A 112,482-nucleotide genomic window follows, 5' to 3' on the forward strand; every position below is an offset into this window, starting at 1 on the left:
ACCATATTATTACCATAACTATTTATCTTATTCTATCACACTGATAGCAGGAGAGGTGTAACATACACAGCGTGCGGCAGCCGCGGGGTTCCACGCGTGGCAATCCGGTGCACACAGCAGGAGAACAGGAGGGGCACACACAGGACTTGTGTTGTGTCACTGAAGATCAAAGAAATGGCATTGGCTAAGAGGGCTCCTTTGGATTACTGCTACTGAAGCTCAGAAATACCCGTGTCTGACACCGTGGTGACGTGGAAGAATGGTCCTTTAAAGTTATTTTACAAACATCTACAGGTATGAAAAACAAGTTACTTCAGCTGTCGTCTGTATTTATTTATTTGTCAAAACTATAGCCACGTTTTCATCTCATCTTTATTCAGCTATATACTTTTCCAGGACCACTGTGTGCCTCAGAGACCTTATGCAGGCTCTCACCCATGCCTGCACTGAGATACGTACAAAAGGCAATACTAAAATCTGAATTACTATCTAATTTTAATCCATGGTTTTTATAGCTTGTAAGAGAATGCCAGAAGTATCTGGGATAATTACTAAGATAATCTGCATTTCCTTTGACAAGAAAAAACACCACCCACACTAAACTAACTAACAATAGCCCAGCCAGCTCTTAAGAAATCACAACTGGGTGCAGCTGTCCTCACAGGTTACCATCTGATGTTGACATCCTTTCTTACAGCAAGGTGCTGGAGAAGTTGACACAATTGCACACAGCTCACTGTACCTGCTGCCAGCACCCAGGGTGTTGTGAAGTGCAGCTTCAGACAGGTGCTGTGCTGCCAGCACTGATGAGTGGTGCCTTGGTTATTGGCAAGGGCTGTGCAGCCACGGTCACACTGCTGCATTTCTCCTGGATATCATTTACTGGTAGTCATGAAATACTGCTCGGTATTGAAGCAAAAAGAATTTACTTTCAGACAGAATTTTGATTATAACTCTTGCCTCCCTGTTAGTGACAGGACACAGGCTGCTAGTAATACACAAATAGTTTTGCAGATCTTTCTGCATTTTTGAACTTTCTGTTTCTGTTTCCAGGTTGCATCCATTATTTTACTTAATAGTGGAAAGCATCTAAAATACATGTTTTGTTGTTTATCTTGAAGGGTCCGCCAGTCCCTTGAAGACATCACATCTGTGCCTGCACACTCCCAAAGATCATTTTCTATCAGCATTTTAAGGACCATAACTGTTCCAAAAAAGAAAAAAAAAAAAAGCGGGAAAAAAAACCCGAATTAATTGAGATAGGTAACAGGTCCATCAGCAGAACATAATAAAAAGAATAAGCAAGGAATAGTACTCAACATCTCTAATTCATGCTCAGCTGTAATTATGGGTGCTTGAAAGAATGAGGAGAATGATCAAGGTCTGCATACTGTCCCCAAATAGGGCATATGCTGCTGCCATGGGCAGGGCAGAGCTAGATGGACTTCTGTCCTTGTCTGACAGAGTGCTCCTTGCATTTGGGACCCCTAGATGTGCTGGTTTACAGAGCAGACAACACTAGGACTTCAAAGTGATTCAAATTCATTCAGAACACACTGTAGGGATCTACCTAGGATTGGCAGGGGTGAAGCTTATCTTCGAGATGAGAATAAATAAAACATTTATCAATGTCTTAATAACAGAACTGTTAAAGAAAAAATGTATTAAAAAATGAAGACATCATTAATTGTTTTTAATGAGAATTCTCTATCCTATATTCCTACAAAATTGTCAACAAATTGAAGTTTTAACACAGATTTTCCTGTTCTTTCAGCCTCTTAGATCTACAGTGATAAATGTTTTGAGGCACTGAATTACATTATGATACTTATCTGACATTTGCTCTATCATGCATCTACTATAGAATTAAACAGAACTTATTCTTCCTGTGTTTTGTATATTGCATACATTAAACTAAGTCCCTATACAGAAACATTCCCTCTTGAATGTAAGTTTGACTATTTATGGAAAAAGATATATGTGTTAGATCCCCTTTCCCTGCAAGGGAATAAAGAAAAAGGAAAAAAGGAGATGGAGACCACATCCAGCCATGGTCAGCACTGCAGAAAGGAGCACAGAGCAGAGCAAAAGGAGAACTGAAGGTTGGCAGAAAAGGACCGGTCCCCTCTTATTTCATGTTTTCAAGGGAAAATCCAATGACAACTTTGCCTCCACAACCATGTGGTTTCCTGCAGAATGTAGATGATGAAGCACGTTTGTCACCCTGAAGTGTTAGCAATGGAGGAAGCAGGGAAAGTCCTGAGAAAGGAATCTGTCAGTCTGTCAGCCACCACAGATTCCTTTTAACCATGCAGCAGTAGTTTATCCAATAAATCTCACTATCAAACAGTTTGTGAGAAGTTATTGTTGGCTGGGAGCCTCTACTTGTGCTAGCTGTGGGGGAGGGGGAGCAGAGCTGTAATGTTCATGTGGACACTGAATGTAATTTATATAGCCAGAATGTGAGAGTAAACTCAGAGACTCAAGCAGTAACTGAAGACTTGGATTAAAAAAACAAGGCCTACTGAATTTCAGTTCAAAGTGCAATAGAAAAAGGAAATTCAGATGAGGCAGCATGCTGTCCCATCAGGGAACAACTTCTGGACAGCTCCAAAAGATCCAACTCCAACTTCAATAGCAGCCACCTGGATGCCAAGCAGCCACAATTATTAATGAAAGGGACTCAGCCTTCAGTCCACAGCGCATTCTGCTCCTCCACTTCCTCCTCACAACCAAGTACTGGAGATCAAGCTATCAGACTCACTCTAATTAAGGAGCAATTTATCAGACTTTACTCTAATTAAGGAGCAATTTATTTGGAAACCTGTAAGTCATGAGAAACGTCATGGTCCTTCATGTTAGTGTGTTCAGTTGTGTTAAATTCATACTGCTCGAGGAGTCATTATGGAAGATGGTAGAGGCTGTTCGAGTGCTACGTATCCGTGTTCTATTCAGCGGAAACTGGAGGAAGGTGGTTCTAGAGACACTAAAACCAATCTGTTCTGTGCACAGAAAATCCTCTTCTACTGATAAGGAACAAACGGGAGCTCTCTGAGAAATCCCTCATGGGGAGCTGATTGGAGGGGGAGAACACATAACTTATGTTTCCTGTAGCCAGAAACAGGGGCACCTGTCACATACTTTGTACCAGAAGTGTTTTTGTCTTCTGTAACTTCTAGTTTTCTTTTTTTGAGAACTTGGATGTTGGACGTGGCTTATTTTGAGGAAGTGGCAGAAAAGTTAATGCTGAAAAAAGATTTCTCCTTCCCTACATGGTGGTTTTAAATTTGTAAACCCTAAAAGTTATTTAGCCCTTCTGTATTTATTCCCACTAGGGACTGATTACTGTATCTCTTTGATGAGCAGGGAGATTTAGCAGTGTGAGGAGGCACATTCAGCATGGGTACCACTGATTTCTACGGATAAAGCAATATTTACCCTGCCCTTGATACTCAGACAGCTGTGGGCAGATTGCATGATGTACGTTAATACAGTCTCAGGCTTTGTTCTGACTTTTGTCTTGTCTGTAGATCTGCCCAAAGATGCATCAGTAATTTATAAAATGATTTTTTAAAAGTCTTTCAATTTGTGAGACAGAGCTAATTTTATAGCTAATTTAAAGTGAGAATACAAAATCCTTAAGCTTATTATTGGCATACAGCTGCTTTTCCCAATTGGTTAGATGTCTTAGAAATAGTCCACAACCCCTTTCTCTAACATAATCAGTTTATTCTGTGATTGGAGGAGAGAAAAGAAAAAACAGACAAAAGAGTACTTCGGTAATGTGCTTGACTTCTCTAACGAATAAAACCAAACCACAAAGAAAAAAAAACAAGAAAACCAATCTAAATCAAAGAGCACGTCCTACTAAAGTAGTGATACCCCTGCAAAAGGCAAATGACTTCAGATGACTGACTTCAGAACCGAGAGGTGAAGCCATGAGATGGCAGCAGAGCCCACGGAACAAACACCTGACGTGGGAGTGACGTCTGCGCTGAGTATCGCTGCTGTCCTCAGTGGGTCTAGTGCTGCTTACAAATGTATTTTTAAGGAGAACTCTAATCCAAAGCCTCGTTCTTCATTCCTGTGTTATATCACTTCTTATATTTCTCACAGCTGTCGTAATTTGAACAATAACCAGATCTCTATTTTAAGATAAGGCATAGAGAATCTTTTCCCACAGTAAACTTTTAGTAAAGATGATCTGAACTCAAGAAACGTAGAAAGGGCTGAAGGAGCTATCAAAAATCTGTTTCTCCAGTTACATGTCTACGAGTTTGGGAAATGACAACAAAAACAATCAAACAAAAAAGGAATAATCCAGTGGTGCAGAGCAGATGTGTTCTGAAGTTCGGGCCAGGTGGAAAAGGGTGGAAGACAGCTTGGTGGGTGGCTGAGTGGGCACTGCATGGTTGCTGAAAGCCTGGATCAGCCCTGTTCATACAGATCTTCAGGCCAGACATCAGCCTGCAGCAACTAGCAGGAAAGTGAGACGGGCAGCACAGCGCTGAGCTGGGCTGTCTGCCACCAGGAGGGCAAACCTGGGTCATGGGATGGAGCTCCCAGTGAGCGCTGCTGAGCCAGGATGAATCAGAGAGCAGTGCAGCAACAGGTGTAATACTGTGCTTTCCTCTGACATATGAATACCACTCGGTACAGTTGTCCTGAATCTCACCACCTGCAAGGGACCTGCAAACTCACTGAAAGATTGGGCAGCTGAAGGACAAAGATGGTATTGTTTGGCAGCGGATTTTGAGAGTATTGAAAGGGAGGAGCTCCTGCACATGGTCTCAGGGAGAGGTTGATTCAGCCCCACAAGCATGCAGGTACACAACACTACCAGTGGAGGGGTGGCAGTGACAGACAGAGGAGCTCACGTGTTAACCCTGCAAAATTCAGCCCAAACCACACTGTGTCACTCCAGAAGCATTTCCTCCAAGAAATACTCTGTTAGACACAGGCTGGGTGACGGTAGTTCCACTTCACAAGCAGTGCTTACAGGATTCCTATGTTCCAAGCTCAGTTCTCTCTGCACACCTTTGATGGAGCAGATCCCATAGAATAACATCACAGAAGGCCATCTTAATTTTAATAGATTTCAGCTTTTCAAAAAACACAATATTATTTTAAGCAATGAGAAGCAGGAGTGCCATCCACTTTAAGGGGATATATTTTGCTATGACTTTTACCCCTGACCTTTTCCTGCGCACCACATTTCACTCCCATGACCCGAGTGCACGTGGTGCTTCCTACTCAAGCTGTCACATCCACAGAGGATGAGGGAGCAGAGCTGGCATTATGCAGCAATGCTTATTCATAAAATGAGCGTGACTAAAGACAAATCCCCAAAGGAGGATCCAGGTGGAGGCTGGCACATTCAGGGCATGCTGGTCGACTGGTTCTCCACTGTATGACCAAAACCATGTCCTTAGCACCTTAGTCCAGAAATCTTCAGCACTACGTGGGTCACGTCAACCAAACTGTGAAACATGAGGACCAAAAATCTGTCTTGGTATTTTTACTAATACTGTTCATCCCAACATAATGTTCTGAAAAAAATCCTCAAATCACAAAGATGGGAAAGTATGAGTATTCAACTCATTGCACATTACACAACGCCTCTGAAAGGGCAGGCAGGTGACAAGAGGAATGGCAAGACAAAAAAAAATAATAAAAAAAATATTTTCAATAGCATTTCATTACATGTCACGTTGCATAATAGCTCTGCAAATTCTAACATAAATCACCACAACTTATCTTTCCAAAGAAAAGCAAAGAGAGATCAGGGATTCCACAGCTCACAGCTTTTAGAAATTACATGCCAAGTGTGTAATTTTAAAGTGATTGTCTTCCATTAGAACTACAATAAACAGCATGGTGGAAAATTCAATCTGATTAGCTTTTCTAATGAGCTGCAGGAGGTTGTGAAGGCAAGAGCCAAAGAATCTTCATCATTTCATCACTGATTACAAAACTGCCTCGAAATTAATCAGATAATGAAGTGCATGGATCTAATGAACCTAACGGTGATCAACAAATTCTCAGTGATCCTTATTGATTTTTGGCAGGGAAACTCCTTTTTTTTCTTAAATTTCCCAAAAGCACTGAGGTGACAAAAAGCATGCACTCTGTATGCAGCTTTTTCTGTGATGGCCAGTAGAGGTAAACTTTATAATTTACTCAACAATTTAATTTGCTCACAACCCATTCAAATTCCTTTTGGGTCTCCAGGTAGACTGCTGTTATGATGAAATTTAATTGAAGCAGCAGCAATTCAAAAGATGAGATAAATCCCAAGCACTTTTAAGTATGGTCCTGATGGAAAGAGACAGAGCTGCATCAGTAACAGCAAAATAATGCTTCAACTATTGACAGTGTACTCTGTGGAAATCCGAATTTCTAAGCATTCAGTATGTGTCCAAGCTGCACCTATACTGACTTGCTGGTGTCTTCTCATCCTTCTCCATCAAGTTCTTCTCACATCACTAGAATTGAATCAGTTATACACTTCCATTCTGCATCATAAAATCTGAGCGCAGTCAAAGCACACTGCTGCCATTGGCACACAGCGTTCGCTTGAGTTTCACTACCTCAGTGCTCCCTGTGAGGAACAGCACGCTTGTGATATGTGTTTCATTTCTGGGGGGACAGAGACCTTGAGTTATGTCTGAGGCACAGGGAGGCAGGCACATTTTTATTTTCTGCTTAGTCACAGACTTAGTATCTCTGAAAGATCAAAACTGTGACCAGTACTACTCTCGTCAGCGCATGGGCTGGACAGACCTTTGCTCTGATTTGGCAGGTCTTACGTTCTTATTGTGACTTTAAATTTACTTTCCCCAAAGGGATGCGCTCACAGAAGACCATCTGTCAAGTGATTCAGGAGAAGTGGACATAAAAGAGAACTGAATATGACTAACTGAATACATTAAAAAAATTAAACAAGTGTGCCTGGCAAATGAAAACTTGAAAGATCTTGCATAAAAACACTGAGTACAAACTTGAATTTGTCACCTCTCTAGTATCTGCTTTGCATTCTAAATGGTTGCACCTTTGATGAAACATTTTTGTAACATGATGTACTGCCCTTTTCTTATAAAAACATATGTGGCTTTTCCTTTTTGTCTCAGTTGTTTTGGATTAAAGAAGAAGAGGCAATTACAGCAGTATCAAAGAACAAGACAGAAGCGATCACATGGATTAAATTATTATCCCATTGAAATCCAGGGGCCTGGAAATCCAGGGTACTTGCAACTTCAATCAGAGCAGGATTCATCGTAATTGCTTGCAACGATGGCAAATTTGTTTTAATTGTTTTGCATCTGCACCCGATATGATTTGTCCTGCATTGTTAGAATTTTGCTATTTGTCTGAGTAACGTTTAGTACAGACAGCTCTGGGAAACAAAGCCACTCTGGATAAAAATGCTACAAGTAAAGTAAATTTTGAGAGAAATTTCATTTTTAATTTGTTAATGACCTCAAATGTTCAGAGCTGCTGTGAAAATAGAGCTAATGGATAGATCACTTTTTGAAAGTACTTTCTACATCACACTTGTTACTGAGGAGTGAGAATAAACTCCATTTGAAGGCAATAACCATTTTATAAGCATTTCTCATATCAGTGTGCACGCTCTCAAGTGTGTGTGTGTTGTAAATAAGGGATCTTTATGATGCTGATAGAGCATAATCAGAACAGGCCCACAAAACCAACAGATATGGGACTGCATCTAGAGATGGAATGCCGTAACAGTGACACTGACATAAAACAATCTCATTTTTCTTCCAACTGCAGACAAAGTATTGTTCACTGTGGTTCCGAGGGTGAAATATATATTACTAAACACAGTTTCAAATATCAACTTCCTCATTGCTTTGGAGTTTTCACAGCAGGCTTCACTTATAATGTTAGAACAGGATGCTGGAGCACCAGCTAGCTTTTCAAAACCTCTCAGGCAATGGGAATTCTGTTGTGTGCCATCTTAAGCGAGGCAGAAAGACAAAAGAAACAAAGTTGAAAACTGTGTGAAGTGCTTCACATCACATTCTACTGGTGATGCTCAGTTCTTCTGGATTTCAAGCTCTACACAATAAACTGAAAATTACCCAGAGACCCAAATTAATAAACCTGAGAATCAAAAATAAAAATGAATTAAACTGTGTAATTCATGGTAGATTCAGAGTTTCACTATTCTTTTACCTCATAAAAACCAGACATCTTTGGATTCATCCCATCCTGTACATCACAAGAACCTCTGGGCATTTTTCAAAGTCTTCTTAGTGTAGGGCTGTACAGATCCTCAAAGTATGACCTGAGCCCTCTGAGCTATGGTCAGCAGTGATTCTTGAGAAGTAAGAACTTCTTCCACGCTCCACCTGCCTGTACAAGCGGACAGTGAAATGGAGTGAGGAAAACGGAATAATACAGAAGACTATTAGCGCAGACCAGGCCATTGAATAATTTAGTTCAGAAAAACTTCCCCCTCTAGGGTTCCACATCCTCCCCCCTATCCTGTTCTGCCGCTTAGCTCTCCATGTGCTCAGAAAGGAGGCCCTACTCCTGGGTCTGCTTCGTGAAAATCAGACAACTGCCTTCTGCTTTGTGTCAGTGATCCTAAAGACTGAGTGAGTGACACTTCAAATGTCAAATAGATATGGCGTTTACATGGTGTTGCTTCCCTCATCACTTTTCTGAAGTCAGAAAAGACAGTTCTTTCAGCCTTCTGGGCTGTGTTTTCTAAATATTTGAACACTCCAGTTCTCCCCCTCAATCTCTTCTCTCCCCAGTTTTATTCTTTTCAACCTTCAGAATCCAGAACCAGATACAGCAACCTGGCTGAATTCTCACAGGCACTAAACCCAGCAGAGCAATGCTGTAGTTCCATATGTGCCTTTTTGTAAACGTGTTCAGTCTGTAATAGATGAGAGCCCTTCATGCCAGCCAGCTACCCATGCACCACATTCCCGTGCATTTATGTCACGTCTAACTGAATTATTGCTGCCAGTAACGAAGAAGAAAAATCGTTCTTCATTTTAAAGTTAATAAAATGGCTGAGAGTTAGCAAATCTCAGTGTACACTGACCTCAGGCAGGCTCAGCATCATTCCAGCTGTGTGCTACACTACATTGAGGAAGGCAGTCCAGAGAAGCCTGTTTACTGGAGCATCTAAAAACTCTACATGGGTACTGGGCAATGAATAAAAGGATGTGTCTACATGTGGGGCCTCATTCAGAGGCTTCAAATACAGACGCACTTGTTGAGACTATCTCAGAACATACCTTATGGTTCCTTCTTTAAGGGTCCAAGAGTGTTCCTAATGTAATTAGTGGAGATTTTCCTCCTGTCTTCAGAGAAATTTGGGGCATTCCATTGAAATCCACAAGGGAAAGCTACTGCTGTAATAGTAGGTTAGAACTTGAGTGAGGCTTAAAATGCAGCAGGAAGAAACTGGGATGCTCTTTGAATGATGCAAGAACAGTTTGTCACAACAATAAATCCACACAGAGGGCCAAATTCACTGCTGTCACCAGCTACTTGGACTCTCTTGGTTTAAATCAAGTTCTGTCGTTTCCTGCAAACCAACTAGATCTCCTGGTCCAGGACTTCTGAAAGCTTCCAGACTCTCCAGCTGAGGAGCCACTCGATTAACAGCTGGTACAGCTCCCAGTGCCCCAGCTACCACACATGCACTGATCACCAGGACCCACTGGCAACCCACACCTGTGCTACTTTTTCAGTTCTGTGGAGCTGCAGAGGCTGCAAGTCAAAGCCACGTTAGCTGAGCACAGTGACTTGTATGCCATTTTTTGAATATATAGCACTATAAATCTCAGCGTGGCCTTTTGAACTGTACATTACTATAGAACTGTGGGAAACCCCTTTTGGGAGAGCAGTGGCACAGATGATATTTATCACTACAAAGTCTATTGCAACACACTCTTTCCTTTGAAATCAAAGCTTTTGAATTACAGATGATCAAACAAATTCACACCCCAAGCGAAACCAGACTGTTTCTGGCTTTTTGCCAGTATCGGCTTGGGTGTGAAATATTTGACATTTTGCATTAATTTTTTACAGTAATAAAAGCACTTTCTCAGCTGAAATGCTCCTTGCCATCTAATGAGTGCCACCAGGTTTGCAGCTGGCTTAGACGCATACAAGTGAATCTGTAGGGCCCACCCACTGCAGTGTCCCAGGCACTGTGCTCCATGGCTCATCTCCGAGCACTGATCTGTTACCCAGGACTTCATGTGACACCTGTGAGGCTTCATTTCCAAACGGGAGTGCTGCTGCCTCTGAGGCTGAGACTCTCACTTCAGGACGCTGCTGCTTTGGGCTTGATTTACAAAGGTATCAAGGCCCTCATGATGCAGACAGGAATCCAAGACCCTTAAGTCATTTCAGCCCCTAAAGCCATGAATTTTTTTTTTTTCCTAAACTGATTAGAAGTTTATTAATCCCTTCTGGACATCTATCCTCTTTCATGGGCAATTACATGCAATTGTGAATGAGGAATGGTTTCATTCTTCAAATTCTCTCTCTTGAAAGGAGAAAATAATTTCTTTTGCCTTTTTACCCAAATTGAAAGATTGCACCATAAGATCCATCCCTATGAGGTCTCCAAATTATGGGTGCTTTCCTTTTTGTCAGTGGATGCTGTGAACAGCAGGACTGCAATTTTCAGGCTAGCAGAACTTCCTGCTCATTTATGACGGAAAGGGTTGGGATATGTGGATCCAGTGTGCAGGAAATCGGGTACACACAAAGTTTCCCTCTCTTTGCCCCACATAGAAATGGGGTAAAGAAAACCTTGGGGGAAAGCAAGGGAGCAATGGCAAGTGAGGAGTGCATTATCGGCCCAACTCCCAGTCCACTGTTCTACCAGCTCCCTCCTATGCCATCACATCTTGCACAGGTAGAGGATGCTGAGGCAGATCTCTGATGCATCCCATGTACACACAGTGTACAAGTGGGAACAAAAGGCATGGGGAAGCTTGTACACATTCCACGCTGCTTGAAATGCTGAAAGCTGCTTTTAGGAGACAATTTACAGAGAAATAAAAATGTTTACAAACTGTTTTACAAGACAGCTAAATGGTTCTTGAGGGGGGAGGTGTCTTTATAATTGAATTACAAGAACAAAAGGAAGCTGAAAAGCAGGCAGAGGCCTAAAGGCCCAACATGCTTGACCTCACTTGACTTAGTCGCACTCCTGACTCTCTCACTATAACCTTCACTTGGAGAACAGTCTCTGGAAATCATTTAAACTCTTTGCTTCAGTTGCTTTTTTTAGTGACTGAGTCAATAATTTTATTACCTCTTTGGTAAGATAGCTCCGAGTGCCCCAGTCTTTAATTAAAAGCCTCTTATGTTTGAATCTTTTAGCAAAGTGACTGTATCTATCCAAGATCTTTATCAGAACCTTTTATCCATTTCACAGCTTCCTCCTGGCCATCTTGGAGATGCTGATTTGCATTCTGCTGCCCAAGTGTTGCTCGAGCAGTGGGAGCAGGGCCAGGGCTGCCCGTATCACTCCACAGGGAGATGGAAGACAGCCAAACGGGGTCAGTGGAGGTTCTGCAGCACTGTTGGTCTGGTCCTTTCCATGCTATCATTGTCCATGGAAGGCCAGTGTCATGCTCTGAATCCTTGTGCAAAGTGGGCCACTGTGCTCCTTGAGCAGATATGTCCAACCCTGGCAATAAGGATGGAAAGAAGCAGCAATACCCATGGTGGGCCCATCTTGGTGGTCTCAAGTAAGGCTGCCTGTGAAGATGAAGGACACACACTGGGAGGTGGCACTTTTCCCATCCATCTATGGAACCTTCCAGCCTCCTCCTGGTGCTCAGCGTGCACAGCAGCTCTGCTGCTGGAGTGAGGTTCCCTGCACCTCCAACTCTGAAGAGGATTTGAGAGTTGTCTGGTTCCTGACACCACAAATTCAGCTCGTTCTCTCATTAGTGCCACCAGTGACACTGTCCTCTAGCCCCAGGCTGTGTCATAACCTTTCTACCTCAGTTTCCCCTTCTGCAGAATTAGGGTAATTGTGCTGCACACATCGATGGGAGAGGGCTTGGAGAGATTAATGAGCTCTTTGTAAAGTGCTTTGAATATGAATACTGCTATGGACAGTAAGTGCTAACTATCAATTATTAAGCAAGAGTCAGGATTCAGGAGCTTTATAACAGGGAAAGGTTAAGCAAGTGTAATAGCAGAAGACATGTAATGAAGCTCACTGCTGCCCTGTAGCACTGGTTATGAAAAACTAATATTCACAGTAAAAATTCCAGCTCGGTGGCCTACGTGGAGTATTTTGCTCTGCTGCTATAATGATGACACTTAGAATTAGGCCGACATAACCTAGAGAGCTCTGGGGACTCATCATCTCTGAGATTTCACTTAATTATTGGCAAACTCTGTCATTTAGTATCCCGAGCAGTCTGCACTATGTATAACCAACACATCTAATTTGATTTCATCTTGAATTGCTCCTATGAGTGGTCTTGAATAGAACTGCATCTGGTATCTTGGCAACATCTCCTCTTCTCTTGGAGAGAGCTGTCCTTGAATCTATAAAGTGTAACTCTCACGGTGGGGGCTGTGCATGTGGCGGGGGGTGCACCCTCTGGCAGCACACAAAGGGAGGCTGTGCTTACATGTGCATGTGATGCGTTACACTTTTGTTATTTTTCCAGATATATCATATCTGTGAATCTTGGTGTAAATCTTTTTCAAACGAGGGTGGTGGGTTTAGGAAGCATTCAGAGTGCTTCATTCCTAATGGAGGTTTTCCAGAAGGAACTGGCTGCTGCTCATAGGCACAAAATGTTATTACTTTCCACTCTTTGCAACACACAATTAGAGGGGAAAGTGAGGGGGTACCAATGGAACATTTAAATGAAAAAACAGTCATAATGAAAGTACAGTTAGGAATGGATTTTTCTTTCGAACCAGACCAGGCCCAGGGACATGCCACGTGGGACACGAGGAACACTTCCCATCTGGATTTCTCTGTCCAGCTCTGCCCCTGGCAGCTGGCTCATGGAGAAGAAAACTCACCCCATCCTCCATGGGCAGCCAGTTGGTGACAATTCACAGCTCACTGCCTTCTTCACTGTTTGGGATCTTGTGCTGGGGAAAAAGCTGAGGTAAATTAATGAGTGAAGATGTGCCTTCCACTGCTCTTATTCTGCACTGTAGAAATGTGCAACTGGGCGCACACATTGATGTGCATTATTTCAGTAACTTCTCTCAGTTTCCACTTGCCTCTTAAAACTCATTCTCCTCTGTTGCTCTACTAGACTTAAACCACTGGAGTACAGAGAGGTACGTACATAAGGAAAGCTCTGGTCCTTCTTATTTCAGGCATGAAATAACACTGGTTTATTTTTATGCTCAACAACTCAGAAATTATCTGGTACTTTCTTAGTCTTCTCTTGGTTATTTCTATCAAATAAAAGTTTTTAGTGAGACTCAAGTATGGATTGGAATAATTAAACTACTTGGTGAGTTGATTAAGATACTATCTGATTGCCTTGTTACCCTTATTTCTCAGTTGTCTTAAGCAGACCAAAACCACATTAACAAGCCTTTGTGAATATACTGTGTTTGAGTGGTCAATGTACATTCATCAGCTCTAATAAAATGCTCAGTGCTTCCTGGATGTACAGGACGTGAATCAGTTAATGCGAAGAAGATGACCAGGTAGCAGCATCATTACAAAACCATATCAGAGTACTGCTGCCTGTGGAGCAGCTGTGGCAGTGCGTTACTTCGCACATTTCAGCAGGCTCAGCCAAGGAGAGGTAGATGAATGCCATCCTCTGCTCAGGCACATAGAAATTAATCATGAAAAGGTGTGATCTTTGATTGGTATTTTCTTCTGTAATTGCATCCCTTACAGGTCTTCTTTCTAACTGTTCTTCCCAATAACTATGCTTTTAAGTACAGAGCAATAACTGCTGTTGTTATTTACACTGTAGGCTTGTTTGGATAGAGGAACTTTCTATGACCTTCCACATGAATGGAGAAAATACAACTACTGCTGACATCATGATATTTTGGGTGATTAATAAAGGAAGCAATGTTTGGAATCAGGATGGATCTGGTAACGTTTCTGGGAGATCTGTAACCCTGCAGCCCGTGAGATGTGCGTGCAACCTTCATATTTTGATTCCACTACATTTCTACAGAGTTGGAATGACAAGTAAACACTCATAAACATCTGTAGAGATAAATGGTGTCAGGATGAAAGTAACCAGGACAAAGGAACTCATGCTTATCTTAAAGAACAAGTAGATGTGGTTTTAATGTATTTTTTTAAGAACATTCACTCAACATTGGTCTTTCTCCAATGTAAAGAATAAAATATGATTGTTGGTTGCTTTTACACTTAAACTATTGTGATGGCACTCTGCAACGGAACAGGAATGAACAACAAACCAGGGCAGTCATTTGGTAAAGAAATTGATGATGCCAGATTAGGTAATTTCTCAAGGACTCTGCCAGCCATATGGTTCCGTCATTTGTCATCATTTGGGGAAGTCTCTGCTCTCCTTTGTACACACGAATCTACAATGCCTTCCTTTCAGACCAAGCAGCAGTGGTGCCCAGGAGCAGAAGTAGCTTGCTAAGAGCCAAAAAGGGAATCAATGATCAACTGCAGAAATCACTCCTAAGATTTTCCACTGCACAACCAGAGAGCATGGCCTGTGATGGAACTGCAGAGTTCTCCAATCTCCCACAGGGCGGTACAGTCCCTGCCACAATTAACATCTGATCCTTTCAGTCAGATGTTGGTTTAGCAAACAGTTATTTTTAGGAATTCCTTTAACATTCTTTCACCTTCCTTCCTGTCTCTTTCTCAATCCCATCTCTTTCCATGGCTATGGCGTCACTTTCTAGTTTTAGAAAGCTCACAGGAAAGCTCCTTAGGCAGTGATGTTCCCATCACTTCCAAGTGGCTTTTATTGGTGCAGAAGCAGTGAGCATATGTGCAGGGGTGGGAAGAAGAATCAGAGGAAGGGAAGATGGTCTGAAAAGGGGACCCATGTTGCGCATGGCTTCACCAAGGGCCAGAGCAGGCATGGGAGTCAGTAAAAAGCCTCATGGGAGATTTTAGCACAGAAGGGCCAGGAAAGGCCAGGAACTGGCCTGGGCTGCTCTGTTACTCAGCAGAAGATGGTGCATTTTGACCATGAGGTCCATAGGCTGTGGCTACCCCTAAGTAACTGGGGAACACGAAGGGATTTGGTTCTGGCTTTCTCATCACAGAGTTGTGTCTTTGCCTTTTTCTCTGCTTTTAGCACCATATTTTATTTACGCTGTGTTGAATACTCTGCCCCTTGACCTTCCACCCTCCCAGAAAAGTTCTTTGGGATTATGCCAAGCATGTTGTGGTCAGACAGAGACAGGTCAGGTAGGAAGTTGGCATTTACATCTCCTTCCAAATACCTGTGTGGTTCTGAAGTATGCCAGATCACATAAATCTCACTGCTGCTTGCCAATGCCTCTCCCCATGCAAAACTATAAGAAAGATGTAAGGTGGACTTGGTTGTGCATCCACACTGTGCCCGCAAGAAGAGATGAAAAACTTCTCTTGTGTTCACCCAGAGGAGAGAAGTGGCAGGTATGAAAAAGAAACCTGGCTTTGGGAAATAGGGGCACTAAACATCAGCTCTGCATGTGCTCCCTTGCTTCAGACTTAGCCTAAATTCATTCATTCTATGAATAGATTTAGTTTGCAGGTATGTGGCAACAATGATCAACTGCTGAGGTCATGGCTCAGCCTCACTGCACAAAAGCTTCTCCGTATCCTGCTGGGTGTTGAAGTTCTCAGGTTTTGAATTCTTGAAGATGACTCAAGGAAATAAATCTGGTTTTGTGGCATTTTAAAAAATGACTGCTTGTAAGAGGCACAGACATGGCAGACAAAGGGATGGTCCCCGCTCCTGTGCAAGAATTCACTCCTGGATGCTGCAGGACAAAGCAAGGCAGGAACCAGTCATAAGGCCAAAGCAAACACTGACTTGCTATCAGCTCCTCGTGATGACTTCAGAGGGGACCTTGTAAAATTTAGAAGAGGATAACTGCACCTTCTCCTTCATGAAAATGAACAAATTCCAGACCATTTCTTCCTCTGCCTGCTCTGTGATTGGCTTCAGCTTCATTTCACATGCTGTCTCACACAATAGCCTCTGGGGATTCTCAGAAAAAAAAATTTAGCAGCCTCCCATTCTCTGCCCAACTCCTGCTGTCCTGTGAGAAAATTATTTGCTGTTTTCCTAACAAACCAGCTTCAGTTGTCACTGTAGCTGAGGTTATGTCAACACATCTATTATGAACTCCTCTTGTCAGGAATTTACAAGTCGTCTGTAAAAATTCCCTTTGCACTTAATTCTGGCAAAGACAAAAAAGCCCCAGGAGCACATTAAAAAACCCCAACATTTCTGTATTGGATGTTAACACTTTCCAAGAAATGCAGATTTCAGTGTTAATGCAGACACTGTATCATCAGACAAAGGCTTACATCGGTATCTCTGGTCACCTTTGAACACACTGCATGCTGAAATGGACACTACCAATCCCTTCGCCTATTGGAGGCTTTGCTGTTTAGAGGCTGGGAGGCAGACAGGTCAGGATTTGCAGTGTTGGCGGTGTTCTGTACTTCTTCATGTTGCCCAATCCCATGTGGAAACATAGGAGTATATGGCACTGAGATATGTGCTGGGAAATCCAGCAGAAGGAATAACGAGGTATCTGCTCTGCCAAAGTATTCCTCACTTAATTTTAAAATATTTGAGGAAATCAACCAAAATAAATCATAAGCACTCCAGTCCAAAATAGTGCAGCTTCATTAAGATCACGTTTTAAAAGTATGATCCCAGCTTTATGAAGTCTTTTACATATTTAATTGATGGAAATATTAACACCCATGTTTCTGGCTTACCTTTACAAAGTCATGCTTGTGTTTACGGCATTACAGGCCACCTTTAAGCAAAGGTGCAGATCTCTGTCTTTTACCACCTTTTAACAGCACCAACACATGCAGAAGGAGCACTGCCTGCTGCAGTGACAATGAAGGAGTACAAGCATTAACCCTGTGACAACCTAAGTCCAGTTTGGAGCTTGCAATGGTGTAAGTCTGGAAGCAAAATCATTGAGTTTTATGTGACAGGATCAGGCCCAAGAAGCATTTACAAAGCAAGATTTTCTGTAATATGGTCCATTGGCTTTTGATAATAAAAAACACATCGAAAATAGACAAGAAATTAATCTTTAAAAGGCAGCTGTAGCTCATGTGTATTAACAATTTTTTCAAAGACATTTCCACTGGATTTTTGTTACCTTCTTTAATATATGTTTCCACCCAGCAGAGATGTTATGCTCTGTTGGCAAAATATAATATGCATTTTGAAAACGTTTATAAATATGTATACACCCTATGGATGCACTCGGCACGGCTGGTGCTGTGTTCTGATCTGCCTTGAAATGCAGGCAGTCTTTAAAAAAATAATTACAAATATACTAAGGTGTATATTCAACACAGTGCATGTGGATTTAGCCTAATAAATTTCATAAGCACTAATGAGAGGTGTGCAGCTAAGGCCCTGAATATCGAGATATCATGCATAAAGAAAAGACTCCCTAATGATGTATTTACTCATTAAACCAGAACAGCTCTGAAGGGCATGCATGTTTATCTATTTTTATTCATTCATTTTTAAAGGAAATGAAATGCGTGCACACACACACACACACACACACACACACACACACACGCAAGTGCATCAATATGCTACAGAACAGAGTATTTCTAAATTTTGATATATTAATAAATTGAGAAATTATTTAAATGACTCTTCAGCTTTTTTTTTTTTTTTTTTGCATCAAGCAGGATAAAAACGTCCCTTGGGGACACAGACCAGAAGAATGCAAATGATTTCTCTATGTGGCATGGCACTTTCGTGCGAGAATGAACACAAGTAATAATAATCGGCATTGGTGGTATATTTCGGTCGAGTTGTGGTTCTGACACACACTGCTCACAGCTGGGAAGCTCTCAGCTCAACTCACCTCATTCTCCCAGCTCTCACTTCCATCTTTATAAAACTCCCCTCTTCTAAACAGAAGGCATGCGTATCTTGTGCCAAGGGGAAGCTCGCTTTTGGTGCACATGTGCAAGTCAGTAATTTTTCACCTGAGTTCAGTTAATTTCTAGACATGAAAGAATGCATTTTTATTTTGGTTGTACTATCCCAAGCAATTATTTTCTTCTCTAGATTACAAGCGGGTTCCTTTGCTGACATGATATGCCATGTGTTTGCTGCCAAGTTCAGGGTTTGAAGATGCTGCTCCAATGCATCATCTGAACACTTCGATGCCATCTACTACATCATTGTGTTATGGGAGCAAGTTAGGGCCAGCAGGGTAAAGGCAATTTATAACCCACATAGTGACATCAATCTAACCTAGCAACCTCCCTAGCAACACTGCCAAAGCATCACAATGTGGCCCCCATAGCTGCGATGATATGAAGATAGTGGCATTGTTAGGGTGGGAGGCTGCCACTTTGGCCTAGCAACGAATAACAGCCTGACCTTGGGATCTATTGAAAGCTGAGAAGCCAAGCAGAACAGAGGGAGAACCACCAAAGCAAAACCCATGGGTTTCTGCCTATTCCTTTTGTGTAACCTGAACAAATTCTTCAGAGAAAAATATGGCTGTGCTTCCAGACACGCTGCATGTGAAGCTGCTCGACACTGCTTTTCCACATGGCCGGTTAAGGGCCATACGGCTTTTACATTTGGAAATCATGAAGTCTGGGGCAGGAAATGATGCATATAGAAATCACGAGGGCCAGCTCAGAGTGGTGGCAGAGAGGTCACACACTGCTGTCACTGTGCAGTGCTACGAGGAGCTTGGTCCCTGCAGGTATCACGCAGGGCAGTCCATGGGCTGCACCACCTGGAAATCCAGCATAGCCCTCTTCTAGGTAGCATTTTGTCATTGAAAATAATGAAATGGATATAAATCACATTCCCCCTCATCTCTTTCTTCTTGTTACTCATTCAAATGAGACCTCTATATATGCCATTGTGCCAGTTCACTGCATGCAGCTGCTGAAGCAAGGTAATGCTTCTCTCCCTTTTACACATCAAGTGCAGGAAATCCTCTAATAGCACTCTGGAGCTATAAGGAGCTGCACCCAACTTGCTTGGTTATCCTAGTTCCTAACCATGATCCTATACTTCTGGCCTGTGTAACCGAGTACCACATGCAGCATCTTGACAGTTACAGTGATTCAAAGACAACTGAGAGAAACAATGAAAATTGTAGAAAAAGTGATGCATTTCTTCCCATGCAGGGAACACTGAGTAAGTGTGTGGAACTGGTGTTACCGAGTGCTGAGCTTCCAGCCACCACTCAGTCTCAATTAACAAAATCTGTAATAGTGATCCTGTCAGCCCAGCAGTTCCTGTGAACCATAGCCAATGTCACTTCGAAGCTCCAGTGACCACTCCTGAGAGCAACCAGTGGGGTAACCCACCTCCTCTGCCTGTCTGCTGCACTAAGCAACCCGCTGGCCAGGCAGAGCAGCTCAGATTGCAGCTGCCTTTCCCATTTAGCATTCAAGATGAACAAATGACTTTGGTTTTCAGAAACAAAATATTGCATTAGAACTATTCTATTTTCCAAAATTTAATCTCTTGATGAAAGAAACACATTTGTGTTCATGTGTGCCTGTGTTACATTGCAGATATTGATTATATATATGTAGAAGGGATTTTTTTTAGGTTTTAATACCTTCCGTTTTGTTACTCGTTTCCCCATTGTTTAACTCTTGGTATCACTTGCAGCTTATAACTTCTCTTCAGTGAGCAGCCATAAGCCACAAAAAGTCAATTGTGTACTGGCAGCAGACATGAACAAAAGGGCTGAAATAGCTGAACTGGAAATGGAAAGAGCGTCCCGCAGTCACTGCTACAAGAACCGTAGCCATAATTTTGGTAACACATACTCAGGGGCAATTTGTCTTACAAGAAGGTAAGTCTCCAGTGGGTGGCATCTGAATGCTCCAGCTCCATCCCTGGTGTCTTCTGTCCTGCTGCAGTGATTCCAGACAGCGCAAGAGCCTGGTATGCTGAGGAACACAGACAAGATTCAACAGGACCCAATATCCAGAAAACAACTTGATTTCTACTTAAAAATTTCTCTGTGGTTCATCTCTCTCCCAGTTCTGAAACAAATTGAGGTTAAGTCCAGAATTACCCACATGTACTTAGAGGAGGAGACAAAAGACTCTTCGTATTTCAAGAACAGGCAATGCTTTTCAGACAACAGAGGTTGGGACTGCACTGCATGACTCTTGATATCCTTAGTAGCTATGTATTTTTTTTTAAAGAAAATCTATATGCAAAAATAAGTATATCTTATGGAATACTTAAAATTCCTGCCATTTCCCCTGGAGATCATACATGGTGAGCACTGAACCTGGGCCTGAAAGAACTGATTCTTCAGCAAAGACGCAAAGACACTCACTGTGCTGAAAGCAGGCACGGATCTGAGCATGTGGGGCTGGGGGAGATGACAGCAAACCTGCACTAGGATCTTGCACAGGAGGGAAAAAGAAGTGGCCTTGCATTTGTGAGAGTAATGTGGCTATATATGAGGATCTCCAGTGCTTGTGGTTAATGCCAAGGTCAGCTCCAGCTGACAACCTGCCTGAGGCTGCGGGGGGAAGGGGCTCCTGTACTCTGCAGCAGAGCCACAAGATGTCAGGAGATGGCTGTGCTGCTCTGCTGCTGCTGTGCCGACACAGCCCAAGGAGCAGACTGCAAGCTCTGGCTGTCATTTTTGGTCCAGCTAGCTTCTCCCCTGGGCTACCTAGCCTCCTACTTGTGCCCCCTAATTTCCTGATGAAAAGGTGTGAGCAAGAAAATGAGGAATCCTCTCCCTTTTCATAGTTTTCCCAAGGTCCTTGCATTATAGCTTCCTAACTCACTCGCTGTGTATCTACATGCAGCTTCCTCTATTACATCTCACTGTATCTGGTTAGCTGTGTTTGTATTCTCCATGGGGCTCCTGGCAGTAGCAGCACACGAAGTCACTGATTCACTCCTTGTTTCCAGACATTCACCTTACTGTTCCCCTTAGCATCTGCTAAGACCTAAGAAAACCAGAAGAGACTGGGGAAAAGAGAAGAACGTTAATGCTATCTCATTTGCTGGAGTGAAATCAAGAAATACAACATAAAGACCTGCTTGTTTTGCTCCATACTCAGGAAGAGCCATTGCCATGGATGCTGAGGCTGCACGAAGAGGTGGATGTTAGGCAACGCAGCTGCAAAGGACAGGTACTGGCATGTGGGGTGTCTTCGTGCTCTGAATGCCGTAACATTCAAGAATCTTACCATCAAGTCAGTTATGAAAATGGACTATTTTGGAAATGGAAAAGTTGCAGGCTTTTCCATGTTTTCAAGCAGGTAAAAAATGGCATTAATTTCAGTGAAATCCATTCCTGAACTCAGGATAAGGCAAGCGAAAGAGGCAGCAGATCTGGGAATCTGAACCAAACCTCCCAATAAGTATTTGCAAGAAATATCTTGCTTCATGTATGACACTGTGCACTTGAAACCATGAACTTTTGCACCGATTGGAATGATTTAGCACTTTTTAGCAAGTTATTTTACAAAATTGGCAGACTTGGACATGATGGACCTTTTTAGATCCAAATGTTAAAAGAAGCTGTGTTCTGTGAGCCCAACATTTTCACAGAGAAACAGAGGCAGCAATGTGCTAGGACCGGTGTGCAGTGTGGTGTGGTTTTGTGCCTCATGTTGGCAGAAAAAAAGGAGATGGCGGCAGGCACAATCTGTAAAGCAATTCGTGCTTCTGGAACTGATGGCTGCACGCTGCTGGCTGAGGGCTGCACGGACTCAGGTGTCTGACAGCAGCAGGGACCAGACAGGGACAGGAGGCCAGCCCAGTGCTGTTCTGGACAGCAAAGGAAATAACTGTGTTTCTTGCTCTAAGTTAGCAACACTGTAGTTTTCCTTTAGACTTCAAAGGCGGAGGTTGAGGCTAAAGCAGTGTGCAGCTCTGAGGTGAGTTTACATTGAAAAGTAATAATGCTGGATTGAAAAGAAAACAAAAAGCCACTGAATTTACCCTTCCACAGAAAAGACCACAGACTGTGTGAGCATTTGCCCCTGGGCCACGTGACCTTCCTCTGCCCACATGGCGGATGGATTATGGTCCAATGTGGGGAGTCACACATGACTTCACAGAAATGTGCACTTGCAAAAATGCACTTTTTTCTCAAGCCAGAAAGAGAACAAAAAATTTCATAAAAGAAACCTAAGCTTTGCTCCTGTGCTAGTGATTGGATTAGGTAATGACTAATTAGATGAGGTCATAACTTTCTATGTCACATATATGCAGTATTTATGGAGAATTTGCTCGTTCTAATGAACAAAGTAGAAATAGTTTCTTGACAAACTTCATTTTCCTGAAACTAAGTGCATTGAATTTGCTCTACTTTTGATCTTTCTTCAGTGGCTATGTTTGCTTTACATTAAAATAACTCCTAACATTCCCATTAAGGATAATCCCTCCAGCAGCCACAGTATGACATTTCTATATTAATCTTTTAAGCATTTTAGAAAAGCAAGGTTTCATGTTTTAATAATCACGGTGTTTTTCTCCAAGGAGTTGTAAAAATTTATGGGGCCCTTCTATCCTATTTGACTTCTACATCTTTAGAGTTCGGTGCTAATGGCCCATTCAGCCTGCTTACTCTGACTCCTTTTTTATTTCTTTTTCATCTTCTTACAAAAGAAAAATTGCTTCCGTGCCTTACTCTGCTGCAGATGCTATTCAAGTGGTGAGTAATTTCAAACCAACTAGCTGAAAAAAAACCCCAGTTTGCCCTCATCTTGGAATCACTCGGGGGTCTCCACTGTACGTGCATGTATATAAACCCTTTAATTCTTAATTAAGAACAAAATATGGCCATTTGTTTAAAGCAGCAATAGCAATACACATACCTGTGTTTTCAACAGGTGACCAGTCCATTTAAAAAAATATATTTTTCTTGCTTTGATATTTCATCTTATTCTTGCTTTTTCAGAAGAAAAACGCAAGTGACAGATAAACTATTTATGCTTACTACAGTTTTAAGATGGCTGTAAAAGCAGATAAAAGTGCTGCTGGAAACATCTGTGTCCCACAGAAGTCACACTTCGTTCTATGCAGAGCCAGGAAAGCTGTTGAAATGAATATACATCCAGCCATGCAGTCACAGGAAGAAAACAAGCAAATTCATCATTCTATTACCTGGACCTCTCCTATTGCTCGTCATTACCTGTTCTGAGAGCCAACAAATCTCAGTCTTTTTGAACAAAATAATTTCCAAAGCAGAGAGAAAACAATATGCCTTCTTTAAACCCAGATTGTCTCTGCTGACTTCTGCTGATGAAATCCCTGCAGAAGAGACACAGCGTCTCAGTTTGGCAAGTGTCAGAGCACTTGTGGTCACACAGAACAAAGCAAATATTCTCTGTTCCAGTGCAGGTGGAAGACATTTATCAAATCAGTCTCTTGTGAGATGCTTCACTCAAGAACAAGCATGACGTGATTTGCACAAGCAGCACTGTCACCACAAGCTAGGTCTCCCCTGCCTGCCCTGAAGAGATCCAAGGGGATTAAGAAGTTTTACAGCATCCTATATGGCAGCAGACACTCATTTTGTGATACAGTCCTATTGCGGCCCTGCAGAGACTGGGACAAAGAGGATAAATAACAGAGGAACATGAAGAACTTCAGAGTAAGTTTGATAATGAAGGAGACAGTTCAGCGGCTGGGAACACACACTGGGGAAGCTCCAGTAGCCATAAAGGAGCAAGAAAATGTGGTTTCTGTTGCATATTCAGGGCTGTTATCTAAAGAGGTAAGTGCCAATAAAATCTGCAGCATCCAGAAGCTGTCAGGGTTGTCTTGCCACAGCCTCCTCAGTGATCTTATACTAAGGCAAGTGCTTCGTAACAGACTGAATGACAGCTGGGAACCATACACAGGAACAGACAAGGAAGAAGCACAGAAGACTCAGTGCTGTCCTTAAAATACAAAGATCCTGACAATTGCCACCACAAGGGTCAGCAGTGCCCCAGTGCCCTGGCACCCAGTGGGCACATAGCTCCTCTGCATACAGCTCTATCGTTTACTGCAGGCACAGTAAGCTGGGAGCAGGAGTGCCTTCTGCATGATTTACAGAAGTGGGGGCTGCTCATCTGAGTGGAGGGTGGGATGCAGAACTGCCTATTCTCCAACCTTTTTCTGACATGGATTCCCAAGATGTGCTGTGCTGTTGCTCAACCTCTGGACAAATTCTTAATCCCTAAAGAAAGTCCTGAGCATTTTCAGATGTGCTGGGCTCCAGAACAGGGAGAACTTGAAGAAGTGCACACCTGTTTTGCATCCAGCCCTCACATCATCCTGCCTCAGATGGCAGTGGTGCTGGACAATGTAATGACCCGAATGCTGCAATTTTACTGACAACCTGAAGATATTTACTGGTGAATAATGTTGATAAGATATGTTGTCTCGCTCTCCGCATCAAATTCAATCTTCTGCAGATGTGTGGATAAGAAGAGCATCACGTAGCACCATGTCACATGGTATGCAAATATGATGTCGAGGAATGCAGCCAGCAGCACAATTTGGAACACAGAAGTTAAGTGAAAGCTGAAAATATTTTGCTCTTATTCAGCCCAGAGCTCTGCTGGGATCTTGACAGCCTGTTAACACTGCATGGGTGGTACCTGGTGGCCTCTACTTTGTCTTTGTTTTTTTTTTCTTGTCGATGATATTCACAGTTCAGATGATCTTTGAGGTCCTTTTCAAACCAGGCCTTTCTATGATTCCCTGTCTGTACACCACCTGTGTGTGTCACCCATCACTGGTTAAGGCAAGCTAAAAGCTGTAAATGATGCTCTGGCCCAGAGGGAATAGAACAGCACCTACAGCTCCATTTTCAGCTATGTTTCTGGTATGTTGCTTCTGACATGCACTGTTCTTAAGCTGAAACAGTGTGAGAACATTGCCAGAGATAATATACCTTCAAAGAAACAAAAGGAAAAAAAATAACCACACAAATATTAACAAGAGAAATGTGAAGCAGAGAGTCTGCGTTCCCATGTATAATCACTGAACTGCTACTATATCTAGAAATCCACAAGAAAGCCTCATTCAGCCATCTGTGTTGGTACAGATAGCAACAAAACTAAATTGCTACCAATTTCCAGACCCTCCTAACCAATCTTCTGCCTACTCCTGAAAGAAACACTGATCTCTTGTTCATTGTGCTCTAAACTAGAGTCACCTTGCACTACATGACATGAAATGGCTGGCCAGGCTTCCCACGGCCATCAGTGTTAATCACAGGAGACAAATATGGACTGAGCGACAGCATTTATAGCCTTGTTTGACAATGTTGGGCATCGGTCTGGATTCTCCTCTTCCTTTCACCCACATCATTCCAGTGACTCTGTTGTCATTATTTCTCATCTACATGATCCCCAGTAAAGTCAGAACACCGTAAATGTCTTTTCTTTGCAGCTCAGGTGCACAGAAAAAGCCACACAAAAAATCACAGTAAATACAGTCCACACTGATACCAAACAAGAAAATGTCTCTCTGGAAGCAGAGAAACAGAAAAACCTCCACTCCCCGGTGCCCTTCTGGCACTGGAACGTATTTATTCTTTAGCACTCAGTGACCTTTGATACCAGCAGCTACAGAGAGCTGCCAAGCTGCCCACGGGCCCTTCCATGCCAGTCTTTATCTGTGTGCAAATAGGAGAGCAGGGCAGACAGCAGCAGCCTGCGGGGACCGTACCCCAGTGTGTGTGTGCTGCCTGTGCACAGTGTGTGTGACACTGTGTATGGGGCCACCAGCGTGTGGTCTACGCACACACGTGTGTGCATGTAATGATGGAGACTGTACCAACCTGTAACTGACAAGCACAGGTAACATCCTTGTTGTCTGGTACATGTAATTCCTATTGCGTAACATGAACACTGTTTTGTGTATTTGCATGTCCACCGGCTTTAAGGAACGATCTTCAGATAGGCTACAAGTCCTGACTTTCTGCTCTACACTTTATATGTAAATTCACTTTTTTGTTGCCCTTCTATCTTGTGGTTATCTCTCCACCGTGTTAATTAAAGCCAGTGCAGAGAACTGACCAAACCTGGAGCTTTCCTGGGTTTCTGCATTACAGGACACAGTGCCAGCTTTGGAGAGCTCACACTGACAAGACAATTCTGCTGTGACTTTTTTTTCCAGGCAGATTCTCTGCTGGAGAAGAGCACGTTATTCTGAGCTTGTGTCAGCAGTGACAGTCCACCAAGGTGCAACTGAGAAAATGTCAAGCTGGGGAGGTAGGGAAAGTTAATTGTTCACTGCCCAAAGCATTCTAAGTCAAGCCTATGCTCTTTGCTTAAGTGCTGGAGAAGCACTCTCATAGTGGTGGTAAAGATGTAAGCTCAGAAGCATTCAGCTAAAATCAATCTTGCTGTCCCCTGGTTGCCAACTGGAAACAAAGCTGTGCTTCAACACGGATCTGGCAACCTGTAGAGTTTTACCCTGTTATATTTTCCTCCTATAAGCACCATTACTACTGGAACTGCTTACTTGCCCATACTGTGGGGCAAGTAACTCCCAAGTCATTCTTCCAGCCTGCAACATTAATTACTTCTACACACTGTACACACTGCCATCCAGAGTGCACAGACACAAAGAAAGCAAAAAGATTCTCTGTGCAACCAAATTTGGGTTCCTTGGTAGTTCCCCCATTAGTGGCATCTAATGTGAGGACAAGAAGAGATTTTTAAGCTACCTGTACCCTGAAAGTTAACATTAGAAATACGCAGAAACACAGCATTTGAACAGCCTCTGAGATTACTACAAACAGAAGTTTCTGCTGCTGTTGGAAGAGCCTCACCATGTGTGACTGTCACTGCCTCCTGTGCTGATGGCTTGCAGTGAACCACCAATAAACCCATGCATTCCGCTTTCCTTTTTTTTGACTTCATAGCATTAGAAAATTTCTTTAGCACTCTCCAGCTTAAATGAAAATAGATCGTCGTAAAATCAAACAAGTTCAGTCTTGAATCACTAGTAATCTCTCTATCCCAATAGTAATCTATTGGCACTTCTCCCTCAGAAAATTCCCTATGCATTTTACTCTTTATGTACTAATCCCCATCTTCTTAATCTTAATTAATAACTTCCCATGTGGTATCTTATCAAATGCTAGATCAACATCCACATAGAACAGATCTACTACTTTTCCTTTTGCTTAGAAAATCAGTTATCTCAATAAAGAAATAGTTCAGGATACCTGGCAGACAGCTTTGTGGTTGCATATTATCCCATTTATCTTCTCTTTTGCTATCTTTTTTTTCCTTTTTCTTTCTTTCTTTTCTTTTTTTTTTTTTCTTAATTGTATTTTCCTGCAAAACTCCCTAAGTCAGCTAATTAGCTCAGTGACTACCTGGAAAATTTACTGTTATTTTTCAAACTAAAAAATTATTTTCAAAATGTGCAAGAACCACTTTCTCACCTCAAAAATGTATTTTAAATCTTTGTTGCCAATCTGGTACTTGTTTCTTTCAAGTTCTGGGATGGAAATAACCTGCTCTTTCTCTTCTCAGATGTTGGAATCTTTCAGATTTACTTTCTCTTTCATAAATTTTCATTTTCATCCCTAGTTTTACTCCTCTCTGAAATGCCCCGTTTTCCTCTTAGATGCTATGGCTAAACTGTTTGAGGGCAAAAAATTATGTAGGTTGCTCTAAAATCAATGCCCCCTATTTATTTCCATGGAAATGACAACAGATATAAAGAGCACAATAACACTGTTTAATAAAGCAAATTCTCTGCTACAAGACACTCTTTTTCAACAGTCACCACCATCAGCTACGTGCTTTTTGCCAGCAATGAACAGAAGTCTGCATGCTGCCCTCATAAAAATCTGCACCAGTGGAGGTGACCACTGTACTGTCACCACTGTGGAAATGCACCACCCACCCCTCACTATGCTCACAGCTACTGATTGGCCCCCAGAAATGTTCAGCAAGCATCAATGAAAGCTGATTGCTGCCGTTTTTTCCACACAGAGGAACTCAGTTCCACACCTTCGCTCCATACACGCGCCCACGTCAGACGCCGTTCTGTCAGAGTGCCCCTCTGCTGCAATCTGTCACCTGGCAACAAAACGTAGTGGGATATTGGTGGGAAGGTTCAACCTTTGCTGCCACACCACCAACATCACCTCTGATGTCAGGGGCCAAGATAATGAAATAGAAGGCATTACTTTCGGAGCATTCCTCTTTCCTTTAATCTTTCACTTGCTCACACACTTTTTGGCACCAGCTCTTTGTTTGTTCCTGTTTATTTACATGGATGAATATATGGTTTTTTTTCTTTTAATTTCCTTTTGACACCTATTTCGGTTATTGTTGGCCAAACCTCATTTTATTGTAGACACACACACAGTGTTTTTGTTCACCTGATTTCCTTATTTTTTTACCTTCCCTCCCACAGTGTAGTGAAATTATGCGATTGCATGGACTACATTAGCTAACAGGGAGATATAGTTAAATACAGATGTTTTGTAGGTAGATACAGAGCAAACATGTTCAGCAATGAAATTCATGGGCCAACAGAAATCAAAGATCTCATTATCAAGGAAGCAATGTTTCTATCTGATTAGGGTTGCAAAAAACCTTGCATCAGCCCTGTGTATGCCAGATTGCCTAGCAAGAAGCCTCAGCCTGTTGCAGTAAATATCCTGTATGTGCCTGCTTTCAAGAAGGTTAAAACTTTCTATCACTAAAAGCACAACAGAAGCAGAAGCGTACAAAACAGTAACTTGCACAAGCACTACAACACCAGCCTCATTTTTCACAGCATTCATTTATGTGTTGTGGGTTTGCTTGTTTGTTTTGTACTGTCACTGGGTTTCTAACCCCATGATTCTGAAAAGAACCTTTAAAATGCAAACCGGTGCAGAGCTAAGTGAATCCACGACAAGTTGCAGCACAGCTCTAACTCTGATCTGGGGATCTTTGTGTTATTTTTGACACTGAGGTTTCAGATTACATTTATAGATCCCAATTTTCCTTGATTACCTGTAAGTTTCCTAAAAGACTGCAGTTTGATTTTCAGCTGCATTAGAATAAAATGGTAGAAAGATTCATTTCAGAATTTGAGAATTTGTGCTCTTCAAGTTTTGGATTAGTAACAACAGGATATGGTACGAGGAATTAAAGTATATTTATAGATTGGTCAGATGCAACCTTCAATGTAACGTTCATCCACCATCTGCAGTCAAAAGACTGCAGAAAACAGTGGGGGAAACACCTTACCCAGCACTATATAGAGGCTTAACTGCAGACAGTATATTCACACATAGGTGCATCTGCAGCTATGAAACAAAAGGTCTGTATTGTCCCTGTGCATTACAGGGAAGTCGGACGAGATGGGCTTCAGAGGTCCCTTCCAAATCTAAGGATTCTATTTTTCTATTTCCAAAATGCATCAGCATAACATTTTGATCTCCTCCACTGACACTTTGAAGCGTGTTGGACAAGACTTCTCAGACATATGTCTAACTGTGGAGAGACATTTCTATTGAGGAGGGAGCAAAATAACTTCATCTCATGACCTGCACCGACTGCTTTGTTCCTATTCAAGCAGTTTCCAAGCATCACTAGGATCACTGAAATCCTCAAAGGATGCCTGGCACCCTGCCTTTTCAGGCAGTCAGGACTACCCCACTGCAGAGGCAAGAACTGCAAACCACTGCTAAGAAATTCGCTTTACCATGGGAGCAAAATCCCTTTTACCTCTGGAAAAGCAGGCGGGTTGGCCTTCGCCTTCACTTCGCTCTCGGACACGGGCACTGCGCTGCCGTTCTCTGCCCGGCTTTGCTGAGCTCCTCGAATCGCGGACTCTCCCGTTTCTCTCCAACCTCCCCGCCGACCTTCCCCCGGCAGTTTCCTCTGCAAACCACGGCTTTGCCTGCTAGGTGGCACTGGCCATCCACCGGCACCGGCCCGAAGGCAGGTGGCACCGCAGTGCCGTCAGGGGGCACGGCCACCCTTTGCTCATTATTCTATTTGCTTTCTGCAATGGCATTTTCTTTGCTCAGATTACTTAATTCCTCATCCACAGCACTGACCTGACAGTAACAATTCTACTCGTGTCCTCTTCCTTTTTTATGAGGAGTATAAACTTGCTGTCAGCTATGAAGGACCGGAGGTATTTCTGAATCCAACAATTGGTCAAAAACAATTAAAAACAAGCTGAAGGCCCAAAATTCCTCTGGGTTTCTGTCATCAGCTTAGTTTGAACACGAGTATTTTCCCAACAATAACTCTGGGAATGTAGGTGAAGTGTAATTAGACTTTTCTGCCTGAAAGCAGCATTGAAAAGCTGTTTCTGAGCAGATCCTGAGGGCTGACACATGAAGGTGGCACACGAACATGTGTCCACCAGTGCACTGAGGAGGAAGCTGAAGCTTTTGTTCCTATCTGCAGAGCACCCAGCACAATCGTTGCGTTTCCACTGTGCCCTTTCTGAAACAACTGTTAAAAAATAACATGATCAATCCAAATTTGGAAACCAAGCTAGGCACAGATGGAAGCAGAAGTGCCTTCAGAGTATCCATGGCTCAGATCATCCTGGCTACACCTTGTGAGCCATCATCTCCCTTCAGCCTGCTCTTCTACACAGCAGTGTGTCTGCTTCTCACCTCCATGGGCACAGGTCTCACCCGGTACCAGGCATGCCCACATGGGTGTGATTTCTTGGAAGCTGAGGGTGTACCCTCTGTTTGGATGGCAAGCTCTGTGGCTGAAGATGCTTGGAGACACTGCAGGTATCATGGCATCTCCCTTGCATGCCTGTAGTTGTTTTCCAGGTAGGTGTGGTTATGCTCCTACTTGGCTCATCAGATTCTCCCCAGATGTCCATGCCTCCAGTGACAACACCAGGTCTAGCTTCCTCATTAATTCTTTTTCAGCCTTATAATTATCATGCACACATGAAACTGCACACGATGTTACATCCTACCATATCATTTCCAGGTGCCTAATTTCTGCCTTTTTTTTTTTTTTGGTCTTCACTGAGAATGTGTCTCTCTCTCAGTTTCCTTAGGGACACTTGGAACTGATTGCCCCAAAATCTTGAAGGGATTGAAATACAGGCAGAGCCTTTTCTTTCCACACCAGCTCAGAAATCTTGTGGTGAGATTTTAAGATGTTTCTCCTCATCTTCCCACCTTTTCATTCTGTTCACTCTCAGAGGTTATAATACGTATAGCAAAGTTGGCAGACTGACTGAAACATTTGTGCATTAAGCCATACCTGTACAAAGCCTGGCACCTTTGTTCCTACATCTGATCAAAGTGGGTTGAAGACGTGCCTGTGGACTGGCACGGGCACACAGGCTGTTCTGCTGACTGTTTCTAAGGCAGAGAGCTTCCATGGGAGGAAGGAAGAGTGAGGGCAGGTGGTGGCATTGTTGAGATCTCAAAATGACATGCAGAGATTTACAAAACCAGGTCCTTCTAAACCCAACTGCCTAAGCCTGCCTGAAATAACTCCAGGACGCATTTTCCCCTGTTTAGATAACATAGCACAAGGACTTCTGTGTATTTGCTTACCCATTCCTCTCACACAGCATGGAGCAAATGGCTACCTACACCTCCCTGGCTATTTGCAAGGCTACTTAGCTTCGGAACACAGCTGGGAGCAGCACCATCATCTTAAATTAACTTTCCCAGTGGGGGAAGAGTCTTGAATTTTTCCTTATCTACTTCACTGGGTCTTGTGCTGACAGTCAGGTTTGCTGTTCTCACCACTGTTAAAGTGCACTGTGAACAAACCACCAGTCCATACCCTTCTGATACAGCTGTTGTGATCTGCCTTATCTTTATTTGCTTCTCGAGCCATTTTGGTAAGGCTGGAGAAACCATCTTGTGCAAAAAAATAAAGAAGCAACTTTGAACTCAGGATGAGCGACTAGCAAATACCTTTACTATCGGAGACAGAGCTTATGATGCAGCTGGAACACAGCTAAAGTGCACGCAAGCTGCTGCTGTCTGCACAGAAAGTGGCTGAGAGTCGCTGTGTTGAAGCTATTAGGGAATTCTTAGGGATGTGCTAAATGGTCGGCTCCGCTTCGCTAATTAATCACCTTGCTCTGCTGCGGAGAGTTTTGGTCATAGGTGGCAGTGATGGCACAGAAGAGAAGAGCTATTAGCTATTGGCTTGCAGCTAATACGGTGACTTTTACATGGGACAATGGAAGAACTCTGCATAATTACAATAAAAATGTTTACACTCGTCGCTCCTGTTATTGCAGATTAACTAGCTACTGTCTTTACAATGCTGCCGGGGAAAGTATAACAAAGATACAGTTCAGATTTCTGCACTTTGATGCACTTTGTGTCAATGGTCACTAAAATCAAAGTGATCTCACTTCACATTTTACAAAATAGCAGCTCGGTCTGGCGAGCTCCGCACACGCATGGTGCAGGCATCCGGAGAGCCCCTGCTTGCTCAGTGTGATTACTGACGTGCTTAAAGTAAAGCGTGCACGAATGTCTTCGCAGGAGCAGGGATGCAAACTACGAGTAGCATTTCCCCTCAATATACTGCCAATAGATGCATTAAAAAGAAACCAACACAAAACAAAACTTCAGATTTCTTCCGATTCCAAAGGTATAAAGGCCGTGTCTTCATCTGTGCCGTGGATGGCACAGAGCACACTGTCAGTCCTTAACAAACAGACCGGAGTGATAAAAAGCTAATATGCAAATTACGTTACACACGAGCGTGGTTTTTTGTGTATGAAGCTCATTTAAGATTCCAATACAGGCACAAGTTGTAATCTATATCATTTCCCTTAACACGCACTTGAGACCTCATCAGTGATGGGGGAGATAATCCTCACAAATGCCTTTTTCATCACTCAAAATCTCAGCAGGGCTGGGGCTGCTGGTGGTCGGGGCTGCGTTTTGGGGTGTGGGTGCGGGGGAAGGCTCGGGGAGCCCCTGTCACTCAGTGGGAATAGCCTGCTCCCATCCCTCTCCCCCGCCACGGCAACATTTATTGCAAAAGCAGGAAATTGCTTATTATTAAACTAGCTGGCAAGGGAGTGGGAGCCGATGCCGTTCCACACTGGCATAGCACTTACTTTACTGCCTTCCCTGCCTCTCCTTGTTCCGCTCTTTCTTTTTCTTCTTCCCCCTCTTTCTCTCTCTCCCCCCTCTCTCTCTCCTCTTCTTTTTTTCATTTTGGCTTCTATTCAAATGTGGGTCAGGGGTGAGCGGCTCCCAACGTCACAAGCTTGCAAGATGGCGCTGGGAGGAAGGCTGTGAGATGAGGAACAGGCTGGTATAAACCGAGAGGACAGGAGAGGGAGAGGAGGAGAGGGGCAGGGGAAGCAGAGCCATTGCTCCAGATGCACTAAGAAGGTAACGCGGGGCGGGGGGGCGAGGGGCCGCGCGTCCCACTCGGGCGCTGCGGGACTCGCTGCAGCCCAGCCCTTCTGCCCGCTCTTTATTTGCAGCCCTGTTTATTTGCCCATCTTCCCGGGGCCGCTCGGGAGAGCCGCCGGGGTGGCCCTTCGCTCTATGCCCTGTGGTAGCCGTGCCCAGCACCGGCGGCAGTCCCATGGAAAACAAAATGGGATAGATGTATTTTTGCTCTCCCCTCGCCCTCTCTCCGTGCCCTAGGGCCCCTTCCCCCTCGCGCTGCCCCGTTGCTTCTGGGGCCGGGGCGTGCGTGCGGTACCCCTGCCACCGTGCGGGTCTGGGGATCACAGATGCGGGCTATTCGGCTGCGGCAGCTAGAAACTTTCCCCCTCCTCTGGTGCTATTTGTGTGTGTGTGTGTGTGTGTGTGTGTATGCGTGCGCGCACACGGGCGTGCGCTGCCCCTTCCTCGCGGTGCCGGGCTCGGGGCGGGGGCCGCAGCTGCTGCCCGCCGGGGCCGGCCGGCGTGGGAGCGAGCGGCAGCCCCGGAGCAGCCGTCTGTCCATCTCCATTCACCCTCTGCAAGTGAGCCGTAATTTTTCTATTTTTTTTTTCTCCGAAGGGTGGGAGCGGAGCCTCGGGGTGTCGGGGGGCGTGTTTGCGCCGGGGATCCGGCCGTATTGTGGAGGAGAGGGCAGGGAAAGGGGCTCCCGGGACTCGCGTCGCCTCCTTCCCCCTCCTCTGTCTCTCCGCGGGGCTGAGAGGCGCCGAGCCAGGCCGGCAGCCCCCGGGCACACCGCCAGCCCCTGCCCCACCGGGTACCCCCACCGGGACCGCGATGAACTTTTGCCCCGACTCCCTCTTGCCCCCCTCGGCCCTTTGGGATGACGGAGCCGCCAGCTCCTTTCGCCCTGCCTGCGGCCGCGGCTCTCCGGCTTTTGTTAGAGCTCCGTCTGGGCTCAGCGCTCGGAGGCGGCAGCGCGCATCCTCCCGCGGCGCGGGGCTGGCAGGACCCTGCCCCCGGCTTTGTGCCCCCGGAGGAAATGCATGGCCTCGGCCCCGCCATGCCGGAGCAGCGCTGTCCGCCCCGCGCAAGAAACGGAGCTGCGTACAGATGTGTAAATGTAAGATACTGAACGTTGGATGCGCGAGCGGGCGATATCGCCGCGAAGCGCGTACCGCTGTAGCGCAGAGCCGGGCGGGCTGCCCGGTCCCGTGTGCAGGAGCGGAGCGTACCCGGCCGCGCTCCGCATCTCCTGGCGGTGCCAGCGCGGCTTTTTGTTCGTCTGTCCGCACGTAAAAGGAAAGCGAAGTCGGAGGGCACGGGGGGCGAGCCGGGGAGCCCCGCGGTGCCCGCAGCCCCCCTTGCCTGCTCCCGGCCCCTTTTGTATAGGGCGGGAGAAGTGAATTATTGACTTCTGCTTGGCCGCGGCCCAGGTGGAAGCGGGCACGGCGGTGGGCGGGCGGCTCGCGGCACGTCCCCCCCCCCTCCTCCCCGCCCGTTATCGCGGCCGCCAGCTGCGCTGCGCTGCGCTGCGCTGCGCCCGGCCCCGCCGCTCCGTGCCCGCTGCCCGGAGCCCGCCCCGCCGAACCGCCGCTGCGTCGGGGCCGTGTGCCGGAGCCTCGCAACTTCGGGCTCGACGGCCGCGAGCTGGGTGAGGGAGTGCCCCTCCGTAACGCGGATGAATTATGTATGGCAGCGAGCGCTGGAGCAGAGCCACCGAAATCTCCCTAGACGTCGTGTAATTGTTAGAATAAAACTGAGAGCGGTGAGAGGATCATCGAAAGTGCGTTCTGGTAATAAACCCTCCTCTGACCAAAACTGGTTTAAATTTGTTGTGGAATGCTGTTTGTATTCGAATGGCTTCCATGTTTTTCCACAAATTAAAGGGGAAAACAATATGCAATAGTCACTTTCATTGGGAAATGTCAGAACTATGAGCAGCTGTTTGCCGTGCTTGATAAATACAATGCATAAACATCAGTATTTCGAGATGACTTATTACTATTTAAGACTCGGAACTACTGTGTATGCTTACAGCAGCTCTGAAGAGAAGGCTGTAAATTGCTCCTTAGGATTTAACAGCAAATATGCATGGAGAAAATGATATATAGAAAGGAAACTGGCTTATTTCCACAACTGCAAGTGGCCTCCTTTTTGCACCTATTCAATAGCAGTCTAATCCTAAAATCAGTGGGAGCAATTATTTGCAGTGGTGCCTGACATTCTATGTCTAATTATTTAAGTCAGTTTAACTTTTGATGGTTGACCCATCAGGTCAGATCTGTGTGTCCTTTGTTATATTTATTCAGAAAAGAGAAGAGAAAAAAAAAAAAAAGGAGGGGAGGGAATGGTCCTTCAAACTTGCCACCTGCTCCTGACATATCATTTTAGCTCCAGAGGAGATCAGCATTAGGAATAAGCAGCCTCTTGCATTTGTTACTTTCCACTCTAACGTGAGTAAGGGAACCCTACATCAGTGGTTTGTTCTTTCGCATCGAAAATACATCACTTAATCATGGCAGACTGATGTGGCTGGAGGGGTGCAAGCAGGAGGGGGGGAGAATGCCACACTATAGGAGGTTCTTCTTACGTAATGCTTCCCAATAATGTGAAATGCAGATGAGATGCACATACGTAAGAGGGGTGACTTTTTAGTGTTTGGGGAAAAGGCGTCTTCCGAGGAGCTGTGTGAGCTCTAAATCTTTGGTGCACAGGGATGTAGCTGCTGTTGGTATTCGCATATGTTGCTGGGCAGAGTGACGTGCGGATGTGGAGATGGTAATAAGCATCGCACGATGCTTGAACCGCTTGGTATTGCGTGACGCGTTGTAATGTCAGTGCCAAATTGTTTGGCAGAAGCCGATGTGTGACAAGGGGTGGGGGAGAGAGAAAGGGGAGGTTGGAGGCCTTATTCTAGGAGGGTGCGTCTTCCAGTTATTCTGGTTAACTGTTCGGAACAGCTAGAACAGAACCTAGTTGGTTTGGCTGTGTCATGGATTGCAGCTCCCTAGAACAGCCACTATAAACCAACATCTGTGGTCACAGGGTAAAATTTGAAGTGAACAGTAGATCATGCAACAAGACTTCATGTTTTCCAACATCTTTACAGTAATTTGGAACTGTCCAACATATACTGCATGCTGTGCATTCCTTGTATAGAAAATAGTACGTGGCAATTTTTGAGCTCCTGTTACCTCTGATGATAAATGTAGTGAAATAGGTTGATATTTGAAAACTGAAGCACATCATATCAGAACTGTTATTTGTGCCGAGTGCAGTGTTTTACCCTTCCTTCAGGCTGAGGAATGTACCATAGCTTGAAAGACAGAAGGTATTGGTATGATAAGGTTGTCACGTTTCATCTACAGAAAGCCAGTCTTCTGGTCCTCTGCACAAATCAGACTGATGAAGCGTTTGAACAAAGCTGCAGTTCCTGACAGTATCAGTGGAAGAATGTTACCACAAAGTGGCATTTCTTGTAGCAGCAAAGGCAGTCTTAGGATGGAAGAGAATAGAACGCATTTGTGACACAGGCACTACATCTGCTTGCAGTGACAGGCTGAGCTCAGTGGGAAGGACCCTTTCAGCATCGGTGGGCATGCTCACCCTGCTGGACTGGGAGAAAAATGAACAGGGCTCAGCTGTGGAATTGCAACAAGAGTCCCAACCCAACCACAGCCAAGAGGGTATCTCTTAAAAATAAAGATGACTTCTCCTTTGCTCTGGTGTGGATCGAACACCAGTGATTAAACCACTAAAGCTGCTTAAATAAGTTTTCATCTTGCTGTAGTCACAGGGGCAAGGGCAATGTATTGCAATAGTGATTTCAGTCTGCTGTGCTGCAGCTCTATGGCAGGGCAGCTGTATTGGCTTGTTTAGGTTTGTTTTTGTTTTTTTCATCAGCTGTAGCAGTATGCTTACTCCTCTCAAAAGCAGCAGAAACAGTGTAAAAAAAATGATCCTGAGAGTTGAATTTTCTTGTTAGCATGTCCAGCTTCCAACAGAATGCCAATTTGAAGCTGGGTTTCTTTCCTTGAAGTGTTCAAGTATTACAAGCTAGCTGTCCAAACTTGTAAGTTACTCATACGTCTTGTTAGTAATTCCTGGAAAGAAAATTCACCCTCCAGTGCCGGCTCCCATGAAACAAGGAAGAAATGAAATGGTGAGGTCAGTCCTGCATTTTAAGCTAATATAAAAGAAATTGTTACAGCAGCTGTAAGAGGGAGACTACAACACTGCAATAGCTGTACCTCTGTTGACAGGTGGGAGTAGTTTTGTTCTTCGTCTGTGTTTGGATGGCGGCCCAGTGCTGGCCACAAACTGCAATCCAGGATTAATCCTCACATACTGTTTTCTTTCTATATATCAAATTTCTCATTTTGTTAATGAGCACAGTCTAGCATGCACTTCAAGTCAGCTGTTCTGGAGTGGAACCAACAGTGTTTTTGCATTATTGAAGTGACAGCTCTCATGCTTTCCTAGAGCCTGTATTGTCTGACCAGGGCAGGGCGGAGAGTGATCCTTCTAATCACAAATCCTGGACAGGGATTCTAGTTACTGATTTTACTTAATGGAAAGAGGTGGGGAATCTAGTCTGTCCAGGATCACATATGAACTGTATCACATTTTCTAATATGCACAGGATGTGAAGGTATGAAATAATGATCTTAAAAACTGAAAACTTCTAGTGGACATTTGGACACAGACCTGTTGTGGGAAGTGGTTTTCAGCAGTGGATGTCCTTCAGCATGGGCTTTCCTTCTAATGTAGAAAGGGTGAAACTGCTTAGTTCTTCTCCAGAAAACACACTTCAACATGCACAGACAGCTAAGCAGGGATATAAAAGGCCCCAGTCTTCAGCAGACAGTAAGGAGAGTTCATAGAAGTGCAAGGAGATTCCTGCTCAGAACATTCATCAGGGTCTGCTTTCTGGATAAAAATGGCCTTGAGAATGGGATATACTTGCTTATTTTGTAAGACATCCTGAGAGATCTATGCTGGAACTAATAACAGTAACCTCTTATTCTTGCAGTTTTAGTTTCTGGATGAATAAAGATGCCAGTGGTATCTTTATTCAGGTTCTGGATGAGAGGTAGAAAACATTTTGCTTCAGTATGCTGGCCTGAGGCATTAGCTGTCCTTCAGTCTCTTGGGTAAAGGAAGAGGGGGTAGCTTTCAATAATATATCAGTTTGCCCTATACTCTCCCTTCCCCCACTGAACCAAACAATATGCAAGATAAAACTGTGTTTGGGTCAGTCTTTTGTCATGGGTTTGAAATGAGAGCCATGACACAGTGACTGGAGAAGAAGCTGTATAGGGCGAGCAATGTCAGTATGTTCTTGATACTGAGCTAGTCCCATTTATTCAATAACTGCTTTAAGATGACAAGGGTGTACAGCAGATTTCCTCCCCATAAATCTGTGCTCACTTCCTATTGTGTAAGAAAGGGTTCAGTGTGTGGATTCAATTTTCCAGGAGTCCCATAAAGACGCTGTAATGTAGGACTCCAGTTATCACGATTCCATAGCTGTCAAGATGCCACCAGCCACTCCGACAGTTGGGAAGTCTTCTCTGTCCAACGAAGAGCAGAACAGAATTGGCCATTTGCATTGCCAGCTTATGCTGGGGATCGAAATTAGCCAACATGAAACCTTGTTTTAAAACCCGCTTGCTTGCCTGTGTGGTAGGATCTCACTGGCTTATATCTAGTAAAACATGTTGATGTATGACTTAAAATAAAACTGGTAATTTTGTCATTTTTTCTGTTAATCAGGAGGATGCAGTAATGATTTGAGAGGCAAACCAGAAGCAAAATTATTTTGCTGTGTTATTGTTTCTGATAAATGTATCAAGCAACTTCTTTTAAAGCATTGATTTGAATTGATGCTAAAACTGAGTATTTTGATGTGCTAAATAAAAACAATATATGGAAAATGCTTTTTAAAATCAAAATACTTTCTGATGACCTCCTAAAGTTCTTTGTTTCACTTATTCTGTGATTCTTAATCAGCTCTATTTTTAAATGCAAAACAAAGAACATTTTCTTTGAGCAAAAGGAAATTGATTATTTTCTAGCAATGCTTTTTTATGAGCTTAGTACTAGCAATTATTTGTCTCTAACAACTAGTTTTAATTTGGAGGGAAATTGGCTTTTCCTACCCTTCCCCAGATCTCAATTGCTTCCTCAACTCTGAAAGAGTTAGTTATCAAACTAAAACCGAAAGAAACCATCCTCTCTGTCCCTTTACAAGAGAGTTCTGGTGCAAGAGGTTAGGTAAGTGACAAGAATTTAATGAAAAAATATAGTGTCTTTCTTTGCTTAGGTTTGGACTTCACTGGCAAACACTGTGTGTGTGTGTGTGTGTCTGTGTGCGTGCAGAAAACTGGCATTGTCTTAAATGTGAACTATTCAGAAGAATGTTTGAAATTATACCAGACTTGAACTTGTGCTGGCTTCACTTAATGCTTTTTTTTTTTCCTGGCTCTGGGAAGGGGGAGTTGCTTTGTTATTCTTAGTTTCTGTACATCCTTCTAATGTATTCAGAATGGTTCTTGCGTGGAACTTTTTGCAGCAAACTTCTCAAGTCCTTGAAAAAGGCTCTGTGTTCATTTTCTTGGAAGTTCAGATGTTCTTTGATAATGTGATATTAATTGCATGGTGATGCTCAGTCTTCAAAGAAAAACGTGGATGTCCTAGGTGGGAAAAGTATCTTCCAAAGTTGTATCTGGAAGAAAATCCACTAAAAAGTACAAATGTTAATAAAGTGTGCATAGCCAGGACTGAGGCACCGAAATGCTGAATAGAAGGAATTTTGGCATGAGAATGATGTAGTTCTTGTAGTTCTACAGATGGCAGCAAATTGGTATTAGGCCGAGAGTGCTCTAAGTAAGGAAACTTACAACTTGGGGAATGTTTTTTCCTGAAAACTTGGTTTTAAGTACTTAATGTTATGAATTGAACATGTATGCATGAAATGTACACAACAGTGGATGAATGCATGCATGCATTTAACTCTTCTGAGTGAGCAGTGGGCTAGGGAACTCTAGGTTCAGTTTGTATCACTGATGTAAATTTTTCATGCTATGGTCATAAAGGAAGTTACACAACTTGCTTCATGTTTAAGGAATGGAGAATACAATGTCCTTGTTTTGTTGTGTGCATTTATCTTATAAATGCTCATCATATTTAAATGTTTGTACAATTGGACCCTGGCCTTACTGGAAGGGACTGGAAATGATGTCATCATACACTTAATTTTAATTGAGCTTCAAAATGGTGAAGTTGCCAAAGGGGCAATACTATAGTGTTATGCAATACCCATGGTGGGCTAAGAAGAATGAAGTAGATGGCTCTCCAGTCCTGCCAGTAAGCTACCATTCTCCTTCTTATTATACTTTCTCCAACAATGGTTTCAAAATTTTCCCCAAAATGGAAACATGCCAGCTGTAACATTCCCCTGCAGTGAACACTGGCGTTTTTTGGAAGGTCTATTCTGCACAACCAGTCTCTTCTTGGAAGTAAATAAATCCTTCTGCATAATCACTTCCAGGATGTTCTAAGCAGCAGCTTTTGTGTTTGTTTTTTTCTGTCTTTCCTCCCTGTGTTGCATGGTGCAGTGCCAGTGTACAGCATGATGCCACAGCCTTGGAAATTCTTGGAAAAGCACTTCCGTTTGCTCTAGGTGAAAATCATATTGGCAGCAAAACTGACTCTGCTGTTTACAAGCTGGCAGCATTAAGTGAACTCAAGGTAGCTTAATATATGCAGTTCTGCATACCCATCCAAGATGCAGAGGTGTTGGCCTGTTATTATGGGTGGTGTCGCTGGAGAGGGAATGTCTCGAGTATTCCCCAAGTGTGGGCTTCTTTTTAGGAGCTTGCAGACAGCTGCCTCGTCCCAGTTTTGCCAGGCCTTCTAGTTTCTGGTTGTTAATTTTAAGTGATAGCTGTAATTGTGAGGACTGTTCACCATTATCTTAATTCTGACAGTCTGTATTACCATGACTAAAACATGGGCTTCATTATGTTTGCCACTGGTTTGCTGTTGATTCTGGAAAAATAATCTCATCCCTTTGTACCTTTCCATTGTCACGTGTAAAGGCATGATAGTTTGAAGATGGGCTGAATTTCCATTAGCATTTAGCAAACAGTGAATAACAGTAGTAGCCACTATGGTCTAATATTTTGGCCTGCTAACGGTGCAGGAGGATTTCATACTGAATGCTGTACTAATAATTAATGGATGTTGAAGAGGAACAAAATGCACAGAAAAATGGTATGCTTAATAGTGCTGCTGTAGTGGAAACCATGCTGTTATTTAAAAGCTTTGTGGTGTAGAACTAAGAACAGAAGACAGTCATAGAAGGCAAATATATTCTAAGGATCCTGCTTGAACAGGGATAATTGGAATACAGAATTAAAATATTTACCTAATCAGCAAAGAGATCCTTTCCACTCCAGTATCTCAAAATGCTTTCCTAATAGAGTTCTGTGCAGCTCTGTCTCTGGTATCTTCATGTAACAATGCTATGCCCAGCTTTTTTGATATCTTTTTTATGACTTTCTGAAAGCTGCACAGAGCAGAACAGTAGCCACGGCCAAACAAGTAGACACACACCCACTAGGCACAAATGACTGATGGAGCACTCTGGTTTCTCTCGCTTCTCATAAACAAAACATCCTGTTCCCTTCCAAATTTTGAGAAGTTTACTTGACGTGGAACGTGGGCTATGTGACACCAGCTGTACCATGTCAAGAGACTTATCAGTAGTTTTATACCTAATACTCAGAGCATCTAATACCATATGCCAGAGGCTTGGGATGTTCCCCAGCCCTGAACTGGTTGGACAAGAAAAAGGAAAAAGAGTCCAGGTGAGTCCAAGCACGTTTCCATGTGTATCATCTGCCCTGACATTATTCAGGATATTTGCCTATTTGTGCTCACTTCCTGCATGTTTACATGTGGACCTGTGCTACCTCTGTGTTCGTCTGAAGCAGCCTGGGTTGCACCCTTATCAAAAAGCAAAAAAACAAAACCAAACCCAAACTACATATAAATAAAAAGAAATTACAAAAACAAACAAACAAAACAAAACAAAAAAACACCCAAGTCTTACCCTGAGCCTTCCTGCAGCCAAACCAACATAACCCTTTCTGAGGTCAGGGAGCTGCTTCACTGCAATGGCTGTGACCATCAAAAGTGGTGCGTGGGAAGCCATCTGCCAGCATTAGGCCTGCAGACTGGCCGGCTGGTGTCACAGCAGAGAAGGTAGCAGCTGTCCTTTGTGACGTGCAGGATGCAGTGTTTCAGGGGAAGTACAGATTTTTTTCCATATGAACCACTCTGCAGTGCTGTGCTGTGCTGTGCTGCTGTCCCACCCGCTCAGCCTCGTCTCCATGAGTGCACCCAGCAGGGATGTTCCAACTGGCACGTGGATGGCAATCTGCCCCTGCTCACCTTTCACTACTGGAGATGGATCGGCCACGTTTGTGGCTTTCATTTTGGTTGTGGTTCCCAGTTTTCTTTTAAATTTTCAAGGAAGTAAGGATGTAAGCATCTGAAAGGAAGTCAGTTCAGCACCAAGGTGTAGGATTTCCATAATTCAGTGCTTACCTTACAATTTTTTAACAAAATACTTGAAGAACCGGAGAGGTAATATAAATATGGTGGTTTTGCAATGAAATAAAATAACGAACAGCACAAACTGGTTGTTGGTCAGAATCCTGAAGGGAAACTGTCTTTAATAGATATCACTGTAAGGGTAATGCTACACTTGGCACCAAAAATTAGATTTAATGCCATAAATGAAGATAGAGCACATTGCAGCTGACAGTATACCAGACCATGTCCCCAGCTAAGAAGCTTGCACTACAAGGCACAAATAGTTGCAGTATAGATAACTGACAAGGGTGGGGGGAGTCAGATTCTGCAAATGCTTACTTAAGCACTTTGCTTGAACCCAGTGTGACTGCTGCAGTAAGAGCTTGCACAACTCAGCCTGAGGCACAGCACTGGAGCCTTATGGCTGCTGGGTAAAGCAGAACTTCTTGGAGGAGAGGGGGGGTTATTTATTTTTCAAGCACCTGGTGAGGCTGGTGTTAAGTAAAAGTCTGCTTCTAACCCTGTCTTGTATGCCTGCTTGTTTGTTGATATTCTTAATCACCCATAATGTAGAATTGCAAAACTGTGGGTATGCTAGTGATGCTTTTGTAAAGTTTCTCTAGAAAAACAAACAAACAAAAAACCCCCAAAACAACACAAAAGCAACAAAAACCCAACTAGGTTAAAAAAGCACACGCTTCTTTGAAAATGCTTAGCTATGATGTTTAGTCCTGCCAGCCTGATGGGCTGAGAACATTTTGGAAAAGGTCAGAGGGCCACATTGAGTACTATGGGTCCAATTTCCCAAGCTGATTTGCTGCCTGAACAATTTGAAGGGAGTGGAGCACCTGCAAATCTCCTTCTGGGGATTCCTGTAAAATGTGGGGAAGCCTCCAGCAGGTGTGTGGAGCTGGCATGGTTCAGGTCTAAATGGGGAGAGGTGTGGCTGGGATGGGTCTGAACCTGCCTGGGCTGCTGCAGGGAATTAGGAGGCTGCATGGGGGTAGCTGCTCTCAGCTCCATTCCTTTCCCACCTGTGATGAGGGGATGCCAGCTTCTGCAAGATGGTGTCTAGCAGCTGTTTCCACTGTTCTGCAGCCTTTAGGAAAGTGGGCAGCAGGACAGCATGTGACGCTGGGCAAGGGGGAGTGTAGCTGCTTGTTCCTTGTCCCCCATACCACCACCCAGGCAGTGGGCTGGATGCAAGGGCAGATACTAATTGTATCTGGAAAGAAGTGGGAGGTGAGACTGCTGATTTAGATCCCTGGGTTAAAAACCATAGCCTGGCTGAGTGAATGCCTGATTAATGTATTTTCTTCTCAGATTCACTTGTGTGAGGTCAGAGTTCTCAAAGAGAAAATGGGGAAGGCCTTATGAGTCTAGTGGGATGTGTGTCACGTGCTCATTGCCTCGCTGCTCTCCATGTAAAAAGTCCCAGACAGATTCTGATACTCCTGTGCCAGAGGAGGCTTGTGGCTGGGATATCTGCTTGTTTAGGGGTTTGACTCTTCCCTTTTGCAGCGAAACAGTTTGTTAGCTGGCTTTGAGAAGTTATTCCTTAGATCTTCTTTATAAAGCCTTTCTGGCTTATCTAAAAAGCTTAACGTGTAGGGAATAAACCAAGCATTTCTTTTGGTTTCACTGGAAATCGAGTAAGCACTTCGTCTGAGTAGAGAAGAATGATTATTCATAGGAAGTTGGTCTCTACAGTAAATGATTGAACAAAAAAATCCAAGTGGGAGAGTACACAGACCTACTGAGGGCATCGAGCCTTTACATTCTATTCATCCCCCAAAGTCTTAGAGAGGAATAAGTTTTCATCCTTCAGCTTCTTGTTAAAGGATTTGTTGGGAAAAAAAAAAAATCTACGTCCTTCCCGGTTGAGATTTTAGAAAGCATTTGCTCTTTAAAAACAAGTCAGCGCAGCAATCCTGTTTTGTGTTAACTGCTATGAAATATGGTGTTAACTTTTTAGCCCCATAGAGACAGGAAAAGGGATTTAAGTTGTTCGGGTATTTTTTTTTCCTTGAGTGTAGAAGAGTGTTGAGGAGCAGGATTTAAACAATAAAATTCCTTACAATCCTCCCTCTATTTGCCTAGACTAATTTTATTTCAACCCATTATGCAACTTGATATACGACTAACCATGATGGTTTTTAAATACAAGCTGATGTTTTAGATCCCAGTGCTAGCTTCAACTCTTAGTCCATAGAGCCTGCTTATTTCACTTTATGCCTTGGTTTTATAACTCGGTCAATTCTTTACTTTCTTGAGAATTCTCAGTTATACACATACTTGCTTTTTTCAACCATTTCCACATATTTGCCCTATCACTGTAATCAGTTAATTCTCTGGTGTGTTGCCCATTCCTATCTGTTTTCTCTGTCTCTTTCCATACAGACTTTGCACCATGTTCTGGGCTGTCCTTCATAAATATAACAGTCATCTCCTCACTTGAAGCTACTCCAGAAATTCATAGTCACCAAAATAGACTTGAGCTACATCCATGCAAGTGCTGATGTAGCATCTGTTCATGCATGAAGAATCCCTTTAGAATGAGATCTGTGTCCAAAAACTGTCTGCAAACATCTGCCTACTATGATACTTGCAGGAAACTTGGGATTATTATTTTTTTCCTGACTTGTATCAGACTGAGACCTCAGTAAACTTGAAAGCATCATTGTAGATGCTTTTAGGGGGACGGAAAGTGAAGAACATCTACTGTGAACTCTGTGGAGGAGGACATGGATGTTCTGGTGGACAACAGGTTGACCATGAGCCAGCAGTGTGCCAAGAAGGCCAGTGGTATCCTGGAGTGCATCAAGAAGAGCATGGCCAGCAGGTCAAGCGAGGCGATCCTCTCGCTCTACTCTGCCCTTGTGTGGCCACATCTGGAATACTGTGTCCAGTTCTGGGCTCTTCAGTTCAAGAAAGACAGGGAACTTTCAGACAGAGTCCAGCGGAGGGCCACAGAGATGATTTGGGGCCTGGAGCATCTCCCATTTGAAGAAAGGCAGAGACCTGGGACTGTCCAGCCTGAAGGAGAGAAGACCAAGGGAGGGATCTGATCAATACTTATAAATATCTGAAGGGCGGGGGTCAGGAGAACGAGGTCAGGCTCTTCTCTTGTGCAGGCCCACTGCACAAACGGGGATGCAGGAAGTTCTATCTGAACACGAGAGAAATCTTTACTGCAGGGGTTACAGGACACTGGAACGAGCTGCCCAGAGAGCTGGTACAGTCTCCTTCTCTGGACATATTCAGAATCCACCCAGATGCCTTCCTGTGTAACCTGCTGTAGAGAACCTGCTTTAGCAGGGAGGTTGGACTACATCATCCAACCCCTATAATTTGTGATTCTGTGTCTTGCAGGAAAGTCTTGCAGTTCTGTTGAAGATGTCCTTCTGTTTCCCTTAGTGTGCTTTTCAATGTTTGATTCTTCTGGAGCAGAAGAGTCATATGATAAAGTTCTAGGGAAAATCTCAGAAGAGATGACCTTGGATGTGTTGCTGCTTTGTCTTGCTAGATACCAGTGGTTAGATTGAAGCGTCTGCTTGTACAATTCCCACTTGTTCTCAGCCTGTGTCAAAGTCTTGCTCTCCAGGACTACATGCCCTCATGTATGAGGGGAACTTGTGACTAATGGAGGGTTTGATATCAAATACTCTAAATCCTATTGAAATGAGTAGGTTGAGAGTGCTCATTGATAAGGTCAAGCCAACAGCCAAGACGCAGTGTGCAGATCAGATCAGTCTCTGCTGCAGTTGGGTCACAAAGCTTGGAGAGAAACCATGTTGTCTCATTCCCTGCTATGGATAGCACTGAGTCTTCTCATTACATTATTATTGTATGCACACATATGCACCCTTTCTCTAATATAAATATTAGAGAATAGTACCAGACACAAGTGTTCCTGTGTGGAATAACTGAACTCATTTATGCTTGGTGTTCAGCTACAACAGGAAAAAATAAGTTCTTGTGCTGAGTTGCTGAGTTGCAGAGGCCAACTCATCAAGCTTTTCTGTTGCAAAAATGCCATGTCTGAATTTCTTAAATAGTGTGTGTCTATAACAGATCCAGAGACATGACAGCACACGTGGAGCACTTGAAGGGGAAGACAGAGGACATGCATTTTTCTGCAAGTTTTAACAAAGCCACAATCTTCTGTGCCTTCATGCCTTCTCTGCCACATGGCCCCAGGGGGTTTGTTTCTAAAGTCATCTGAGAGCTGCCAGTGCAAAATGAAAGCCCCAAGGGTTTATCCAGTCATTGCAGGGACACCCATTGCCTATAAATGTGAAAATGCAACCGAGCTACACCTTGACAGTGAGAGGACAGTGGTGTGGCACAGACAATGGGGAGTCATTGAACAGTCAAGACTGACGCAAAGTGGAACCCATGGATTGTACTTAAAATAAGTAATTTGTTTAGTCAGTATACCACTTTGTGTGGGTGGTTGTTGGTCTCTACCTCCCAAATGGGGCTGTCCCTCTGCCACCTCTGTAAGGTCTGCACAAAAGGCAGCTTCCCTTCAGGAGGGGACGGATGTGGCTCAAAGCCTGCTGAAAAATCCCTGAGTCCTGCTCAGTTTCACAGCTGGGCATGTGGAATGCTTGACTCTGATGAGTAACATGAGTTTTCCTCAGGTGTCCTTTATGGTGTGAGGAGTATTACAATGAGTCTGCTCCCATTTCATACAGATATACAGATATACAGGCCTGGGAAGTGAGTGATGTTGCTGCCTCCCCCAGAGACCTCAACATGCAGCTCACCTTGTGCAGGTGGGGCACATGATGCTGTAGGGGAGCATGGGAAATGAGGGGTTCTTGCTCCAGCCCTTGACTGTCTGAATCCACAGCGGACAGCACTTGCTGCAGGGCCACTGTCATGGGCAGTTGCGCCTGATGTGTGGGAGGTGCCTGGTACTTCATGGATGTAGCTACCCATTGATTTTTGTGGAATTGATTTATAGAGCTATTTAATGGAATTGATCATTTTTACAACTTTTTTCCTTTCTTGAAGACCAACTGTTTTTCTTCGGTGATGGCTACAAGTTTGTGTTTGTGTACATACACTCATGCATCCACAGTCCCGACTATGTTCCTTCTACACACACTGCAAAAGAAAGTTTCAATATCAAATGCCATCTTACATTTTAATAACCATACTTGATGTATAGCCTGGAATAAATTAAGTGTGCTAGAACTTGCAATATGAAATCCTAGTGGTGGGTATAACCACAGAGAAGTGTTCTGTTGAGCCAGTGACTATCAAGAATGTCTATTGTGGTTGTGTCCGGGTTATGAGTGGCTCTCTTTGGTTTAATGCAGGTGGATATTTTTATTCTGCCTGGCTTGTGAACAAGGGGATAAAAATTCAGAATTTACCTATAAGAAGTGTAGAAGTGTGCTGAGTTTTCCTTACAAGTCTATAAGTAGGAATCACATTTTTATCCTAAACCCAGTATTTTTATTGAACTTAATTTATTTCACTGATTGTTGCTAGTTAGTGGCTTGCATTAAGAATATATGATACTGTGTCCTAGAGGAACACTATGAGAAAATTCAAAAATCAAAAATTATCATTCTTTTTTAACGTTCTGTACCTTGCAGGACAGTTCTGCCAGTAAGTTTAGCTTTCCAGAAATGTCTGTTATGCTTCTGGGATCCTCCCTTCCCTCCCTCCCTCTCTTCCTCTCTTCCCCCCTCCCTCTCTCCCTCCCTCCTTACCTCCTTCCTTCCTTCCCTCCCTCCCTTCCTCCTTCCTTCCCTCCCTCCCTCCCTCCCTTCTTCCCTCCCTCCCTCCCTCCCTTCTTCCCTCCTCCCTTTCCTCCCTCCCTTGCTCCCTTCCTCTCTTCCTTTCCTTCCTTTCCTTCTTCTTTCAAGAGGCACTTCAATATGCAGGGTCCTAGCTCTGTGTGAGAATCCTGAACAGATAGTGCATCACCCAAACTTGCAGAACAGAGAGACTTAAAATTGTTCACTGCAGGGTTAGGATCCTGCTAACAGCTGCCTATCAGTATACACTGAAATACATAGTCTCTGAAACAGCCATCACTCAAGTCATACTAGGTATTAATAATGCAAATATATCTACTTGAATGGCAATGTGAAACAAACAGTACATCAACAACCACAGTTGTTCTGTGTGATCTCCATGTGAAATTTAGCTAAGCAATTTGGCAGCTGTATGTAGTCCTAACCAGAGCTTCCAAGTGGCAGACTGATGTAGCCCTAAGCATAGTACATTTTGGTAATCTAGTTTCACCAGGTAAGTGACAGAGATAGTACCAGCCAACACCCTTTTTGAATAGAAGAGCTCTCAGCTTCATGACTACATATCAAAACTTCCACCCTTGCCTAGCTTTCATCTGTAGCCATTTAAAAACTGTTGAGAATCCATCACAGTCCCTTGCTGTGCATTTAACTTACACTGGGGAGTTTAACAGGATGGCCAAGAATAATTTACTTTGTATGCTGAGTGTGCAACTGCTGTAGAAGTGGGTTCTACATGTGAACAAAGCTTAGGAGGAAAACTATACATGCTACATACACGACGCAAAGCAGATAACAGCAGTTTATCCAGTTTTCTTATATCTACAACTCTAAATCCCACATACCATTAGTTTTGGAAAAGAACTCCAAATGTAAGCAAATTGACCTGACCCAACTTTGAAACTGATAAAAAGACTTGAATTCACATGCAAGACAATATGAGCCCTTTTGCAAAACATGGTGTTTAAACGTGGCTTGCTTAGAGAGGCTTCCAACAGCAATCAGCCTTAACCATGTGTCTCAGAAGACAGCTAAGACTTTATTCAACGTCTTAGTGATCCTAAATGGCAGTCTTTGAGAGGGAAAACAGTATCACTGTGTTGTAAATTAAACCTGCAGCAGATGAATTATACTGTAGTTCTACAGATGTGTTTTATATACTGCAGCCACATGCAAACTTTGTTTGCTTGGAATTATACTAGCGATTTGTAGTCTCTCTGACAGATGTGAATGTGTTTTTCTCCAGCCATCACATGCCCTAAGCAATTAGGCAGAGTTAAAATCTACGAAGGCAACCGCTCTTATCTGTCTTGCCCTATGCCAAGTCTTTGCCTTCCAGTCTCTGCTGGGAAATAGCAGAAATTCCGGGCATTCTTTGGAAGGGAGAGGGTTAAGTTTAAAGAGAAGGGTATCTTGTCTTTCACCACTACCGGGGTGGAAAGATTTTAACTGTGCCTTCTCCCCAGCGGTGCTTCGTTATGGATGTGATAGTATGGCCTTGGCATGTCCTTGTGGGATTGCTTGGACATTAAAGATCTATATTGAACAGGTCCTTCCTTCTCAGGTGGACAGATTCTGCCATTATGATTCTCAGGGCATCAGAAGAAGCTTTTACATAAGAATATGAGATTTTGTAGTTGGTGGTACACAAATTGATCTGTAACAAGGACTTTATACAAATGCGCTGTTTAGTTTAGGGATTGCAAAGCCCTAAGGCTTTCACTAGGTGCTTTACAACACTATACCCTCCCTGAAAGAGGACAGGATAGGCAAAAAGTGAGAAAGGAAGCAGAGCCATGAAGAGCTGCATTTTGAAATGAAGGTTGCGTGACAGATGGAAAGGACTAGGAAGAGAACCTAAATTCCTTGTGTTCCAGTTTACTTTGCTACCAGAACAGGCTATTGTTATCATAGCACTCTCTTTTGCATCCTTATTAGTCCAACTAAATTAACTTTCCTTGCCTCAAGGACTGACACAATCCCTGTGCAGTCATATGGTATATTTTAGGAATTCCACGGAACTGGAACAACAAGCACACTAACAAGTTACTGCACACTGACTAATCATTGCTTACTCTCAGTATTTGTTTGTCTTTAGCTCATGGCAGTGGAAGGTAACCAGATAAGAGAGTTTTGTGCCCAGGAGAAAGACAGCCACACAAACAGAAGCTGCCTCTGGTGTTGCACAGCTACCTGTCAGTCTTGCTAATTCTGGAGATGCTTGTCTTCTGTTTTGCTTCCTGGTGCTTTCCACAACAAGGGTAAAGCAAGACACTGTTAATGTCATATGAATCTGCCCTAGTTCTGGTTTTGGGCTCGCATGTGCATCTTACCTGAGCTGTAACCAGCTTTCTGATTAAGGTGTGATGTTGTAAGCTGTTGTAGATTGTTTATCTTACAAAGAACATCGTCGTTCACCTACACAGAGTGGATCCACTTTTTGGGTGTCTCCCTTGTGATAAAGTTATATAAGATTACATGAATATAACTTCTTACCAACCCACACCCTGCCTTGGGTCCATAGGATGGTTTTATCAGAAAGGTCTTGTGGTTGTCCACCCTATTCTTGATAGCTTGAAGTTCCTTGCTAGACTTTTGTCTTACCAAGCATTTGAGGGATTGCATTTCTTGTAGTGCCTGCACTAAGAAAACTATGAGATGGAAACAAACATTCCTGCTCCAGATGGTGGTAAGCAGGACCAGTTACTTTTTGTGTGCTGCCTTGGTAAATTTAAAGACTTCCTTGAATTAAATGATGCAATAGCAAATTTTTCACAAAAAATAAAATGCCTGTAATCAGATAATGGCTGCTCTGCTGCTAACAGCAACATGGCATTGAATATCTCTTGGTTTGGCTTCCACAGTTCAGGGGTGAGGGGAACTGGAATGGTGTTTACTGAGCCAATAAACTTCTCACTAAACATAATTCATGGGCTCTAGCTGGCTAATAACCAGGACCTCAATGCACTAACAGTTGCTCTTATACATTTTAAAACAAAGCTTTATTTGAAGTGAAAACTTTAAGAAAAATAAACTTTAGTAGCCTCTAATATTATTCACCTCCGTAGGCCATGGAGTTCTCATATCTAAGGAGTGTATTTTATAATATTTCTGTTGCAGTCTAAGTGCTAAAAGACTGCTTGCTCCAGAGATTGCCTCAGCATCATTTTTTGTTTGTTTGTTCTGAAACTTAGAGGAATCCATACATTTCTTTTAAAACAGCAATGTGCAGGGATTTTTTTTTCCTTCTATCTTCATATTTAAAAGAGTTTCTGCTGACAAGTACTCTAGGCAGTTAGCATTTCTTCAGTTATGAGAACATGGTGGAGGGCAGAAACAAAGCTCTCTTAACATTCCAGTTTCTAAATGATTTTCATGACCTTTCTTATAGTCTTATATTTCCTCCTGAGAGAATATATCTTCATCTGAACAGGCTTATTTAAACACTCGCAATGTTATGAGGCAAAATTTCCATTCCTCTCCTCATGAATGAAGACCTGTGCTTTTGCAGGTTCATTCAAGGAGTTCTCCTTCGTGCACTACAGAACTTAAGATTTGGAATGGTTTCAGATCTCCATCCTTTCTCTGTTTAGAGAAGAGTACTGTGTTCCATGTTTATTTAGTTTCTAATGAATGTGATTTAAATTCTTAAAGAGTCCCTAACATGATGGATTGGTGGAGTGTGGGTGAGTGGTATTTTTGCCCTCTGGTGCAAATGTAACTTGTACTGCGAGGAATGCAGTTTATTTTTAAGGTCTGAGAATCAGTTAATTTAGATTTCTGCTAATGGTTTTACTTTGTCTGGTAGACCTTGCCAGTTTGTTCTTTGGCTTCTTCCTTGGACTGATGGAGAAACAACTGCCTGCATCCTGCCAGATACTTTGAAGTCTGTAGATGAAAGATAGAATATGAATACGAAGTACTTGCCAGTTAATGTCAGTAAGTTATTTTGCTTGTACCTTGATGAAAAAACTTTAATGCAGGCTTACAATGTACAGATTTGCATATGCACCAGTAGTTACTTCCCTTTTACTTAACTCTTTTGGAGAATTGTATTGGCTGCCTCTCAGAAACATAAAGAGCATTTAAATAACACAAAATAAAAGATTAGAAGAAATTTCTGGTCATGTGATACCTTAAGATGATACTAGGTAATATTTTGAAAAGGAAAGAAAATAACAGCTATGCACCCAGTCAGGAGAAGTTCCTGCTGAACAGTATCTCTTCTGTCTCTCAGGGTTTATTTTCTGATGCAGAGCCAAGCCCCACTCTATCTATGCATAGAAAAGTTCTATTATTGTACAGTGATTTGATAAGATTATAGCATTAGCATTTTGGTCCACTGATGCAGACCTCTACTGTCCAAAGCCAACATTAAGTTATTAAATCAATTCTCATATTTGTTACAGTGGCAAGTTAAAATAGCATTATTTAGATATCACTTGTCCAAACTTAGGTAAGTCATTCAACTGTACCTTAACCACATTCTTATACTGCTTTTAAAAACCAGCACAAATTCAAAAGGTAGGTGCAGGCTTTGGGCTTCCTGCTTTTTATTATTTAGTGTGGCAAGGTCTTCCCTGTTGGCTATTTATGTCTTGTCTGTTTAGCTCTGCTTTCTGTGCAGAAGATTGGCAGTGAAGAAATGAGGACTCCAGTGAATAAACGCTGCTTTCAAGAAGCCTATCCATGAAGCAGGTTACAAATGAGATAGTGCTTGGGCAGCTAATCTGGACAGACATCTATCAGCAATTTCTGCTAACACACAGATTGAGAGACCTGGATTTGAAGGTTAAACTGGCAGAAAGCCAAAATCAACAGAGAGAATTGTTTTCTGTTAGAATGGCGGGTCTGAGTTTTCCCAGACTACAGTTGTCTTGGGGGACTTGGGAGCCTTCTGGTTCCTACACATTCTAGGAAGAATGAGCCTTGCAAAATGCCCATTTCAAGTATATATGCTATCCCAAGCCCCTAGTTACAGCCTGATAGAAGCATTTATTATGCTATTCTGCTGGAAGTGTGATGATGGCTTACTCAAAGGTTGCAAAGAAGAGGTTTTGTAGGTAAACTCTGATGGACTCTTTTTAGCACAAATTATACAGAACAGTGATGTGGAAGCACAGTTGTGTCTACTGAGATCTGTTTTTAAAAATACTGCATTCTATATTAACTTGAGCTACAGACCAGTTTTGCTCTGGCCCCTTGTTTTGTAGAACATTTATTTACATGGGAACATCCTGCTTCTTGTATGTATGAAGACAAGGATGAGAGCTGAACCCTGCACACAGAGCTCTGAAGATGTAAAAGGCCGTGCCCTTTGGCTGTGTACTCCCAGTGTAATGCTGGCATGAGTGTACAGGGCCAGATGGAGAGGGAAAGCTATTTAATGGAACTGCACATTACTGGAACTTGCCATCTAACATCCCTTGCTTTCCCCAGTGTGTTCTCCCCCTTCCAGGTTGGAACACAGTAATTGCCAAACCAGAAAGAAGCCATGATCAGTCTATCTAGTCTGGCATCCTCTCTCCAAGAGAGGCAAGCACCAGGTGCTTGAGGGAAAGGTACAACTCCTAAAACAAACAGCCAAGGAATAACTTGCCCATAGAGGAAGTTAGTGGTTGGCTTATCCCCTAAGGCAAGAGAGTTTTTAGCCTTTACATGAGTGTTCTGTGTTAGCTGGGTAATTTCCTTCCTTCGTGTATAATGTACTTGCAGTTAATCCATTCTTGCTGACTCTTGACTCCCTGAATCTTGAACTGGGGACCAAGGAGCCCCATAGGTCAGCTGCACCACTGTACTCCCGAGGCTCTGCCTTGAACTTTCTGTGGGGCAGGAAAAATGAGGTATGGTATTGTTCCCCAGTGGATCACTGACACTGTTGTCCACAGACCAGCAATCACTCCAGGCAGCTGTCATTCATATCTCCTTCTCTCTCCTCTCTCCTCTCTCCACTCCTCAAACCTAGATCCAGGTCCATAAGCAAACTGTTGCACAGTTGTGGCTGGGATCTCTTATCTGTCATGCTGCAGTAGATTGAAGCAAAAGATAGATTTAGAGCCAGAGTTCTTCTCTGGTTGTTGGTAGGTTTTTATTTTTGTCTGTTTGTTTTTAATGCAGATTGAGACATGGATATTTAGAAAAACTGAATATATAGTTTTCATTAGCTTATTTTAAGGTGTGTGTGGGTGAAGGAACTTCAGCATGGAAGTGGGGGGACTTCCTATGCCACACTGAACTCCAACATAACATGTAACTTTATTCTTTGTTCAGGTCACTTATCCCTGCATAGGCACTCAGAATTAAAATGCTTTTAATTCAATAAAACTAAATAAGATTGAAGTTCCTTTTAATACAGAATGAGCGTCCTACACAGAGATACAATGTCGTTTAGGTAATTTGCTTTAACTTCACAATTTTAGTTAATCTGAATTAAGTTTCCAAAGTCCTGCGTGTAAAGACCTCTTTATTTAGAAAGCTGCTCTTGAGGAAAGAGGGACAGACTCAGCCCTGTCCTGAGGCATTTGGGTGTGCAGGTAGCTTCTTCCGGGAGAATTTCTGGGTATTAACAGATTGTCTAGCACATCCTTTTCTTCTTCAGGAACACCTCTGTGCTGCCTCCTAATGTTGAGGTTTCTGAAACATTACTCTGAATACTTGTTCTGTTTTTACTTGCAGCTGAGGAAACAATATTTCAGCTACTTCCATTACTTAAAAATAGGGGCAGTCAAACTCATGTTAAAACTGACCATGAATATACTCTTTGATTTGAAAGGCCTGGCTACTGGGTGTTTATTCTCCTAGCCAGATACCGAATGAGAAACAAAATGTGCCATATCTCTGCAGTAGCAGAAGTTTAAACCGTAAAAGCTGACTTGAGTTGCACTTAGATGGAAAAGCCAAACCACTAGCAAAATTATTTTCTTGGGTTGGAATTCGATTATGTACATACGTGGTTTTCTGCTTGGAAATCATCTTGTGATCAGTTTACGCTTTTCTTATGAGAAGACAAACTGTTCATCTGGGTCAGGTATGTCCATTTAGGACAAACACTGCTTAATGAAACTTGCAGTTTGCCAGAGGCAAGGAGTGTTGGACCCTGTAAACTTTGCTTGCAAGTTTCACTCAGTTCTATTTACTGCATTACCTTCCTGCTCTAGGGATATTGTTCATAGGATCTTTGTATTGTCTCATGGATGGTTGTTTTTGCCAGAAGTTGGCCTGCTCTAGAATTTTTCACTTGGAAATTCAATAGATTGATCGTGTATGTTATAAATAATAAGGGAAAGATGGAAAGATATTTTCTTTCACCCTACATTTGAGCTGGAGTACAGAAGAAGACAAAGTGAGGTAGTTTTCTATGGATCAGTTGATGAATTCATGTTCCTTCCACATGGCTTTTCATGCCTGAAATGATGAAGGCACTGTGCGTGTATACTATAAATAACCGTTTAAAAACATGATTTAAAAACACCCCTGGCAAAGTACATGCTTACCTGAAATTTGCCTGGTGGAGGTTGACTCAGGGGTGTAGGAAGGAGATGGAGAAAGAGCAAGTGGGAGGAAATAAATGGAACCTGCTGCCAGAGAAAAGCCACTTATTTGTGATTTTTAGGCTGTCCAAGCTCTTCACATCTCAGCTTTGGGAAATCCCTGCTAACGTTCTGGATGTTTGTCCTTGGCATACAAATATGTGTGTGAATTGAGAATACAACTATTAACAAATCTGTATGAGCGGGTATATACAACCTACTAGAATAAGATCAGGTGGCTTAGAACTGTGGTTGGTTCTCCAGTTCTAGAAATCCGGTTGACAGTCTCCAATTAATAAGACAATATAATTTCAACAAGTCCTGTGCTCTTAATGAATTTTCATCCATTCAACCTGCAATTTAGATAGCTGCATCTCTTTATTTTAAATGGACAATACTTTTGATCTGCACAGAACCACAGGGTTTTGAGAAGATAGAGCTCTTTGGGGTTTCAATTTCCCTGGCAGTATCTGTAATCTACACTGCTGCTGACTCAGAGCAGAGCTGTCTTAATTGCTGGCTTGCTTTTCAAAGATGTATGAAAACATCATACATCTCTGAGGAGGGAAAATTGGTTTTCCACACTAGAGCCATTTTGTATCAGCTGCTGAAGGGTTAAACATATTGCCCAGTTCTGAGGAAGCCTGTTCCTAGGAAGACGTTGACTAGAATAAAGTTATGCTGCAGACACAAGCTGATGTGCTTGCAGCAAAGATTGCAGGCTTATCAGTAAAGATAAACATGCCAAGGCTTCCAAACCTGTGTGCCCCTGCCACTTGTTTTGGGTCCTTTTTCAGAGACTAAAAGAAAATACAAGATAGTCTCCAAGACAGATGCTACTCTGAAGAGGTCAGACAGAAGGAAAAATAAGAAAACAAATGAAACAGAGACCATGTATTACTATGTGGTTTAGAACAGGTACAGGAGATATTATCTCACCCGATTCAAAACGGTACTTGAGACCTTGCAGTACCATGTGGGGTTGGCTCTTTCCACCCAATCATCAGCCTTTTGCTGAGTGTCCAAATGCTGGACAATGCTGGGTTTTGTTGTCCTCATTTACTTGCCATGGCTAATTTCTGCCTGTGGCTTTCTGCTGCTGAGCAGTCTCCAGACTTTTCTGCCCGTTTGTTAGCCATTTCCTACAAATACTTCATTATTTTTTATTTTTTGTTTTTTATATATTTTTATTTTAATCCTGAGAGGAGGGGAATGGAGACAGTTTCTTTAAAAGAATAGAATAAAAATGCACAGTATTGGCTATAGAATTTCCTGCCACAGAACAGACCTCCTGAGTTGCCTGCAAAGGCAGTCTTAATCATAATAATATGTATAAATTTGGTGCAGCCTTGCATACATCGTACTTGTCTTTATTTCCCTCTTTTCTCACTCGTAACACCAACAGTGCAAAACAGGAGATGCAGAAATCAAGCAAGTTGCCTTTCAGGTCAGTTTCAAAAGTCTGCCATTTAAAATGCAGCAGTCACTCCAGATGGGTGATTTTGGGCACATTCATTCTGTCCAGGAAAGTTTGTGCCATTCTGAAATCTCAGCCTGGGACCCTCTGTTTTGCCACAGCATCTGATTGACACCTACATGTGTGTGGCCCTTTTATACAGGGGTGGACTTAAGTTTGAAAATCCGGACATTTTTAGACTGTGACAACAGTTGGTATGGTGTTTCCATTCATATCTTAGTTTGTAAAAATTAAATAGATTACTTAAAAAGAGAGTGGAGCAATTTAATGTGAAAAATCAGGGATGTGAATAGATTGTAATCTTTACAATTTAAAAGTTTCTCTCAGTAGAGTAATTCTTTGAATCTGAAAAGAGGGATTTGTACAATTTTAAAAATTCTCTCCAGCTTGCAATGTGATAGATAAAGTTAGTTCTGAGGATGTGAAAATGTGGGCTCCATGTGCTAAAGCACATTTGAAAAGAGGTGTGAGTGAAGGGGCCGAGGTCGGTGTGAACGTCAGACTTCCTGCCTTCTGCACTTTCTGTGCTGCAGCTGTAGCACGTTCGTAGTGTGGCACTTCTTTTAAAAAGGGACTCTGAATTAACCCAGCCTTTCAGAACAAGACTAGCTGCAGCCAGAAATTCTGGCCCATCGCAGGATGACAAGAGAAAGAGCTTTGTTACTAGCTTGTGTTTGATCTCAGCTGCTTTTTTTTTCTGCTCTCAGTAGCATGCTAATGATACCTGTGGGAGGTGAAAAATGACTGAATTCCTGCTAGGGTGTGGACAAGTTCGCAGTTTAGTTCTTGTCCTCCTCTGGTAAAAATTTTGGGGGCTGTCCCAGATACATAAAAAAGGAACTTTTTTCACAGAACAGTTTTCTGTCTTACATCTGCTAAGGACTCTGAATCAGAAAGACAGTAAGCAGTTGACTCAGTTTGTTTTGTCTCCTCTCCCCCTTTCTCGTGTTTGAAATGAGGAGTATTTACGGGAAATGACTGGCTTGAAAGTGTAGGACAAATCTGAGCTGCCCATAAGCTGTTTGCTACAGTTCAGGTTTGCTTTGTTTATTTTGAAGTTTAAAGCTGAAATACTGCACACACATGAATTTCCATTCTGTTTCAAACGCCAGTGTTGCCACTGTCTCATTTTTCAGATGTAATTCTCTCAGTTTTACCCCACTCGTGGTAACAGAGAAAACAGTATAGGTGGGTAAGCTGCCCCCTGGTCAGGAGAACTTGGCAACAGTGAAACAGAAGGGTGACAAATGTGGAGGCAAACATGCCCTACTTTCTGCTACTTCCCAGGCAGAAGGTCTGAAAGTCTTTGATAAGGAATGGAAAGAGACCAAAAAGGTTGGGTGGGCCCCCAGAGAAGGTGATCTGTATGCTAAAACATCTTGCTTCAGCTTTGCAAGGAGCAGTGTGCAGCTGCTTCAGAGGGAGGGCTACCTGTGGTTTGTGGTTTAGGGAGTTGACACAAATAGTCTTTGGACCCTTTTTATGGGTCTGCAAAGCAGTGTTCTGCCCGGGGAACTGGAGCCTGTCCTCCTTCATTTCTTGCTTAGCAGGTTCAAGGCTGTGCTCAGCACAAGCAGTCATGGCTGTCTGTCAGAAAAGCTCCCAGCTTAAGAAGTAGGGTTTAGCATCCTGCATAGTGTGTGCTATGCTGAAGTTAGATTGTGCTCAACATGTCTGTAATTAAACACTTGGGTTTGAGTTTCTGTCTTTAAACAACTGTTGCAAACCAGCAGTGAGTACTGCGGCAGGCATCTACGATGACATTTCTGTGCCAAAGAACCACAGGGTAGGCTGGGCTTTCAGTAAGTGAACTGTGTAACTTTTTTTGTGGACAGAAAATACAGATCAGTGTATTGACCTTCATTGCTGATCAAACTTCAGTTGCACCCAGATATAACTGATAGCAGGTCTTACCTGGATTTACTCTCTGTCAGTGCACGTAGCTGGTCACATGGAGGGGAAATGAAATACTTCAGTAATGTATGTAGCATAAATGCCTGGATGGAATAAGGAAAACAAAGCGTGTCAGAAGAGAAAAAGCACTGCAAATCTTTCAAAATCAGTAAGAGAAATTTTCTGTGTTTCAAATATTTCCTTCTGCATGAAAGGCTGATGCTGTACCTGATAAAAGTCATCCGGACAGAGATTACCTGAAACTAAAATATTGGCATGCCTCTTGAGCAGTACTGTGATCCTCGTACCTGGCAAAGCATTGGTTATGCTAATCTCCCAGTGTGCTTTCCTTCCCATGGAATGTTTTTCTATAGGGATGACCAGAAGTAATCTTAGTGATACTACAAATAAGCCTGTTTGCATAAGGCAGCATATGTACATCTTTTAATGATTTAGTTGTGTACCTCCTTTGTGGGAGGATCCTTGATCTTATACAGAGAGGAACAAGTGCTAATTAACTTAATTCTGGAAATAGGAGGTGTTACAACCTTTTCCAAAGCAATTCTTTCAGGCTAGAGCTTATGGAGAGGTATTTGCTAGACCTAGTACCTGAGTTTCCTACAAAAAAAAACTACTCATTCCCTACAGCAGCTGAGGAAGAAATTAATCTGTCCCTCTGGTTTCGGTTCACAGTCCCTTACCTAAAGACTGCTAGCACTGTGGCAGGATCTGTGTTACTTGGTGTCAACATGCAGTTCTGTTTTCTATCTTATCTTTTAGCAGAACATAGCAAATAGATCCAAGTGTTTATAGACTGTTGTTTTGCTGACCACTCAGCTTACGTTGTGAGTATCCAGTCTTTACTATATCCCGAGGAAATTAATTTCTGAGGCTTTTTTTTCTTTTTCTTTTTCTTTTTCTTTTTCTTTTTCTTTTTCTTTTTCTTTTTCTTTTTCTTTTTCTTTTTCTTTTTCTTTTTCTTTTTCTTTTTTCTTTTTCTTTCTTTTCCTTTTCCTTTTTATTTTTTTATTTTCCTTTTTTTTTTCCTTTTTATTTTTTTTCTTTTTCCTTGGATATCAAGATGTTGTCTGCCCTGGGCATCTTCCAAATTCCTCCCCTTTTTGACAAGTAAGTGTTAAGTATTGTTAACCCCATCTCGCCATCTGGTTGCTCCACTCCCTCTGTTCAGGGACACAATTACAGTCACCCGCAGGGCACCGATTCTGTTCAATTTTTCAGTTACCAGCACTAAGAAATCTGTTCCAGTGGCCTGAGTGTAGACAAATCCAGAGGTAGCCACAGCACAGCCTTAGCAGCAACTGCAAAAAGCAGAAGCTGTGGAGACCTGGCTCCATCAGCTGGACTCAGGGCCATTGGTGTTAGCCCGCCGAGGAACTGAGCTGCAGACCCCATGGAGCAGGCAGGACCCTCTGGCTGACCACATCTCCACTTTGTAAAGCTCCCAGGAAGCCCTAGCTGCTGTGCAGTAGGCAGAAAGTGTCTGTAAGATCTCACTAGGCTGAAAGAGGTGAGAAGCCAGCCAGTGAGACTGAATTTTCCTCAGAGAAAAAGATCTTTAGTTTCTGTTCCCTGTTGTGTTCTAATGTTAAAAAAAAAAAAACCAAACAACCCTAACAAAGCAATTCTTCCCCATTCCCCACCACAGCACCACGGACCCCAGCAACAAGCCCCATAGGCTTGTTGGACCCTTTAGAGAAAGAAACATGAGCACCTCTTTGGAAAACAGTGCGGAGGCCCGCAGCCATCCATCATTCCTGGGGAGGCCATAGCCTTCTGCTCCTGCTGGACCTGGCCATGCATTCCCAAGCACTCACACCCAGCACTGTGCCGTGCCCTGAGCCCATCCAGAGCCCTGCTTTGTGCTCAGTGTGCTTGGGAGACGCTTAGGAAAACAGAAGCAGCACCTTTACCACACAGTGTTCTCCATAGCTGAAGTGTTGCCAGACCATCGCCATCTCATTAACATCATGAAGGAAACAGCTGCCACATCCCCCATCCCACTTTTGGCCAAGGCACAGCCAGTAGGGCAGGAAATCATTTGGTAATGAGGCTAGGTAAGTGGGATTTATTTAGATCAGAATTGAATGAAAATATCTATTTCCCAGGTGGTTTGACCCCTATTTACAAAGATCTATTGGTGTATGTATGTAGAAGGAAGATCTACATGACTCAAAACGTGCCCTGCTGATATTAAAAGGTACATTGTTGAATTTTGCCTAAGGATAAAATGTAATTTTAATTGAAAGAGGCTGTAACTTGATAGGGATTATCCACAACAGTCTTGAGGATCTACTTTAACAAATAGTTAAACACAGAGCCAACTCCCACCACTCCGTCTCTCAGAGCTACATGCCCTCTTTGATCCATCCATGATGCTTATGATTCCTCAGGGACATGCACACTGCCAATAGGCAGCACTCATTAATATTTATACGATACCTTCCATCTGAAGATGTGTGCTTTGCGATTATTAATTAAAATAAATTCACAAATCCCTAACATTTAACTCACTTTATATAGTTTACAAAACTAAGACCCAGAAAGTTTGTAAGTCCTTTCATGAGAAAAGAATGAGATGAGGAAAGATGATGCTTGTAAGCATGGACTCCTATCATGCTGCATTTATTTAATTTTCCTCAGGCAGTAAGATGCACTGTGTATCTGTACTACCTCGGCAATACAAAAAGGGTGAGCTAAAGGAACTTACTCTTTGATTTTGGTTCTTTGCACTGCATTTGGCTGCCTTTAAGAGCTTCATTAAAAACACAGCGAGGAGATGACTTGCCAGCCATGAAGACAAGGGAATGCATTAGAACCTCTCCCAACATGCTGTGTTTTATTTCCAGTGTAAGGGCAGACAAAAGGGATGTGGGTTATAACCCAAGCCTGACATGGGTGCTGTCTTCTTGATCCTTCCTGGTGCACGTGGAAGGAGGGATCTTGGCTGAGTGTGACTTTGATAATGGAGGGAGGGCTTGCCATGTGATTAGACCAGTTCACTGTAAACACCTAAGTTGCACAAGTGGCTCAAACTTTGATCTTCTATGTCGAGGAAAAGAAATCTGAGACTGTGAAACCTGCCCTCAGTCACAAACAAGGAGGTGGACATTAGTCAAACCCAACTTTGGAAATGTAAATACAGATAAATGGGATCAAAATGGAAAAAGCACTTCTTCCTTCCTCACTTCTTGCTGCCTGGTGTAGACTGCATGCACTGGGGGCTCCTACTCTGACTTATTTATCTGTTTGTGAATGCAGGCCCCAGTCCCACACCTGAAACGCCCAAATCCAAACGCTCCCAAATACTGTCTGGGATAAGGTTTAAGCCACAGGTGCAATTAAGCTTTTAAGTGGTAAGCCTATTTGGTTAGGGGCACACCTAGAGCCTAAAACAAGCCAAGAGGAAAACGATCAGTCTTTCAAACTGACAGGTAGTTCCCAAAATACTGCTTGAAGGGTTAAGAATAAGCTACAACATTCATAGTTCTCCTGGTATTTATTGTAACATGTCTCTGAACAAGTTCTCTGTGGATGCATCTGGCTCCCCTAGTGAAGTGGGACTTCTTTTCAATTACAAATCTGGTAATGGATTGTCAAAATGATGGTGTTGCTAAAGCCCTGGGCACACTTTTCTTTCTTTCCCCACCCCCTCCTTCCCAAATCTGCCTGAGCAAACACTGAGCAAAAGGAGAAGTTTCACAAGAGTGTATGCTCTTAGCCTGGAGTCTCTTTTCATAGGAGCATTTGGAGCTTTGATTAGATTTTTAGAGGAAAAAATATCATAGCATGTTGTTCAGTATAATATAATATAGATAAATATTTTACAATGCAAATGTTCATGGACATTCAACAATCGTATGGAAAATAATGGGTGTAAGACATGGGATATTCCTTGGCATACTGATTTCTTTGCACCTTGTCATACGTTGTACAGTTGCACTTACAATCACTGGGACAACATCAGAGACCTTTGCTTTGCATAGTCTTGAGTTCTCAGACAAGGATTTAGGAGTGGAACATTAAGATGTGTTAGTGAACATGTCCTAATTAGCATCAACCTTGGCTACCACATGCTCAAAGACTGTGAGCCTTGCTTACACTATGCCTTTCAATCACGTTCAACAATATAGCATTTTATCCTAGTCTAGACTAAGTCTTAAGGGTTACATTGTCTAGTCAACCAATCACTCCTTTTAATGGGAAAACTGCTTGGCTTCAGGATTGTTTCTGTGCCTGCTTTTTCCTCTTTGCTTTCTCTTTTCTCCTCCTTCCCTCTGCATACCTTCCCTGCAGCAACTCCCGTTCCATCTGCTGTAATTTAACCATTAACTATTTAATTGCTGATTAGGAAAATCTCATCATGTGGGCTTTGGAATGACACTGGAGTGGGAAGAGTGGGGTGGGCATCAGAGGAAGGAGACGTGGAAGGTCTCAGCTCTATATCACATCCAACCTGGCAGGACATTAGTAATTTTTGATGCATGGGGTTGTTTAACATCTCTTCCATCTAATGGGTGGAACTGTTGAATGGGATTTAGATGTAAACAAGTCCTTGTCACCATTATGTGCTGAACTTGGTGTCTGACCTTGAGTGAGCTGGTCTTGGCCTTTCTTCCCTTATGTGGATAGAGGACAAGTACTGCAACTAACTTCTTAGATTCTTGGATGTAGCAAAGACTAGTGCTTTTCCTGTATAATAAAATACTATATTTTAAAAACTTTGTTCCCCCATTTTTGTATAAAGTTGCAGAGAGAGAGATGATCTGCAGTTCTCGAAACAGTGAAAACTCTTTTAGTTCTATGTCCCCAAGCAGTCATATGTGGGCTTTTACCCAACTGACTTGTTTCATTGTGTGATGCACATTCAGCTGGTGTCCCCCTTCTCTCCCCCTGACATCAGCTATTCTAAGCATTCTCATGTTATCAGCGTTTTGGCTCCTCTTTGCACTTGCAGTACCTAGTTGCCACAGCAGCTGTGCTCCATGGCATAGTACTTAAGAAAATTTGGCAGAGTCCTGGGGGAACTGTGGGCAGTAAGGGGACAGAAAAGAAGGTCTGCAGGTGGACTCTGCTCCCTACACAGCTGATCTCTTCTCTGGCTAGATGTAACAGCCTGTTGAGTTGATACGAAGATGGGAATTGGATCTATTACTTTCCATCATGAAAAAGAAAGGACTGAAATATTTTGGTAATTGGAGAACTAATGAAATTACCATTGTAAGTGACATGAAAGTGGCATTCTTAGCAATTACCAAAGAAAAACATTTTAGTCAGACTGAAACTCTCTTCTCTTTTGTATAGGGATTTTATTGCTTGCAGATGTTTAATTTCTGTAAGCAACTAATATTCTAGAAAGTTGAAAAATTATTTATATGTATGTAAAAAACCCTTGTATTTCACTTCAGTCAGGGAGTAAGCATTCACACAGTGCAACCTCAAAGACCCCACCAAGACCACAACCGGCATTTTTGATACTTTAATATTACCATGCTGACTGCCTTCATAATAAACAATTTCCACCCCCTTTCCCTCATCCCCACCCCAAAAAAGTTCAATTCCATTTAGAAAACATCCTTCCAGATCACATGCCAGATAGCCAAAACTGCTAGCCCTTCTGCAAAGACAGCTGATGCTACTGAAACAAAGTAAACCAAGTTGAAAATTTAGGCATTAAATACCCAAAGCAGCTGCCCTCCTGACATCCTGGGTGAGACTCTGATTTCAGTTTTGCTTCTGCTAGATCTTAGGTAATATCGCTCCTACAGTGTAACTGAAATGAGAGTGTGCTCATCTTTGCTTTGGGTCACCCATTGGTAATCCACGTGTTTTCTTTACTTTTGTGGGAGCATACACATCCACTCCCTTTAGACTGCAATTATTTATTTGGCCTATTTTTTGTCTGTTAGTCACTCAAAACTGTCCCTTTTGCCTATCAGCAGCAGTTGTTTTTGATTAGGGACTACCTAAAATGAGTCTTCCTTGTGAAAATGTGTATTTTAGACACTGTCACCAGAAATCCAGTGGTCCCCTTCTCTCCCTGCCCCTCCCGCCCCCTTCAGCTGTTTCAATTTCAGAACACATGGCTTAAATGAGTGTATGCGTGGAGTTTGCAAAATGGCTTGGATGACAGGGGAAATCGGATCACACAATGGAAGTTCAGAACCCAGCCACCAATTCGTACAAGAGGACTTCGCAACTTCCTTGTGTTCACTGTTGTCTCTGCATAACATCCAGTGGAGTGCATTTCTCATGTACCCCCCCTTAAAAGTGGTAACGCAACTGAAACGAGCAGGTGGAGGAATGTCACCATTCAGCTGGCTGTCTGCCTTTGCTTTCTGTGGTACCCCCAAGGGCTGTGGGTATAAGGGTGGAGAAGGGCCTGCACACCTTGTTGTGCCTTCTTGCTTACGCTGGAGAATCTCCAGCTTATCCTGCCAGAGCAGTGACTGCATGTGGAGGAGGGGGAGAGGTTGTGTTGCAACCTCTGAGAAAATTAGTTGTCTCTATTTTATCTTTTGCAGCTGCAGCACTTTTTTTTCCCTTCATCACCCCCCTCCCCACCCCCTGTGCAAGTGGTATGGTATGTCTGAACCATATCCTTCAAAACCAGTTTTCTAAGCAGATTAGATGGGTAGCAGAGACAGCTATGCAATCAGGCAAAAATGTGCACTCAAGCCTTCATTTTGTGCATTGGCCGGAGCAGTAAGTGTCTACCACCTGGCTTTTTTTCTTCATTCTCTCCTGCTCCTGTTACTGCAGAGTGCTGTGGTATGTTGCTGTTGTAGCATGAAATAAAATGTTCATTCTGGTCCTCAAATAAATAAAAATAGGGAGGGGATTGAAATTGGTCTCCGTGATAATGTTCATTAACATGAAATCAAAGCACACTCCCTGGCTTCACCATGCAAAGTGACATTTTCTCCCACTAGCTGTGTGGAGGGGTAATCTGGGGATTATCTCAGGCCTTCCAACACCAGACCTCCTCTGGCTGGTCTGCAAAACTAGCATCTAAGTTTTCTGCCCTCTGAGTTCAGTATGCTCTTGTGGACTGCAACTGTGAGTGATTTTGGTCTCTTGCTACCCCATATTTCTCAGTGCTTCCTACCACTTGTTGAATGCTAAGAATCTGACAATAATGGTCTTCACCTGCTTTGAGATATAATGAGAACTCTTAAGCATTGGTGCTAGTTTCATGTCTGGTCTCTTATAGGACAACGAGCTGAATTTAGGGCTAAGCTCTTCAGATAAGTTTGAAAATCTCACAGCTTCTTCAGTGTGGGTGGAAAATGGGGATAGGTTAGTGCACTCAGTGGCAGATCTGAGGAAAAGACAGTTGAGTAATCTTTGGCTTTCTTCCAGGAGAGGAAACGAAGCAAAGTGTCCCAGAAGCCATTTGTTGCTTCCCTGGAGGACATAAAGGAATCCAGAGTGAAATGATCCAGAAATGCTTTTCACATGAGTCTGGAGAAACACGGTGCTTAAGAGCAGGGAGAGAACTCTACTCATTAAACCAGAAAAGAGCAGGTTGGGATTGAGGTCTGGGAGAAGAAAGAAAATAAACCCTTTATTTCCCACATAACTCACAGGAGGGAAAGAAAAACTACTCTGGAGACTTCAGTGTGCGTTATGAGGTAAGAAAGAATACCAGAAGACCAGACAAATGAGGTTATATTTGAAGCCTTGAAGTCTTGATAGGAAAATGAGCTTTAATATGTTGTCATAACACACTTGTTTATCTTCTGCTGATTTCCCAAAAGAACTACTCTGAGAAGATGTAAAAATTACAAGACTCAATCTTACTGGCATAAAGGGGGGTGAAAAGTGGGTGGAAAGCTGGTTGGATGTATCAACCACAGAAGTGATGAGAAATGATCATAAAGAGTTCAGGTTTTAAAACGCAAGTAAACCATGACAGATACTTTTCACACTGACTCCCAGCTTCTTTGGCTGCACAGCTACCCTTGTTACAGGGGCACCTTTCAGCAAGTTCCCACCAGAGCCACGCACCATCTGTTTGATGGTGAAAAGAAGGTTCAGAGAAAAGGTTCGTCTCCTTATTCCCCTTTTACTAGGTATGATAGATTAATGTCTCTGAGGGCAGATCACTGTGGGGCTATATCTTTCTTTGGTTATTATTCCGTATAACTATAAAACAGTCAGAAGGTTATGTGCTTTAAAAAGCGAGGTTTACTACAGTTTCCAAAACTGAGACTACAGGCTAAGTGTCTCTCCTTTCTCAAAAAGTAAATTAAAGCCATAGATGCACATGCATTCAACCTTCTCACAGATACAGAGACCTAAGAGCAAAAACACATTACGAGACAACCACTATAGATTCTGCAGCAAAACTGCTGAATTAACTTTCTGTGAAACATGACCTCACAGAGAATCTTTCCCCTCTGTTTGGTGCATGAGTGGGTGACACTCCAAACATCTGGGGCAGAATTCAAAGCCTTCAGCTCCACCAGCACTTGTTTCTGCCTAACTGATGTAAGAATCATGTCTGAATCTTGCTGCTTCTAGCTGAGGAACAGGCATCTGTTGCAAAACCTCTGTTTCGATCCCTGCTTGAACTAGACGTTACACTTGGTGGATGAACTCCATCCTACAGTCCTTGGGTCACTGCAGGAGCTGTGTATGAGGTGAAGGAGTGCTGATATTGCTGTAATTTAAGTTCCCTGCTGGGGAACTTTCTGTAAGAGTGAGCTTTGTTCACTTGATTATTTTTAAGACAGTGTGTGAGAATGCCAGCAGGCAGGTGCTGCTCTGGTCAGTCTGAACTTGATTTGAGTTTTCCTTTGGAGTGGTTTTGTTAGGGGAAAAAAAAAAAAGGGCTCTTTGAAATTGCAGGTTTTTCTTCTTTGTAGAAAAATCTAATTCTAGACTTCTATTCACCTGTGAAATTAATGACCATGCTCTTTAACAGAAATATTACGCTATGAGGTCTTTGCTACCTGAATGGGAATATCCCCTTTTTCTGCTTTTCTTCAGCTGGTCTAATTGGTTTTGCTCAGAATTTGTTCAAAACCTTGTGCTGTATTTGTAGCATGGCTGCTCAGAGAGCAGTGGTCTGACAAACTCATCCTCTTCTGGACTCCAAGCCTTTATGGCTGTCCCTGGAACCATGGGGCACCTCTATGCTATGGGACTTGCCTTCCAGGAAGACTAAGCCAAAGGTGCAAGCGGGGTTATTGGGCCGCCAAACTGCTGTGCCTGTAAGGCTGTGCACAGCAGTAGGAATAAAAACAGTTGAAGAGTGTACTGACTCAGAACAAAATTTCTTGGGTCAGGCCAGCAAACCAAAATAAGCCAACACTGGTTTCAGTAGTTAAAATATTCAGTTTCAACTGGAGATAAAATGCACTAAAGTTCAGGAGGTCATTAACAGGTTTCTCTCTTAAAAAGAAAAAAAAGAAGAAAAAAAAACCAACACAAAAAAAGCTTGTGAACTTCCACCTACAGTGAGTCTCTAATTTCAGTTTTTCTCCCTGATTTGGGAGCAGATGCTTAAACACTGAAATGAATTTCTTCCTGCCCAGGGAGAAGGCAGATGATGCACATGACCAACTATCTCCAGCGTTAGTACAGCTGACTCCAAAGTCTTGCACACTGGAGCAAGGGAGGTGAGCAGATAGGTGATGGGGAGGGGGAGTGGGCAGGCAGCCAGAGATGAGAATGAGATGCTGCGAAGTAGACAATAACAGAAGAGAAAGGAGAGACCAGAAGTTTCTGCTCAGCTGCCTGGGCTGTAGGAACTGCTGCATTCTTCTGGCATTTCACTGTTGGCCTATGCCCAACACGGCACCTTCAGTTTTGCTGAGTGACCAGTAGAAATGCAGCTGGTGCTACACCGAGGGCTCCTGTCAGGGAGAGCTTGGGGCTCAGTGCAGTGAGGGCAAGTGGCAGAGACCCAAGCTCGGACTGGCACCCACCCTGCAGTGCCGTGTAGTTTCACTTCTGCATTAGCGAGCAGGCAATTCCTTCCACACTGATTGAGCTGGGGGGAAGCACGGCCGGATGGTGAGTGTGCTGCTTGGGGCACCACAGCCTTTGCAACCTAGATAGTCTCTCTGCTACTAAATCTTTTTTTGCAAAAAGAGCAGAATACTTCTCTCTGGTATGACTGGGAAGAAGCACTGGTTCCTATTCCTAACACACTGTGCTGCTTATTATGCTGATTATTTTATTATTTGACAAGGTTCTTAATTTTTATTTTTTAAAGTATACCAAATTGATGCACTCCGTCCATCAACAATGCCTTTCTGGAATGAGTAGCTAATTATAGAGCAGGACTTGTGAAAAGATGAACCTACGTTATGCACAGAACAGGTTTCTCCAGTATTTACTGCCTACATTACTGGTCAAGCTTCCCTGTAAGTAATAGTCAAATAATCGGCCTGGATCCTTTTGTGAATGGTTTGAGCCTGTGTGGTCCTTCTTTGTTTGAACAGCTCATGGTTCCTGAAAGCTCTTGCATCCTCTGTTCTGAGCAGCAGAGCCCGGTGGTACCAGCTGCTTCTGACTGAAACAAACATTTGCATGTGACATTAAAAAAACAAAAAAAAACAAAACAAAAAATAATCAAATTTCAAAAATGTATTTGGTTTTCCTTATTCCCTCATTTTTCAGTCCTCCTTAGATCCCTGGGCATATTTAGAAAATGAGCATATTCAGCTTTTGCTAACAAGCATCTTTTTAAAAAGAAGCTTGACAAGTAAAGAGAAATCTTTACTTCAGAAATAAAGCAGCAGCCAGTGTTTGCAAATATTTTAACAATAGACCATATGGGAGTCCCAAACTATTAAGCTTCATTATTCAGAAGGCAGAAAATGTGGTTTGATATTCAATTGATATACAGCACAAATGAGAGGCACAACTCGGCTCCCTTGAGCTGGGATTCAGATGTTCTCCTGAATATAATAACTAACTCTTTGGCCTGGTTCCACAGAACGCATCCAGCCTGCTGGTCACAAGCCAAGAAACTGTAGGCTTTTTTTTTTTTCCTCTTCCCTTCTCTTCTCCAGAGTACTTTCCTGCCAGCATGAGCTTTTGGCCCGAATATAAATCTCCTGATATTAGATGTGTATAGAAAATGGGGAGGATGCTCGTAGTGCACAGCAGCAGAGCTGTGTGTGCGCGTATGTGCATTTGGTTCTCCTCAGATTTAATGATAATAAGGTTTTCTCTCTATGATATGCTGTTGGGGGACTGTGCTGGTCATAGGTGAGAGCTTCTTTGTTCCTGTTCCACTGTTTGTTTCTTACAGCTGCAAGAGGAGGTGAACACCTTCTGGGGTTACTGTGAAATGGTGCCAGAGACCATGAGAGTGTAGAATTTGTTTGATAAGAGAGACTGGAAGTGGTTTCAGCTGTTCTGTTGGCTTTGTTGTTGTTGTTTGTTTGTTTTGTTTGTTTTCTTGCTGATCTGACTTGCATATATTTATAATTGTCCTTTTCCCTTTCTTTAACTTCTTTCTTTACTTTTCCATTTATGGAGAAAAAAGAAAGAAACAACATAGAAGTTTCTTATAAAACACTAAATACATGGATTGAGGTTGTGTGTATGCAGGGAGAGAAAGTTACCCAGAAACTGCGACCAAGTATTGTGGGCTGGATCACCTGTTAGTTTTTGACAAAGATCCCTGATTCGCAGTGTATGGGATGGAGCAGCTTTGTCAGTGTGAATGTGGGAGGTGAGAGATGGACAAGGAGTTACAGGGGTACAAGAAACGGTCTGGTGGACATGGCAGTTGAACAAGATTTTTCCTGGATTTTTGTGCTGAAAGATTCCATGAATACCTTCAAGTAACATTCTGCCCAGTCTTGTGTCAGTCATTTTCACTACGTTGTGTCCTATCTTCTCCAGCATCTCAGAATCTGAAATCAAGCAAAGAGCCTTTTCCATGGATCTGTGATTTCCCCTAAGTAGCCTGGAAGCTTCCAGCATTAAGCTATCTGGCACTGTGTCTTCTCTGTAAATGTGATGAGCCCAAGGAAAACTCTTTCACTTTATGTTTAAGTCCAGGAATGCCTTTAACACAGAACACTAAAGAGTATATAAATTATGCAGTATGCTTGTGAAGTTTGGTTTTGACTTCTCTCTTTCCTCAATTTCTCTTTTCAGTTGTTCATGACAGCTGGAAATTTCCACATTTTTGTTTCAAGACACATGTAATTTTTTTTCGTTTGGGGAAAACTGGAGCAAAATCAGTGTAGTACAATCTGCAACCTTCTTTGACTTGCGCCTACATCTGTTAGGTGTGGGGGAGTGGAATTTTATCACGAAACGTTTGATTTATTTAATGCATTCAGTAAGCATCCAAGATGTGCCAGGTACTTTCTCAGCCCTTTTTGGATGAGAAATCTTGCAAGCTAAGAACTTAATAAACAAAGCTACAGAACTCAAAATTTCCCTGGTGTTAAGGTCTCCATATATCTAAGGAATAAACCAAGTTTGAACAAAGCAGATCCAGAGACTTGTAAGGTACAAAATATCACATGCTAGTATTGATATGATCTAACATTATAGGAACAACTATTTTTTAAACATAGTTCTTGATCCTGAGTTACAACAAACAGCTGTGTCCATATAGCAACTCTACTTCTGTTGCAACTATTAGTCTATTTTTATTGACGAATCCATCACTATGATTGCATGACGCTGTACTAACTAAGAGCACTTCTAAACAGGGTCACTGATTCAGGCCAAGGTAAGTTACAAGTCCAAGTGGAAGATCTGTTCCCAGTTAACATCATCATCCTAATGAACAAGTGATTGGGAATGATCAATAGGAAATAGCTGTTCTGGAATAATCTCTTTTTAAGACAAACCCTTACTCTTTCTATAATTGCATTCTAGGAAGCTATTCTGTACTGAATCAGCATGGGATAGATGCCTAGAAGACCAAGCATAGCTAGCAGTGAGTGGGGCAATATACAGTGGGATGCCCTGTGGCAAAAATTGAGCAAGCAAGAGATCAGCAAAATTGGTTGCATGTGCATCTCTCCAGAAGGCAATTGAAAATATTCTATCAAAATCATTGTGCAAAGGCCTTTCCCTTAGCAGGGATGAAGTATTTGCTGCCTGTCACCATCTGTGCACTAACCCCGTGTTATGGCCAGAGAGTGTGTTTCAGCTTATAACTGATCACAACTGGATTAAATGTTGGGATGTGGGAAGGACTTGGATGCTTTTTTTCATTGTGTATACTTATAGTATTATGTGGGGAGCAATCAGTCCATCAAACCAGTTTCATTATTCAATAGTGGAGAAAGACAATTGGTCAGAGAAAAACAAAAAATTACTTTAGCTCAAAAAAGAAAGCAACAGGCTTTTTTGCGGATTACCTATATTAACAAACTGATTTAAAAATAGATAAATAAAAATTTAAAGCCAAAGGAAGTTTTTCTTTACCGTAGTATTTTGTTAACCCTGACAAAGAGGATGTGCTGAAGCAGAGGTGGTACTCCTGTAATTAAACACGTTGTAGTTGTGATATAGTTGCTGTTAATTCATAGCTCTCCCGACTTTTGGAATTTGTCCTTTCTCTTAAAAGGGCAGGTGGTGAGATGGAGTGGAGAAGCTTTGGATGTTAATCCACCCTGGCTTTCTTAAGCCTCCTACTTAAATCATTATCTTAATGAATCACCATTGCTGCTATCTTCAGAGCTACTCAGGAACATGCAAATTTTGAACAGCCTTGGGGAAAGACCTTTTTGTCTGCAAAGTGCTCTGCTACTTACATTTAGATGTTGCCAGGATAGGTACCTTGGATACTACTTTCTGCTAAACCCCATAGATAGACCATGGGGCCTAGTGTATCACGGTGTGTACCTGCCAAGCAGCAATCAGGGCTTGCCTTGGAGAGAGGGATATAACTTTGTTTTGTGTTATCTTTTTCATGGTGTGTTAAAATGCCTCCCAGAAATTCTCAAATAGGGTTAAACAAACTTCTCTGATGTTTCTCCCAGCATTTGATAATTTGGCAGTATCTGAGCAGATACTAAGAAGCATGGAAAAATTTTATCTGAGCACTGTGACTGACAGTGCTGTTGTGAACAAGAGATGCACATAGCAATGCAGAAGATGTTGATCTGCAAGCGTATCTGTCGTTAATTTTAAGGGTTTTAGGATCCATGTTAGAAGAGAAGAGATAAGCCAAGCAATTATATGGAGCAACTATATCTGGGGAAGCATGTCTCTTGGGATTAGCAGAGACTCATGAGGCTGCATAGTGAATTGTGCATCACCATGCCAAGTCTGAGATTTTCACAGGGCACTCATTGGGAAGGGGATACCTGGGAAACTTCTTAAGGCTTGGATATTAGCTGGGATGAGCTTAAGAACATTTCCTTGTTTGGGCACTATATATTTTCACACATCAGTTTTTCTCCCTGCTTCATAGAGGGAATTATTTACTTTCTGCTTCTCTGGTTTGTGAGGCTTTCTGAGTAGACAAATGGAAAAAGAAACTGTGAGCTTTGAGGAGCTGCAAAGTGGAATGCTTTTGGGAAGACTTTGGATGGAGTGAGGGGGAGGAGATGGCAGTGCTTTGAAAGCTCAGAGTTTCTTATTCTCCCAAGTAATATGGGAGAAATGGAGCTTGTGGGAGCATGGACATAATCTCACAGAGGAACAGGAGATGGAAGAGAAGGGACCACAGTTACCTCCCAACATGCAAGAGGGTGTTTGTCTTCTGCTGGTTGTGAAGCCCTAAGCCAAGTGTAGCCGTAGCACTGAGCAACTGCAGACCAGAAAGTTGGGGGACATGAGGGGTGGAGCATCTTTTTTTTTTTTTTATTTGTAAATATTTGACAGTACAGGATTGATTAAATACCTGGCATCAAAGATGAACTTAAACTAAAAAAAACCCGACAGCCAGTAACAGCCTTATCACCTTTTTTTGTTATTTTTGTTTTTAAGCAAGATAAAGGAGGCAAGGTTTGTTGGAAGTTCTTACATAAGAAGGTCAACTAATAGAGTGGCAAAATCAGGTAGGGACCTAAGTGAAAAAAATATATTCTATTTGTATATAAATAGGAAAGAAGTAAGTCCAAGATGAAGAGACCTGAAGAAGGGCAAAACTAGGGAATGTTTTCAGGGGGACATGTTCCTCGGGCTGCTTCTTCCTCTACAGGCTACAGAGCTGAATACAGAAACGCGCTGGTTGGGTTGGCTGGTGTTGGCCCGTGGTGACAGAAGGAGCTCAGTCTGAACTGGCTTTGTGTTGTGCTGTACTCTCTCAGAGCCAGAGGGACCACCTGAGCCCATGGGGGAGCTCCCAGCGAGCACCCTGTGTGCTTTGGTCTGCTGTGGGCAGGTAGTCACAGGTAGAGAGCACGTGGTGGGTGGTGGTGATTCTAAAAAATTCGCCTCTGGATAAAAAAAGTAATTCTTTAAATTAGACAAAGAAGGCTTCATATGAGCTGAGGGAAGTTAGGAAGGATCTTGGCATGCATCCCTAGGCAGATAATGACAAATTGTTTCTTCCATGGCCATTCTGGAATGCCATTCCCTTCATGACTGTACATTATTTTCCTAGTAACTTTTAAGACTCACATATTTAAAAAATAAAAGGATGCCCACACATACAAATAAATAAATAAATACGAAAAAAGAAAACACTAAAAGATCTGAGGTAGCAGTTGCTGGGGGACACAAATTCTCACTTGCCATCTCAGCAGAGTGTTTTAGAGCTCTCTCTGAAGTGAATCCTCCAAAACGTTCTGACAGAGACAAAGGGCCAGCTGGGAGGAAATAATACTGCACTCCGAGAGCCATCAGCAAACTCTCTGGGTGTTTACCCAGACTGGTAAACCTAAGAGAAACTACCAGTATGCCGCTGTCTAAATTCACGATGTGCTAATATGTCATACACTATTCAGTTCTGATTGCCACATTTGAAAGGTAATGGAGGGTCCAGAGATCAACAGCGATGGATCTCAGGTCAGACAACAGAACTTCCTTCCTCATCATAGAAAAGAGATTACTTTTTACAGAAATTGCAGCTGTTTTATGCTTTTGTAAATTGTTTGGGGAAGAGGAGTGGTTCTTCACAGTTCATATGTTGTGTTATCTAAGCTGAATCAAAGCAGCCAAACACGGCACATGCTGTTGAGCAGCAGTTATCTTGTGAAACTGACTGCCAAAGGGTGTTATGGACAGCAGAAGTGTAAATGGATGCAAAAATTGATGAAGGACAGATAAATTCTTATTAAAGTGATGGCCTGGAAACAACCTCAGGATCAGCAAATCTTTAACAATTGCAAAGGGTTTAAGAAGGGAAAAGACTGCCTATATTTGATTGAACTGCATTTTTTGACACTATTCTGTCTCCTCCTGAAGAACAGAAAGTGAACCTTTTGCTCTATTATAATATGGCTATTTTTATAGTTGAAAAGTAGAAGGGAAACTGGCTACACTGCAGTGCAGTGAACTGGTTTTGTCTTGCAGCCTAAAAGTGCTGAAATGCACACCAAAATGAAGAGAATTAGCAGGCAAATGCCTCCTAATACCTTAAAAATCTCTGCATTATGAAATATCTCTGCAGCTTGCTTATTTCATGCAATTTCTGACTTAACAAAAAGCTGTCTGGTTAATGAAGCAGTGAGTCACTATAATGTTTCTAGTTATTTTTCCCACCCTTGTGTTTGCTGCTGCAGTTGGTCAGGTTGCCAGATTTTGTACCTACCTAGCTGCCATTTGTACTCACGTAGAAGTGACACCTTTGGCTGGAAGCTGAGGATGCTTTGGGGAGCGCCGCAGGGAAAAGGAGCAGTGATTTGGGGAGGATATACTAAAATCTCTTGTATATGCATAAAAGCAGGAAAGTCTAATACAGAACAGGGCATATAGTTGTAGTTGTGACTTCAGTGGCAACAGTTGGTATTTTGGAGGTGAAAAAATCAGTTTTACGTTTTGCTAAATGACTGTTCTGTAATACAGCAGTACCTCCTGGCAGGGAAAGCAGTGTAATGTAAAGCACTACAGCATGGTAGTTGGAGAACTGTCAGGAGCCTAGCAGCTTGGAACACTTCCACTTGAACCTGGGAGCTCACTGCAACATGGCATTTCTCTGCCCCAAGGAGTGCTGACTGCGGCGTGAGCTCAGGGAAGCACCTTACACAGTGCAACTTGGTTCCATGGAGGAGTGCAACAAGAGGGTCTTTAACACAGAATAGCAAGAGTTTCTTTCTCCTGTTAAGCTTTGTCTCCTTGGGGGAGTTTGATGATTTCTTTTACTCAGTATGGAGCCCTTCTGAGTCTGCATGCCAGGCATCTCTGGGGAAAAGTTAGTAGCTGTCAGCTGTCATTGCCTACCACACCCAGGTACCTGAGGGCATTGAGCTACCAGAGGGGCAGCAAAAAGCTTGGGCATTACACCAGGCTGCAGGAAGGCTGCTTTGTCTGATCTGATTGGGCAAACAAGGAAGTAATGAGCCTCTTTTCTTCAAGTCTGTATTTCCGGAGGGCTTTGGAGCATGGCATTGGCTTTTATTCCAATGTTTAATTGTTGGATAAACTTAACAGTCTTACTTGTGGTTTTTAAGCCTCCCCCCTTTTCCTGCTCCCAGCATTCTCCTTGCCCTCAAATCCTCTGCCTTGTTCCATACATTGCTACTATGAAGTGCTTGGGACAGTGGGTCCAGCTCCTTACTTGCAGCCTCTGGATGCCATTAACAAGTAATTGCTGAGAAAACTTGTTTAAACATCAAAACCCTACATTATTTTTTAAATTGCTCGTTCTGCACGCTCAATCTCTAGCCACCACTTTAAAACCAGCAATGTGCTTGGGAGATCAGGGGGATTTCTCAGTGGCCAAGCTGCATCTAGGAGGGCCATCCAGCATGATGTAGGAGCAGGGTGCCATGTCTAATCCACTGCTTCTCCTGCTGGTATTCCAGGAGGCAGGTTACTGGGTGGGCAGTCTGTGGCTGTGGCTGAGCTCCACCTTTCAGAGCCAAGGCTGGGTTGTGTAAGGCACTTCTCACAGTGAGAGGGCTGCTGGATTGGCTGAAGCACAACAGGGACCTTAACAGCTGAAATGTACCTGAGCTGTGTTCTGGCAATGAGTCACTGATACCCTTCTAGCAGCCACGGGACAGTCAGGTGAAGTTTGACTTATTTCACATACTGAGAACTATTAGACAAAGCCTTCCTCATACGATCGGTGTCTTCTGACTTCAGGAACGATGATTCAGTTTGCTTTGACATTTAAGCAATGGCAGGGACACTACATTTATTGACTTTTAAATTTGCTTCTGCCAGAATACTTCTTTTCATTTTAAATGTAATAAAGGATTTCATTCAAAGTTGAGAGACCAAGGAAAGATTTCAGAACTTGGGGTGCTTGTTTTTCTTTTCTAAGTGGGTGAATAAGGGAATAAGGATGAGATATAAAGCTAGCTCTAAATTTTGAAATGTGAGGAAACAAGAATTCAGTTTTAAATCAACAACCGCAGCTCACTTTAATAAATCAATTAGTTTTAATTGTTAAATATGTTCTGACTTATACATCTAGTATGGCAGATGAGGAAATGAAGTCAGAAAATTCTCAATGGATGGTTACTTTTTTTAGTTTCAGCCAGTATGATTCAAATGTGAAAAATAAAATGTCTAATAACTGTTTCTGGCTCTTTATTAAAATAATTTAAAGAAGAGGGAAAATGTCAGTTGGATAAATACCTATAAAACAGAATGCACGTTTCAGCTGGACCTAGTGTGGCCCTCCAGTTAGCATAAATACCAGAGAGCAGGCTATATTTAGATGCAAATCAATATGGCCTAGCAGTTACCAGTCAGTGATCATCCTTTATGAAAAAAAAGGAGAGTGTAAATGTAAAAAAAGATTAAAATCAGTAGCTTTAAATTACTTTGATTTAAATCCACCCTTTCCCCATCACTAATGCTATTTGAAAAAAAAACAAAAACAAGTAACATTAACTGCTGGCAAGGCACTGCCTTGATTTTCCTGTGTCTGCTGCTCTGTGACAGACACAGAGAACTTCCTCTGTGTTCATGAATTCAGCCACTGACAGTTTGGTCCCTGTTGTCTCCCCTTCCTTTTGCTCTCATCTCCATTAGCACCCCCCAAAATTAAAAATGGACAACTGCATTTTAAATTTGTCATGTTTTACATACTTCTCCAGGTGTGTGTGAGCTGCCTCTGGAGATAAGTGCACCTAGCCTACTATGTTCCTGTCTGCTGTATGCTTGATGCAAACTGCAGGAGAGCCCAAGAGGTTTTTCTGACTTTACTCCTGGTCACATGATTTGTACTATAACTTCAGAAAATTAAAATTAATTATGACCTTAGAGGCAGACAGTCCAATGGTGAAATAGCTTGTAATTTATTTGAACTCTGAAATTCTGCTTTTTAAAACTGTGTAAAACTTCATTAATTTGTTTATATATTTCAAGAAAAAAAAATCGCCTTACTTATCTGGTTCCTCAGTACAAAAGGGGAAAGATTTGGTTAATAATCACTATGCACTAGCATACCGAATTTTCCTCTATATAATAGTGAGGTGTTTGCCATTTTCTCCTGTAAAACTTCTTCAATTATGTAAGGCAAGCATTTCATTTAAGGGGACACTGTCTTGGATTTTATGCCCCATGACAGACATGTCATGAAATAGCTGTAGGTTGGTGAAGAACCTCTGTCGGATTAAAAGTGTACAAGTACCGATGAGAGTGGGAGTTGAGCATTTGGATGGAAGTCTGTGTGGTCTCATGGACAGCTCTCAGCTGCTCCTGCTTGAAATGTGCTATTTTGTTTCTCCAAGAAATTCTGCACAACATATATAGACTCCTCTTGTCTGAGAACATGAGGTGACATTTGTAACAGATGCTTGCTTTGTATTCAAAGACCCGGTATGATACATGGTTAAAGAGTTCACCTGCCTGATGCAGATTTTTATGCTTATGGACATCAGACGATCTCCTGTAAATGAGAAATGGCACTAGTGACAACTGTACCTGTTACTAGTAGATGGATTTAGGGGGTCTTGAGTCCTGCTTATCTGAGAAGGATGCATCATAAATGGCCTTATTCTGGGATTCATCTGAACAGTGCTGGCCAGTGGGCTGAGCAGAGGACTGTAATAAATGGAGCACATGAGAATTGCTCTTTGCTTCCAGTCTGTGCTGGACTGATGAGCTGCGTGCAACAAACCCTCTGGGTCACCCAGACCTCAAAAGAGTTACAGAGCAGAAGCAGCCTGAAAAATTACCTACCTCACCTCCTACCTACATCACTTCAGCAGAATGTGTCTTTTTTTGGTGCCATCTCCACTGCTGCCAGCAGCTCACAGTGCCTGGGGCCATTTGTCATAGGGATGAGCAGACAAACCTGATGTGCACTCAAACCTGGAAACCTGAATTAATTAACCAATGGAATAAATCATGTGCTCTCTCCTAAAAGCTGCTCCCTGAATATAAGAATCACTTGCTGGAAAATGTAGGAGGAATAAGACAGGAGGATGCAGCAGGGCTCTGCAGCTCTCTACCTCTGTGTCCAGTCTGTTTGTCAAGGGCAAGGTGCCTTTTATGAGATAGGTGGCAGGGGAGTAGTTCTTCACACTCAAGAATACCTTTGCATTGTGATGCAGAACTATAGTAAAATCAGGTATCTTTTCTCTATTTATCATCTGTGCCAGTCACAAAGATGTGGTATAGAAAATGCCATTAATGCATTTGCTGTCCTAGAGACTTCTGTGCTGCCTTTTTTAACTGGTCAGGCCAGTAGCTAGTATCCTCCAAGGCTCAATGAAGAATTAGGTAGAAATTGTCAGGGGGTGTCTCTTCCCAAACTGACTTGAAGAGATGTACGAGGCTCACTCTTCTTTGTCCTCCCCTCATCCTGCACTAGCCATAGCTGTCTTGTGCCCTGTCAGCATGTTCTGCTTGGAAATGGCTGAGTTGGCTTCTCTCTGTTAGCCACGCATCTATTTTCAGTTAAACAAGACTTTTGGAGTGTCTGTTTGGCATAAATTAGTAGAGAATTTGCTAGTAATAAGTGCAGATGAGGGAAAGAAAATAATTCCTGGAGCCCTCCTCTCCCTTGCTAGGGTGTTGTCACTGTTCTCGCAGGTCTCTCACTCGCCCCTGAGCTGATCCAACCACTGGAGCATGAATGCTGAAGGCTGCGTTACAGGGCTGCTGTCTGTCTCCAGAAAGTTATGTGGCTAGGGCTCTACATCATGGAGAGCAGCTCCCCCCCATGCAAGAAGTTACAGGACACCGCCGGGGGCAGCTCCAGCTGGTATGCACTGGTACTAATATAATCCCCTACGACTGTGTCCATGAGACACAAATGTGACATGCGAGGTATTTAAGGGGACACACCTGTTCTAGGCACAGTCCTGGGCAGTGCATGCCTTGGAAATTGGAGGTTTTGGTGGAGCAGGAAGGTCTTCCATTTCATCCACAGGAGGGCTTTTCTTTCTTGTTCCTCCACAGTTCACATTATTTTATGTCCCTATTATCGTGCAATCCTGCGGCCTCTTAGCACTGAGCTGTATCAAGGGCCAGGCTAGAGTTTGCATCTGAACTTTTTTTTACCTCAGTGTGCAATTCTGGAGCGATTAGCATGAGAGAACAGCTTTTGGACTGAGTGATAATTTGGGTGTAACCACTCCCAATAAAGGGGCAGAGAATTCGGAGAATGTCGTCTATGTGTGGGGTTGGGTTTTTCAGTCCTTTAACATGATTTAGATTTCATGTTGCATTTACTTGTATTTTTATTTTAAGATTTATGTCATGCAATTTGAAGCAGTACATCACAAAAAATTGATATAAACGTAGCAAATTTTGCACAAAAATATTTTGTCCCTTTGCTTTGAAACCTCTGAGTATCTTTCTCTTTCTTCTCTCCAATTACATCCCCATCCCCAGAACTGTGAAATGGCCACGTTCAATAGAGAAGAAAAAGTGAGCAAAGGCAAAATAAGTCTCACAGTTGTGTGGTATAAAGAAATTGAATTGCCTAGATTTTTATCTCTCTTTTTAAAGTTAATTTGGCAGTTGTTTGGCATAAGGTTTTTTTTTTTTTTTGCCATTGAGAAGGGGATGTAATAAGATGGAGAAAAAAAGCTGCAGAGTTTGCCATATGACTTGATCATAGCTATTCCTTTTTTGTGTCTTTCAAGTAGAATGAATTTTTTTCTCTCAGACCTTTTTATGTGCTTTTTTGGATGTCATTGTGGGATCTCTCAGTTTACCTTGTCACACTCTCTGTGCCACTTCTTTCTATGCATTCTGACCCTTGGTGTTTGAAGTGCTTGTCACTATGGGACAGCATCTAGGATTGGGGCCAAGATTTCTCCTGTACCCAATAGATGGTTGTGTGAAAATAACAGCAACCGGTGGGTCTTTCCCTCCCATCTTTATTTTAAATTGAAGTTGCCAGTAAACATCCAGTATGCCATATGGTTTTGAACTATGATGGTTGGTGGAAATACAGTAGACAGGGTGAAAGGTGTGTTTTGTTTTAGGAGTCAGTTAGTTTTGGCAGTTAGCTTAATTTTTTCTATAAAAGCTCTGAATTCTGAGCAAGGTGATCTGCAATAACCAGACCCCGAGGGGACAACAAATTCTCCTTTTCAGAAACGAAATGTTGTCAGCAAGTGAGGAGGCCCTGGGACTGAAGATTCCTTGGCTCCAGTCTCATCTGGCCCATCAGATAGCCTCACTGCGAGGAGGTCTGACTGTTATGGCATGGGGATGTAAATCTGGAATCTTGTTAATCCTTATCTGAAAAGTGCCCGCAGTGTGGCTAGGGCCTCCCTGCCTGCATAGGTGACCAGATCTGCTGACAAAAACCCATGGTCTTTAGTCCCTGCAAGCTGGTGATTGTTTTGCCAGCCCCGAAGTCTGAAATACATTTCCTTCCTTGGGGACAGACAGTAATTTCAGTCTTGTGTAGGCACATTTTTGTATGGATTAATGCAAAAATACCTTTGATTATGACACTATGAAGCAGAATATCTCATTGTAAGGGAAGTCTCATCCTCAGCTAGGCGTGGTGTCCCCCAAGACTTAGCCTAGCTCTTTATCTCTGCACATCACTGAATTTTGCTGCACAGACACGGCTGTAAGATACAGCCTCTCTAGCCTTGCAAGCTGGTGATGTTGGGCTCTCTCCCACCCCTGTCCCTACTGGATTCTCAAACAGTTAATCAACTTCCAACTAAAACAGAGATTTATTCTTTTTTTCTTCTGTTCCCTAGCTGCACCCCACTGCAAAATGTCCCTGCTCATTTGTTTCCAAATACTAGCATCTCTAGGGAAGGGGTTATAAACTGCTAATTTAAAGCCTGCAACAGGATAATTAACTAACCAGTTTGATGTAAATGGCTTAATGGGGCTTTACTAGCCCCTTTGAACTTAAAGTAGCACTAAAAAGTAAACTGTAAATACCTCCAAGGAAAGTACTGGCATGCTTGAATGTAGGGCTGCTTGGTTTTAAGGAGCATGTCTTCTGGACTTGCCAGGAATCCAGTGACCCTGTCTGACAGCAAACTTGTGAAAGGGCTGAGAGGACCAATCGGGCATCCCTTTGGATGGACTCTGCTATTTACCTTAGTTCTTCAGGAAATGCATAAATTCTGATATATCAGGCTTTCAAACCTGTCCTGCCTGCTTTGGAAAATTTAAATCACAGTTTAAATGCAACTGTAATGAATTTAATCAGGCAGGATTGAAGAAAAAAAAAAAAAGGCCTGAGGGAGAGGCAGCTACTAGAGTCCACCCTAATTTTCCTGGAGTTGTATTTGCATTAAGATCTTCTGGCAAGTCTGGGCAGAAAAGAGCATTACATTTTATTTAAGACCTCTTGTTACCCACTGAATCTGCTGAGACAACACCCTGCAGAAGATTCCAGTTTCTGATGCATTTTGAAGACTTTTGGGAGAACCTCCAAACTTTCATTCTTGGTGGGATGTTACAAAATTCTAAGGGAGGATGCCAACATATATTAAGCATCAAGAAATGAACACTAGAAGCATGTTGCATTGTTAGGCACTGATCTCACTTCTGACTGGGGTGTCAGAGGAGAACTCCAGTCCCAAAGGCATGCAGGACTCCCTCCCTGTCCCTCCTGCTCCAGAGTGCCTGCTCCATCTCCTCACTGCACAGGCACCATCCAGAAGCACCAAAAATTTTCACTAACTTTCTTGTCTTCAATGCTCCTCTGTCTCACCACCATATTCCATCTATTGCCAGCAGCCTTCCTGGATAGTTCAGGATGTTTTGGAGTTTAAGCACAATCCTCAATTACTACTGTGACCTCCAACACAGAGGATTTGGTTTTACAGCCAGCTCTGATAAGTGTTCCTGGTCCTTGGCTGTGCTTTCCTGTTCGCTTGGCTGCATCACAGTGTGACACCATGAGCCATGGGGCTGTAAGACTAAGCAAGCCCAGGCTCAATGGAGGAGGACAAGACCTTGCCTCTTCAGTGGAATCCCTGCTTTGGATGGGCTATAACAGACCTTGATGCCTCATCATCTGTAGCTATGGATCTGTTTATCTGTCATTTATATTTTTTTTTCCTGACCTGAAAAATGAGAAATAATGCACTTGTCTTCTCTACTTGCAGTGTTAATGCTGGCTTTAAAAAAAGAGAAGTGAAAAGCACTGATGTCTGTTGAGGAGGGCAGTGATAGAGATGTGCAACATCTTAAAAATCATGTCCAACAAGGGTTCAGCCCTGCACCCCGATGGCTCAGGTGTCAATGGATCAAATGCTCTGTGTCTCCCTTGGAAGAAGAGGTGACAACACACAGCTCTTTGCCTCACCACTCACTGTGTGTGGGTAGGAACAGTGTGGGCTTGGAGCTGATGCTGTCAGCAGGGTCTGACAACAGTGTGCCCAGATTCCTGTGCTGAGCTCTAGCTGTTAATCCTTCGCTTTTGTGAGCACTGACCTAGATCACATATTTAAAAAAATCAAAAATGCGTGTGCTTCTGGAGAGAGAGACTTATAAGTAGGTGAGCCCTGCACACATACAGTTCTGATGGCTGGAGGCTCCCTCCAAGGAGCACCAGAACACCTGAACATGCCAGCATTGATATCTTTGTATCTGACTAGGAAATGCAAACACTCCATCTTGATCCATCATTCCCACATGCCGATCTCTGTGCAAGGGGAACTTCCGTGAAGCTTGTGATTCCCAGATAACTTCGCTATTTCTTTACTTCCTGGCACCACCCCTCTGCGTGCCCAGCTGACCGTGGTGCCTTCCAGCCTTTTATGGCAGATCTTTGGATTTGCTTCCCTCAGTAGAAGGCAAAAGAGCTTTTAGTGAGTGTGTGTGGCAGGATGAACAAGTCCTGTGTTTGGAGAGGGCGATTCTTGTTATGAGGATTTTCTAATTTTTACCCCCAACAAAACTTTCTTTAGATTATTCATTCCTCAGTCGGTCCTTTAAATAGTAAGATTAAGGAAAAAAAACAACAAAAAAGATCAAAAAAGTTTTTCCATATGAGGAAAATAAATACAAAGAAAGAAAAACGTGGATTGTAATAATCATCCTTTCTTTCAAGTGAGAGATGCTCTGAGTTGAGGCTTCTTTCTGAAGTTCTGGTATGCCTCACACAGCTTCTAATAATCATATTTAAGTTTTATAAAGATAATAATAAACAGATATAGACAAAAACTAGCAAAACTTAGTTCCATAAACTTTTTGTTTGAAAGCCCACCAAACCTGATACCCATATTTGATTTTTTGAGGGTCCAAGAATAAAAGGGAAAATGTGAGCAGTAATCCAAGGCCAGCACTTTCAAAGACTGCTGCTAAAGAAGGAACAAATCAGGTGTCACGGTGCCTTCGTGACCTTTCCTCTGTTTTCAGAAACGCACAAAAAAAGAAAAAAAAATAATCATCACTTTCTGACTACTGCAAATAATATAAAGTTGTATGAAATTAGAATTTAATGAAGACAAATTTTAGAGCGGTGCCTGCTGCAGGGTCTTGGGTGTGTTCTCTGAATTGCCTTCTACTTAAAGTTGGAAAATACAAGTCCTTTCCCAACACTGCAAAACCAATCTTTTCAAAGGATGTGGCAGTTGTACCAAATCTCCTTGCCTGTTTGAAAGCAAATGTGCAGTTCTGGAACCATCTCTAAAAGGGCCATCACTCTTACATGCAGCTGGGCTGTATTAAATCAATTAGATAAATTACTATATACTTTTTTTTTTTCCTTTCCTACGGGTAAGTGCCTGCTAATTATGTGAGTCTTCTTACACTGAGGTAGCAGAGACAGAAAGTGTGTGGAAGCCATGTTAGCATCATGGTGCCAACAGAAGAACACGGTCTCTTAGACAAGAAATGTAGAGGATCTCTATGTTAAGAAGGATGCTATCAATGCTAAAATTCAAGTTCTTCACAAGAGATGACTACTGTTTGTTTTTGGACTGGGGGGGGGGGTGGTTATTTCCTGTTGCTAAAAAAACTTCTATCAAGGTGTCTGCCAAGAAGATGCATGAAGGGAATGGGTTAGTCCCAGATTAATTGACCTGATGAGTCAGAGAGAGTAGATGGCATCGAAATGCTCCATGTCTTATGAGGAAGATGAAGAATATATCTTGTCTAGTTCAAGAGCCTCAGGAGCTGCATGTTTTGGAGCACCTGCACTGTGGCATAACAGTGCTATGACTTATTTAGCCCTTCTCCAAGAAAGAACTGAATGTGGCTAAGTAATGTGCAGCTAAGGGCATGAGGCTGAATACAGGTGTTTGGGAAAGCACAGCGCCAAAAGAGAGGTTTTAGTCCAGACATATCCTCACTAAGCATACATGTAGCATCAGCTGGGAGTCCTGATGCTCGTTATGTTAGCGGATTCTGCTGGAAGTGTAAAGATTTTTTTCCTTTCCAGGCTAAGTTCTAGAATTAGCATTTGTTGTGGCTGTTAGCAGTAGTCTGTACATTCTTTACTCCTTTGGCCAGATCCTGATCATATTTATGGAGCTGTTAAACTGCTGAGTTGTTGCATCTGTGTAAGGGAGTTTCAGTCCCTCTGGCTGTTTTGGTTTTGCTGTTTTGGTTCTGTTTGTGGTGTTTTTGTTTGCTTGTTGTTGATGTTTTGGTTTTTCTTTAACCACTTTTCTTGCTGAGAGGGGAGAGCTCTGTGGGAAGTGAACTAACAAATTTTTAAAATAGCCTTCTTGCTCAAGGTTTTAAATATGTGAATTCTCCCTGTGAATTCTCATCTGAGCCTATGAGATGTGCCAGCCAAGACAAAATCTTGCATGAGGTGTGGCCACATTTGTATTCTCAGAGCTCTCTGGAGCAGACACTTTGTACACCTGTGTCTCCTGATAGTTTCAGTATTGTCACAACTTCACCCCTTATGCCTGTTTTGCTGGTACCTCCTGTTTCTCCCAAGGTTATCTGCTATGAATATAATATGCTACAGCTTTTCACTCCCCCACACTCATCTTGAAGAGAATAATTACCAAATGATACGGTTTTAATAGTGCTGGAGGAGGGAGGGTGATCCATTCTGCTGTTCTCTTAGGCTTGTTTCTTATGGAACATAAAATGCACAGATGACTTAGCAGTTTCCTTACGTGACATCTGTGAAGTGAATAGCTTTTGAAATACTTACACCTAAGTATTTAAACATTTTCATAAATCATGGGTTTAAAATCTGTAAGATTTTCCCAACTGCTCAGGAACCCAAAGAATTCCATGCTGAGGTCTCAATCTCAGCACAAAATCCAGTTGTTCCACTGTGGAGTCCATCATTCACCTGTACAGAAATCAAAATTGTGCTCAAGCCAAGCTAATAGAAATGCTTTGGATGATGTAGCCATCATTCAGCATGTGACACAGAAGCCAGAGGATGCACACTGTTACAGTGATTATAAACCTGAAAACATTCTTAAAATGAACAGTGAAAAAAGGCAGCGAAAAAGGTTTCAGGTGATTATGCCAACTTTACTATGCTTTAAACTAGCTTGCAGCATGACAGAGCTTAAGGTAGTATAAATCAACAGAAATCATAGAGAAGTTGTCTCTGTAGACTACATGATGCAACTGGTGAGCAGTGAATCAGATACTGGGGTGCTCTGCATAGAGTAAGTGCCTACAGATACAAATGCTGTGTAAAGGAATCATTAGTGACACCCAGATAGAGGCTGGCAAACTAGACTGTATTTGGTGGGAGGATAAGACTCTCCTACAGCTTTTAACCTCATCCTTATCATGTTCATCTCATGATAAAATATTAATTTCTCCAGTGTGAATAAAAGCATAACACACCTCCCAGATAATCTCTTAAAATAAAAACAGGTTGGCGCATCAGAGTAAACCATGTCAGAACAACTGGTCTCATCCTACAGCATTACTATCCAGAGTGCAGAAATGGGAACACTAGTACTTCGTCAGGTCATACAGCCACTTCTTCGCTTTACTCTGACAACTATTTACTATTGCAAATATTGTGTTTTGTAGACTTATACAGTGCTTAATGAAATAAGACGTTTCCTATATTATGCAGTTATCATCTTGTGTGCTGATAAGGGGTGCAGACAACAACTGGGCAACCTGTTTCAGTATCTCACCATCCTCACAGTAAAGAATTTCCTCACAATATCCAGTCTAAATATCTAGTCTACTCTCTTCCAGTTTAAAGCCATTTCTCATCATCCTGTTGCTACATGCCCTTTTGAAAAGTCCCTTCCAGCTTTCCTGTAGGCCCCCTTACGGCACTGGAAGGCTGCTGTAAGGTCCCCCCAGAGCCTTCTCTTCTCCAGGCTGAAGAGTCCCACCTCTCTCAGCCTGTCCTCATAGTGGGGGTGCTCCAGCCCTCTGACCATCTTTGTGGCCCTCCTCTGGACCCGCTCCAACAACTCCATGTCCTTCTTATGCTGGGGGCGTTAGAACTGGATGCAGTACTCCAGGTGGGGTCTTACAAGAGCAGAGCAGAGGGGCAGAATCACTTCCCTCGATCTGCTGGTCAGACATCTCTTGATTCAAACCAGGATACGGTTGGCCTTCTGGGCTGCAAGAGCACTTTGTCAGCTCAAGTTGAGTCTTCAATCAGTTGATACTCTCAAATCCTTCTGCTCTCAAGCTATTCTCTGCCCAGCCCATATTTGTGCTTGGGTCCTTTCAATCCTGTGGCTCTTTTTTTTTTTTGTAACAACACTTTTCTAGTCAAATGCTGAAATAAGGAGTAGTACGCCTTTGTCTTCCAGGCTGGGACAGTGTGGGGATTCTTTTGCTTTGCTTGCAGTGAAAGAGTGAAACCCAAGCAGAGTTCCAGTGCAGTGACTGCAGCTTTGTGTGAGATTAATCCACTGCCTCTGCTTGTCTCTGTGTAACTACAAATCTTGAGTTTGGGTGATGGCAGCAGAGACAGCTTGTGAGAGTGTGCATGTTTGTGTGTTTTAAATAAACAAACAATGGAACAGCAACTTCAACAAATTGTGAATAGTGCTAATTCGTTATAGTCTTGCCTTCTGGCACTATTGATCTAGAAGCCAAGCAGTCTGGAATTGATGAGAGAGCTGCTGGTTCTTTTGCTGTGAGGTGTGTGAATGGTTCAGTATGACGTTCTCTGGGGGTCCTGACCTGAGAAGCTTCCAGATTACACATCAGAAGTACATACACGGGCTGCCAATCTCCTTTTCAAAACCAAATATTTGGCCAGAATTACCTTTTTCTCTGATTTTCCCCTCCTCTTACACTTTTTTCTTTTTTTTTTTTTTTAATGGAGACGTTTTGAATCTTGATTTGTGGCTAGAACCTATAATTTATGTGTTTTGAGAACTGCCAGAAAATCCTTGACACCAATAAAGAATAATGTGCAGAGGAGGAAAGATACTTGTCATTGGGTTGTATCGAAGTTTTCAACATTCCATAATGTTGGGCCACTTTTCATAACTGCCTGGAGCTGTAACCACTGAAGCTGAGACACCTGATAGAGAAGGCTGGCCAAATGTACCTGAGATACCTGCTGCCCTGGACCACTGTTGTACATGGAAGCCTTGCTGGGAAGAGGAGGACTTTGGAAGCAAAGGTTACTTTGCAGCTAGTAAGTGAAGTTTAAAGAAAGTCTGTAGTCTCAAGTGAAGATGAGAGAGGAATAAGACAGATGAAATGAGAAGTTGAGGTACCAGTGATATCTGAAGAGGAAGCCAAGGAAACATGAAGAACTCTGAATGTGTGTAAAATTATACAGAGCATTCAAGTATCTCACCATAAGCTCTGCTTTCCTCTCAGGATATCTTCATCTGGGATGGATTTGGCTGCAATGCAGATAGTTTGCAAGACCTTGAGTCTGTCAGGCCTTCTGCATTACGAGCAATAATGGCTTTCTGGCATCCTCTCAGTTGGCAGGCTCAGAGCTTGAAGAAACACACTGTGGTCACAAAGCACCCCATGCATGAGGTTCAGGATGCATCTGATTTGGAAGGATGCTGGACAGGGTCTTGACATTGCCAGGACCGATTCTTAAACAGAGATTAACTTGAAAAACTTAACAGCAGTGAAGAACATAAGAAGAATCTGAGGGCAGGCTAGTGCTTGGAGCAAATATTCATCTGGAAGTACAGGCTGGAGTATGTGATCAGTTCTTGGGAAAAAAAAAACCAAAAGAAAATAGAAATAAAAGGTGGATAAAGTGCAAAAGGTGCTATAATTAAAGCATTGAATATTTGGGTTAAGGAGAACTGCTGCTGCTGCATCCACAGGCACAGATGAGATACAGGGAGATTTGATGAGATTTGATCTTGTAGAAAAAAATGAGATGGCAAAGTTTGTTTCTGTGCTCACTGGCATATGGAAAGAGAAATTACATTTTGGTCCAAGGCTTTTAATGCCCATGTCCTCTGTGCATCCCTTGTCATGAAGCTTAGTATAACCTACTGCAACAAGTTTGCAACACTAGCACTATGAAGATGCACCTGCACAGACTGCCTCTATTTGCAGAAAAAAATGCTGAGTCCACACAAGAAATAAAAATAAGCAGACCAATTGGAAGGATCTTTATCAAACTCTCTCCCATTTCTTCCAGCTCTCTGAGGCCTTGTTTGCTCAAACAAACCTTGTTGAGGGGTCTGAGTCATAATTCTTAGTAGATTTAATGCTCCTAGCTGTCTATCTCATCTCTGTCCTGGAGATCCCTCTCCAGTCACAGGGACAGTTGAAAGAACCGTGCACTTGCTCCAGAATCACTGCCTTTCACAACCCAGCTATCAGCTTGTACCCATGGTGACTCAGAGCCCTAAAGCTGTGCTGCGACTGGAAAGCTGCTGTAAGACAGTCTTGGTTAGAAAAGGGTCATGATGTTTCCTCTCCACCACAGTATGCTCTTGCTCCCAAAGCAATGTCCAGCACAAAGCTGCCACCCCATGCACCCACTGCCAACCCTGGCCTATCACACTGAGGAACAGATCCCAAGGTTTAAGACCTTTTGCATCTTCTCATTCCATGTAATTCACAGGGGTAAATTCTGCCTAACACTCTCTGGGATTAGCTGGGAGGTAATAACAGGCCTTTAGTCACATCCTAAATTCTCACATAGTCAAGGGAGAATTCTATACACCAAGGCTCAAAGGTAGCTGGGAAATGGGAATTTTGCATACCACAGGGCCTGTACCTGCTAGGTGGGTAGAGGACTGTTCCTCACATATGGAATGAGCTACTTTACTGAGTATGTGGGTATTTTATTGTAGTAAGGAATCATTAGATCAGGATTGGGAATACCTGTCTCACTAGTACTGCAGTATCAAGCCAGGGCTGAGCCTTCTCAGTTGTTGCAGGTCTGCAGGAGCACCCAAAATCTACTGCTCCTGAGTCTTTATGTATTTTGTGCCACTGCTCTGCTAAGATCAACTGTACTCTGCAGATCTGCCAGAAATTTTAGCGCCTGGCTCTGCCTGACAACATCTCTGATGTCTATACTTTTCCTTCATCCTCCTATTAAAAGGTTTGGGTAGTCTTCCTGTCAACAGTGAAAATAAATGTATACAAAAGCTCTGTTTAGGAATTGGCAGGAAGCTTCATTTCTGACTGTAGCCTGATGTTCTAGCAGCAGGAAACACCTTTGTGTAAAGCAGTTCTCTGCTAATCTCTGCCCTAAAGGGAAAACACAACTATAGAGAAGAGTTTCTTGCTTCACAGTAGCAAGAATCGCTGTAATCTGTGTGTTAATCTGCACTAGAGCTACTGTCTCGAAACCAGTCCAGTAAATACCTTCATGCAGCATTCCGCCTTTCTTAAACTGAGTATTGCTGGTACTGCTGAGCGTTTCACGGAGCCCTGATGCTGCAGGTGCAGCCAGCAGTGTGTTGCTTTTATGCAGTGTGAGCTCTTGGAGAATGGAGCTCCGGTCTGTAGTTTAGCAAATACTCTTGGCTCTGTATAGTCCAGGTCAGTGAGCAAACACTTGCTTACATTTCACTTCTTCGTTGTATTGACAAGATTTAAAAATCTACAGTACAGAGCAGTCAAAACAGGACAGTCTGAGTACAAAAGTCCTATTTGTTCATTGTGGAAGGGATTAAGTAACAGAACTGGGAGGATAAGTATGCAGATAGGAATGATGGGACGTCTCTGAGCCCAGCAGATGTCCAAAAGGAATGAAGATCTCCTCATTCAGTGTCCTTTTCTTGAAGATACTTTCTATATGCCAAGCCACTGCTGTCCTTTACATTCACTCTCATACAGATAAGATTCATTACTGTAAGTAAGTCTTTTCCATTCAGCCTTCTATTTTTTAAGGTTGAAATGGTAATCTATATTCTTCTAATTTTTTAAATCTAAGACTTCTATCTGCAGCAGCACAGATGGAGACATGCAGCCTCATGTGATATATGCTATGCAAAAGCATCACTTTGCCATGAGGGTCTAAAACTCTGTCTTAAATACCTGCGAGGCTGCAAGTTTATTTCTGGTGGTTTGGGTTTTTTACTCACTCAGAACAGCAACAATTGTAAAGAGAGGCCTGTACTTAGCATCTAACCTGTTTATATCCTTGATAACCCTGCCAGAGCTGACTGCAGAAACTCTTTGGAAGAGGAGGATATGCACTGCAGAGGATGTCCTAGGTTTGACAAGTTGAGTGCATCAGTGGGATGTGCTTTTTCTAGGCATGAAAAGGATGTTCTTCCTTTGGGCAGGGAAGGGTGGAATTATACATCTTAAGTTTCATGACTCTTGTATGAGCTGCAGTTCACTACGAATCAACATCATTTCCAGCCTCCAAGAGTGGAGACTATAATTATTAGTGAAGCACCATCATAAACAGAAGGGTTCAATATTCTCTTTCCATTCCTCTCTCCTTGCTACACAGATGTAACAAAAGCTAAAGGACTCAGCCTGGATCCATGCCGTAACACCTAGAGGTGTTATGAGAGAAGGATTTCAAGGGCTTGGGAATGGGAACAAGGAAAAGGGAACACCAGAAAGGATCAGTATTGAAACACTTATTCCATTGCCTGTATGTGGGTAACAAGACCAAGAAGCTCTGGCACCATTTTTTTTTTTTCTTTTTTCCCATTGTAGAAGCATTTCTAAATGGTGGTATTACTTGCCTGAATTCCTGGGAAGAAGGGAGGCTGGTGCAGATAGCCTGGGATCTGCTGTTCTCGGATATATGTTGCCTGGTCCCCCTGAAGCTCAGTGCCATTGGAATCCTGAATGGAGGTGGACAGCAAGTCATCAGGAAAATTGCAGAAGCCTTCTGCTCTCTTTCCATCACAGTTCAGCTCCGGGGAGATGGGTGGAGGGGAGGTTGTTTTAGTAGTTACATTTTTAAGGCAGATGGCCATTTTAAAATGTACGTTTCAATTTTGATTGCAGTTTTTTAATTGCATTTAACAGCGCCTGGTTCTCCATTCTGCATCCGTGCAGCCACGTTCTATTGATGGCCTGTTGTGATTTCAATGGAACATCATGGGATGTACCTGGCACGTCGGGCAGCACTGGATGGAGGTGCCTTTAGCCCAATGTACCTGGCATGGTAAGCGGCAACCAAGCGGTTAATCTGCATTCTACTGCTCGTAGTCTCGGCTTGTACAGCAAGGTGTTCCTGCTTTGCTACAGCCTTGCAATGTCTGGAAATCACTTTGCTCTCCTGATGTTAGTGCTTTCATGCACATAGGGCCCCTGTCCTCTTCACCCACTATACAGTTTGCCATGCAGCAGGGAAGGAACTAGCCATGTCAGGCTCTGCTTGTTATTCTAGGACGAGAAAAAGAAGGGACTGGGGACACCACCTGACTCTATCTTCTTTTTGTGTCAGGATCTGGTAGCAGTTGAGCATGTATTGCCCGCATACAAAACGTTCAAACATTGCTGCACAAAGGTACCAGACAGGTGCTTGTGTCCCTGTAACAAGCTACAGCATTTCTGCGGGTGTCTTGCAAGTTGCTTGAGGGAGACAGGCTGGCAGATCTATATGGCACTAAATGGAATGTAACAAACTAGATAAGGGCCACTTTAAGTTTGCTGATGTAGTATTCACTGTGAAATAATCCTCCATTCTCCTTTCCATGTCCACACTTGCAACAGCAGCTGCGCATCCTGCTCTGTCCTGCATGTTGCTTTCTCTCCCTTCCCCAGTTCTGCAGACCTCTCCTCTGTAACTTGACATGTTGGTCCTACCTATTTTGAAGTGTGATATACTCCAGTGTGAAAAACAAGTTTTCTGCCTGAGACCATCCCAAAGAGCTTTTGCTGTTCCACTGCCAATAATGAAAAAGTGCATGTTCTTTCCTTTGCTTCAATGTTCTGCTGTCTGCCTTCTCACAGGGGTTGGGAATAGAGAACCATTTGAGCTAACACAGTTCATACATTCCTCTGTCTGCCTCTGCTGCTCTGGAATGTGAATACATTTACGAGGTATGGGCTAATGACCTGCCAACTGCAGCTCCCATGGGGAAGGTTAGCAGCCCTGAAAGACCACCTCACCAATACCACAGGAGAGTCACTGAAAAAAGTTCTCTAGGGATGTGTGGAAAGAAAGATCAGATGAGCCAGTGAACAATAGGAAAGCTCTTCCCAATAGGGTCTTCCAGTGCTCTAAAGAAGTTAGTTCCTCTGAAACTGAAGGGTTTCAGATTCACCTAGATGTGGTAGTAGCTGGACACAGCATTTTTAATGTTGGAAGTAGTGGGAAAAAGCAACAGAGGAAACAGTTTTGTCTGTCTTGTTCTTCCCCATGCTCACTACTGCAAGTCTGCTCGGTGCGGCAGAACTGCTTAGCAAGGAAGAGTAATAAGTAAGCAGGCCACTGTCTTTTCCTAAATATAATATAACATGCATGGTAGGCTAATGCTTTAATAGCATCTAATTTGACACATCACATCTAATCTGTTTGTTGGTTTTTATCTGCAGTACTGTTAGGTCACTGTGCAGGTGCTCGGTGTATAGCCTTCTCATCCATCCACAAATCCTCTACATGAAATGAGTGATTCCTTAGATCTCTTTTTGACTGACTCTTTGCTTCACTGTTGTTGCCTCTTAAAAGGTGAAGAATATTCATATGCTAAAATCTGTAACAGAGGTGAAATCAAGTAGCATCTCCTACCTGCTAAGATAACACATTTAGCATTTATTCAGGAATTACTTTTAGGAAAAGATTTAGGAATATTAAAGAAAGAGAATCAAATCTGTATCCAATATGTAGATTTTATACTATTGAAAGGGAGAGAAGGGATTCCTCTTCTGTATTTTTGCAACCTAATTTTGAGTGATTTCCGAAGTCTTTACCGAAATTGAGAGCAAATTAAGTTTTTCCTGCTTTGTACTGAGAGCAGCAAAGCTCCTGGTGCTGCTGGTGTGTTCTGCACGGTCTCCATGCGCACTGGATGACTGTGTGCTCAAGCCTGGGCACAGCAGCTCATAGTCACCCAGCTCCTTGGGCATTATTGCTTGTGAAAATGCTTTTAGCTTGCATAGCTTTGTTCAGTGTGTGGCATTTGCTTGCAGCATTGCTGTATTCTGTGATTTGTGCTCTGTATTTTTCATACCTTTGCATGTGCTGTGTCTCAGTGTCATGGGTAGTGGAGTAGTGGAGAGTCTCAGTCATGCTTTCTTCCTTACTTGCACAAGAATATCTAAGCAAGTTCTGCTTTGAAAAGTGCGTGTCTTGAATGTCTGGGAAACAAGCTCAAATCTGAAAAACTGTCTCTAATGCTATTTGACCAGAGTCTTCTGTGATCCTGTTTTAAATGCAAAAGCACAACATTTTGCACACGAAATTCAGCGCTGAAAGATTCTGACCCTCAGTTGAACATTTATATATTCTTGGTTTTGTTGTTGTTGTTGTTTTTTGTTTTATCAGAAAACTCCTTCCGAGTGGGGAATTTGGGTTTTTGTTGTTACCTTCTTGCAGAAAACAGAAGAAGAAAGGTTCTTAGAAATTATACTGAGATACACAGTATATTAACTACTGTGATTTTTCAGGCACTTTTGTTGTTATTACTGGTGGTAGTGTTATCCACATCTTCAAGGTTTGTTAAGAACCATTCTCTGCAAACTAATGGATAGGAAGGCCTTTGTAAAGCTGCACCTGCCATTTGTTTGGGAAGATCTGCTCAGTTTTACTCAGGACTTAACCTTGTAGTTATCTTTGATCCCACGCTTTCCACCAGAAGCGAGATCTTAGGAATGCCACAGGTCAAGGAATAATGCATACTTCTCCTTTGGCTAACAAGATTTCTGACATTCCCCTACCCACAAAATGCATCACTGCTAAAGAAAGGTTTATAATTGGTCAACTCTGGAAAACATCTGGAATGAATTTATTTGTGTCCAGGACTGTACAAGATACATAAGCCAGGTTGATGCTATAAAGCTGTTGCCAACAAAGGTATGTCAGTCAAAGGTGTGTTCTCTGACCCATGTTGCTATCCTGGTAAAAACTCTCAGTGGGCAATTCCTGACAGATTTTTATATATGGAGCTCTAAACTTGGCTGAAGGTTTTCCCTGCCCTGTTCTATTACACTGATCTTGTTGGGGCTGCCTAATCCATATTAGACCTCAGCTAACAAATTCAAATCTGATAGGCAGTGTCATAGTGTTTAAACTTGACCACTGCATTTAAAATCTACTAAAGGTAATAACCTCTTACTTATGTCCTACTGGACATGAATACTTTTGTAAAATCTGACATGTGAGATAAATATAGGCAATTTAAACAACTTGTATGATGCTAATTTTTCTGCTGCAGAACATACAAAGAACATAGTAGTTGGGTAGAGATAGTGATAGGAGGATGGTTGGACTAGATGATCTTATAGGTCCTTTCCAACCTTATGAACTTATGAACTTATAAGTTTTAATAGCAACACTATCTTCCTCATAAAGATCAGTAAAAAGCAAAACTATAATTCCAGATCTGCTTCCAGGGCTTTCCTTGCTGGCTCATTACCTCATTTCAAAATCATTTACGGCAGAAGGGAAAATCAGAAATAAAAACCAAGCCCATTTCCCATTCGTAGCTGCAACAAGTCTTGACTTTTTGCAAAGGCTTAGAGAAACATGCATGCAGAGATTTCTAGGCCTTCATGTGCCACATGAATGGGAAATAAGTTCACTTTTAGTTCAGTAACACAATTTTTTTTTTATTAGTCTGTTTAGGAAAAAAAGGCTGACTGTGGTCTTTCCTTTCTCTTCCTGCATTTCTCTTTATAGAACACTTATAACTATATTGAGGGATTTTGCATATTATATGCAAGAAGTACCATTATATTTGCAGTGTAGTAATAGGTGGTCTCTTGGTACTGTTGAACAGAATGCATTCATATGTAGAGACAGACTGTTATGTTGCAAGGCAAGTTTTTGTCCTTCCCTATCAATATATCTTGGTGACCCAGGAGTAAGTGCTTTTAGTGGCCTGGTCAGATAAAAGTGGCTATTTGGTGCCTTTCTTGTTGCTTCTTCCTTTTAATTGTCAATTCTGGAAGCAAGCAACTAAAGCCAGACACAATGCCTGCGTGCTGCAGCTCTGATGTAACCATCTACAGCAAAACTTGTTTTTCAAGGGTTCACTGGTGGTAATCTCTTTTTCTATGTTTTTGAGAAGTGGCAGAATGAGTGTCAATGACAGAAACACTAAAGAGAGAGAAGAAATAACTGGCTAAAACCATGGCAAACCTGTATTTCCTTCTTTGGCTAGGACCCTTTTACAGACAGCCATCTTGGGAAGCATAATTAATGAGCAGTGAATCCACCGTTTACAGTGGATCCCATCCATTGTGAAATGAGTGGGAACAGAAGAGAGAAGCAGAATGACCATTTTAGCTATGGGTCAAAGTGAAAAGCCACTGTGATCTGTATGCATGGAACAGGGGCCACAACATTCTACCAAATGCCTAGGCGAACTGCAGGCTGGCCCCCTGAAAAAATGTGCCCCGTGGAAGAAGGGAGGCACCTGCTTGGTGGATTTTCTGGTAACTGCATAAGTACCATTCTAGTGAGTAAGCAGTCTAGGAGGAAAATTTGTCTTAGTTTAATTTTTGGTTGCTTTTTTTGTAAAGAAAAATCCTTTTGCTGTACAGAAACAGATGATGTAAATTTAACACCTTTCTGCTAAATGAAAACTTTTTATTCATGACCATTAAGTAAGAATCAGGAATGAAGGAGGCTTTTTATTTTTATTTTTTTTATTATTATGGAGATATCACTCATTATTTCTTTTTCTTGAGTACACATACTTGACCGAAAGAGTAGATAAGTCTAGATCAGCCTAATGCTTTATCATTTGAAATCTGATGCGACAGAATGGAACACACAAGCAATAAAAGCATTGTCAAGATGATTTTAAGAGAATAATCTCTTTATTTCTATGGATGTAGGGCCAGTCCCTCCTTCAAAAGGAAAAAATCTATTTCTATAATAAGATGAACTGGGAAAGAAAGAGAGAAGGGGGAAGCTAAAGATTGCTATTTTATGTTTGAACCTTAGAAATCACTTCAAGCAAATTTTAAATTAACAGATAAATGCCTATTACAAGTAGTAGTTGACACTTCCAAACAAAAAACTCAACAACAACAAAAGAGACAAAATTGATCTTGGATTTCTGTCTGCAGCCCCTAGTTTCTATACATTCTCATATCTATCAAATTTGCAGGTTGCAGTTAGTTTGGATCCTCCTCAAATCAGCTGTTTAGTAGGGGCCATACTACTGGGAAAATCAATATAAGTATCTAAAATAAATTAAATTGTAAATACTGTTCCTGAAATACATGAACTAAACAGAGGTAACCACAATATTTCTCATTATATATTTAGCATTTCAGAGTAGAGAGACTATGATTTGAGATAGGTTACTTGAATTCTACCATTGTAGACAAAAATCTTTCAAAACTAAGGGAGAGGAATTAACTTAAGAAAACAGTTTCAGAATGTTGAATATACTTGGTGGCATTTAGCTAGCACAGCTAGGACAATAGTCCTGAATTTCAGGCAATCCAGGGCTGATTCTAGCACTTAATGTTAGTGGATTAGGATATGGACATTGCCTGGTGGGTGGTTTTTAAAGAAGCCTTTCGTAAAGAGATTTCCCATTGACACCTTCATGTGATTAATTCCATCTCCAATGGATTCAGTTGCTATATGTCATTTTCTTAACCCCAGAGCCGCTGGGTATTGTAAAACTTCAACATATTAAAGCCAAGGAACAAACTATACGTTAAAGCAGGGAAGCTGAAGATTATGCTAATTATTTTACATGCTCAGATATGCAAATGGCAGAGATAGATGCTTTTTTTTTTTTTTCTTCTTCTCTTTTTACCTTTCTCATTATTCTGCCTTCAGATTTGTGTTAGGAAAGGCAAACAGCTTTCCTCTATACATAACTATTGTTTTCACACTAGGGTCTTTTGAATAGTCATTCCAGTTGATGACTATTTTGTTTTGTAAAGTTATTATTTTTGAGACTTGAAATCTTAGCATGAGTAATACTTCTCTCCATATTCCAAGCAGGATCACAGCTTGCAAGGCTGGGTCATACCCAGAGCTCCTTAGACAGTGTCAAGTTGAACAGAGACTGAAGACTGTTAAGCCAGTCTATTAAACGTAGACTTGTTTGAGTGGAAACAGCAGGTTCACACTTAGCATCATCCTGTTTTTCAGGTGGTAAAGTGAAGGTGAAAGGAAGAGAAGGTGGAGATGGAACTGCCAAATCATGCCAAACAACTGCTACTGCAGCTGAACCAGCAACGAGCCAAAGGTTTCCTCTGTGATGTGATCATTGTGGTTGAAAATGCTCTGTTTCGTGCCCATAAGAACATCCTGGCAGCCAGCAGCATGTATTTCAAATCCCTTGTCCTGCACGACAACCTGATTAACTTAGACACGGACATGGTGAACCCCACCGTGTTCCGGCAGATCTTGGACTTTATTTATACTGGTAAGCTCTTAACGACTGACCAGCCCGGTGAACAGAACTTCAGTGCTCTCCTCACCGCAGCAAGCTACCTCCAACTGCACGACCTGGCAGCTCTCTGCAGAAAGAAGCTGAAGCGGAACAGCAAGTCCTTCGCTGGCAAGGCCAGTGGCCTTGGTGTTGGAAGATCTGCCAGGAGTCAGAGACTTTCCACTGCTTCTGTCATTCAAGCTCGCTATTCAGGGTCAAATGAGGGGTTGAAGGGCTCACATTCAAAGGAGCTGTCAAAGGGAAAGCTCTCTGATGATGAGGTCTTTATCAGCAGCTCCAATCAAGAGAACTGTCACTCCTTAAGCAGGGGAGCCAGTAAGAATTGTGGTGGGGGTGGTAGCGCAAATGGGAGCACTGGTGACCAGGAGCTAGGCCTTGATTTGTCCAAAAAAAGTCCATCGCTCCCTGTTGCAGCCTCCCATGAAGACACGCAGCACAGTGAAAGCCAGCATGGCTCTCCTCAATCTGCCTCAGCCCCTGCAGCCAACAGTGCCTCATCGTTTGACGAGTCTGGAGTCGGAGCCCCTCACAGCATAGCGGACAGCAGTGACCCCATGGAGATGGATCTGAGTGAGGACTGCCACCACTCACTGACGGAGAGCAGCCAGCGCAAGGGCCTCCGGCATTCGTCCCGTAAGAAGGAGTGGATCAAGAAAGATAACGCCTTTGACCGAAAGGACGGGGGCAAAGACAGGGATGAAGGCGAAGGGCTCCCCAATGGGATCCTGCTGGGGCCCTTGTCCAAGTCTGTGGAGCGGAGCCTGGCTGGAACCTACGGCACAGACCTGCCCTATTCGTGTAAGGAGGAGGTTGAAAATGGTAAGGAGAACAGTGATGACAGTGGCCAGAGTGAGAACGAGAGTGGCGGGCATACCAGTGCCAACTATGTCTACCGGCAGGAGGGGTTTGAGCCAGTGGCATATGGTGACAACCTGTACGTCTGCATTCCCTGTGGCAAAGGCTTCCCCAGCTCTGAGCAGCTGAATGCCCATGTGGAGACACACACTGAGGAAGACCTTTACATAAAAGAGGAAGGCACATATGGAGGCAAAGATGAAGCCGAGGATTTGTCCAACCCCAACCAGTCCTACTCTGCAGAGTCCCGGCCCTTCAAGTGCTCCGTGTGTGAGAAGAGCTACAAGGATCCAGCCACACTGCGACAGCATGAGAAGACTCACTGGCTGACGCGGCCTTTCCCGTGCAACATCTGTGGCAAGATGTTCACACAGCGGGGCACCATGACACGGCACATGCGCAGCCACTTGGGGCTCAAGCCCTTTGCTTGCGAGGAATGCGGGATGCGCTTTACCCGGCAGTACCGACTGACAGAGCATATGCGTGTCCACTCAGGAGAAAAACCCTACGAATGTCAACTGTGTGGTGGGAAATTCACCCAGCAGCGCAATCTGATCAGCCACCTGCGAATGCATACCTCTCCCACATAAGCCAAAGACTCCAGAATGAGCTTCGAGCCCATCCGCAGTGATTACCTTTCTGTAAGACTTGCTGCTTAAAAAAAAAAAAAGAAAAAAAAGACAAACAAAAAAGGGGGCAACTCCCCATACTCTGTTCAGTCATGGGAGGCCTAAACAAATGTAGCTTTAACATTTTTTTTTTTTTTTTTTTTTTTTTTAAAGAAACGTCCACAGCCAAGCTGATGCATTTAGTCCAGCTCTCCCTCAAAATCTTCGTGATCTAGCAAGAAATGTCACTTCTTTTCACATATACTGACTTCACTGTCATTTTGATAATCTGAAGCAAGAAGGAGGAACACAGGGAACTTTTCTCTTTGCTGGATTCACTGTCCCTGCCTCTTTCCTATGCGATGCTGTTGCCCTACTCATGTCCTCTCTTGAAATCAAACTCAGTAGGGTATTCCTTGCCATTTGAAAGAAAATAGCATACATCTGTGAAAAAACATGGCATTGCCCTCACAAATGCAGAAGCTGTGTCTGTGGACCATCATGCAGGGTTGGCAGCCCCTCTGGGTGCCATGGTAAAGCCAAAGCAGTGGTGGATCCCACCACACAACCTGCTGCGCTGGCCATGGTGGGGATGGCCATCTACCTAGGCATTCACCGCCAGGGTGCTTTGCTTAAAGAAATGGTGATGCTTCCCTTGCTATCCCTCCCTCATTTTGTTTTGATCTTTATCCTTGGCACAGGTAACCACACACCACCTTTTCCCACAAAACTAGCAAACCTCTTCAGCCTTACCCATGACTGAACAGGGACTGGATGCCCTGGGAATTTCTTTCAGTGAGCAGGGGGTCGTCTTTACTTTTCTAGTAGTTTCCTATGAATATTCTTTGCTTAGAGGTACTTTTATTAAAGGAAAAACCATTGTAACGTTTATGTGAATGTTTGAACTGGAAGGTCTGAGGTTAATTCTATGGCGGGTGGGTTGGGAGGGGGTTTGATGTAGGCTGGACTTGCTACAAGTTCCTTAGGTACTTTTTTATTATTGTTTATTTTATTTTATTTTTGTGTGTGTGTGTGTATGTTTTTAGCTTTCCTCCCTCACTAAAGAACGAGTCTGTGTGGACAGACTTGTTACCTTTGCTACCTCTTGAATTCATGAGAACAATAAGATGGTTAGTGAAAAATTAGGCTTTTTTTTTTTTCTGTTATTGTAAGTAATTAAATGTATAAAAGTAGAAGCTAAATTAAAGTTAAGGGATTTTTACCACCTTGTCCTTCCATCAGAAGTCAGCTAGAGAAATGTTAAAGCAAAGCTTGGCCAAAGACAAAGCAAAAAATATGCTGAGCCAGAAGCTGTGCTGGCTGCTTGGACTGGCTCGCTTACAGTCTCCTGGCTGTTTGCAGTCACTTTTAGATAAAAGGAGAAAACTTCCCTGAGCTTTCTGGGCCCTTTCCAGCTTTGTTTATTGAATCTGGATACTATGGGGAGAGGAAAATTCCCCCCTCATCTTCCAGTCCCTCAGCACGTCTGGGTCAGTCTGTAAACACCTGGGAGGACAGAGGGTGAGGGCATAGCAGCCTATAATTTACTAGAATCCAGAGTGCAATAAGGTGGAGGAGAGGAGGAAAAAGCAAACCAAAGTGTTTCATATCCTCCCTTTTACACAATTTAACACGCGCACAAAAAGGAAGAAAAATGAAAAGAAAATGAAACAAAATGTTCTTGCAACATCTGCGTAAGACATCACAGCCAACAGCTGCTATTGGTTTAGGAGAAGAGACGGAGAACTTGGCCCACCGATTCTTGGCCCCCTTGACTTTGTTGGCGTGACCTTGTGGAAAGCTGTGGCCTATTTCAAGCCTCGCGTGACTGTGGTGGTAAAAATTCACAGCCAGTAGAATCATCCCTTCTGAATTGAAAAAGTTTACACTTGTATTTTTTTTCTCTCTCTTTTTTTTTTTTTTTCTGCTCGAATTGGTATAGTCTCTGCATAGGGTTTACCAAACCTCACATTTTATCTTTTTTAAAAAGTAAAACCTTTTTTTTTTTAAAGTTTTGACCAAAAAAAGAAAGAAAAAAAAGAGAAAAGTGAGCATGTTGGTCTGAAACAAAGAAAAATAAGCTTCATTGTCTTTTTTTATTATTATTATTATTTTTATTTTTTATTATTATTTTTTTTTTTAAGATAGACTAGTCCAAAAGAAGTTTTTGGGTCAATTGAACGAACTGAGGAAGCTGGAATCCAGGCTCCAAGCAATAGAGTAACTAAGCTGCGCCTCGGCCTGGTGTCACGTTACAGGGAACACGCTGCCCCTCTCCTGCCCGCTCTGCTGTGCTGCTTGCTCGTGCTATTGTCTGCCTGCTCCGGCCCCGCTGCGAGCTGGGGGCATGAGGGGTGCACGGACTTTCCGTCTCTCATTGTGCTGAAGCATGCTATTTTCTTCTGGGGGGCTAGGTGTGTTTTTAGTGTAGCACTTCCACATTTTGAATTTATATTGAATTCTTCTTCCCTCAGTTCCCTGCCACCCCTCTCCTTAAGAATGTCTCCAAAATCGTCTTTGGGGAAAACAGGGAAGGCCTTACCATCTACCTTCTTCTCGAAGTAAGTCCCAGCAGGGTGCGAGGACCGCCATACAAGATTAGTTCCAAGGCACTTTCACACTGCCTTCACCTTCCCTCCAGTCGTCTGAGAGCTGAGCTCAATCCCATGCTAGCTTCAGCTGCTGCCGCAGCAGAGCCTCCTTTTCTAGTGGCTGGCTCAGAACCCACTAAGTCCCAATTTTCACAATAAGTTTAGCTCTCTTAGTGAGAAACATGCAGTTGGCAATGAGCTCTGCCTCTGCAGTAGGTTTTGGATATCGTTTTTCCCTCCTTGCTCATAGCCCCACAATCTGCTGTAGTGATGGGGTAAGTGGGAGCACATCTGTGCAGAGGCCCTGGGACGCTGCTGGGGCTGGGGCTGCAGAGCCGTGGCATGGAGCACCCACAGCTCAGGGAAGCATGGCCAGATCTGAAGTGGGCAACCAACCTTGTTCCCCCTTGTTTAATTCCATTTTTACAAGCATGCGTGTGAGTAATATAGCCTCTCCTTCCCCTTCTAGGTCCCCTCTTCATTTGTTTCTTAAGCTTCGAGAAGCATTTTGAAGTTTCAGGACCTGGTGCTTTTTTTAATTTTTTTCCCCCAGAGCAGCTTTTTTACTTTATCCCCCTCCCTCAGCACTTAACAATACGACATAAAGTCTGTGTACAGCAAGAGTATTGTACAAAAGGAAATTTTGTTCTTTTTTCAAGTAGCTATGTAAAGTTGTGTTCCGTAGATTGAATATAAACATTTTCCAAATTATGACAGTAATAATGAATAATAATACTCAAAACTTCAGGGACTGTTTAAGGCCTGCTTGGGGCCTGAACACTCAACTGCATTTGTACGACATAGTATTGTATCAAACATTTTTCTGTATTTTAATGAGAAAGCAAAACACTAGTTTCATATTTAAGATTTTAAGAGTTTTAGGGTGGGGGGAGGGAGGTTTTTTTTGTTGTTTTTTTTTTTGTTGTTGTTGGTTTGTTTGTTTGTTTTGAGATACACAGAGAGCCTCAAGAGGAATGCAACATTTAAAGAGAAAAAAAAAAGAAAAAAAAAGAAAAAATAAAAGAGAAAAAAATAGGCCTGGCAGCTTAAGCATATGCTTTAGTCACTTAGTTCCAGAATGTTTTCGGAGTAACAGGAAAAAAAAAAAGGATAAAATAGTGAAAGTTGTATAAAAAAGAAGCTCATACCCAAATTCACAAAACTATTTTTTAAACCAAAGCACATTTGAATGAGTATGGAACCTCACTTGGCTCAGAAAAGTACTAATATATTTATCTCATTGTTTACATAAACTTTGACAGTTTCAGACCTCAACAGATCTAGGGGCCAGTCAAAATTAATCTTTGCTTTTTCCATTGGTTTCTCTTCTGAAGGCTACTGCAGGTTCCTCAAATCAGGAGGGGGGAACATGCAAGCCAGCTTGCATTCCAGCACTGCTCGCTGAGGGCGGGGAGGGAGAGCAGTCAGAATTATCACCCGTAGATTTAGGGATTTTTGTCTCCAACCCGTGTGGGATGCTGCTGGGTAAGGCCCAGGCCCTCATACTGTGCAGGCCCTGCTGCTAAGGCCCACAGCCTGCAGCCGTGAGGAGCAGCCAGCCTCTTCCTCAGAGGAGCCTGAGTGGGCATGTTGAGAACAGAGGGATGGGAGAAGTTCTGGGGATGACAGAAAGGTGTTGTCAGAAATGAGGGAGCTTCTGTAGCCAGCTCATCTTCCTAGTGCTAGCCATGTCTGAGCTAGGTTTAGTTTCCAACCCTTACTGCAAGACCTCCAAAACCAAATTCCTGGCAAAAATAAATTAAAGTCCAGCTCTGTGCATTTAGGGAAGTTAGCAGGAGCCACAAAGATCACAGAAAACACCAAAGAGCTATTGAGACGCAGCTTCTGTGAGGCTCTGTGGCTGCTGACGTGGAATAGTACGCACAACTCTGTGCCACATTCTGTGCCAGCATGAGCTGGGCAGAGGCAGCATCTCCCTGTGAAATGCAGCAGTGGCCAGGGAAGCTTTAATGGTCTGGGGTGAGGGCGCAAGTGCGGGCACATAGCTCCCTTCTTCTGCCCAGAGCTGCGCTGGGGCCTGAGCTATGCTGTTCTGACTATCTGAGCCACCTTTTAATTAAGCAGCGGGAGTGATTCACTCCATACCTTACAGTCACACACAAAGAGACCAATCAAAACCCATAAGGCTTTCTAGGTGAAACCTAAGCTAGATTTGCATGTTAGAACAGTCTAATGATGACCAATGAAAATGGGTTTGCAAAAATATTGCTAAAGCCAAAAAGAATTATTTTTTTTTTAGAAAACCTCTCCATCATTAGTCTTGACCCTTTGTAGCTTTTACCTTCTACACCAAAGCCACCTCAAACATTTGTTGAGGGGCTGATGGAAAATGAAATATTAATTTTGCCTGGTCTTAATATCTAACAAAGATGGTGCAAACACTATTTGACAGTGTTGTTTTTGTATCAAGATGTATGTGCAGTAATGAATGTATTTATTTCTCAGATTCTGTATGCACAGTTTTGCAATGTAATTCAGAAAGTTGCAAACACAAATATGTGTCTGCAGGGTCTTCTCTACAGGATTTCAAAAAAAATGAAAAAAAATATATATATTAAAAAAAAAAAAAAAAAAGAAGAATCTCAGAGACTCTCAGCATAGCCATAAACCATAACCTGTGAAGACAATACAAAGACTGGACTTTTGTAGCTTTGCATAGAAGAGGAATTTATGTTTTGCTGTATTTAAATGTTTCCAGTTACAGTGTCACTCTTTTTAAGATTCCTATTTTGTTTCTGTTTTTTGTTTTTGTTTTTGTTTTTTTTCCTCTGTTATGTGTGTAGAAAGCATTGTTTTAAAGCAGTGCAGGTTCAGTCTGGGTTAGCAGTATTTTACCTTGTCACTTCAGTTCTGAAAAGCAGGAGTATGGGTCTTGACCAGGGGAAACATCCAGTGCACTCAGTGCAACCAAGAAAATTTTCAGGTGAACACTGGCAAAATTTGGAGTATGTAAAAATCATCAGAGGAACAGTTGCGTGCTTCCAGTTGCAGCTTGTGACTGAGATGAGTCTCGTGTCCTGCCTGAAGGTCAGAATCTAGCTTCTTTTTAAAACTCTCTCTCATCCATTACTTACTGTTTACCGTGGAAGCAATAAGGCTCTCAAAAGTGGAGAGTCAATGCCTAAGTTAGATAGAGGAAGCTTTGTGCCAAACTCAGCAGTATCTGTGCCATCTTGTGATGGGCCTCAATGTTGTAAGGTGACAAGAGTCCCTAGGAAAAGCTTTACTTCACAAGCCTCTCATTCCAGTGCTGGTAGAATTAGCAGTTACAGACCTGATACAGTCTTAAAAATTAGTATAAAGAAAGGGGATATTTGTCACTTTCTGCAATCCTGGAGGATTTAAGTGAACTTTAGCATTTTTTCTTATTTTTTGTTTGAATTCAATGATTTTCTCAGCATCAACAAAGTTTCTTCAAACATTGTGATACCTTTTCATAAGCTTACTCTTGTGCTCAAGAACTGCCATATTCTTGAAAAAGAAATTCTGGAAGTTTCTTTCCTGAATTTGTTGCACTGTTTTACGTCCCATCGTACCTTACTGCCCTGATTTTAGTGCAGGAAATAAACAGGCAAGCAATTGTAATCATTCTCTTCTTCCCTCCTTTCTCCAGTTTGTCTATGGATTTCGAAGCCTAGAGTTGAACACATAGGGATCAGCAGATCAGCATTTATTGAACAGAATAGACCCTGCAGGATGCCATATGGAGAGAGGGTTTCATGCAACAAAATTCACTGGCAATTAGGGGACACATGTTGTAGTGCTTGCTTTTCCTGAAAAGTGGGATGTTTTTTAGACTTCCTCCTTCACAAGTTATCAGTTGAAGCACCTAGGACATCTGCTCCAATGTCTGCAAGGGTTCTACCTGGCTGAGGATAACTTTCCTAACAAGAACAGGACCTTATTTTGGCTGGCTAGATGTTTTCTCCCATTTTATTTGAGTATTTTAAATGCAATTAAAAGAGGGATGTTCCATCTCTCACTTTTTTTTTTTAATTACTTTTAAGCCTTAACTACCAGTCAGTCTAGGTGCCCTGGATGTTTCCTGTGGAAGGGGAGAAGAGGGGAGGGGAAGGGAAAGGCCGACACTCCTGCTACAGTGTTCTGTTCATTTCCTTCAAGAGCTTGAATTCAGGTCAGAGCCACATGTAGTTGTGGCTTCAACTCAAGTGTCATATAAAGATACAGAAAGTATAATATGATCTCAGCATTCAGAAATTTGCAGTCTTAATGTACAGCGATGAGAAACTGTTATTTTATGATCTTTTCATTAAAAGCTTGATTGAAAAATTAGATTTTTTGCTCTATCTGACTGTGTCTGTGTTTTCTCCTCTGTCATTTATTCTTGCCCAGGGATTTGAATGACCTATATCACAAAGCAGAACCCTTCCTACAAACAAATGAAGTCTAAATAGCCACATACAGCTTTTCATTTCTGTCACCTACCACTCACAAGCCAAAATTCTGTGCTTGTTAGAATATAAGAAAGGATGAACAACTAGCCAGCCTGGCATATAGTAAACGTGCAGGCAAAGGTGAAATACCTCCATTATCCTTTCTCATGATCCTGAGCAAGTTGAGGCTGTTTTCGAACAGTTTCTCCTGCTTTGTTCCTCTCATGTCCTAACCACAGTTTAAAAGCAGTGTTTGTCAGGGACAGTAGATGGTAGGTGCACCTACAGATCTGCAGATCCCTTCAGCCTATTTGGGCTGTAAGTCTAACTCCATCAGCACATCTCTGAGGATCAGAGAAACAGCTGAAGCAGAAAAGTTTCCCAAAAGAAACTATGGATCTTCATTCACATGTGGAACAGGTAAATAAATAAATAAATAAATAAAATTGAAAATGATGTAAGTAATGTCAAAAGCACTCACTGCAGATTTCAACCTCTCAAGTACTAGGAACCAACATTTTTCTTTGGATAGGTTAAATGTGAACCTAGCAAAATAAATTAACATTTCCTTGGTCTGGATTCTTAACAGCATCTTCCGGTTACTGGGCTATCTTTTTGGATCTCAAGATCCTTCAATATAATATATATTCAATTAAGGTAACTAAGCATCTGCACTGTAACACAAGAACCAAGTCTGGCTTTATGCAACATTTCCCTCGTCACACAACTCATCGCAACAGTTTTGTTGTTTCACCTAGAGCCTTAATTCAAGCTGCAGAGTGATCCTGTTGTTGAATTTATATCTTTTGTTCTTTAAAGAAGACAAAAAAAAACCAACAACAAACCACCAATAGCAACAGCAACAACACAATGCTGACCATATTTTAAAGTGACTGTCTGAGAGTGTTTCGAGTTTAGTCAGTTTTCTGACAGGCTGCAAAGTCAGCAGCACTGGTAAGAAAATCATTTTTATTTGTCCTTGGAGATGTGTTTTACCCAGCAAGGTTAAAGAGAAGGACAAAAATGAACAGAAAAACAGATGAAGAGTTACAGAAAGCCAGCGGCTGTTTTTCAGCAGCTCAGATGTGGTAACTAGCCTGTACTCTTCTCCCAGCAACCGATGACATTTTTCTCTCTCTCTCTCTTTTTTTTTTTTTCCTTCCTAATTTCTTCTGGAAGTTTTTGCTTCCTGGCCCCCATTTCTCTGTGGTATGAGTGGTTTCCAGCATAGTTAATAGATTGCATGTTCTATTTTTTTTTAGTTGCTGTGGTCAGCTCCTTTTCATCTCATAGTATGAATTGCCTCATGTGACAACTATACAAAACTCTTCAAATAATAACACAACTGAAATGCAGCTGACTCTGTGGTGGAACACTGGGATATGTACAAATGATGTGCACAGAGCAGGATGTAAAGGATACCAGATATTCCTGGAATGCCTGGGAATTTGTACTTTCTTTCCTCTGCTTTTCTCCCTCTTGAAGAGCAAACAGTCATCAGGTAAAAACTGTAAATGATAGACTTGTTTTTCCTTCTTTCACAGGGAAATGAATTTCATCAAAATTGAAACTCTTCCATGGGAACAAAACTTAATTTTTTTTGTTAAATTAACTTTTGTTTTAGCCACTACTGAAATCCACTTCTGACTCTGCCGAGTACATGCAGATGCAGAATGTTTCATAAGAACTATGATGAGAGACTTCATATTAAGAAGTTAAAATGAAGGAGATTTTTTAAAAAATAAAGAACAGTTTCAGGTCAGTATAAGCCAAAAGACTAACACCTCACTTAGCAAATTATATCCAAAATATGCCTTCATCCTGTCTTGTACTGAAAATAAACTTTGAAGCACTAGGGTTTTATCTGCAAGCAACAGCGAAGTTTCAACAGCTCTAAGAATGCTGAAGCTATTACCAACTATTAATTTTGTCTGTCTGTCTGGGTTTTGTTTGTTTGGATGCATTAAAAAATTGCCCAAGTTTAAACTAACTGATTTTATCTGTAATACCTAAAATTAATCATTTCACCTTGGAAAAATCATCAGTCTTGGTCTACAAAGTACTTTTAAAGAGTGCTACAGGAACAAAAATCTAAACACGTCATTTTCTAATTTTCTTCTGAGAGAGAAATTCTCAAAATATCTTAGATATACCCTGAGACCCTTTTCAAATAGAGACATGAGAGAACAATCTAAGAAAAGGCTTTCTTCTGCTGAGGTAGGAGCCACAGGCAAGATTCTTGCCAGTGGGGACCACCTCCATCAGTCCTCCATAAGCTGCACACTGAGAATCCAGGTGAAGGGATTCCCTCTGGAGAGACTGGCTTCTGTCAGCGCAGCTGATAGGTCCCTCACACCTTCTGTCTGGTGTCTTCATCCCTCTACTCGGGACTATGATCCTTTATGGCAGGAAGAAAAATGCCTAAAACTCAAACAATGCAATGGTTGCATTCACTTGGAAGCCTAGCCCAAACACTGCAAACGTAATGTTTTCATCCATGTCTGCATATGACAGTTGTCAACAGCCTGCTTCTGGTCACAGTAGTACATCTTGGTGTTGGTTTCCTTAAGATTGTGTAGCGTCTGAAGCTGTCACCTATCCTACCCAATACCTTGAAGCACCCAGATTCAAAAACTTGGCTCAGAAGGCCAGAAATGTTCCAAAGTTTGCTATAAAACTGCTTCCCTTTGCACTATTCTTGGCACTGCTCTTGCCTCAGTTCTGCAAGTTCTTCCCCTCCCGCAGGTCACCATACCAAATTTTCACCCTTTCCCTTTATCAGCTTTTGTAACAGTGGGTTTTTTTTTTGTTGTTGTTGTTTTCTTTTTTTCCTCTGCAGCTGTGCTATGTCAAATTGATAAGCATGATTGAAAAGTGCTGTAGTGCAAGATCTGAAGCCCCATCTTGCAGCTCAGTATGCTGAGCCAGTTCTAAGACAGCACAATCTCCCCACAGTTACAGAATCGCAGGGATTGGAAGGGACTTCAACCCCTTTGCTAAGGCAGGTACCCTACAATAGGTCGCACAGGTATATGTCAGACAGGTCTTGAACTTATCCATAGAAGAGGACTCCACAACCTCTCTGGGCAACCTGTACCAGTGCTTTGTTGATTATGGTGCATCCATGGCTCCAAAACTACAGGGTAAAAAATACTCATCATACTGTCTTTTCCTATTCCAGATGCTAAGAAGAAAGGCTGGTGTGGCTGGTATGTATCAACTCAGGAGGTGATTGATGGTTCTTCCAACTTATTTTGGTTTTTGCCTTCTCACCATTTTACCCTTTCCCTTAGCTTTTTCCTTAGTTACATAGAGTACAACTGGGAGAAGAGAGATATTTCAGGGCTCTCTTGTCAGGTGGTATCAAGTTTTTTTATAATCTTGTTCTGAAGCAAAGGCCTAAATCTCTGTTCTTGTCCATCCTCTCCTTCTTGTACACAATAATTAGATAGAAACAATTTAGAGAAAAATATTCAACAGAGTTCCATACCCCTTTCCCATGGCTTCAGACCCAGATGTCACGTTAAATCTACAGGCGCATTTACTTTTGCTTTGTGATTTTGAATTTAATATATATCAAGAACTCTCAGAAGCCTGGCTCAAAGCAACAAGCAGCTAAGGCTAGTGAACATATGGCACTACCTTCCCTTGACTTCAGAGGATGGTTATGGCAAAGCAGTTGCTCGCTCTGTGTTTGGTGAGCTTCCCTGCACAGCATGTGTGCACTGTCTCGTTTGGCATGCACCTACACCCCAGTGTGGGCATGGATGATT

General features: G+C 42.6%; 1 protein-coding gene across 2 annotated transcripts; it reads left to right on the forward strand.

Moving 5' to 3' along the window:
- The first annotated feature begins 33,182 nt into the window (after positions 1-33,182).
- Positions 33,183-101,852, forward strand: HIC2 (HIC ZBTB transcriptional repressor 2). Of its 2 annotated transcripts, none has more exons than XM_065739311.1 (3): positions 33,183-33,546; positions 93,678-93,816; positions 99,937-101,852. In XM_065739311.1, exon 3 carries the CDS (start codon positions 99,973-99,975, stop codon positions 101,683-101,685), a length of 1,713 nt encoding a protein of 570 aa, XP_065595383.1. In that variant the 5' UTR covers positions 33,183-33,546; positions 93,678-93,816; positions 99,937-99,972; the 3' UTR covers positions 101,686-101,852. The 2 variants fall into 2 exon arrangements, with proteins under 2 accessions (XP_065595383.1, XP_065595384.1); XM_065739312.1 differs by lacking the exon at positions 33,183-33,546 and adding an exon at positions 89,617-89,871.
- The last annotated feature ends 10,630 nt before the right edge of the window (positions 101,853-112,482 follow it).

Source organism: Cyrtonyx montezumae, unplaced genomic scaffold (assembly GCF_038088225.1).
Source record: "Cyrtonyx montezumae isolate F1298 unplaced genomic scaffold, pur_monq_1.0 scaffold_23, whole genome shotgun sequence".
NCBI classification, from domain to species: Eukaryota; Metazoa; Chordata; class Aves; order Galliformes; family Odontophoridae; genus Cyrtonyx; species Cyrtonyx montezumae.

What these genes read in the sequence shown, in the direction of transcription:
- HIC2 (XM_065739311.1), top strand. Translation starts at nt 99,973, where the DNA reads ATGGAACTGCCAAATCATGCCAAACAACTGCTACTGCAGCTGAACCAG.